Raw genomic sequence first — 144,179 nt, forward strand, 5'->3', positions numbered from 1 at the left:
CGGTCCCTCTGGCAATAACTCCTCAGCCTGCTTCCTGCAGCTCAGTTTTTTTCTGCCTAGTGAAGGAGAAGGACCTAGGCTCTCTGTCAGGACCATCGATCCTGGGGATTTTTTTCCTGGATTTTTGTCTTTTGCGCTAGATTTTAAGATCCTGTGATCTTCTATCAACAGCCGGCTGGGTGACGGGCTGGATAATATAGATCCTTGTAGTCTCCCCAGCCTGGCCATCGAGCGTGTGCAGGCCCTAGCTACGCACTGGGTCGGCCACGACATGCCCCTCAGGCTCCAGGGGCGGCCAGTGAGCACAATGCACACATATGACCGGACTACAGATGTCTTTGTCACAGTGTGCCGTGGCCCGCAGCCACCCCGTACTGCTCGGGTGTGGGTCTGTGATGGGATAGCTCCAGCTCGTCCGGAAGTACAACTCTTCCTGTCTCGGCAGAACAGAGCAACTGGGCATTCCCTGGGAGGTCGATTAGGGGGTCCCTCTTCTCCCTTTCTTCTCTCCCTGTCCCTGTTTTCCCTCCTCCCTTCCCCCGTGGGGGATGCTGCATGACTGGGCTGTAGTGCGGTGTGTGTAATCGTTGCAATTTACACCCTTTCCTTTTGTTAGAGAGTTACATTTTGATTGTCGATGCATATGTTGACCGCAGCAGGTTCTGCTGCGGTTGGTTCAGGTGGTGACTCCTCCGTTGGGGAGCACCTCTGGTTGTGGATGAAGTTATGTTTGCTGTTCCCACCCCTCATTATGACACTGCTTGGGGACGTCCTTACGATCAAGATTAACAGAGCTGTGTCCGTTGAACGAAAGAGAAAATAGGATTTTTGTACTCATCGTAAAATCCTCTTCTCTGAAGTTCATTGACGGACACAGCACCCACCCCTCCTATTAGTTTACGTTATACTGCTTGTTGACATACTGAGCTGCAGGAAGCAAGCTGAGGGGTTATTGCCAGAGGGACCGCCCCCTGGGCGGAGCTGTACAGTTATGATGTTTTTCACATGTAATACATGTTCTGCCTAGTCCTCTCCTGAAGGTGGCATAATAACCCTACGGTCAAGATTAATGGAGCTGTGTCTGTCAATGAACTTCAGAGAAAAGTATTTTACGGTGAGTACAAAAATCCTATTTTCTCCCTCCAAAGAGATTCTCAGTTCTCTATCCCATTGAGGAGAAATTCACAAAAAGATGGAAAGTACCAGCAATTGACGCCGCGATTTCCAACATCAATAAAAATTTAACTTGTCCAGTAGACAATCCACAAATGCTTAAAGATCCAACAGATAAAAAGTTGGAATTTCTGTTAAAAACCTCTCTCCTTGGCAGGTGCCGTTTCTCAGCCTGCAGTCACTACAATAGGCATCTATCAGTCCCTAAAGGACCAGTTCAAAGAGGCCCTTAAGGAGGTCCCCGCACAACAGGCCCGTGAGTTAGCCGAACTACCAAAGGTACTATGTCTTGCCATAGACACCATGAAAGACTCTATTCGCCAAGCAGCCCGCCTTGTGCTAATACACATGCGTAGGACCCTGTGGTTAAAGAGTGGTCAGCCGAAGCACCTTGCAAAAAGCTTCTGCTAGCTTCCCTTTTCATGGGGAGCGACTATTTGGGGAGAATTTGGCAAATACAACCAAATGATTTCTAGTGGGAAAGGTACTCTTTTGCCCAAAAGAAGGTATAAACGTCCTTTTATTTAAACGGACTCCTCCCCCTGCACCAGGGGCATCTGCCTCTAGGCAGTGGTGACGGCCTCCACCATCAGACTCTAGAGGAAAGCCTCAGGGTCAGGTCCAGGCACAGAAAACATTTCAGCCCCTGTATACATGATTGAAAATGCGTTCTTCCTTCGCCCTGCAGGGCCTAGAAGGAAAATTAGTGACTTAATCGCATCCGCTATCCAAAAGGATAGGAAGCATGTTAGATCCCCCTCCCCCACCTTAGACCCCTTATCAAGGGAACAGTGGGTAGAGGATGAGGGGTTACCCTCAGGTGATCAGGAAGAAAGGCAAACCGATTACCCCTCTGCGGAGGAAACAACTGAAGTTGAACTTTTTTCAGCCTCGCAATCTAAGAAATTGCTGGTACAAATCTCTTACAGAGATGGTTTGTGCCTCTTTCAAGCTACCTCTAGTAGAGTCAGCTGATAGTTCTGTTTCTTCCTAGATTCCTTAAAACCTTCACAGCCGTTTGATTAGTTTCCTGTACATATACAGATCCACGCAGAAATTCAACAGTTCCATTCTAGATCTAAAAGAATCTAAATCCGTTCCTGAAGATCCGCTCCTTTCTATGGAGTCGATCAGGTCAGTAGTTTCTATCCTCCAAGGAGAACTTCTGGCGTCTATTGGCATCAGGGATGCATATCTGCATGTCCATATGTTTCCCGCTCACCAAAGGTTTCTGCGGTTCAACAGCATTTCAGTTTTTAGCCTTGCCCTTCGGGCCAGCTATAGCTCCCCGAGTGTTCACAAAAGTGCTAGCCCCACCTCTAGCCAGGTTAAGGGCACAGGGCATAAACAGTCTTGCCATACCTAGACAATCTATTGCTAATAGACCAATCGGTGTTCGGAGTAAAGTGTATGCATTACAACCAGTTACCTGAAAAGTCTGGGTTGCGTTCTCAACCTAGAGAAGTCTCCCTTAAAACCGCTAAAAGCTGGAGTATTTGGGTCTGATCATAGATACAGCCCAGAAAAAGGTGTTCTTGCCCAAGACAACTCCATAAGAGTTGGTGCGGAGGGTCAGGTCAAAGGAGATCCCTCCATTCGCTTTTGCATGAGGTTGCTAGGAAAGATAGTGGCTTCATTCGAAGCAGTTCCCTATGCCCAGTTCTATTCGAGACTGTTGCAAAACAGTATTCTATCTGCTTGGAACAAAACGATCCAAGCTTTGGACTTGCCAATGCGGCTGTCCCCAAGGGTCTCCCAAAGCTTCAATTGGTGGTTACTAAAGAATCTGCTAAAAGGAAAATCCTTCAGACCAGTTATCTTGAAAGTGGTAACGACAGATGCCAGCCTTTCAGGCTGGGGAGCAGTACTAGAAGAGACAACTGTCCAAGGACAGTGTTCAAGAACTGAAAGAGCTTTGCCCATCAACATCCTAGAGATTCGGGCAGTGCGTCTGGCTCTGAAAGCCTGGACTTCCAGGTTAAGCGATTGACCTGTTAGGATCCAATTCGACAATGCCACGGCTGTGGCCTATATCAATCACCAAGGGGACACCAAGAGTCTCTCAGGGCAGAGGGGTGAACCATATTCTAACTTGGGCAGAAAGAAATATTCCGTGCCTATCGGCAGTCTTCATTCCGGGAATAGAGAATTGGCAGACGGACTACTTGTGCCGCAAGTCGATTATTCCCAGGGGAATGGTCCCTTCACCCCAACATATTTTCAGGCTGTTTGTCAAAGATGGGGGACTCCGGACAGATCTTCTAGCATCCAGTTCAACATAAAGTTAGTCAACTTTGTGTCCAAAACAAAGGATTCATTTGCATGCAGAACAGATGCGTTGGTGATACAGTGGTATCAGTTCTCACTGATCTATGCATTTCCCCCTATTCAATTACTGCCTCAACTTCTTTGCAGGATCAAGCTGGAAAGAAAACTGGTAATTCTGGCAGCACCAGCAGGGCCCAGAAGAGGTCATGGTATGCAGAAATTGTAAAGATGGCAGTGGAGGATCCATGGTCCCTTCCACTAAGACCAGACCTGCTCTCACAGGGGCTGATATTCCATCCTACTTTACGAACGTTAAATTTAACGGCCTGTCTATTGAAACCCACATTCTGACGAAACGTGGGCTTTCCGGGTCAGTTATCTCTACTTTGATTAATGCAAGGAAACCAGCTTCCAGAACTATATATTATAGTCTGGAAGGCTTATGTTTCCTGGTGTGAATCCAAGGGTTGGCACCCTCAGAGATATATCATAGGCAGAATTCTTGCCTTTCTACAATTAGGTGTAGAGATGAAGTTGCCCTTGAGTACTATTAAGGGCCAAGTCTCAGCCTTATCGATTTTATTTCAAAGACCGCTTGCTACACACTCTTAGTCTGGGGTTTTATGCAAGGGTTGATGAGGATTAATCCACCAGTTAAATCACCTTTGAACCCTTGGGACTTGAACTTAGTTTTGTCAGTGTTACAAAAACAGCCATTTGAACCGATGCAGCATATTCTCTTAGTCCTTTTGACAAGGAAGCTGGTATTTTTGGTTGCTATATTCTCAGCAAGGAGGGTTTTGGAATTGGCTGCTCTTTCATGTAAAGAGCCATATTTGATTTTTCATGAGGACTGAGTGGTGTTACACCCTCGTCCAGACTTTTTACCAAAAGTGGTTTTAGATTTTCACCTGAACCAAGATATTGTCCTGCCATCATTTTTTCTAAAACCATGTTCCAGGGAAGAGAAGTCACTACATTGTCTTGATGTGGTGAGAGCAGTGAAAATCTATTTAAAGACAACTGCTCAGATTCGTAAGACTGATGTCTTATTTATTCTGCCAGAGGGTCCTAAAAAAGGACAGGCAGCGTCAAAATCCACTGTCGCTAAGTGGATTTGGCAAGTTATAATTCAGACTTATAATTTAAGGGGTAAGTTCCCCCTTTTTAAGTTAAGGCGCATTCTACCAGGGCGGTTAGTGCTTCTTGGGCAGTGCGTCACCAGGCCTCCATGGCTCAGATCTGTAAGGCCGCAACTTGGTCTTCAGTGCATACATTCACAAAAATGTTATCAGGTGTATGTAAGGAGGTATGAGGATTTTGACTTCGGGCGCAGTGTGCTGCAGGCAGCAGTATAAGTCCTCAAGGCTGGGGGTACCCTGCGGGTTGTTTCTCCCTCCTCTCAAGTAGCATTGGTATGGGACATCCCATTAACTAATTACTTAAGGCTCTGTGTCCCATGATGTATGATAAAGAAAATAGGATTTTTATTACAGATTACCTGTTAAATCCTTTTCTTGGAGTACATCATGGGACACAGAGGTCCCTCCCCTCTTTTTGGGATTTAAGTCAATTGCTTTGCTACAAAAACTGTTGTGCTCCTGGAAGAAGGAGGGGGTTATATAGGGAGTAAACTTCCTTTGATTGGGTATACCAGTGTCAACACCCGAAGGTGGCCCATAACCCAATAAGTAATTATTTAAGGCTCTGTATCCCATGATGTACTCCAAGAAAACGATTTTACAAGTAAGCTGTAATAAAAATCCTATTTTTTTCTGCTTTTGAAGCATACAAAATGGCAGAACACTGCTTATTTCTGTGTGTTCAAGCTCAGTCATGGACAAATTGTCCAGCAGCTGAAATTTGATATCATCAAACACCTTCAAGGTAATAAAGGAAAATGACATTATTTATAAAATGTTGTGTTTTCTGTTCAGTTTCTAGAGGAGGTTTTATTTATGCCAAAAAACCTTTGAAAGTTACTTCCTAAAATATATGAAACTGACATCTAGCCTGACAATTGTTTGCGTAATCTTACAAATGTTAATAGACTATAAAGGCATTGTGACTTATTAGTTGGTGTTGCATGGTTTATCGTCATGCAATGTTTTTCTTCATTTCATTATTGTAGAATAAATTATGTTTAAAAAGAACATATAACATGGACCTGTAAAGCCAGATCTCATGGCCAGTCAGCTGCTGGTGCTGAGCAAAGTCAGATGCATAGTCGTAGATACAGTATAAGAGATTCAGTGAGACTGTTTGTCAAAAAATGCAAGCACTTGAATGAAAAAAAAAATTACTGTCAGACCAACTCTATAAAAACTCACAATATATACAGTACCTCGATAAAGTGTTCATACCCCTTGAAAATTTTCCACATTTTGTCACGTTACAACCAAAAACGTAAATGTATATTATTGGGGTTTTGGTGTCCGTTTTATAAAACAGAGATCAGCCTTGATGGGGTGTACCGGTTTATGTAGCTGAGATAAGGAGCAGACAAACAAGAAAAAGGTAAAAATTAAACATGCGCCATGGAACTAAAATGTATATAATGCTGCCCGCTGTAGTGCAAGGTCAGTACCCCAAAAAGTGGCAAAAGAATTTATACTCAGCGCTGCACCTATGAACTACTAACGTACATATACAAACATCAGAATATGTAACATAACATGAAGTTGCTCAGTGTCAATGCAGTGCAAAATAAAGTGCAATCAATAAAGTTCATCAGTTGTGCAAAATAAAGTGCAATCAATAACGTTCATCAAATGTGAGGTACAGGTTTGGTGACACGTTACATAGTAGGTGAGGTTGAAAAAAGACACAAGTCCATCAAGTCCAACCTATGTGTGTGATTATGTGTCAGTATTACATTATATATCCCTGTATGTTGCGGTCATTCAGATGCTTATCTAATAGTTTTTTGAAGCTATCAATGCTCCCCACTGAGAACACTGCCTGTGGAAGGGAATTCCACATCCTTGCCGCTCTTACAGTAAAGAACCCTCTACGTAGTTTAAGGGTAAACCCCTTTTCTTCTAATTTTAATGAGTGGCCACGAGTCTTGTTAAACTCTCTTCTGCGAAAAAGTTTTATGCCCTATTGTGGGGTTACCAGTATGGTATTTGTATATTGAAATCATATCCCCTCTCAAGCGTCTCTTCTCCAGAGAGAATAAGTTCAGTGCTCGCAACCTTTCTTCATAACTAAGATCCTCCAGACCCTTTATTAGCTTTGTTGCCCTTCTTTGTACTCGCTCCATTTCCAGTACATCCTTCCTGAGGACTGGTGCCCAGAATTGGACAGCATACTCCCAGGTGTGGCCGGACCAGAGCCTTGTAGAGTGGGAGAATTATCGTTTTATCTCTGGAGTTGATCCTCTTTTTAATGCATGCCAATATTCTGTTTGCTTTGTTAGCAGCAGTTTGGCATTGCATGCCATTGCTGAGCCTATCATCTACTAGGACCCCCAGGTCCTTTTCCATCCTAGATTCCCCCAGAGGTTCTCCCCCCCCCCCAGTGTATAGATTGCATTCATATTTTTGCCACCCAAATGCATTATTTTACATTTTTCTACATTGAACCTCATTTGCCATGTAGTTGCCCACCCCATTAATTTGTTCAGGTATTTTTGCAACGTTTCCACATCCTGCGGAGAAGTTATTGCCCTGCTTAGCTTAGTATCGTCTGCAAATACAGAGATTGAACTGTTTATGCCATCCTCTAGATCGTTTATGAACAAATTAAATAGGATTGGTCCCAGCACAGAACCCTGGGGAACCCCACTACCCACCCCTGACCATTCTGAGTACTCCCCATTTATCACCACCTTCTGAACTCGCCCTTGTAGCCAGTTTTCAATCCATGTACTCACCCTATGGTCCATGCCAACGGACCTTATTTTGTACAGTAAACGTTTACGGGGAACTATGTCAAATGCTTTTGCAAAATCCAGATACACCACGTCTACGGGCCTTCCTTTGTCTAGATGGCAACTCACCTCCTCATAGAAGGTTAATAGATTGGTTTGGCAAGAACGATTCTTCATGAATCCATGCTGATTACTGCTAATGATACCGTTCTTATTACTAAAATCTTGTATATAGTCCCTTATCATCCCCTCCAAGAGTTTACATACTATTGAGGTTAGGCTAACTGGTCTGTAATTCCCAGTGATGTATTTTGGGCCCTTTTTAAATATTGGTGCTACATTGGCTTTTCTCCAATCAGCTGGTACCATTCCAGTCAGTAGACTATCTGTAAAAATTAGGAACAACGGTCTGGCAATCACTTGACTGAATTCCCCAAGTACCCTCTGGTCCCGGTGATTTATTAATGTTAAGTTTCTCAAGTCTAATTTTAATTCTGTCCTCTGTTAACCATGGAGGTGCTTCCTGTGTTGTGTCATGAGGATAAACACTGCAGTTTTGGTGACTGAAGCCCCCCGATTCACTCGTGAAGACTGAGGAGAAGAATAAATTCAATACCTTCGCCATCTCCCCATCCTTTGTAACCAGATGTCCTTCCTCATTCTTTATGGGGCCAATATGGTCTGTCCTCCCTTTTTTACTGTTTACATACTTAAAGAATTTCTTGGGATTTTTTTTGCTCTCCTCCGCTATGTGTCTTTCATGTTCTATCTTAGCTGTCCTAATATAATCTTGGTGACTTCCTGTGCTCCCCTCCTGGGTCCCCATTCACCAGATGAAGATTAAATATACGCCTGTATTATATATCAAGATGGTGCCTCCCGTCCAACAAGTAGATTGGTTTGTCATGCCTTAGGGAATGGGATCTCCTATCCTCCACCACATGGTCCAAGTCCCACACATTTTACTCCGTCAAATGGTGACCGTGATAGCAAAGTTTGGACAAATGAAGGAAAGTGTAATACTGCAAGATTTTATTAAAAGGTTTAAAATCATTACACTTACATTAAAGTCTTTAAAAATGTGCAAAATTGCCACCTTGGCATCCAAACAGCCTTCACAGATTCTCCTTAGCTTGAGACATTTCGTCCCTCCCACTGGGCATCATCAGAAGCTCAACGTGTCACCAAACCTGTACCTCACATTTGATGAACTATTGATTGCACTTTATTTTTTGCACTGCATTGACACTGAGCACTTTGTTATACATGTTGTTATTATGTTACACATTCTGGTGCTTGTATATGTACGTTAGTAGTTCATAGGTGCAGCGCTAAGTATAAATTGTTTTGCCAAACAAGAAAAAGGCCTAGTGCACAAGGCACAGCATAACCCCTCAGGATTGTGAGGACAGACCAGGAAAGTATTTAAAAATTAATAAATTTTATTGAGAAAGTAATTATCATTAGAAACCTTAAAATCAATGTCACTACAAAATTGTATACATAGTAGTAATTGCCCTCTTAATTACTGAGGAGTTGATACACGCAGCTGTTATGGATGATGCCTGACGTGTTTCAGACTCAAATGTCCTTCTTCATAGGCTTTTTGTCATCAAGAGCAAACATGTTTTATGATGTAAACACATTTAGGCATTAATACAATAATATAATCACATGGAGATCGTTTTTAAACAGGAATAGGGTGATCATTGAACATAATAAACATGGGAAAAAAAAGACTGTATACTCACATGGCTGAGCTGTTCACTACCCAGGACAGAGGGGGACGGCAGTATGGAAAATGCCTGTACAGGTGTTGACTTGCGGTGCAAAACTAAGGATGTGTGGCTGAGATGGTAAGCCAAGGTGAGGAAAGGCAAGGGCTGGACAAACCCACAATGGTTGCAAAAACTCCCACTGATAGGAGTAACTACTCCACTCAGTATATGGTCGGCCAGCAAAAACAAAAAAAAAAAGACTTGTAGCTTCCTGTCTGCATATAGACCGATTAGTAGTATAGACAAGTTTGCAAAGGTAGTTACACTTCAAACTCACCACATCTGAGAGTATATGTAGGTCAGTGGGTCCCAGCAGCAAGCACCACAGCAGTGTGAGTGCTGCTGGTGACTCAATGTTTAAATAACCAATGAGGCTATTGCAAACAGCTGAGTGCAGGTTGCTCTAGGCAACCAAATCAGCTGTGGCCGATGAGGCAGAGCATTGCGCCAGATGGCTGCAACGCTCTGCCTCAGAGTTCTCTGGCAGAGTGGCACAGGCCCGCCCACCATTAGAGGGGCGGAGCTGTGTCCCCCTTCACCAGCGCACGTGTAGCCTGCCCCTCAATGGAACGCAAACATGAAGGAGCGCAGCTCGAAGGCTGGGCTCCTAAGGGCAAAAAGACCCCGAACCACCGCCGATGGGGCAGGGATCAGAAGTCTCCCGCGCGCCGGGCAAACAAGTGGGATGGCCAACCCACGCATCCCACAGCAATGTAATAATAGAAAAATTAAAAATATATATCACAGACATTGGCAACCAGGCAAGTGCCATCAGGAGGAAGAAATGCGCCACCTATTGGTGAGGAGTGATCAGCTCAAACCTGGGAGTCAGTAAAATAGTACATCACCATTTTTTCTGTGGCAATATCAAGAACAGCAAAAACAATTAATAATGTGCAAAACAACAACGCTACACTCTACATCAAGGGTCTTCAAACTATGGCCCTCCAGTTGTTCAAGAACTACAATTCCCATCATGCCTAGCCATGTCTGTGAAGTCAGAGTTTTACAATGCCTCATGGGATGTGTAGTTCCGCAACAGCTGGAGGGCCGTAGTTTGAGGATCCCTGCTCTACATCTTAATCAAAATACAAAGATAGTTGTAAAAGGGGTATATGAAAAATCACATTGGGCATGATATATACACAGGTATAAAGTGGATCGATAAAGCTACCTGATAAGATGGGGCATACAGAGGATATACGATGTCAGTACTCAAAAATTACCTCTGTTGGAGGTCCAACAGCAGTTAATGGTATATAAAATAACTCCACATATCCCAATCCCATATAGAGATAACCCAAAGGGAACATGAAAAATTGCATCAAACACAATACATACATAAATGTAAAATGGACTGGCAGAGCTAACCTATTGTGGTGGGGCATGCAGGGGAGATACAGTGTCAGTACTCGAGAGAGCTGCCTCTAATTAGAGGTCCAATTCGCACACCCCTGATTGAAAGCCCTCCAAGAAGGGCTTAAAGTTGAAGGCCTCGTTGAGACCTGGGGGTGCAGTGGCATTGAGATGGAATATCCACCTCAGTTCGCTCTGTAAAAGTGCTTTATTGAAGTCACCCCCAGGGCTCATAGGAATGTGGTCCTATAGTGTGTGTGTGTGTATATATATATGTATATATGTGTGTGTGTGTGTGTGTGTGTGTGTGTGTGTGTGTGTGTGTGTGTATGTATATATATATATATATATATATATATATAAATAATGTAGGGGGACTCGTTATATTATTAACATTAACCACGCCGTCTGTCAGTGTACTGAGCGGTGATAATTTATCACTGCTTATTAAACTGACATCTCTGTGTTTCTGTGAATTTCTGGTGCTGTAATCTCGTAAAGTCTCATGAGATTCCAGTATCAGGGGCTGTTCTCCACTGTTGGTAGCGTTTGTAGATCGCTTCACTCCTCCAAAGGTAAAGCTAACTACTCTGCTTCATAAACTAGCACACAGAGGAGAAAGATCTCCTCTGTGAATGCCGGAGAATGAAGTAGTGAATAGATTTCACTGCTTCATAAACGGACACCTTTATGTTGGTCTATCACATAAAATTCCAATAAAATACATTTACGTTTTTGGTTGTAACATGACAAAATGTGTAAAATTTGAAGAGGTAAAAATACTTTTTCAAGATACTGTACACCCTGAAAAATACATTGTTTCTATGTAACAGCTTTGTAGCTATGGTCAACACCAGCTTTTATAAAAGCACCCTTCTAAACATTTTAATCACTTGTGTTATAATTTGAGAGTTCAATGAGGCACATTAGTCTAGTTAAAAACAGAAGACAAGAAGTGTCATTTATCCAACACTGCTTTTACAATTCTATTCCATAGGTCAAAAGTGGTCCACTATTGGCAGATGGCCATATAATGCATCTTGTGCACTCCAGTTGCTAGGCTCCCAAACAGATGTAGTTACTTATTACAATTAATGCTTAGGGGAGCAATCTGAGTGGCAGACAATTGGTGCAGAAGTCAGCCATTATACTATGGACAATCCCTTGTGGCTGCCAACCCCTGTACACAATACACTGATTTGCTAACACAGCTGTGTGTATGTTCCACGTGACATGTAGAGAACTGCCCCTGGCTATATGCACAGAGCTTGCCATAGCAACAGCTGCTCATGTAGGGCAGGAATAAAAGAACAGCAGTGTTCTAGTCGTTCAACCTCAACTTTTTCCAGTGCCTTTCTGCAGTGTAACACTTGTTAGAATATTTAATTTTTAGTATTTGAACAGTCTGAAATGCAGTTTTTGTGTGTTTTGTAATTCCTTACAGAGATCACGCGTACGGCTACATGAGATGTTTGTATGATTGCTGCGCAAAAGTTTTTAGACATGAATATGTGGAGGAAACCTAGTTAACTTTCTGATTTTGATTGTCCTTTTTAAGAAGAAAAAAAAATGTTAACCCTGCCATTGCTGATCTTCTCAGAATACTAGTGTCCTGCCTGTTATGCTAATCACAAAAGTTTCAACAATGTCCTTGTCTGTGTGTGTGTATGTATGTGTATATATATATATATATATACACACACACACACACACACACACACACACACACACACACCTCATAAAATTAGAATATCACCATAAACCTAATTTACTTAAGTAATTCAATTCAAAAAGTGAAACTCATGTATTTTATATAGATGCATTACACACAGTGATATATTTCAAGCATTTTGGCTAGTGAAAACCCAAAATTCAGTATCTCAGAAAATTTGAAGATTACATAAGACCAATAAAAAAAAAAACATTTTTAACCACTGCCTGCCGGCCATCAAATGACGGCTGGGCGGCGTGGCTCTCATTCTGGGTGAACAAGATATTTGGGGGGCACACCCTAAAAGATGCATTAAAGCTGGTGCAGCCATGTGTGCGCATGTTTTGCATGTGTGCGCTGTAATATTTTGCTCTCATTCTGGGTGGACGTCATATACAGCCCTCCAGAACTACCGCTCTCGTGCGGCAGTTGGGGCGCGTATCGCAGCGATGTGTGGTGTGTCAGTTTGACACGCCGATACACCGATCTCGGTAAAGCGCCTCTGATGGAGGCTCTTTACCAAGTGATAAGCCGTGTCTAATCACGGCTGATCACGATGTAAATAGGAAGAGCCGTTGATCGGCTTCCTCACTCGCATCTGACAGACGCGAGTAGAGGAGAGCCGATCGGCTGCTCTCCTGACGGGGGGGTCTGTGCTGATTGTTTATCAGCAAAGCCCCCCCCTCGGATGCCTGCCCAGGACCACCAGGGATTGCCACCACACTGGACCACCAGGTATGCCACCCTAGACCACCAGGGAAATGCCAATCAGTGCCCATCCCCAATGCCTGCCAGTGCCATCAGTGATGCCTATCAGTGCCACCATAAGTACCTATCAGTGCAGCCTTTCAGTGCCCATCATTAGTGCCACCTTATCAGTGCCGCCTTATCAGTGCCCATCAGTGAAGGAGAAAACTTATTTATTTACAAAATTTTATAACAGAAACAAAAAAAAAATGTTTTTTTTTCTTCAAAATTTTTTTTAGGTCTTTTTATTTGTTTAGCAAAAAATAAAATACGCAGACGTGATCAAATACCACCAAAAGAAAGCTCTATTTGTGGGCACAAAATGATAAAGGGTTAGGGTACAGTGTAGCATGACCGCACAATTGTCATTTAAACAGCGACAGCGCTGAAAATTGGCTTAGGCAGGAAGCGGGTGTAAGTGCCTGGTATTGAAGTAGTTAATACAGAAATGTCACAGAGGCTACATATGATGGGCACAGTGGCTACAATTGATGTTTTTTTTTTTTCCAGAGTTTTTCAGTTTGTTTTTGCCCCCCCAAAAAATGTTGAGCACCAGCCACCACTGTATTTAAATACACTCTCTGTCTTAAGATGGTAATAAACTCCAAACCAAAAATATGATATATTGCAGCTTACCAATCATTAAATGCAGTGGATGCATGTGTTTTCTTTTTTTAGGCTTTTTTATCCTCTGTTTTCACCTGGTGATCTTGCCAGTAACACACCTCCATTATTACAATGCCCCCCACTCAGGATGAATGAGCATAGGAGGCACCTTTGGACAGCATTGTCAGTCTAGGGGGAGGTGAGTGTTGGATGTATCAGTCACTTGAAGGCCAAGCCTTTTCTGGCACTTTTTGTTTACAAGTTTAAAATTGGTAGTTCTCTTTCGTTCATTGACAGACACACTCCATTATTCAGAACCATAGGGTTATACTACCCCCAACAGGAATAGGACACTAGGCATTAAAAAAGACTTGGCTATGCCTATGGGCAGTCCTAGGTGGTATACACCCCCCTCTCTGCTATAGACCTTCAGTTTTTTTTCTGCCTAGTCAGGAGTAAGGACCTAGTTCCCTGCTGGGCTCTCTAGTCCTGGGAATTTTTTTTTTTTTTTTCCTGGATTTTTCTCCGGTGAGATCTACAATCAATTTCCGGGCTGGGCACTAAGATCCAGTGGTCTCCCCAGTTTGGCCAGCGAGCACGTGCAGACCGCAGCTAAGCCCTAGGTCGGCCGCGACATAGCCCCACTGGACAGGGGCTGGCTCTGTGAGTTAAACATCTTGCGGGTTCACATATGACCGGGTTTTGGCCTGAGTCACAGCGTTCCTCGTGGCCAACAGCCCCCCCACTTCGGTGGCGAGGAGATCTGTCTGGGAGCGTTACCCGCACCATTCACTGGATCGGTACTTGGGCTGCGGCTTTTGCGGCCTGCTAGGCCTCGTGACCACCTCCTACCAGAGGGGCAGCACTGTGGGGGCTCTGAGGGCGATCTCTTTTTGGGGGTCCTTTAGGTGGGCCCGGCGTGGGTGCTCCCTGTGAAGGGCTTGGACCCCCTGTGCAGGGCCTCGTGTCAGTGCCCCCCTGTGCGGAGCCTCGGTCGGTGCCCCCCCTGTGAAGAGCCTCGGTTGGTGCCCCCGTGAGGGGCCTTGGGCGGTGGGGGTCTCAGTTGGTGGCCCTCTCCTGAGTTTTTTATGGTGGCGCTTAGGCATATAGCCTAGTAAATGGCACCCCCCGCCCTCCCCTACCTCCTGTCTCCAGGATCCTATATCTGGCTGTGCCGCCACGGACGTGGCCCATCTTGCGGGGTTGGTGGGTACGCTCCTTGTCCTGTCAGGGAGTGAGGATGATTCCTCCACAACTGCAGTGGTGCATGAAAAGTCACTGGCTGTCGCACTTATTACATCTGTGCGGGAACCTTTCAAGATGGAGAATGTAGCAGTGGCTGCGGCGAGGGCCGGTTCCCCTTTGGCACCCATAAGCCGTCCTGCACAGCAAAAGTGTTCCCTTCTCCCTCTTATTTTGCCAAATTCTCCATGAAGACTGGGAGTGTCCAAAGTGCCCTTTGTGCTTCCGAAAAACCCTTGCTGTGAGGTACCCCTTTGAGGAGTCCCTCCTTCAGAAGTGGACTGTTCCACCAGTAGTGGACCCCCGTGTCTCTAGGCTGCTCAAAGCAACCATGATTCCAATAAAAGGAATCTCTGGCTTCTAAAGATCCAGCTGACATACCTAGAAGGGGAGCAGAATCCCCCTGCCTTTGCTGCATTGGCGGACCTGTTGGTCTAGGCGCTGCAGTTTGTCTATGCCTCTTGGCCGCAGTTCCCCTGGTTGCTGTGCTCTGTTTCCGCAGTGGTGATTAGACATGAATTGTGGGGGGCTACACTGGATGACATCGTTGCACGTCTTGATTTTGTCCAGTTACAAGATAGTTTGCCAGCCTTGTTCCCCAAAAAGTTTTTCTTTTGCTTCCAATGTGTGTCTGTCGTCACACCGTTTGCTGTTCTCCTCGTGGGGCTGTGCAAGCCTTGTTGCTTCAGAGTGTGATTGTCCTGGTTCCTGTGTCGTGAACAGTTTCAGGGATTTTATTCAAACCTGTTCACAGTTAAAAAAGATGGAGGGCATGGTACGTCCAATTCTGGACCTCAAGGCCCTGACCTGCCTTGCGTGGGTACAGAAGTTCAGTATGGAGTCCGTCCGCACGGCGTGGCATCCCTTCATCATGGGGACTTTCTGGCTTCTATCGACATCACGAATGCTTACTTACGCATTCCACTATGTGCCCGACTCCAGCACTTCCTCCGTTTTGCTGTGGGTGCTGAGCACTATCGGAGCGTGGTGTTGCTCTTTGGTCTTGCCACCACTCCACGGTTACATCAGTGAGGGTTTGTGGTCCTGGGCTGCCTGGATGATCTTCTTCTGTGAGTCCTCGACTACCCTGAGGGGCAACGTAGCGCCTATACAGACCTTGACAGATTTCAGTTGACTTCTATACTATTTGAAGTCTGCTTTGGCTCTTCCAGAACATTGGGATTATCTGAGCCTGACTCGGGCTTCAGCTTTGGCCAGAGTTTCTTCCTCTGGCCAAACTCCGGAAGTTACATGCTGCGTTTTTCATTTACTGTTTTCCGGCAGGTGGGCCTCCCTGCAGACCTGCATGTGGGTGTTTGGGTCTGATGGTATCTACCTTTTGAGGCGATTCCATTTGCACAGTTCCATACAAGCTCCCTTCAGGGAGATCCTGGCATAATGGGGCAAGTGCCCAAGGTCTCTGGACAATCTGATTCGGCTGAGCCAGGAAACCAGAGGTTCCCTGGTCTGGTGGCTTCGCTCTCTGGTTCTTCGGCAGGGTAAATCCTCTCTCCCTTTGTATTGAACAGGGTGACCACCAATGCCAGTCTGTCAGGGTAGGGAGATGTCCTGGGACTGAGCTCTGCTCAGGGTTGTTGGACGCTGGTGGAATCTGGACTACCGAGCAATATCCTGGAACTTTGAGCGATCAGAGTATGTCTGGATCATGGACGGATCGACTTCGGGGGGCTCCTGGTACGGATCCAGTCAGACAATGCAACGACGGTGGCTTATGTCAATCACCAGGGCAGGCCAAATAGGGCATTGGCAGCCCTGGCAGTTTCCAGTATCCTCCAGTGGGCAGAACATCTCGTTCCAGCCCTCTCCGATGTATGCATTCCAGGAGTGGAATACTGACAGTCGGATGCCTCAGTCGGCTATGGTTGGACCACGGGGAGGGCCCTTCACCGGGCCGTTTCATCGGATATGTCTCCGATGGGGCTCTCCTGAGGTAGATCTGTTTACATCTTGGCTCAACAGGACAGTACCAAGGTTTCTGGCAAGGTCACGGGATCCTCTGGTGGGCACCTCAGTCGCTCTGGTGGCCCATGGGGCCGGTAACGTTTGCTCTACGCCTTTCCTCCTCTCCAGCTTCTGCTGTGGCTTTTGCGCAGGATCATGGCCGCGGGGATTCTGGTCATTCTATTGGCTCTGGGTGGGTCCCGTTGGTCTGGGTATGCCAGCTGGGTGCGCCTGGTCGCCGACGTTCCTTGGCGACTGCCTCTCAGGGAGGTTTTACTGTCCCAAAGGCCGTTCTTCCATCCTGCTTTAGAGTTGCCGGTTTTAACGGCCTGGCTGTGATGGGCCAGGTGCTACAGTTCTGATGCTGCTGATGGCTAGGCAGTCTACCTCCGGATGTGGAAAGCGCATATATCCTGGTGTGAGTCACCGGACATTCATCCTTGTTCTTTCTTGGGTACTCTGATCCGATACTAAACTGAAGGCCTATAGCAGAGAGGGGGTGTATACCACCTAGGACTGCCCATAAGCGTAGCAAAGTCTTTTTTTCTGCCTAGTGTCCTACTTCTGTAGGGGGCGTTATAACACTATGGTTCTGAATAATGGAGCATTGTGTCTGTCAAATCCAGAGAAATAGATTTTATGGTAAGTCAAAAATCCAATTTTTTTCTTTTTACTAGAATATTACTTACCCCAAACATAAATATATATTTTTATAGCAGAGACCCTAGGGAATAAAATGGTGATCATTGCAATCTATGTCGCATGGTATTTGCGCAGTGGTTTTTCAAATGCAATTTTTTTTGCAAAAAATGCACTTTAATAAAAAAAAAAGAAAATACATACCCAATTTTTTTTGTAAAATGTGAAAAATTATGTTACGCTGAGTTAGATACCTAACATGTCAGGTTTTAAAATTGTGCACGCACGGAATGGCGACGCTTTAAGAATTTTTACAGGTTACCTGTTTTAGAGTTACAGGAGGTCTAGCACTAGAATTATTGCCCTCGCTCTAACGTTTGTGGCAATACCCATGTGGTGCGAACACAGTTTACATATGCGTGTGCGACTTACGTATGCGTTCGCTTCTGCGTGCGAGTGGGATGGGGGGCTTTGAATTAAATTTTTACACTGTCCCTTTCATTTTTTTAATCACTTTTATTCCTATTAAAAGGAATGTAAACATCCCTTGTAATAGAAATAAGGATGCTAGGTCTTCTTTATGAAGAGACCTGGGATCAAAAAGACACCAAAATCTTTTTTTCCCTTTTTAAAAGCAAAAGATCAAAAAAATGTTTTTGATCCTTTGCTTTAACCGCTTGCCTACCATATACTGCATATATACCGCGGCTTTTCTGTGTAGAATTGCATACCTGTACGCGATTCTGCACTTCCGGGTCTGGGGCCTGCATGCGCGCCACTGTATTCGGGTCACTAGTCCCCAAAAAAATCCAATTTGTCCAACGCAATGTCAGAGTCCCGCTATAAGTCGCTGATCGCCGCCATTACTAGTGAAAAAATAACTTTTTTTACCAAAAATATGTAGCAGAATACATATTGGCCTAAATTGATGAAGAAATTAGATTTTTTTTTTTTTTGCATGTGTTTTATAGCAGAAAGTAAAAAATATTGTTTACTTCCACACTGGACGTCATGACGTTGCTCTGGTTCTCCAAGGCTATAGAGGCGCCACCGTCGGATCGTTTCTCGGATTAAACGGCGGAAACAGTAAACCCAAGAGACACCGGCGAGCGGTGGGCCGTCCCATCCCGCTGCTTCTGAAAGCATTCCAGCGTCTCATAAGCTGCTCAGAACACTTTCAAGTGAAAGCCAGCCACCAGCTGTAAAAAAATTTAAAAAACACTATCGGGGGTAATGGCTGATATATCCCAAGCCTATTCTAACATGTCTCACATAAATGTAAAAATCTTTTTTTTTTTTGTAAATTACTTAGAACCCACAAACATTATATATTTTTAAACGGAGGCCCTGGAGAATAAAATGGTGTTGCAATTTTTTTATGTCACATGATATTTGTGCAGCGGTTTTTCAAACGCAAAAATACTTTCATGAATTTTAATGCACAAAAACACAATACCCAATTGTTTGGTAAAATATAAAAGATGATGTTACGCTGAGTAAATAGATACATAAGATGTCACGCTTTAAAATTGCATACGCCTGTGGAATGTCAACAAATTACAGTACTTATAAATCTCCATAGGTGACGCTTTAAAAGCCTTTGCAGGTTGCCATTTTAGAGTTACACAGGGGGTCTAATGCTAGAATTATTATTCTCCATCTGACGTTCGGGATGATGGCACACAACCTACATGCGCGTATTCCTTTGCGTGCATGCTGTAAATTTATTTTTAAAATATTTTACACCGCTTATTTTTTTTTTTTTATCAACTTTATTGCTATCACAAGGGATGAACAACATCCCTTTGATAGCATGGGCCAAACCAGGTCCTCTTTACTGAGATCTGGGGTCTATTAGACTCCAGATCTCTCCTCTGCCCTTAACCACTTACCAACCGGCCCATAGCCGAATGACGGCTGCAGGGCGGTTGGATAACTCTGGGAGGACGTACTATGACGTCCTCCCAGAATTCCCCTCTCGCGCGCCCCCTGGGGCACGCACCCGAACACATCCGTGACCGCCAGGTCCAGAGGACCCGGCGCATCACAGATCCCGGTAAATGGCCGCTGATCACGGCCGTTTACCATGTGATCGCGCCGTCAAATGACGGCGCGATCACATGTAAACAGACCGGCGTCATCTGATGACGCCGGTTCCTCTCCTCCCCTCCTGTGTACCGATCCGTACACTGTGAGCGGAGGGGGGAATGGATGGATGTCTGCAGCGCTGTGGGCTGGATGTGTAGTGCCCACAGCGCTGCACAGAGACATCCATCCATCCATCCATGCTCAGCCATCCCTCACTACTATGCAATGCTGTGCAATACTCTGCAATACCCCCACAATACTCTGCAATGCTGTGCAATACTCTGCAATACCCCCACATTACTCTGCAATGCTGTGCAATACTCTGCAATGCTGTGCAATACTCTGCAATACCCCCACAATACTCTGCAATGCTGTGCAATACTCTGCAATGCCCCCACAATACTCTGCAATGCTGTGCAATACTCTGCAATGCCCCCACAATACTCTGCAATGCTGTGCAATACTCTGCAATGCCCCCACAATACTCTGCAATGCTGTGCAATACTCTGCAATGCCCCCACAATACTCTGCCATGCCCCCGCCATACTCTGCCATGCCCCGCCATACCCCGCCATACTCTGCAATACCCCGCCATACTCCGCAATACCCCGCCATACCCTGCCATGCTGAGCCATGCTCAGCTGTACTCGCCCTCTGTATGTGGCCAGGCTGTGGAAGTCTCACACATGTGGTATCGCCGTACTCAGGAGGAGCAGGAGAATCTATTTTGGGGTGTCATTTTTGGTATGTACATGTTATGTGGTAGAAATATTGTATAAATGGACAACTTTGTGTTAAAAAAAAAAAAAAGCGTTTTAACCACTTCCCGCCCGCCGGCCGTCATACAACGTCCTTGACTTTGTGCGGAGATATCTGAATGATGGTTGCAGCTACAGGTATCATTCAGATATCAGCTTTTTCAGCCAGCGATTCCCTACACCATGAGAATGATCATAGCAGCTGTTCCACTGTTTGATCGTTCTTACGGGAGGCGAGAGGGGATGTCCCCCCCCCCTCCCGCGCTTCTACCGACTCACCGCTACGATCGTTTTTTTTTTTTTTTTTTATTTCAGGCTTCCCAGCCTAGAGGTGAGATGTGGGGTCTTATTGACCCCATATCTCACTGTAAAGAGGACCTGTCATGCCATATTCCTATTACAAGGATGTTTATATTCCTTGTAATAGGAATAAAAGTGGTCAAAATTTTTTTTTTTTTGGAAAAAAGCATCAAACTAAAATAAATAAAGTAAAATGAACAATAAAAAAAAAAAAAAATTTTTTTAAAGCGCCCCTGTCCCTGTGTGCTCGCATGCAGAAGCGAACGCATACATAAGTCTCGCCCACATATGAAAACGGAGTTCAAACCACACATGTGAGGTATCGCTGCGATCGGTAGAGCGAGAGCAATAATTTTGGTCCTAGACCTCCTCTGTAACTCAAAACATGTAACCAGTAAAAAATTTTAAAGCGTCGCCTATGGGGATTTTTGAGTAGCAAAGTTTGGCGCCATTCCACAAGCGCGTGCAATTTTGAAAGGTGACATGTTGGGTATCTATTTACTCGCCGTAACTTCATCTTTCACATTATGCAAAAACATTACGCTAACTTTACTGTTTTGGTTTTTGTAAAGCATAAAAACATTTTTTTTTCCAAAAAAAACGCGTTAAAAAATTGCTGCGCAAATACCGTGCGAGATAAAAAGTTGCAATGACCGCCATTGTATTCTCTAGGGTCTTTGCTAAAAAATCATATATAATGTTTTGGGGTTCTATGTAATTTTCTAGCTAATAAATGATGATTTTTACATGTAGGAGAGAAATGTCAAAATTGGCATGGGTGCTCCAGAATGCCTGAAGGTGCTCCCCTGCATGTTGGGCCTCTGTATGTGGCCACGCTGTGTAAAAGTCTCACACATGTGGTATCGCCGTACTCGGGAGTAATAGCAGAATGTGTTTTGGGGTGTAATTTGTGGTATGCATATGCGTTGTGTGAGAAATAACCTGCTAATATGACAATTTTGTGGGAAAAAAAAAAAGTAAAAAAAAAAACCTTGATTTTGCAAAGAATTGTGGGAAAAAATGACAACTTCAAAAAACTCACCATGCATCTTTCTAAATACCTTGGAATGTCTTCTTTCCAAAAAGGGGTCATTTGGGGGGTATTTGTACTTTTCTGGCATGTTAGGGTCTCAAGAAATTAGATAGGCCGTCAGTACTTCAGGTGTGATCAATTTTCAGATATTCGCACCATAGCTTTTGGACTCTATAACTTTCACAAAGACCAAATAATATCCACCGATTTGGGTTAATTTTACCAAAGATATGTAGCGGTATAAATTTTGGCCAAAATATATGAAGAAAAATTACTAATTTGCAAAATATTATAACAGAAATGAAGAAAAATGTATTTTTTTACAGATTTTTCGGTCTTTTTTCTTTTACGGCGCAAAAAATAAAGAACCCAGTGGTGATTAAATACCACCAAAAGAAAGCTCCATTTGTGTGAAAAAAAGGACAAAAATTTCATATAGATACAGTGTTGCATGACTGAGTAATTGTCATTCAAAATGTGAGAGCACCAAAAGCTGAAAATTGGTCTGGTTAGGAAGGGGGTTTAAGTGCCCAGTTGTCAAGTGGTTAAAAGCATCTGATCAAACCAAGATCGGTGTGATCAGATATTACTAATGTTGTTATTCCTTTTGGCCTGTCCACAGTAGCCCAGGTTTTTTCTTGCCCTGTACTCTGTTTTGCTCTCAGGGTATCCCCATAGGGCAGTGGTTTTCGACTCCTCTTCTCAAGACCTACTAACAGGCCAGGTTTGCAAGATAGCAGCAAATTATATCACCTGTGATGTATTTCAGTTCAGTTATTGTAGTATTCTAGTCTGCATCTCCCCAAGGTAATACTTAAAATCTGTCCAGTTAGTGGGTCCTGAGGACAGAAGTTGAGAACCACTGCCATAGGGGGATATCTGGACAGCCTCTTTCTGAGGGAATGGTTGCCTTAAATACTGTCAGTTGATGTCCAACTTGCTGTACAGACCCTACAGTAATTTGGGTGGCTCCTGAATCTCATGCTATCAGTGCTGGAACAGTGTCATGGTGTATCTGGGCCTGGTCTTGGACATGACCCTGGCTAACTCTGATCTCTCCACTTCCATTTTCATACTCTACCTGCCTTCCGGCTCAGTGAGGAGAAAGAAGTGTAGAGCTGTTGTCAGTGGTCTGTACAGAGTCTCTTAAAGGCGCAGAAGTACCATCAAATATAAGGTGAGATCCAGTCGCCATGTGTACAGGATACCATCAGCTGACAGATGCAAATGCCAATACTTGTTTGAGATACTTTTAAGGCAGCAGTCCCCAAAATTTTGGCACCGAGGACCAGCTGCGTGGAAGAAAATTGTGCCAAGGCCCAAGGGTGGAGGTAAGTGATTTTTCACTGCCAATTTGTCTGGTGTTGGCGCTTCAATCATCACAGCACCATGGTTGATATGGTGTCAGGATGATTGAAGTGCATTATTTATGTTATTACATTGTAATATAAAATTAAATAGTTCAACTTGCCATAATGCAGAACCATTGGGAGTGCTTAGTGTGTCGCTTGCCACGTCGCCTGCCACCAGATGCGGAATGTCACTTGCCACGTCGCCTGCCACCAGATGTGGAATGTCACTTGCCATGTCACCTGCCACCAGATGCGGAATGTCATTTGCCACATAGCCTGCCAATAGATGTAGAATGTCACTTGCCAGGTCGCCTGCCACCAGATGAGGATTGTCATTTGCCACGTCGCCTACCACCCGATGCTGATTGTCACCTGCCACCAGATGAAGAATGTCACTTGCCACGTCGCCTGCCAGTGCCACCAGAGGTGGATTGTAACTGCATTGACAATGCAGTGACAATCTGCTTGTCTTCAGCATCCTGTTAGTGGGCTTTCTTGTGCATCATCTTTAGAAGAGGCTTCCTTCTGGAAGACAGCCATGTAGACCAATGAGAGAGTGAGAGCAATACTACCAAATTTAACACACCTGCTCCCCATTCACACCTGAGACCTTGTAACACTAATGAATTACATGCCGCTGGGAAGGGGAAATGGCTAATTGGGCCCAATTTGGACATTTTCACTTAGAGGTGTACTCACTTTTACTGCCAGTGGTTTAGAAATTGCGTTGAATTATTTTGAGGGGACAGCAAATTTTCACTGTTATACAAGCTGTACACTCACTACTTTACATTGTTACATTGTAACAAAGTGTCATTTCTTCAGTGTTGTCACAAGAAAAGATATAATAAAATAATTTACAAAAATATGAGGGGTGTACTCACTCTTGTGAGATACTGTATATCTTCTACCTTGTGCAACCAAGTCCCAATAGAGGGAGGCATTTGTTTCTTCCAAAGTAGGGTAATGCAGGATTTGGCAGCATTCAATAAATATCATACAATTGATTTTTGGTATTGTTTCGATGGGATTGTGGTAACATGGAGTAAAAAGAAAGCAGGATCTTCAGGAATCCTATGGTCCATGAACGGACACACCTTTTTAAAGCGCTCTGAACACCAAACTACCTGTCACTAAATGGTTGGCTTACAGTCCTGTTTACATGTGTTTGTTTTGCTTCAAAGCCTCCATAGAAGTCTGACAAAGCTCGCTTGAAGCACCTGAAGCTTTAGTGAGGGTTTTTTTTTCAGCTTTAGCTTCGCTTTGTTTTGGAGGTATTGCAGGTATGAGATATCAACACACACAGGGCATCTGCCAAGCTTCAAAAAAGCACCACCGAAGCATCAAAAAAGCATGTTGAAGCGATAGGCACTTTAATATGTGTTGAAGTCGAAGCGAGCCCTAAGCGAGTTTTGACCGTATTTGAAAAAAGAAGTCATACATTTCTGGTAAGCACATGATTCTCCTAGGTGTCACTCTCCTTTACGTTTTGGATGCATTTATTGGCACTGAGCACTTTAACCACTTGCCGCCCGCCATATAGCAGAATGACGGCGGCAAAGTGGTTTCAATAGCCTGACTGGGCGTCAGATAACGTCCACAGGATATTGAGCCACTGCGGGCCCCTGGGGGCACGCATCGCGGCGATCGTTGTTGCGGGGTGTCAGTCTAACACCCCGCAACACCAATCCAGGTAAAGAGTCTCTGACGGAGACTCTTTACCACGTGATCAGCCGTGTCCAATCACGGCTGATCACGATGTAAATAGGGAAGAGTCAGTGATCGGCTTTTCCTCACTCGCGTCTGACAGACGCGAGTAGAGGAGAGCCGATCGGCTGCTCTCCTGACAGGGGGGGTCTGTGCTGATTGATTATCAGCACAGCCCCCCCTCGGATCTCACCCAGGACCACCAGGGAAGCCGCCCAGGACCACTGGGTATGCCCCCTAGACCCCCAGGGAAATACTAATCTGTGCCCATGCAGCTGCCAATCAATGCCCACTCACCATGCCTACCACTGCCATTGCCACCAGGGACGCCGATCAGTGCCGCGTATCAGTGCCCAGCAGTGCTGCCTATCAGTGCCCATCAGTGCCACCCATAAGAACCCATTTTTGCAGCCTTTCAGTGCCCAGTGTTGCCTATCAGTGCCCACCAGTGCCACCCATGAGTGTCCATCAGTGCCGCCTATCAATGCCCATCAGTGCTGCATATCGGTGCCACCCATCAGTGCCGCATATCAGTGCCTGCTCATTGGTGCCACCTCATTGGTGCCACCTCATTGGTGCCGCCTTATCAGTGCCTGTCAATGCCGCCTCATCAGTGCCAATCAGCGGTGCCACTTTGCTGATGTCTATCGGCGTGAGCCAGTCAGCAAGTGGTTAAATTGGATTGTTTATTATGGACATTTTGCACAATTGTTTATTTGATAACCCTTTTATATAGGATTGGTTACCAGAGAGGTTTTGCATAATTGTTTATTTCTTGTTAGATATTTATAATATATATATATATATATATATATATATATATATATATACACACACACACACACACATATTTTATATATATATATATATATATATATATATATATATATATATATATATATATATATATATATATATATATATATATATTACATACACACACATACATATTTTCCCTCTCTTTTCTCCTCCTCCCCCTCCCACTTATTACACAGATGCTATTTACCAAGAAGAGCGATAAGGAGAGGAAAAGGAAAAAAAGGGAGAGAGAGAGAGGAAAAAAAACATTTCTACAGGAATAATTAAATTCTCTCACTCTCTTCCCTCCCCCTAAGACCCCACCTGCTCCCCTCTCTAAGCGCACATCCATATTCCCTGATACATACCAACAGAGACCATGGATTCCATTTTTTATTAAATTTCTCCTCCTTACCCTGTATAAATTGCAATACCTTTTTCCATGGCATATATATCAGCTATTTTTTTAAATCATAGCGAGATCGAGGGGGGTGACTCTTGCCTCCAGGATACAGGCCTTTGCCGCATTCAAGAGATGAGCAACCAGAGAGTTCCGATATCTACGTTTTGAGAGGTCAAAAAGATAAAGAAGATATCTTGCTGGGTCTAACCCCAAGTCGTAGTCTGTTAATTGTCTTACAATATCTCGCACTTTAGACCAGAAATCCACTAACTTCCGACAAGACCAAAAGATATGGAGCATGTTACCCTCTGACTCTCCACACCGCCAGCATGTATTCGTCCTTTCTGGATACATTTTTTGTAATAGTGATGGAACTTTGTACCACCTTGTAAGAATTTTATAACATAGCTCTTGGTATTTACTAGCTGTTGATGAGTAGTGGGCAAAATATACAATATAGCTCCGTTGCTCCTTAGAAAGTGTAATATCAAAATCTCTTTCCCATTTCAATAGGAATCTTGGAACAAAGTCTTCAGGGGGATCTATTAGTATTTTATATACCTCAGATACCCCATGAAAGGAGGGCTTTTCTATCAAACACAAATTTTCCAAAGGAATAAACAGCGACTGTATTTCCACCCTGGTCTTCAACCTTGATGCTTCAAGAAAGTCCCCTAATCGAAATTTACCATGTCGCATAATTTGTTTAAAATGACCATCTGTATAGCCAGGGGGAAATAGTGGGTTTCCCAAAACTGGATGAAGCTGAGTGATTTCCCCATCCAATTTTGGAAAAAGGTGACTGACTCTGTTGGATCACTTTTAGTCTGGGTTCACACCTATGCGAATTAGATGTGCGTTTCCCCACATCTAATTCGCATAGTAGGAGAATGTGACTGGCTCCCTATGGAGCTGGTTCACATATCTCCGGGGCAGCTGCGGAGCGCACTGCACAAAAACACTGTGCGTCTTTGGCTCTGTTTCAGGGCCGAATTCAGGCATAGAATCGGCCCTGATTCGTCCCTGAAACGGGGAACAGGGACGCACAGCGCTCCTGTGCGATCCGCAGCCCAGTATAGTGTGAACCCGGGCTTAAGGTTGCCCCTATCGGAGGGGGGTATCTTAAAGTTCCCAATGTTCTTAGCTGTAGCCATAGCAGGCATCGGAGTGGAATCATCGTACATGATTGTTCAATCGCTACCCAAATTTTATGTCCCTCATCTCTACACCAGGCAAGTACCCTGGCAAGGTGTGCTGCTTTATAGTGTCTTATCGGATCTGGAAAAGCCATACCCCCTGGGTTTTTGACATAACCAATAAATGAAAGGATAGATGGGGATGCTTTTTTGCCCAAATAAATCTAATAAAGGCACTACGTAATGATTTCAAAAAGGACTCTGGGATAGCTATTGGCAGAGTCTGAAAAAGGGACAATAATCTTTGTAGAATATTAATTTTAAGGATAGCATTCCTACCCATCCATGTATAGGGATTTTTATTCCATCTTTCAAAATCAGAAGAGAGTTCCCATAGTAACGGTGGAAAATTTGCTTGAAAGATTTTCTCTATTGAGGAGGTCAATTTAACTCCTAAATATGTCAAAAATGAAGATACCCATGGAAAGGAAAACGATGGTTGAAGGGCCTGTACGCGTGTAGTTGACAACATAATATTTAATATTTCCGATTTTTGAACGTTGATTTTAAAATTTAAGAGTAAACTATAGCGATCAAACTCCTTTAAAAGATTTGGTAGCGTGGTTTCTGGTGAAGTAATAAAGAACAGTATGTCATTTGCAAAAGCCGCAATTTTATGCTCCATTTTATCGATCACACAGCCTTGAATATCAATATTTTGTCGAACATGTCGCATAAATGGTTCAAGGGTTAATATAAAAATCATTGGGGACAGAGGACATCCATGTCTTGTGCCATTACTCATATTCAAATATGAGGAGGTCACCTCATTGATTCTTACCGCTGCGGATGGAGCAGAGTATATAGCCTCTATCCATTTGCCGAATGCTTTCCCTACTCCAATATGGGTCAACGTCTCCTTCAAAAATATCCAATCCACCCTGTCAAAGGCTTTTTCTGCATCAGAAGATAACAGACAGAGTGGTATTTTACGAGAGTGAGCCAAAAGAATAATATCTAAGGCTCTAATAGTATTATCTTTTGCCTCTTTAGTAGGCATAAAGCCTACCTGATCAGGGTGAATGACAATTTGAAGGAGAGGTTGTAACCTTGTAGCTAATATCCGTGTAAAAATTTTTAAATCAACATTTAATAATGAAATAAGTCTGTAGTTCTTACATTGGGCGTGGTCCTTGCCCTGCTTGGGAATAACTGCAATATGTGTGCTGAGAGTATCTCTCAGTATAGGTCGATCTTCTAAAAGGGAATTAAATGCTTTTATAAACCTCAGACCTAAGATAGAGGCAAATGCCTTATAATAAACTACTGTATACCCATCGGGGCCAGGAGCTTTATGGGGCTTAAGCATACTAATTGCACTCATATATTTTTCAATTGATATCAGCGCATTCAGTACTTCGGACTCATCATTGGAGATTGATGGTAGACCTGGAGGCAAAATAATCTCGAATTGATTGTTGCTTTTGTACCATCTGGCGAGATATTCATCTGTAGATTATATAGCGACTGATAATATTCTCACAATTTTACTAGATTCGAAAGTACAATTCCCTCCATCAGAGTCTATATGTGGGACATAATTTCTCCGTGAATTTTCCCTAAGTGAATGGGCCACCAGTTTACCTGATTTGTTCCCTTGTTCATGATATGTATTTCTAGCTCTCAATATCTGTATACTGGTCTCTTGTCTCATCAGGGAAGATAGTTTTTCCCGCTGTAGCCTAGGATCTACTGCTACAGATTGTGAAAGTGATTTTGTATGTTTGATTTCTAAATCTGCTTCCAAATTTAATTGAGCTTGAAACGTAGCTTGGTTATTTTTACGTATTTCCGTTGCCTTTTTAATCAAAATGCCTGGCATAACGCATTTATGTGTTTCCCATATAGTAAAAGGGGAGATTTCATCTGTATCATTTTCATTAAAAATTCTAATCAATTCACTAGTAAGATTGTTTCGAGGTTGACCTTCCTGTATCAACGATTCGTTAAGTTTCCATGTCCACCGGGGCATGGTCTGACACCGTTTGTGTCCCGATTGAAGAGTTCACCACCGCTGGTAATAAAGATTGAGATACTAATACAGTCAGTTTGAGAATAACTATTGTGTGGCACTGAATATAAAGTATAATCACGCTCAGCTGGATGCTGGACTCTCCAAACATCTACAAGTTGCATAGATTGTAGAGCTTTTTTTTTTTTTATTCGTCTAAGATATTGATAGGATAGATGTGTGGCGGATTTAGAAATGTCCAGTAAGGGATCAAGATCCACATTAAGATTTCCACCCAGTATCAGTCCACCCTCCATGAAAACCTGTAAATTATTAAGAATTCCGTTCAGACAGTTCAACTGAGCCTGATTTGGTAAACAGATAGACGCCAAAGTGACTCGATGACCAGCTAAATCGCCCCTAAGTAAAAGATAGCATCCCTCCGGGTCGCTCATCTGATCAACACAGGACCATGGAACCGTCCCAGAAAGCAAGATACTCACCCCCCTCGTCTTGGAGTCTGGGGCTGTACTGTGGAAAACCTGTGGATACCTTTGATCCTTAAATTTTGGTATCTTCCCAAATTGAAAATGGGTTTCTTGTATGAATACCACATACGCCAGAGTTCACGTAGGACCACTGTGCGCTTTTCCGGTATATTCAATCTGTTAACATTTAAGGATAAACAGCACACATTAGTCATAGTGAAACCTGAGATCTATCTCCTCTGTACTACCAGAGCAGGAGCAGGTGAGTGTGGGGAAGGAGAGAGCGAGAGAGAGAAAAAAAAAAATAATTAAAAAACACAACACAAAATATATATGCAGCAATCTACTAATAAGGCTCTAATTGAGCCTGCGCACCCCTGCAATCTCCTCCTAGATTAATCCAGGAAGGGAAAGCACTGGGAGGCAAAATTCCTATGTAAAGGAACTAGAGAGAGACATCAAAAAAGGAGGTCGTTCGGATCATATTAACACAGATGGCACATCCGATTCTTTATCCTAATGCCCACAACTTAGAAAAAAAACTTCATCCTTTTGTACCTATATAGGTTCATAACGGGTCCTAGATATTCAGGCCTTATATTCCATTTACATCGTCTATTATTGCCTATATGGTTACCTATATTTATTTGCCTATATTTATAAGAGCATACCCATTACTTATTTATTTGAATCTATGAGCCTAAGAGATAGAAAAAAAAAAGGGAAAAGAAGAAGAGCTGTACAACTGTACTGTCAAAACTAATGACCCCCAATTGGGCAATCCCTCCCCCTCACACACCCATCCTCCAATATTCTCACCTCTTTGGAGTAGCTTTTCACAATGTTTTCCCTCATTGTACACCACTTAAATAATATCAAAGCGTCCCCCATTGATTCCCCCCCACTCCCCCTAAAAAAAAAAAAAAAAAAAAATAATGTATCCGTACCGTCTAGATTGACCTAACCCCCATTCCCATTAGAATTATCAATACCAATTCCCCCCCCCCCCCCCCCCCACATATCCACTCGAATGTGGGCAAAGTGGGTGGAGGGGGGGAGAGAAAGGAAAACAAAGAAAACCGAGCACATGGGGTTAACAAAAAAGAAAAAAGGGGGAGGAGAGGATGGGTGGAGTTGAGGGGAGGAAGTTCTGGCATCCAATTCTATTCCGATCTAACGCCTCATTTTACATTTTTGGTTTATTTATTAATCACACCAAATTTTTATAGCTTTAAGTTGCATCTATTTTTGCACAGGTGCAGATCTATAGTTTTAAGTAAATAGTTGATGGACCCCTGATATGCATCGGGTGAAACTTGTGGACTTGTGACTGTCACAGACCTAGCCGGGACAGAGGCTGTTGGAGAGGACTGAATGCAAGCCTGTTGCCTTTTGATTATGGGCCCTGTATTTTCAATGGAACGGTGCTCTTTGTGGGGTGAATTGGAGGTCCGGTCTGAACTGTACTAATCGGACTCAGTCGTGTATATATTGTTTGTTGTTTGATTCTGTTGGGGACTCCTTGCTGTGGATCTGTGTCCCTGAAGAGGGAGGGGGGGGGGGGTTCCTCCAGCAGCCCCCTGCTGATAAGACTGATTCATTCTGTTGGGACACATCCTGTGAGGAGATGCTGGTGTCATCAACCTGTGTTTATGTTAATTGAGAGAGCTGATCACATTAGCCACCAGCCCTGGCTAGGAGACGAATGGTCTAGGCTGAGGAGGGGGTAGATTGTTGTTTGTATTGTTAATTGTAATTAGCTCCAGCTATTGTGTTTATATTAACCCTTTCATGACTAAGCCTATTTTTGAAATTTGGTGTTTACAAGTTAAAATCCGTATTTTTTGCTAGAAAATTACTTAGAACCCCCAAACATTATATATATTTTTTTAGCAGAGAATCTAGAGAATAACATGGTGATTGTTGCAATATTTTTTATCACACGGTATTTGTGCAGCGGTGTTTTAAACGCAAATTTTTGGAAAAGTGACACTTTCATGAATTTTAAAAAATCCAAACAGTAAAGTTACCCCAATTTTTTTGTATAATGTGAAAGATGATGTTACGCCGAGTAAATAGATACCAAACATGTCACCCTTTATAATTGCACGCACTCGTGGAATGGCGACGAACTACGGTACCTTTGAATTTCCATAGGCGACGCTTTAAAAAATTTTTACGGTTACCAGGTTTGAGCTACAGAGGAGGTCTTGGGCTAGAATTATTGCTCTCGCTCTGACGATCGCGGTGATACCTCACATGTGTGGTTTGCACACCGTTTACATATGCGGGCGCGACTTCCGTATGCGTTTTCTTCGCTGCGCGAGCTCGCGGGGACAGGGGCGCTTTAAAAAATTTTTTTTTTTTTATTTATTTTATTTATTTTTGTACTTTATAAATTGTGTTTACATTTTTTTTTTTTTTTTTTTTACTTTTATTGCTGTCACAAGCAATGTAAACATCCCTTGTGACAGTAATATGTGGTGACAGGTACTCTTTATGGAGGGATGGGGGGTCTAAAAGACCCCCATCCCTCCTTTACACTTCAAAGTATTCAGATCGCCGAAAACGGCGATTCTGAATACTGTGTACTTTTTTAAATTCGGCGCCATTGGCAGCCGAGTAAACGGGAAGTGACGTCATGACGTCGCTTCCGCGTTTACAAGAAGGCTGGAACGAAGCCGCTCGCAGCTTCGTTCCAGCCCGCCCCCAGCCGCCGAAGGCAGCCGAACGGACACCGGGCCTCCCGATCGCACGGGAGGCCCGGTAACAGCGGCGGGAGGCGGCGGGAGATGTCCCCTCCCTCTCCTCCGGTATAACAGCCGAGCGGCTTTTAGCCGCATCGGTTGTTATACACGGGTAGCAGATCGCCCGCTGTAAACAACGGTACCGGGATGATGCCTGCAGCTGCGGGCATCATTCCGGTATAACCCCGGAAAGCCGAGTACGCATATCTGCGTACGGTCGGCGGGAAGGGGTTAATGTGTGAAGCTCGGTGCCCACAAGTCTGTCATCTGGTCTGGGTACATTTTGTAGTAAATTAGCTCATGTTAATTAGGTTAGCTTTGAGTCATCCCTGCTGTATAAATGTGTGTGAGATCTCAAATAAAAAGTTAGTTCTGATGTACTCCAAGACTGGTGTTGTCTAGTTCTTGGGGTTCCTATAGCCAGATCCATTGGACTCGTGTTCCAGAACTTAGGAAGCGGTATGTGACGGAAGCACTCAAGCGGAGTGTGGGATGTTCCGTGACAGTGACGTTATTGCACTATCACACTACATACATGTAAATGTAAGAGTGGTGCACGTGATATGATTTGTGGTGGTTTGTGTCACTGTTTTATTGTAAATTTTTTAATGATCTACACCGTATTTTGAGCACCACTTGATGTGATCAGCAGGTGGCTTCTATTCTCTAATATGGGGATTTTACCATACTAAGTGCATCCTGACCACCCTATCTGATAAAGTGAATAATAAACACAAAATATGAGTTTAAGAAGAAGCCTCACTTATCTTGCCACACTATATGATTTTGGCACTATCAATTTTATTTGAAATCTGTTCATTTTGTACATATTGTGGAAGTCATAGAATATAAGATTTATGAACTTTATTCACAAGACTGAATTTACCAGATGTGTTTAACCCCTTCCCGCCGACCGAACGCATATATGCGTCCTCGGCTTTCCGGGGTTATACCGGGATGATGCCCGCAGCTGCAGGCATCATCCCGGTACCGTTGTTTTCAGCGGGCGATCGGCTACCCGAATATAACAACCGATGCGGCTAAAAGCCGCTCGGTTGTTATACCGGAGGAGCGGGAGGGGACATCCCCCCCCTCCCGCCGCCTCCCGCCGCTGTTACCGGGCCTCCCGTGCGATCGGGAGGCCCGGTGTCCGGTCCGCTGCCTTCGGCGGCTGGGGGCGGACTGGAACGAAGCTGCGAGCGGCTTCGTTCCAGCCTTCTTCTTGTAAATGCGGAAGCGACGTCATGACGTCACTTCCCGTTTACTCGGCTGCCAATGGCGCCGAATTTAAAAAAGTACACAGTATTCAGAATCGCCGTTTTCGGCGATCTGAATACTTTGAAGTGTAAAGGAGGGATGGGGGGTCTTTTAGACCCCCCATCCCTCCATAAAGAGTACCTGTCACCACATATTACTGTCACAAGGGATGTTTACATTGCTTGTGACAGCAATAAAAGTAAAAAAAAAAAATTTTAAACACAATTTATAAAGTACAAAAATAAATAAATTAAATAAAAAAAAAAAAAAAAATTTTTTTAAAGTGCCCCTGTCCCCGCGAGCCCGCGCAGCGAAGAAAACGCATACGGAAGTCGCGCCCGCATATGTAAACGGTGTTCAAACCACACATGTGAGGTATCGCCGCGATCGTCAGAGCGAGAGCAATAATTCTAGCCCTAGACCTCCTCTGTAGCTCAAACCTGGTAACCGTAAAATTTTTTTAAAGCGTCGCCTATGGAAATTCAAAGGTACCGTAGTTCGTCGCCATTCCACGAGTGCGTGCAATTATAAAGGGTGACATGTTTGGTATCTATTTACTCGGCATAACATCATCTTTCACATTATACAAAAAAATTGGGGTAACTTTACTGTTTGGATTTTTTAAAATTCATGAAAGTGTCACTTTTCCAAAAATTTGCGTTTAAAACACCGCTGCACAAATACCGTGTGATAAAAAATATTGCAACAATCGTCATTTTATTCTCTAGATTCTTTGCTAAAAAAATATATATAATGTTTGGGGGTTCTAAGTAATTTTCTAGCAAAAAATATGGATTTTAACTTGTAAACACCAAATTTCAAAAATAGGCTTAGTCATGAAAGGGTTAATATAACACAATAGTGGTTTCATAATATTAATTTTATAGCACTGCAGTTATTGCACATTTACACAGACTTTATATACAGGTCTTTTCTGTTAGCTGCTAACATTGTTTTTTTTACAGGGTCTGTGTTGCATTAGCACAGATTCATTTTGGTTAAATAGTTGTGTGTTCCTAGGAGTGATGTAGACCAGGAACAGGGGACAGTACCTTGGGAAAGACATGATGTGCAGTAAGTAGCCAGGCTATAGGAAGGAGAAAAAAAAAAAAGTAGCTTTGTGCACCCACTGGAATATACAGGTATCCTTGATGTTGCAGAAGATGGGGATATACAAAGAGGCATCCTTGATGGTCGCAAGATCTCCTGGATGAAGCAAAACAATGAGTGACCTGGCAAAATCCATATTGAATTTTTGTATTTAGAGAAAGGGCTTTTTTTATATATATATTTATATTTATATTATACATACACACACACACACACACACACACACACACACACACACACACACACGACCTTGGTGGTATGGATGTGTCATTGCCATCATCCCATATAAATTTGAAGGAAAAAAAGTACATAAACCTCTAAAAGGGATTTTTAATGCAATGGAAACTATCAAGTTGAATAAAATTGTATATTTATTATCGATCTGAATTTATGAATACAAAAGTACAAAAAATACAAGAAAAATACAAGAGAATAACGCAAATAAACAATAGATAGAATAGATGAGGATATCACATTACAGGCGATTAAAAAAGTGCATTCGCTTGTGGAAGGAAAATTTTGGAAGAAAGTGATACATCACACTACACGATGCAGTCACCACAGAAAGGAAACCGTGGCGTTGAGTAGTAAAATTCCAACGCGTTTCAACATGCTTATTTCAAAGAAAAGTCTTCTTCAGGGAAATGCATCACAGTCTAAGAAAAATCAAAGCAGTAATGTTATAAACTATGTATATATGTGCATTTTCCTTGCATGGTGAGGCTAACACATTACTCACATCCTCCTAAAGCATTTTGTGTGTTAATAATATTTCCAATGTCAGGGTAAGGGGTCCTGATCCTCCATGGGTTAACAGTGTCCTATGTCCTCTACAAGACGGCTGGATAAGAAATTGTAATCCAAATAATGGCGTTTCAGCATCAAGTTTTGATAGCTGTATGAAACAGGGCAAAAAAGAAGGAGTAATGAGTAAAAGGGACCATAATAGGAAAGGGGAGGGTTTAGAAAATCCCCCCTTCATTTTCCTGTTCTGGTGTTGAAGTGTGAGATAAGAAGCACTTACTTTGGCAGAGAGTGTTGGTCCAATTAGCCTGGAGCAGTCAATGTACCCTGATGACCCTCTGTGGTCCCCGAGGGAGGAGTGAGGCCGTTTGCCGTCTCTGGCATCCTTATATGTGGTGTGGGCGGTGATGGGCCGCCGCGTCAGCCAATGGCGCGGCTAGCCACAATTAGCCACCATCAGATCAGCCCAACGTGAGGACGCCAAGCATCCCCATGACAGAGGGCCGCCGTAGGCTCGACGCATGCGTGCCGCAACGGCGTGCGCCACATCGACGTACAGCAGCCTGAATGGGCCGGCCGCCATGATGGAGAGGGGCCGTGCCCATAGTTGGGAAAACTAATGAGGTGGAACCGAATTGAGCGGCCGCCATCGGTGCCGTGGATGCGTTGTCCTCATAAGGGGAAACTCCCCCCTAGATGGAATATTGGGCTCAGAGAGCCGCTTGATAGGATAGTGAGTCCTAGTCAGCAGACCAGCCTACATGGGGTGGAAGATGAAATGTGCCTATGGGGGGAGGTTTGCCTGGGCCTGCGACACCAAGGGCTGTCCCTCTGACTCACTCAAAGCCAATCGAGTGGGAAAGGGGGACAACCAAGGGCTAATAACCACCGACACAGGGACCCCTGCTCGAACAGCATTTCAAGCAAAGGGGTAGGAATTGCCCCAATGTATTATTGAACGAATCATGAACGAGGACAAAGAGACAAAAAGGGGGATAAAGGGTGACTTTAGTCGGTTTTACCTGAACCAAAGCCATCCAAGAAGGGCCTGAAGCTCTCGGTTCCATTTAAACCAGGGGGGTGGTGGCGCTAAGGTGCCTGATCCAGCGCATCTCCCCCAATTGGTATATGGAGTGTATCCAGGACTGTGAAATTAATTTTGGGCATCCTGTAGTTGTGTTTAGCTACATGCCTACCTAATGGTAGGTAAAAGGTTGCCGATGCCCATGCCGTGCATGTGTTTTTCAACTCTCTTGGCAAATTCCTGTTGGGTTTTCCCGACACAGAATGCCCCACATTGACATTGCATCAAGTACACGACACCCTGTGTCCTACAGTTGGCAAAATGGCATAGCTGGAAATTTTCTCCATTGGGTAAAGCTACCATGGTTCTCCTTCCAATGACTCCACACTGAACAAGACCCACACGGATATGTGCCCCAAGTTTTACAAGGATCTCTTCTTGCACTTCCTTTATATTCGCTCTGTGTGAGCATGTTCCCAATGGAGCCTGATTTTTTATACGTGATTTGGGGTCTAGATGTAACTAAACTGCCCACAATCGGATCCTCCGTGAGGATTGACCAGTGCTTGGAGAAGATCTTCCTTATTTTGTTGTGTTCGTTGGAGAATCTCATGATGATTCTGGTCGTTGTGTCTTCTTTCTTCGGATCTTTTTTCTTGAAAATTATATTTCGTATGTCTGTGTTTTTAACACGACTGAACGCCTTTTTAAGGGCTGACTTTGTATACCCTCTATCCATTAATCTGGCGGTAAGTTCATCGGACTCTCGTTGGAAGTCTTCATATGTGCTGCAGTTCTTTTTAAGCCTCAAAAATTGGCTAAATGGAATAGATTTTTTGAGTGGCTCTGGATGAAAGCTGTCTGCATGTAACAGTGTGTTACCAGCTGTCTCCTTTCTATATAGTCTACTCGAGAGTCCTCCGATGTGATCTTTTGAAATAGTAATATCCAGAAAATTAACTTCTTTAGGGTCATATGTCATGGTGAAAAAAAAGATTGAGACTGTTCTGGTTCATGGAGCTCAAGCAATCCCTGAGTTCATCCTCTGGACCATCCCTGATAATGAAAATGTCGTCTATGTATCTGTCACATACAGATGTGGCAAGAGTACATAGACGACTTCTCTCCCAGAAAAAGAAAAAAAAACAAAAAAAACAAACACTCTCTTTCTCCCACTCCCCCAGGTACAGGTTGGCGTATGAGGGTGTGCAGCATGTCCCCATAGCCACCCCCTGCACCTGGAGGTAGTGGGAGCCCTTGAACAAAAAGGTATTGTGCTTCAAGATAAATTCCAACATCCGAAGTACAAAGGCGTTGAACTTCCAATCAGTAGTAGCCCGTTGCCTCAGGACCTGTTCGACGGCAGCAATTCCTGCATCGTGTGGAATACTATTGTAAAGTGATTCCACATCGATGGTAACTAATAGGGCAGAGTCAGGGATAACCAAGTAGGATTTGTAATAAATGGATCATGTCTCTAGTGTAGGAGGAGTGTAGATCCATAACATGGGGTCTAAGATGGTGATCTATGATTTGACTAATGCACTCTGTGATGGAGCTATTGCCAGAGATGATTGGCCTCCCTGGCGGGTCATCCAGTTTTTTGTGCACCTTTGGCAGGGCATAAAAATGTAGGTACACGGGGATGCCGTGTTCGTATGAATTCCCACATGTCCCTATTGATGGCACCCTCATTGAGGGATTCATCAACAAGGCATAGGAATTCCTGGTTAAATCTTTCCACTACTGACCGGGAGATTTTTTTGTAGCATTTAGTATGTTGAGGCACATTTTTTCATAATTTGCGTTGTCCATCAGGACAATGTTTCCCCCTTTGTCAGATGCCTTGATCGGGATGTCCATGTCGTTCTTGAGGGTATTTAATGCATGTCGAAGTTCCGGACTGAGGTTATTTCTGGTCTAATTTCTCAATTTCTCTAGTGGTCTGTTTTACAAATAGTGCTATCGCTGGGTTAAGACTGAGAGGTGGAAATTTGTGTGATTTCTTTTTGAATTTTTTGTCTGCATTTCTAGTGGGTTTATCACCCTCTTCTATCTCCTCATCCTTACTTTCTCCACTTCCTAGTTCTTCCTCCCAAAGATCCTCCATGACATTATTTTCTTGTAGTAATAAGTTCAAGTCTCTTAGAGCTTTAAAGTCAGCTGTTTTTAGGCTAGGTGCTATTTCGGGTTTCGTAGTTGTTTGTTTAGTATAGAGGCTTTTAAGCAACAGCTTCCTGAACAGATGAATATCCTTGGTAGTCTCGAAACTATCCATGCCACGATTGGGGCAGAAGGAGAGACCCAAGGACAGTACTTTTCACTCAGCCGTTGTTAACGAATGTGAGGAGAGATTGATGACATTCAATTCTCCTTTTGAGTTTGAGGTATCATCATTAGTTGTGTAAGGGACAGCGGATTGGATGATGGTACACTGTTCTTGTCTAAAAAAACTGTCGAGTTGTGTTTGCTGATTCTTAGGCTCCCTGATCTTTCCTATTCCCTTTGCCTTGATTGGAGGGGTGGCCTCATAAATTTCCCTGGATTGTACCTTTTGCTGTGCTAGGTCCGCCGCCCCGTAATGATTCCATTGATTGTGGGTCCGTAGTGCGTTTGTTGTTACTTTGTTTAATCTCTCCCCGTTTCCTGTTTTACAAAGGGTCCCTTTCTTTTGCCCCGGAATTGGCCTGTATATGAGGAAGCTGAGGAGGAAGAGTTCGAGGGTGTGTCCGATAGATAGTCATTCGATTTGTTGTCTCATGATATGGAGTTCTTGAATTTCTTTTTTTAGTTTTTTCGTCTGTATTCCACCTATAGGCCCTACCCTCTCTGAAGGCGTTTTTGTCTCTCCAGTATTTCTTCTCTTTTTTAAATGAGAATAGCTTTACCGAAGGTTTCCAAAGGATCTTTTAATTTCTTTTCATAAATAGCATATTCCTCATGCTTTTTCAGTGGGGAGAGTCGATCGTATAGTGTACTGATTTCCACATTCATGCTCTCAAGTTGCTGTCTATATTCGTTCTGTAGTAGCAACATGAGGTTCATAGAACAATCATTCAGTTTGCTCTCCCAGTTGTTTAATTCTTTAGAGATTATCTAGGATGGGAAATATTTGGATTCTCAGGCCAATTGGGTTTATTCCTTCCCTGATATATCTCCCAAGAGATTCAATATGCCAGTGTAGGGCAGATTTCTTTTCCAAAATTTTGGTCAAACTAGAGAAAAGGGAGGATAGATCAGAGGTAACCTGCTCTTTCACTTGATAGCTCTTCTGAATGTTCGCCATGAACTCCTCCCACTTCTCCTCCCTGCAAATCCCCCATGGTTCCCCCGATAGCATCCAAGTGACCAGACAGAGATATAGAAAGTCAAATAAATAAAAAAAGGACAAGAGAACAATAGACTTCTCTTGATTATAAGTACACTCATCTCCCCCCAATGAAAGAAAACAAAATCTATGGAGAGCAGAATGAGTGGACTATTATCATCAAAGCAATCTTATTATAATATACCTTCAAGGGGTCCACATCCAGCCACCCGGGTCAAAATTGAGGTATGGGTGTATTATCCACCCTATTTATGAAATTATATATACACACCTCTAAAGGGATTTTTAAGGCAATGGAAACTATCAATTTGAATAAAATTGTATATTTATTATCGATCTGAATTTATGAATACAAAAAATACAAGAAAAATACAAAAATACAAAAGAATAAACGCAAATAAACAATAGATAGAATAGATGAGGATATCACATTACAGGTGATTAAAAAAGTGCATTCGCTTGTGGAAGGAAAATTTTGGAAGAAAGTGATACATCACACTACACGATGCAGTCACCACAGACAGGAAACCGTGGCTTCGAGTAGTAAAATTCCAACGCGTTTCAACTTGCTTATTTCAAAGAAAAGTCTTCTTCAGGGACATGCATCAGTCTAAGAAAAATCAAAAGCAGTAATGTTATAAACTAATTTTATATATATATATATATATATATATATATATATATATATATATATATATATATATATATATATATATATAGTGTGTGTATATGTATTTTCCTCGCATGTTGAGGCTAGCACATTACTTACATCCTCCACTTCGTGGGTTAATATTTCCAATGTCAGGGTAAGGGATCCTGATCCTCCATGGGTTAACAGTGTCTTATGTCCTCTACAAGACGGCTGGATAAGAAATTGTAATCCAAAATTGTATTCCAAAATTGTAATCCAAATACTGGCGTTTCAGTTTCAAGTTTTGATAGCTGTATGAAACAGGGCAAAAAAGAAGAAGGAGTAATGGGTAAAGGGACCATAATAGGAAAGGGGGGGTTTAGAAAATCCCCCTTGATTTTCCTGTTTTGGTGTTGAAGTGTGAGATAAGAAGCACTTACTTTGGCAGAGAGAGTTGGTCCAATAAGCCTGGAACAGTCAATGTACCCTGATGACCCTCTGTGGTCCCTGAGGGAGGAGTGACGCAGTTTGCCGTCTCTGGCGTCCTTATATGTGGTGTGGGCGGGGATGGGCCGTCGCATCAGCCAATGGCGCGGCTAGCCTCAATTGGCTGCCGATAGATACGTCCAACGTGAGGACGCCGAGCGTCCCCATGACAGAGCGCCGCTGTAGGCACGACGGCGTGCGCCACAGTGACGTACAGCAGCCTGAAGGGGCCGTGCCCAACTAATGAGGTGGAACCGAATCGAGCGGCCGCCATCGGCGCTGTGGATGCGGTGTCCTCATAAGGGGAAACTCCCCCCTGCCCCCTAGATGGAATATTGGGCTCAGAGCTGCTTGACAGGATAGTGAGTCCTAGTCAGCGGACCGGCCTACATGGGGGGGAGGTTTGCCCGGGCCTGTGACACCAAGGGCTGTCCCTCTGACTTACTCAAAGCCCATCAAGTGGGAAAGGGGGACAACCAAGGGTTAATAACCACAGACACAGCGACCCCTGCTCGAACAGCATTTCAAGCAAAGGGGTAGGAATTGCCCCAATGTACTATTGAACATCGGGGCCCCCGTGTCGGGTAGGGAATATAATTTTCAAAAAAAAAAGATCCGAAGAAAGAAGACACAACGACCAGAATCATCATGAGATTCTCCAACGAACACAACAAAATAAGGAAGATCTTCTCCAAGCACTGGTCAATCCTCACGGAGGATCCGATCATGGGCAGTTTAGTTACATCTAGACCCCAAATCACGTATTAAAAAAAAAAAAAAAAAAAAAATCAGGCTCCATTGAGAACATGCTCGCACAGAGCGAATATAAAGGAAGTGCAAGAGATCCTTGTAAAACTTGGGGCACATATCCGTGTGGGTCTTGTTCACAGTGTGGAGTCATTGGAAGGAGAACCATGGTAGCATTACCCAATGGGGAAAATTTACAGCTACGCCATTTTGCCAACTGTAGGACATGGGGTGTCGTATACTTGATGCAATGTCAATGTGGGGCATTCTATGTCGGGAAAACCCGACAGGAATTTGCCAAGAGAGTTGAAAAACACATGCACAGCATGGGCATCGGCAACCTTTACCTACCATTAGGTAGGCATGTAGCTAAACACCACAACTACAGGATGCCCGGGGGGTGATTGGAACAAGGTCCTGCTCCAGCGCGAGATGCGCTGGATCTGGCGCCTTAGGGCCACCACACCCCCTGGTTTAAATGAAACAGAGAGCTTCAGGTCCTTCTTGAATGGCTTTGGTTCAGGTAAAACCGTCTAAAGTCACCCTTTATCCCCCCCTTTTTGTCTCTCTCTTTGTCCTCGTCCATGACTCCAGGCCTGAATACCCCCATTACTGTTCTGACCTTTCTGCCCTATGGGGTATCCTCTGTAAACCCTTCGCTCGCTAATAAGTACGAGACATGAGATTTTTTACCCAAGGGTTTTTTTTTTAGATATTTAGACATTTGTTTGTATACATCCAAGTTTGTGGTTCTTTGTTACCTCACCGCCACCTGGTTCGGCTAATGGCATTCAAGCCATTTCTAGGTGGAGCTTTGAGATTTATTATTGTTTTTTGCTGTTTTTATTTTCCTTATCCTGTATTTAATCATCCCTTTTGCATTTTGGGGTTGCACTATGTGAGGGTGAATTGACCCTCCCCATGGGTGTCCCATTTGGGAAGGGTATTTACCCTCTGTGTCCTATCCCTACCCGACACAGAGGGGCCCCGATGTTCAATAGTACATTGGGGCAATTCCTACCCCTTTGCTTGAAATGCTTTTCGAGCAGGGGTCCCTGTGTCGGTGGTTATTAGCCCTTGGTTGTCCCCCTTTCCCACTCGATGGGCATTGAGTGAGTCAGAGGGACAGCCCTTGGTGTCACAGGCCCAGGCAAACCTCCTCCCCATAGGCACATTTCATCTTCCACCCCATGTGGGCCGGTCCGCTGACTAGGACTCACTATCCTATCAAGCGGCTCTCTGAGCCCAATATTCCATCTAGGGGGCAGGGGGGAGTTTCCCCTTATGAGGACACCGTATCCACGGCACCGATGGCGGCCGCTCGATTCGGTTCCACCTCATTAGTTTTCCCAACTATGGGCACAGCCCCTCTCCATCATGGCGGCTGGCCCATTCAGGCTGCTGTACGTCGCTGTGGCGCACGCCGTTGCGGCACGGATGCGCTGTGCCTATGGCAGTGCTCTGTCATGGGGACGCTTGGATGGATCTGTCGGCAGCCAATTGAGGCTAGCCGCGCCATTGGCTGACGCGGCGGCCCATCCCTGCCCACACCACATATAAGGACGCCAGAGATGGCAAACGGCGTCACTCCTCCCTTGGGGACCACCGAGGGTCATCAGGGTACATTGACTGCTCCAGGCTAATTGGACCAACACTCTCTGCCAAAGTAAGCGCTTCTTATCTCACACTACAGCACCAGAACAGGAAAAATCGAGGGGGGTTTCCCCCCCCCTTTCCTATTATGGTCCCTTTACTCATTACTCTTTTTTTGCCCTGTTTCATACAGCTATCAAAAACTTGATGCTGAAACGCCAGTATTTGGATTACAATTTCTTATCCAGCCGTCTTGTAGAGGACATAGGAGTGCTTTAGGAGGATGTAAGTGTGTTAAAAAATACACACACATATTATATATAATTATATATATATATATATATATATATATATATATATATATATATATATATATATATACACATACATATATACATATATACACACACACACACACACATATATATATATACATATACACACACAGTTTTTACATTACTGCTTTGATTTTTCTTAGACTGTGATGCATTTCCCTGAAGACTTTTCTTTGAAATAAGCATGTTGAAACGCTTGGAATTTTACTACTCGATGCCACGGTTTCCCGTGTGTACTGACTGCATCGTGTAGTGTGATGTATCACTTTCTTCCAAAATTTTCCTTCCACAAGCGAATGCACTTTTTTAATCACCTGTAATGTGATATCCTCATCTATTCCATCTATGGTTTATTTGTGTTATTCTTTTGTATTTTTTGTACTTTTGTATTCATAAATTCAGATCGATAATTAATATACAATTTTATTCAAATTGATAGTTTCCATTGCCTTAAAAATCCCTTTAGAGGTTTATGTACTTTTTCCTTTAGAGAAAGGGCTTGGAAACCGTTTGCGTGAGTAGGGGGCAGATGCCCCCTTTGGCCTAGGTGAATGGTAAACCATTTTAAATAGAAACGTGGAGCATTTCCCTTTTCTGGACAATGGTAATGTACCCTTGAGAGAGGATCTGAGCCAGGCCAGTGGGTTTGCCAATCTTTGTGGGAATACTGGCAAGTTGATTACATGAACCGGGGTGGAGACAGACTGAATCCAGAGGCTACAAGCTGGAAATTCAATGTTCTGGACCCATAGGCCTAAAATTACCAGGGTCCACCAAGGCCAACAGATGTCCTCTCCCACCCTGACATGTGGGCTGTCCTCCATTGTAAGGCTTTCTTTTTTCAGATTTGAGGGTTCACATAGATGCCTGACTGGCAGCTGGCTCAGTCTTTGTGTGTTGCTGAGAGTCCAAGGCAGCTGTTCTGGACCTCTACAGCCTGGTGCTCCAGTGAGCGATGGAGGAGCATAGCAGAGAGCCGGTTACTAACCGTTACTGCTGTGTCCGCAGTGAAAACCAAGAACTGAGCATGTGATCTCAGTCTTTAGAGCCAGTGGGGGGACAGCTACAGCATTGAACTGATGCTGCACCCATGTAGGGGAGTATGCATGTTTCATCTTTTTGCTATCCCACACTTCTTTATGGAGCACGTCTTCTTTATTTTAATACGATTGAGTTATACTGCCTGCTACACGAGAATTTGGACACTGGCCAGCAAAAAAAATGCTGTTGCCCAACCCGATGTAACTCAACTCTCCCAGCATACACCAGTTTTTTTTGGAAAACCAGTCCTTATAATCTACTCCTATGTAGGGCCCTAAACGCCAAGAAACAGTAGTTATGATGAGTATAAAAATCCTGTTTTCATTATCATTCATTAACCTCCCTGGTGGTATGATTAGGTCAGATTTTTGATGCTAAAAGTGGTACATTGTTTTGCATAGAAATTTGGCGTTTTATATTGTAGGCCTGTAATTCTTAGTAATAAACACACTTAAATCTGTCCAAACAAGAGTCCCAGGTATGATAAAGTTTGAAACACGAAATCATAAATTATAATATGATTAACTATAAATAACTATAACAAATAATAAAATGTATTCAATAATGTAATCAAATCAAAAACACTGAACTTTGCTCAGTTGCAGAATTGTCACTGTTACTTTCAGTGTTTCGTGACTAATATCCCCACAAATCACTATCGCTCAATTCTGCAAGTGATTCTACTTTATTATCACTGTTTTCTAGCTAAAACTGCTTTTGACATGAAGGGACACTTTTTGGTTGCTATGGACAGTCTCAAGTTTATAGATAGATAGATAGATTAGATAGATTTTCAGAAGGGTGAGGTGCACTACAGTCTCAGATGGCCATGCTTAGCAATCAAGCCCTCCCACAGGCTTCGACATAGAAAAAAATCCAAAAACAAGGGATTGCTGCACAAGCCGTATTTATTTTGAAATCTTCAAAAGGACATCACCGCGACATCCATAATAAACGTTTTCAGGCTATTGTAGATAACGCCCTTCATCAGAAGATCATGCAATTATGGATGCCTGATTTTATGGATGTCGTGGTGATGTCCTTTTGAAGATTTCAAAATAAATACGGTTTGTGCAGCAATCCCTTGTTTTTGGATAGAGATAGATTATATGTGTGTGTGTGTATATATACATACATACATACATATATACATATATATACACACACACACACACACACACACACACACACACATATATATTTTATTTTATTTCATTTCAGGTACTTATATAGCGCTGTCAATTTACGCAGCGCTTTACATATACATTGTACATTCACATCAGTCCCTACCCTCAAAGAGCTTACAATCTAAGGTCCCTAACTCACATTCATACATACTAGGGACAATTTAGACAGGATCCAATTAACCTACCAGCATGTCTTTGGAGTGTGAGAGGAAACCGGAGTACCCGGAGGAAACCCACGCAGGCACAGGGAGAACATGCAAACTCCAAGCAGGTAGTGTCATGGTTGGGATTCGAACCAGTGACCCTTCTTACTGCTAGGCGAGAGTGCTACCACTACACCACTGATATATATATATATATATATATATATATATATATATATATATATATATATACACACACACACACACACACACACTCTCTATCTCACAAAAGTGAGTACACCCCTCATATTTTTGAAAATATTTTATTCTATCTTTTCATGTGACAAACACTGAAGAAATGACACTTTGCTACAATGTAAAGTAGTGAGTGTACAGCTTGCATAACAGTGTCAATTTGCTGTCCCCTCAAAATAACTCACACAGCCATTAACGTCTAAACCGCTGGCAACAAACATGAGTACACCCCTAAGTGAAAATGTCCAAATTGGGCTCAATTAGCCACTTACCCTCTCCAGTGTCATGTGACTCAGTGTTACAAGGTCTCAGGTGTGAATGGGGAGCAGGTGTGTTAAATTTGGCGTTATCACTCTCACTCTCTCATACTAGGTCATAAAGATGACCTAGGCTATAAGAAGATTGCCAAGACCCTGAAACTGAGCTGCAGCACGGTGGCCAAGACCATACAGTGGTTTAACAGGACAGGTTCCACTCAGAACAGGCCACGCCATGGTCAACCAAAGTAGTTGAGTACACGTGCTCAGCATCATATCCAGAAGTTGTCTTTGGGAAATAGACGTATGAGTGCTGCCAGCATTGCTGCAGGGGTCAGCCTGTCAGTGCTCAGACCATACGCCGCACACTGCATCAAATTGGTCTGCATGAGACTCGGTTCCGACAGAAAGTTAGACTTTGGCAAACCGAATAAGAAATATCCGACTTATGACCTAATCCAAAAAATCTGGACCAAGACTAAATATATTACGGGGAGTAACAGGATACACGGACTAAAGCCCAATCTGGTTCAATGATATGTACCCAGAATTAGCCAAGATACAGCATGGGGCGATGTGGAGGAGATATGGGATGGTATATATTAGACAGATTTTCCAAAATGGGAAAAATGCATACATTTGAAGTATTACAGAGGCTTTTTGGGTCACCACAGTCCATGCAGTTTTGCTACATGCAATTAAAGCATGCTGTAACAGCCCAGAGTAAATCCTCGGGGTGGATCTCTTCACCAACACCTTTGTTTAATCTGATTGCAGGGGCCACCAATACTAAAGGGATTTATATCGCAGTGCTTCGGTATGTTACTACAAAACTTTCTGGGTAGACACCCCTTAGGAATGTTGGCCAAGTGGGAGAGAGAGATGTGGGCCCAATTGATGGAGATCAGTGGGAAGAGGTGTTGCAGGCAGTGCCCACATGCTCTCAATGTTTTGCAAAGATTGACACAATTGTATATTGTATTAAGAGTATATTATACCCCCCACAGACTATCTGCTATGGGTCTTAGACCCACTCCACTCTGTACCAGATGAAAAAGGGAGCATGGAGACCTGATCCATCTACTGTGGAGGTGCCCAAAGCTCCACCCTTACTGGAAGGGGGTGGTGGACACTGTGTTGAGTTATTTTGAGGGGACAGCAAATTTACACTGTATACAAGCTGTACACTCACTACTTTACATTGTAGCAAAGTCTAATTTCTTCAGTGTTGTCAGATGAAAAGACAGAAGAGAAGATTTACAAAAATGTGAGGGGTGTACTCATTTTTGTGAAAAAAAAAAAATAAATATATATATATATATATATATATATATATATACATACATACATATATACACATACATACATATATACATACATACACACATACATACACACACATATACATACATATATATATACACACACACACACACACACACACACACACTGGACAAAGCCTTAGGGACAAAAGGGGGGTGAAATTATTTGATACGGTACATTGTAATCTTACAGATTACATTTACTGTATGTGTTTTTCACTTTTCGAATTCAGCGCCGGACTCCTTCCCCGTGCATCGCTACACTTGCACGGAACAGAGCCCGACACTGTGATAGATCAAGCGGGAGGACACAGCTCACACACACACAGCGGGGAGACATCGCAGGATCCTGCGGGCAAGCGAAGTAACTTTCCCAGGATACTGCAATACAATCCCGAGTGTGGCTCGGGGTTACCGCTTTTGGTAATGAAAATTCACCCCGAGCCACACTTGGGAACCCCGCCAGGGAGGTTAAGGAACACAGGACTTAAAGTATGCTGAGGAATAGGGAATGTCCAAAAGAAGTCCAACTGAGGGATGGGAAACACAAAAGAAATCACGAACAGGCCCACATAACAGAAGAACTGCCTGAAGCTGGCATCAGATTAGGTTTAATAATCCACCAGCTGTGCCAGCTGAGTGCTAAAAGATTCACTGGAATGTTTTCCATTTTGATACTTCCAAACAAAGCCATCAGAGAATCTGTGGACCTGAAGACAAACCTGTCCAGTTTGGTTTTTTTAAGCCAGGTGGTCCACATCTGATATTTTGCACCTGTTACAATTCTAGTAATAACCATTTCCAGAGGTATTCTGCCTGCCAATTTGCCAGAGCTGGAATGTGGCGTTCTGCCCACACTAGAATCCTTCCTACCTCTTTTGTCCCAGTCTTCCACAATTACACATGTACACCAATGCTGTGGCACTGGCTGACTGAATCCTAATTTGGATGGCCAGTAGACAGGGTGTCAGGTGAGGTAGGGTAGCCAAACCACTGGGACCCCCAGCATGTTGTTTAAAAGATGGGATTCCTTCACTGATGATATGCTATTATTTGTGACCTCTCCCCTTACCTCATTCCTGAACATTCTTTAGACTTTGCGTAACTTTGGCAAGATCTCTGGGCTCAGAGTGAACGAGACTGTTTTAGACGCCTGGAACAACTACTTTCTGGCTGGGCCCTGTGTGAGCTCTTGTGGCTTGGTAGAATTCATGCAATCAAAATGACCCTTTTGCCTAAACTTTTATATTTATTCCGGTCTTTACCAGTAAAGATCTCTAGGTTGGACCTTTTCCGCTTTCAGGCTAAAGTGAGAGTTTATATGGGGCACTAAAGGCTATAGATTGGCTTGCTTCACTTTGTTTGCTCCCTGATCACAGGGGGGTCTTGGTGTTCCCGATCTCTATGCCTACTATAAGGCAGCGCAAATAATGCAACTGTCGACTCTCGCCAGGAGACCTGACTGGGTTCCAATTGAATGTCAGGCTATTTTGTCCTTCACGATTGATTTCCTCCTATGGCGCCCCCTCAAAGACCCTTAATACAGTCTCCCATACTATCCCACTCATTTGCCATGTGGGATCAAGTGCGTTCTAGCCCCTTGATCCCACAGGGGGTCTTGGTGTTCCCGATCTCTATGCCTACTATAAGGCAGCGCAAATAATGCAAGTGTCGACTGTCTACTCTCGCCACGAGACCTGACTGGGTTCCAATGGAATGTCAGGCTATTTTGTCCTTCACAATTGATTTCCTCCTATGGCGCCCCTCAAAGACCCTTAATACAGTCTCCCATAATATCCCACTCGTTTGCCATGTGGGATCAAGTGCATTCTAGCCCCTTGCTGACCTCCACATTTACACCTCAGGCTCATATTTTTCATAACCCCGATTTTCCCCCTGGTATGGACATTAGGGCATTCAGGTGGTGGATGGACAAGGGCCCATATAGCATCAGTCACTTTTTCACTCACCGCAGTCCCCTTACCCATTGCTCCTCTGTCCTGGAGATGCCTCCAACAGAACGGTTCCGTTTTAATCAAATAGCTCATTTTTTGCGGTCAATGTGGCCCTCGGGGAAGTCTTCCGCTCTGACAGCATATGAGCAATGGTGCACTAAAGATCAGGGTTCTAGAGGGTATTTCTATGAGTCGCTGCTCACTCCACCTCAGAAACAACCATACATGCTGGCCTGGGAAAGGGACCTTGACGAGGACCTGGAATCTTGGTGTTCTAGATTTCAAATTTCCTACAAAGGTATCCTGAATGTCTCTGATAGAAGCCAGTCTGAAAGTATTGACCAGATGGGATTTAGTCCCTACACGCCTGGACAGGATGTATGGCACTGCCACCACAGAATGCTGTAATTTGCAAGGCTCCATGCTTCACATTTGGTGGGAGTGTCCAAAAATTAGGACACTAATTCTGGAACAGGGTGTTTTCGATGCTCCATAAAATAACAGGACTCTATTGAGCAACAACCCTTATCTTGCCTTACTTAATGACTTACCTTCGGGCTGGCCACATCCACTGAAACGCCTAATTTTCTTTATTTTGCTAGCGACTAAGATTGTTATAGCAGGAGCATGGAAGACACCCTCAGTATTATTTAGGCGATTGAAACAAAATCTCTTGGATCATGGTACATGAAAATATTGCAGGGATTGTTAATGATCGTAGTAAGCTGTTTGATCAGACCTGGGAACCTTGGGCAACATATACATGTACCTTTGTCCATGACTCCCGCGGTGGTACAAAGACGGGACCCACTTTCTATTACACCAACTCCCTCTCCAACCTAGGTCTCCCATTGTGCTTTCTGGATTCTTATTTCTTCCCCTTCTTTTTCAGTGGACCTCTTATGTCCCCTGTCGACACTCATGATACAGTCTTCAATGCTGTGATATTAATGGTAATCAATGGTAATCTGTACCAGTTAGGAATACCTTGCAAATGACTTGTCTGCGATCACATGCATTTTTGGGTTCCAGTTAATGGCTCTTGGTATTAAAATTAGTCCATCTCTTATATGCCTGCATTGTTGTAAATATAATCTTTCGTGCTGGAAATATAGTGTGTGTTACTCTTGACACTGTGATATTGTTGCCATATGGCTTTTTTGGGGGGTTTATGCCGACCATAAATAAAGTTTGAAAGTAAAAAAAAAAAAAAAAAAAAAAAAAAAAAAAGGGATGGGACTCCTTTTGGGTCCAAGTGCCTTGCACCAACGGGTGTCTAGGACACTTCAGGCCTTTGGACTGGAATCTGTTGTGGGGATTATCCAAGAGAGTGTAACAAAATTCCTGAGCCACCAAGCCAGAGATAATCTGTCTCCCCAAATACCGCAGACCAAGTTATCTTGAGATCGGGCAATTTGCTCTATAATGACAATTTTGTATTGAAGGGCTCCAGGGTGGAACTGGTCAATTGTAACTGCCTTTAAGGAGGCTACCATCAAGTCTAGAATTTTTGTGCAGAATCACATGGTTGGATGGCTTCTGGACTGTAGAATTTGAGAGTATAGAACTGATGTGCTGAAAACATTGGGACATGCAAGTATGCATCCTTTATGTCCAAGGCTAGAAAATCTCCCTGGAAGGAGGCCATGACAGATTTGGTGGATTCCAAGTACTTCTGAACTTAAAAATATTTGAGGCTTTCAGATCCAATATGGGGTGAATGCCCCGTTCTGGTTTTGAAATAGTGAAAAGGTTAGCATTTAAACCCTGAAAATCTTCCCACTGATGACACTTAGACAATAGCACAAAGGGTCTGCAAAAACAGCATGGAAGTCTACCAAGTCTCCTATCAATAGGTAAAGAACTCTGCCTTTATCAGGATCTTTGGGCAAGTCTGTCACTAGAAATCCTGTGGGTGGACTATTGTCCTATTCCAAGCTGTATCCTTTTTGGCTATCCCAGAAGTCAACTTTTTGAAAATGATCGGTTCCCACTGTAGAAGAAAACCCTATTCTTCCTCACCCTGGGCATACTGCATCAATGTAATTTTCAAGAGCTGCCCAGGGTGATTGAAAAGAATTCTCAATTTTCCTTTCCTGTTATGGCCTGTCCAGTGCTTCTTTGGCTCTCTTGGCCACCAAAAAACAAACCAAACACACAACCTTCTATTTACTGGTTTCTTCCTTTTATCTGGAAAGCCTTATTTTTGTCTGTGGTATAAGAGCGGTCTGACATTGTCACTGAAAAATCTGATGTATTTGCAATAGAATCCACTGCCTTGAACAGACAAAAGACTGATTAGTTGTTTCTTAAAGCCTGGTACACACTATACATTTTTCTCCAATCGTCTTCCAGGGCAGCATCCGAGAGATAGGCTCCTCCTTCCTGCAACAGGAAACACATTAGTCCACCATTATAAATTTGTTAGTCTCACCTGTGTACCTCAGTTGTTTTGGGTTTCCTCTGAACCCACAGGAGCTGCAAACGTTTGTTATTTTATCCAGACTTTGCTTTCTGCAGGGGACTCCCTGACCAGCATCCCATTCAGTCCAGGGGGCATTGGGAGGGCGAGGAGGGGCAGCAATCTGAGCCTTAAGGCTCTGCCTGAAGTTTCGCCCCTACAGAGGGGTATGCAACTATCCCCCCAGCTGCACTACATGCCACCGGCATTTTATTCCCCCACAGCTACTGCTCCTCGATGGTGGAGGGCCATCCGGCTGAGCCCCGCACTCCAGGTGACCTGGCCGCCAACCCTCCTGGCCGATCGTCATTTCCGATTGTGCGGGCCGGTCGGCGGCCATCTTGGTGGCTGGAGCCTCCAGGGCAAGCACACTAGAGCAAGTCACTTCTGGTGACATCACTTCCACTTGGCTGCAGCACGGATTTTAAAAAAATGACAAAAAGGCCTTTAATGCTCCCCTCCCTATTGGAAACCCAGGAAGGAGGATGCCAGGGAGGACGGCAGGTCCAGGTGTGTCCACCAACCCGCAGGGGGTCAGCTGGGGGCGGGGCTGGAGCAGAAAGGATTCTAAGCAGAGGATCCCGGTGGCTGGCCAGGTCAGACACTTCTCCACCCTGCCCTGCAGATCCTGCATGTCAGGACAGCTCCAAGGTAAGCCAGAGCACTCGAGTCACCTCTGTCTTTACCTCTCTACAAACCGTACAATTGCATTGTACACCACCAACCTCACTCAAGCCCTTTGTGCTTACTTGCAAAGGCCCCAGAGGGAAAAAAAAAAAGGGCGCACAACAGAGCAAGGCATGCACCTCTTGCGGTCACCTTTTTTCCCCGAGTGAAAAAAGCCACTATGCCAAAAATGCATAAAATGGTGGCTAAGGATATTTCCCTCAGAAGACATGGATAATCTTCTAATAAATAATCTAGTGCAACTGGTCATGCGAATTAGGACTGCAAAGTCACATGACAAGTCATACCCCATGACTTCCAATGAGTACCGTTCAGATCTTTGTGACTTCAAGTCGCAGCGACTTCAAAGTGGTCCCTGCATTACTTTGGTCCCACTTTGATGCGACTTGAGGTCCATAGACCTCAAGAATACAGAGACATGGTTTCAAGTTGCTGCAAAATTGCATCAAAAAATCGTTTGACTTTCAGGTCGCAATAGTGGAACCTAGCCTAAAGGCTATAGCAGACACACTGAGTATCAAAGAGCAAAAAGCTGCAGGGCTTTCCCTGCACAACAAAAACAAACAAGGGGTTGCAGCCCAGAAAACCCAGAACATTTCCGGTGCATCAAACTCTCAAAAGCATAGTCAAGAGGAAGTGAGATAAGCCAAAAGGAGAAGCTCTTCATACCAGCTGCGGTCAAGCGCAGGTATCCATTTGCAGAGGAAGACACCAAGACTTGGGCAAAAATGTCCAAAGTGGATTCCTCGTGAGAGTCGCAAACAAATCCGGCTTATCTTTTGATGATGCGGAGCATGGGAAGCGGGCGGCAATTTTGAATCGGCAATAGCTTCCACCTGCACAGCTTGCACCCTGTTAGCTGGCTGTCTCAACTGCAAGCGTTGCTAGGAGACACGCCAAGGTAAGAATTAGCGAGGACCATTCCCACACTAACCAGAGTGGCAGCTTTCCTAGCGGATGCCTTGGCTGAAATTGTAAGATATCTTCTAGGGCCACGGCCTCAGTGAAGAGAGCCCAGTGGCTCATGGGAGGGGACATCGCCTCCAAGAACAGGCCGTGCAGGATCCCATTCACAGGAAATTTTCTGTTCGTGCCAGACCTGTAAAACTGGACAGGACCGCAGCGAAGAACAAAGTGTCCCCCCCCCCCCCAAAAAAAAACAAAAACAAAAAAGGGGGAGGAAGCAATCTCATTCCAGGAGATTTAACAAGGAAGCCGCTTACTAGTAGAGCGGGGGTATGCATAGCCACAATAGACTTGCAAGACGCATACTTACATGTACCTATAAAGAAAAGTCAAAGATACCCAAGGTTCACGATCCAGGGGCCAGTGGCCACCCTGCATCTGCAGTACACATCTTTTACCTTTCGACATCTCTTCTGTGCCCAGAATCTTCTCAAAGATTATGGCAGAAGCGCTAAAGGGCCTGAGACAGCAAGGCATAGGCGTGATACCATACATAGACAATCTGCTGTTCTTTGCAGATACAGCAAAGAACCTAGAAAACAACCTCTGTGCAAGTATTTCCTATCCACAAAACTTGGGATGAATCGTAAATATAGAAAAAAATCGTAGCTGACCCCAAGCCAGAGGTGGTATACTTAGATTATGTGCTAGACGCCAGAGTAACCAAAACCTTCCAGACAGAAGAAAAGAACGAGGCAGTGCTAGGATTGATGATGTCCTCAATCCCAGCAATCACCTGGGCACAGCTCCACATGAGGCCTCTACAGAATCACATTTTGACCCAGTGGGATGGTGATCCATCATCCTTAGCGATGTCCATTTCCTGTCCCCCGGTTGGTCAATCTCTTCAGCGGTGACTCAATCTGCTCCGTTACACTGAGGGGCGCAAGCCAACCCTGTGAGGATCATCACAGATGCCAGTACCCTAGAATGGGGGGCGCACATAGGGGATCTCTATACACAGGGGAGATGTAATTCCAGACAGTCTCGAGCCTCCTAGTATATGAGGGAATTAAAAGCCGTAGAGGAAGCGTGGAGAGCATTGCAACCAGCTATCCAGGGCAGAGATGTCCGGATTCAGTCAGACAACGCCACAATGGTGGCATATCTGAATAGGCAAGGAGAGACAAAATCCCCTTGTTTGAGCCCGACAGAAGCAATTCTGTCATGGGCCAAGACAAACATCTGATCAACCTTGGGCATCCACTTGAAGGGGACAGACAACACGCTGGCAGACTTTCTAAGTCGAAAGACCATAAAACAGACAGAGTGGTCTCTAAACCAAGCAACCTTCTTGTGTCACGCAAACCTGGAGAGTGCCCGGGGTAGATCTGTTTGCCTCAAAAAACAAATGTGAAACTGCCAAGGTTCTTCTCACTGGATCCCACAGATGGCAACATTCGAGTGGACACGTTCAATCAAAGCTGGGCACACCAGCTGTCTTATACATTCCCTCTGACCGCTCTAATACCAAAAGGTGAGACAAAAGAATCAGGGAAGAAAGGGCAACAGTGATACTCATAGCACCTCACTGGCCCCAGGGAACATAGTTCAGTCACTCAAAAGAAACTGTCTCCAGCCACACCTGATACAGCTAGACCTACCGGTCCTCCTATCACGAGGGCCAGTCAACCACCCGAATCACAAACTCATGAAGCTTTCGGCTTGGTTACTGAGAGGGTGAGGCTGCAAAAGAAAACTGTCGGACAGAGTGAATGACCCCATTCTAGCCAGCAGAAAACCCCATAACTAGTGTGAGAAGGAAGTTTGTCTCCTGGTACGGGAACAAACAGGATTCCGACAGAGAATCATCCCAGCGATTCAGGATTTCCTGCAGGAGGGAGCAGACTTTAACCTCTCTCAGAGCACGCTGAAGGTACAAGTGGCAGCACTCTCCCCTGTCTGGTCACCAGATTAGCAGAGGACCCATTTATAAAGAGATTTCTGATCTCGTTAAATAGAGCCAGACCCACTAATGTCGGTAGAACTCCAAGGGACCTCTCCACGGTGCTCAGAGGATTCCACTCTCCGCCATTCGAACCACTGGAGGTGTGGTCAGATAAAAATCTTACATTAAAAACCGCACTCTTAGTGGCCCTAGCAACGGCCAGGGGAGTGGGTGAAAGTCTCAAGGTTTTTTGCACAATGGAACCCTACTGACTGATCCAGACAGATAAAATAGTCCTCTCGCCAAACCAGGTTTTTCTACCAAAAGTCTCTTCAACCTTTCACAGTATGCAGGATGTGGTTATCCCATCTTTTTCTAAGTCAATGGATAGCAGTAGAGAGACACGTACAACAAGCTAGACTTAATACTCATAGCTTATCTTGAGAGAACAAAGGGCTGGCAAAGAAGTACCAAGTAATTTGTCCTCTATGCAGGAGTCAATAAGGCAAAACAGGCATCGAGATGCACAACAGCCAGAGGGATAAACCTTGCCATACAGATGGCCTATTGGGCACAAAACATTGCCCCCCCAAGTAGGGTCAAAGCCCACTCGACCAAAGTCTGGGAAACCTTGGTCGCAGAAAAGGCAGGGGCAACTCTGGAGCAAATCTGCAGGGCAACGACATTGTCGAGCTTCAGTACCTTCGCGAGGCACTACCGCATTGACCAGCTGTCAAGACCAGACACATTGGTCGCAAGGTACTCCAGGCCTTATCCCCACCCTAGTAAGTATTGTTGATACATCCTCTCGGATGCTGCCCTGGCAGACGATTGGAGAAAACAGAGTTAGGTACCTGGCAATTTTTTCTAAGAAGTCTTCCAGGGCAGCACTAGTTCTCACCCTAAGCAATGATACCAGGAATTGTGGGGACGCATTGGCTTGCTGAGAGTTCCTTCAGTGCTTTAATACTACTGAGGCACACAGGTGAGACTAAAACTTATAATGGTGGACTAATGTGTTTCCTGTTGCAGCAAGGAGGAGCCTCTCTCTCTGATGCTGCCCTGGAAGATTTCTTAGAAAAAGGAGTTACCAGGTACCTAACTCTGTTTTTTTCTGTTCAAGCCAGGCGGCTGAAAGAAAAAGAATGTACATATTGCTGTACTAACAAAAACAATGTTGTTGGTACAGTGATCTCCCTTACTGTGCTAGTGTTCTGACAGGGGAACGGCTCCCCACCAGAACACTCCGGTCAGCAGACCTTTTTCAGTCATGACCCTTTGCCAGAAGCTGGCCGCAAAGCACACTGGACAAATGTTGGTCGGTTTCAATTGAACCGGCCGATGTCACCCAAAATTTGGCCCTTGTGTACAAGGCTTTAGACAATGTGGAGGCAGATACACAGGGCAAGTCGTACCCCATGATTCCCAATGATGACCATTCCATATCTGTGTGACTTCAAAGTAGTCCTTGTACTACTATGGTCTGACTTTGATGCAAGTTGAGTCCCATAGACCTCAAGTTTACACAGGCATAGCCTGAAATTGAGTAACTTTCAAGTTGTGGCAGTGTTAAAGGGGCCTTAAGGAGATCTAATGATAACAGTATAACCTTTGTGCTGTACTGTAATATTTTAAGAGATATGAATAAACATTCTTAATTTTAGATACATTTTGTTTGGGTATACTTTTAGAGCTTTTTTAATTATGCTACTTCTTCCTCCTAGAATACTAGCAAAACCTGAGGAATAATGGTTGAATGTTACATTAAAGCTAGCCTAATATTTTTTTTTGTCCGCCAAACCCCCAAAAGCAGCAGAGTAACTCAAATGTATAAGAAGGGCGGACAATTAAGAAACTCTTAGCTTTGGATCAAGTAAGGAAAGCCTGTAAGATTTTGATTATGTATCCCTATAAAATGCTGTGTCTTGGCGAGTACTGTCTCAGTACAGAAAGTGATGGAAAATACATCATTTAAAAGTTTTAAACACAGAAATAGGTGGGGGGGGGGTTAAAATATTTCAATGGGTACGTCTATTCCAGTGAGAACTGTCTAAAAGGGATCCAGTTTTGTTCTGGTACAGTAAGACAAAAAAAAAAAAAAAAAAAAAAAAAAAAAAAAACACCTTTCCAAAGTTGGTGAGATCTGGAAATAAAAAAAAAAAACAGTGACTGTAAAAAGGTCAATACTGATATTTAGCAATATTTTTTAGAATCTGACAGACTAAGCTATTAGATAAATTAATAACTAATTTCTTAGGGTACTTTCACACTGGAGCGGTGCCAGCGTTAGCGGTAAAGCGCTGCTAGTTTTAGCTGCGCTTTTCACCCCACTAACAGCAAAAGAAACGGTTCAAAGCGCCCGTGTTTTCTCGGCGCTGCCCATTCATATCAATGGGCAGGGCGTTTTGGGAGTGGTGTATACACTGCTCCCGCACTGCCCCAAAGATGCTGCTTGCAGGACTTTTCCCATGTAAAAGCACTCGGGCTTTCACACTGGGGAGGCACTATTTTTAGCGCTAAAACGCCTGAAAAGCACCCCAGTGTAAAAGTACGCTTATTTATATATCTTTTAGAGAAAAAAAACAAAAAAAAAAAAAAAAAAAAAAACAACAAACAAAAAAAATAAATAAAAACAGGTGAAAAATTGTAAAGCAGAGAAAAGCCTTTATATTGCAGGCTCCATTCCATCAGCCCAAAATGTAGGTCTTCATGATACTTGCTGTATATGCTCAATGTATTGCATAGGTAATTTTATTCCAGACACGAGACGGTTGCTTTTCTGATATAGGTTTTTTTTTTATTCTTATTCCTGCTCACAATCAATACTGTGCAGCAAACTCGAGTTTATTCACAAAATAAAAAACTTATTTAGGCGAGAGCAGCAGCATTGCTAGAGCAGCAGAGTAATACTGGAGAGTACATGAATAATTATACTCCAGTATTTACGTGCTGCTAAAACACCACTACAAGTTGTCCACATCCTGAACAATTCCACATTTGCTAGTAGGTACAGTGGGTAGAAGAAATTAACAGAATAGTCTGGTTGTACTTGGGTTTACTGGAACATGCATTTGTACATTGTGTTCTAAAATAACATTTATGCAAGGCATACATTAGCTTCAAAGCCAGACATACTGTACAATAACCCCTAGAAACCAAAAGTCTTTCAACTGTCTTGCCTACACTAACAGCAAAGTATGATTTAGTCTTTTTAAAAATGTAAAAGGTTATCTTATCAATACATGCTTAAATAGTTTAAAATGCTATACCTCAGATTGCGAGTAATGCGGTTTACGAGCGTTTCGCAATATGAGCTACGGGGGCGTTGGAGCCGCTCGGAAACACTCCGTTCCCGAGACTCTTCGGGGGCATCCGAGTGGTCTTTAAGTGTCTCCGACACCCCCCCCCCCCACCTTTGGCCACATGCGGTACTGCATACAATAGCAGTCACTATGGAATGAATTATCTGAGTTTCCATTGACTCCTATGGGGAAACTCGCTTTGATATAGGAGTGCTTTGATTACAAGCGTTCTTCTGGAATTAATTATGCTCGTAATACAAGGTTTCTAGCAAAAAAACCTGTTTTAAACATGTAAACACCTAAAATCCAAAACGAGGCTGGTCCTTAAGTGGTTAAAGGCTCTCGGCAAAATATAAAAGATGAAGCTGTGTCAAGTAAATAGATACCAAACATGTCAATACTTAAAATTGCCTGTGCCTCGGAACTGCAAAAAACTGAGGGAACCTAATCCATAGGCAACATTTTAAAAGCCTTTACAGGGTGTTTAGACTTAAAATGAGAACTATGGCTCTAGCATCCTTACTCTCACCCAGACTCTCATGAGAATACCGCACATGTGTGGCACAAGTTATGCTTACATGCATGTGCACTACACTATGCATTTGCATTGAGGTGTGTGCTAAGATTAAGGGGTGCTTTTAAAAAAATATATATATTTTTTTATTACAAATTTTTACACTTTTTATTTATCTTCATTGTGATCACAGGGGAGTTAAACAAGGTCCTCTTTATGGGGACAACAAGAGTCTACTAGACCCCCAATGTCTCCCCTGCAGCCAATCAAATATAGATGCTGTATTAGACCCTCAAAGTCTCCCCTGCAGCCAATAAGCACCCCTGGAGCCCTGTAAAAGTGATCAAATCACCTTTACCTTCAAGTCAAAAGTTAGCAGTAAAAATTCAATACCAAGCTCCTGTAGCAGCAGCCATGAGCTTGTTTAGTCCTCTGTATATGAGGATGTTTATAAATTTACCTTGGTAGAAAACAGGGTTAAGCCGTGCTTAAAGTGATAATAATAATTAAAAAAAAAAAAAAAAAAAATGAACACTAGATTTTGGTTTAAAGAAAAATCCAAAAACATATGAACTCAAAAAGTATCATCTATTGTTCTCAGCCTCCAAATTCCTCCTGTGGCCATTAAGTATTGGATGTGTATGGATTATTTTTGGAGAACATCATTGTTTCGTGTTACCTCAAACTAATTTAAGTACGCGTTTAAAAAAAAAAAAAAAAAATTAGTATACGTAAAATGTATTCGTTACTCTAAAAAGGTTCCTTCTATTGCTCTCAGTCCCCTCCCCCATGCTTTTTTTTTTTTTTTTTTTTGGTGCTGTGATTCCATTTTCTGTTTGTAGTGTGCATAGAGCAGTACAATTAACATGCACGGTTAGGGAGGGGAAAGAGGTTCAGGAGTATGGATTACTTTGAGAATAAGGATATCATTTAGTGGCACTTTAATCACGAAGCATGCAGCTTTTTTTAAATCTTTTAATCACTGCTTATGTTTTAGTTTAAGCTGGTGGCCTGACCACTGCCCTGGTTTCCTGTTTCAGGGGAGCTCCTTTCTCTATGTTATGGAGCCACCCTTGCATGCAGGGACTAGGGTTATGTCTACCTACACTTTGTGAATCAATAGCAACACACAGCCCCATAGTCTAGCAAAGAACTCCCCTGCTTTTACCTCTCCCCTCCAAGCTAACAGACTTGTGATTGCACTGCCCTCTGTTAACACTTTCCTGTAAAGACCGTGTGTTCAGGAAAGCAGGGCAGGAGCCTGCAGAATTGCAAGCTGAAAACTGCAAGTGCAGGGCTAAGAATTTTAACAAATAGTTTACTGGGGAATGTTTATTTGTTTGAATGTGTTAAATAAAAATACCCCCATACATAACAGGTAAAAGGGACCTGTCATATATGAAGTATTAAGAGATCACTACAGCTACCATAAAATCTCCAAAGCAGGAGGCTTGAAATGGAATCCAGGAGTGCAAACAGCAAGTTAGCTCCCAGTAATTCAGTCTGACTGACATTACTCACTAAGAAAGTCTTTACAGGCAAGATCACACTTGTGCTCTTTGGGTCCAGAACGGTGGCACAGCCCATCAAAAGAGCCCAGGGCCTGAAGGCTGCATTCCAGGCTAACCTCACACGTCCAGTGGGGCCTGGTTATGGCTCTGAAAGTGAATACTGAGGAAATGCTGATCTGGATGGATGATATGCAGAGACCAGCTCAAGCAGCAGTGTAGCAAAAAATCTTGAAGTTAGGGAGGTAAAAGTGCCACAATGCAAGAAAAGCTAGCAAAAAATATACTTTTCACCAGAGCTGAAGAAAAGTCATCCAACATTTTAGGACGCTAGCAAAAACCAAAGTGATGCTGGGTAGAAAGGTTATACAGGGGCTCACTTAGGCCCCTTTCACACGCATGGGCCGATTAGGTCCGCCTGTCAGTTTTTCAGGCGGACCCAATCGGATCCTTCGTTGTCCTCTATGAAGCGGCAGCTGTTTACACCCGCTGACCTTCAATCTGATCCACCTAAAGGATAAGTTGACATTTTGACTAAAAATAATAAATGCACATTTTTTTTTTGCAGGTTAAAAAAAAAAAAAAAAAAAAAAAAAAAAAAGTGCATTATTTTTTGTTTTGGGAGCCTGTAAAGCATTATTCCAGTGATCAGCAGATCGCTGATGCCATGCAGGTCTCCTGCAGATCTGTCTGTGTATTGGCTTGGGGGCTGGTTGGGTTGTAACGTTACACCCTGAACATGGGTGTAACATGTAATGAAAGGTGAAATTATCCTTTAAAGATGGATGGGGATCCATTCCTCAGGCGTCCAGCTGAGCGGATCAGATTGCAGTTTCTATCCAAACACCCTTAGAGGAGAGCGGGCTGTGCCTCTGTCCATTCTGCATAAGCGGATCAGACATGGACTAGCCACCCACCTGCTCGCCCTGTGTGAAAGGGGCCTTACAACTTTTGTTTGCCAGTGTTCCAACCTCCTAAAGGTGGCAGTATAACAACTGTTTCAGAATTCCTGTATCCCTCAAAGGATGATAAAGAAACTTTGTTTCAGACAAAAGTAGGGAATAAAATGTGTACATATTCCCACGCTATTATGTAGATATTATTAATTTAACTGCTGCAAACACCGAATATGGGACAATCCATACATAAAAAATTATATAGAAGAGGGCTATTAGCGGACCTCCAGCTGTTGCAAAACTACAAGTCCCATCATGCCTCAGCCTCTGGGTGTCATGCTTGTGGCTGTCAGTCTTGCTATGCCTCATGGGACTTGTAGTTCTGCAACAGCTGGAGGTCCGCTAATTGCATATCCCTGATATAGAAGATGGCTGGTGCTGCACTATTAGACAAAGGTTAAAATTAAAACAACCTGACCTCATAAAATGTTGGAAGCAATATGCAATAATGCTAAAAGGTAATAGTATAAGCGCAAAACAAATAAATATTCATCTCATAGATGTATACAATACATATATTAGTGTGTACACTCTCCAAATGAGTGTAATGATGTAGTGACTTGTCCTTAAAGTGTAAAAGTGGAGGTGCAAAATAATAACATTAAAAAGTGCCAAAGTGGTTGTTCCTTTTATGGAAGAGGACTATGTGCAAAAGAAATGGTAATATCGCTTCTTCTGTGCAACTGCAATGTGCAAAGTGCCAGAGATTAATGCTCTCCTATTCTGTGCAAAAACACACTAAATAGCCTCTTACCTTGTGGTTATAAGGCAACCACTTGTGTATAAAATAGGAATCAGTGTTCACATTGCTAGCTTCTCCAGAGTATACTCCCGGGCCAATGGCGTGGATCTCTATTGTTATCAATAATTTCTATCAATTTTAATTATGCGTCAAAAACGACCCACATTCAAAAACAGATTTCCCAGCAGCAGGTGCAGCTGCTTCTTCTTCCTCCTCTCTCTGGATCGCACACATCTTCCCGTGTTGCCTTATGCCGGTCACCTGACGCTGAAACGTCAAGATCTACGGAGACACGTCCGAGATAATCTTCCTCAACCGTTGAGGAAGATTGTCCCAGACGCGTCTCCGTAGATCTTCTTGAGGTTTCAGCATCACGTGACCGGCGTAAGGCAACGCGGGAAGTTGTGTGCAATCCGGGGAGAGCAGGAAGACTTGAAAAGAGAAAAGGAGGAAGAAGAAGCTGCACCTGCTGCTGGGAAATCTGTTTTTGAATGTGGGTCGTTTTTGACGCATATCAATAATTTCTATCAAATTTTTATTAACAATAGATCCACACTATTGGCCCAGGAGTATACTATAGAGAAGCAAGCAATGTGAACACTGATTCCTATTTTATACACAAGTGGTTGCCATATAACCACAAGGTAAGAGGCCATTTCCACTAGTGTGTTTTTGCACAGAAGGAGAGAATTAATCTCTGGCACTTTGCACATTGCACAGAAGAAGAGATATTACCATTTCTTTTGCACAATTTTTTGGCACTTTGCACATTGTTCCTTTAATGGAAGAGGACCATCACTTTGGCACTTTTTAATGTTGTATTATTTTGCGCCTCTACTTTTGCACTTTAAGGACAAGTCACTACATCATTTGGAGAGTGTACACACTATTATGTGTTTTTATACATCTGAGACTAATATTTGTTTGTTTTGCGCTTATACTATTACCTTTAGCATTATTGCATATTGCTTCCAACATTTTATATGAGGTTCAGGTTGTTTTAATTTAACCTTTGTCTAACAACACAGCACCAGCCATCTTCTAAATCTGAAGTATAGAGATTTTTTTTTTTTTTTTTTTAAAAAGTACCACAGGACATGTGAAAGGTGCTCTTCAAAAGGTGCCAACTACAACCACCCTTTCTATCCCTGTGCTCCATTCATAACATTTGTACCATAGGATCCCACAGTGCAAAGCATTCAACGATTGGAGGCGAACCTTTCATTCAACCGCCAAATTACGCAACTCTTTGCATTGTGGGAACTTATAGTACAGGTGCAGAAATGGAGGCCATAGCCTGCACTTTTGACAAATGCCTGTCACAGGTGCAGACACCGATAGTAACGCCAGCAGCAATGGAAAAGCACTGCTGTGGGGGTATCCGGAAGCAAGGAACTGAGGATTTCTACTGTAATCAGCAGCTGCCGGAACACATTTCATTGCTGGTAAAGTGTCCCTGGTGCTGTTGTGGGGTTAAAAAAGAAAGTCACTAAACAGCTTTAAGGTCTCTGTCCCATTGTGGAGATTTCCCATGCAAGACGACATAGTAAAAAAGTAAGGAAATCTCTCAAATCTTAGGGTAAATTGTCACTAGAACGGGTGTCCCCACTGGAAGATTGCTCCTCACTTCCTGCTCCTATGGTAACTTTAAATTTGGGATATCCCACTTTTCTGTACTGGAGAGGATGCTCACCAAGAACAGAGTATGAATCTCCGCAGCAACCACACTATTCCACCACACACACACACACACACACACACACACACACACACACACACACACACCAAAAACTTACTTTGTTAGGTGTTTATGCTTAAGGCCTCTTGCACACAGGCAAAAAGAAAAAACAGGTCAAATTTGTAGCCACGTAACGGATGGACCTGGCATTGTTCTCTATGGGACAATGTGCACAGATGTATATGTAATGCAGCTATGCGTTCAGAGACACACTTGTGTTTTCTTTACACAGGATCTTTCTGCCAGCAAGATATAAACATCCATAGATGCTTACGTCCATGTGCAAGAGGCCTAAATCAGCAGATTTCACAATGCTCACTGTGCCAACAATGGCTGCGCAACTTCCAACATTGTAGTGGCCTTGAGAGGCTTTCTGGCTTCCAAGGATATTGCTGATCAGTAGTGTTTGCCCAGCAGGGCACCCTTGTAGTTCAGTGTCACTAGCTGGGTTTTTCCCCATTTTATTAAAAAGGATTCAAAACTGCTTTAAAAATAAAAATTCATTACTTGCCTTGTTTCTCCAGGAAGTAAATGAAAGACAAAGTGAAAAAAACTGACCAAAAACTAATGGATATAAAAAGAGTCAACTGAATTTGAACCATATACTGATAGGGCCAGGAGAGTTAGGCAAGGTCTGACATTCCCTTCTCCATGAAGATCAGGATTTCAAGCACATTTGGGTTACACTTCAAGACAAAGAGGCAGCTCAGAATGGTCTGTATCTCCTTGTTTCTACAAACCATGATGTGCTGCTACTTCACCTTAAAGCATTCTCAACCACGACAGTCCAAAGGCATCACGAACTGCAAAGGAAAAAGACATTTAAACTAAAACCCAATCTGATTCAAGGGCCATCACACACAAGCATTTGTATTTTGCACCCAACATTAGTTCGTGAAGCATTTTTGAGAGGCAAGGAATAACACCGTTGCAATTTAAATCAACCCTTCAAAACTGCATACACAATTCTGAAATGTTTGTGTATAGTTACTCTTACAGTCAACATGTAGCTAAAATTGTATTTTTTCAGTTAATGTGCAGAAAAAAAAATGCAACAAATTTCTTAAAGACAATGTTGCCCTCACCCTCTTCCCAACACCATCAGAGGCAACCTTTTCCTAGGATCAATTCCTTTGATGTCCAACCGTGTAGAACAGACATTAAAACATTTACTCTGCCTTGCAGACTAACTTGTCAGATTTGGATGAGGATTGAATTGAGGTATGGGACCGTTGGTATCTGTCAGACAGGCTGGTACAATAAAAAATGCTCAGAGAGCACATTGCATACCCTATAGACTACAGAAATTAATTCCAGCTCTTTTCAGCCTGTTGACGATGTGAACAGCTTAGCGGAAATTGTTTCTTGTATTCTGGACCTGCCATAAATTATCCCTGCAGTGGAGTGAACAAAATTTGCCACAATAGCACACTTAAACCTTAAACAAAAAAACTGCCTATTGGGTCTAGTAGAGCAGTGGTCATCAACCCTGTCCTCAGGGCCCACTAAAACGCCAGGTTTGCAAGATAACTGAAATACATCACAGGTGATATCATTTGCTGCTCAGCGATTGCAGTATTCTAGTCTGCATCTCCCCAAGGTATTACAAAAAACCTGGCCTGTTAGTGGGCCCTGAGGACAGGGTTGGTGACCACTGTAGTAGAGGACATGGCTCCCACAATCACTCTGTTGCACTTCTATGCTAGAAAAGCTATGGCAAAAAAACCTCAATAGTCCAACAGCAAGAGGATATAAATCCACTTCATGTGCACAAAATGCCTTTGCAATACCAGATATTACCTTGTAAAAGTGGTGATGACATCACTGTGCTGTATAATATCCTCTGCGAAAAACAGAGCTGAAGGAGGCCCAACCCACTACAGGCTGCCTGCAGAGAATTACAGGAAGGGTCAGGGACAAGGCTAGTCACCCTTGCCAAACAGGGGGCACAGCAATGACTGGTCTTTACTGTAGGAAGCTCCTGCACAAAGGCAAGGTTTCACACTGGCTTACTGCACAGATATGTAAGAAATGCACAAAGCACACCAACATTCAAACAAGAATGTACACACCTCTTGTGATGAGACACATTTACATATCCCAGCTTTAATGTGTGTGCAGTAGCTTACCATGCCTTTTTAAGTTGGAGTACCATTAAAGAACGAATGGCATTGTAATGCATTAAAGTGGTTGTAAACACTTTTTACTACAGGTAAGCCTATAATAAGGCTTACCTGTAACTACCGTAGACATCTCCTAAACCTACATGGTTTAGGAGATATCCCCTGTATCAGCATGTGCCAACGTCATTGGCACTTGCGTACTGCAGCAATGGCTCGCTCATGCCGTTGCTTCAGCTGACGTGCCGTTACCAGCAGCTCCCTTGCGAATGCGTGGGAGTGACATTGCGGCTCTGGCCAATCACAGTGCTTGAGCCCGCGATACCTGGAAGTAACTCCGGGAGACATGTTGCAGGCCAAAGCAGTGTGCCGGAACCACTGCGGGGGCTTCGATCTAAGATAAATATGCATACTAGCTCATTATGCCTTTGTCTTGCAGGTTTTCTTTTTTTTATCCCCATGGGTTTACAACCACGCATAAATGCGAAGAGCCCTTGCAATTCATTTTATTTAGAAAACACTGAAAGCCTAAGTAGAAAAGCCTGTCCCCTGCCAGCATGTAGAGAAGGGCCCTTGCTGTGTGGAAGTAGTGGTCTTTCTGCAGAGGTCAGAGGCGCCCTGCTGTGTCTCAGCTCAGGGCCTCCAATCAGCAGTAAGCATGAGATTTTCTAACTACAGAACTATAGGTCTAACTGAGCAAGTGCTTTGTCAAAAGACAACTGTTTCCCAGGTAGTAAGTATTCTTTTCTACAGCATTCTGGTAGAGGACATGCGTTTCTACTCAGGATGTGGCTTTGTTTTGATGCACCCAAAATATAATTTTGAGGATTTAAACAAAAAGTGAAACTGGACTTTAAAGATATAATGCAGGGATATGCAGTTAGCAGACTTCCAGCTGTTGCAAAACTACAAGTCCCATCATGCCTCTGCCTTTCAGTCTTGCTATGGCTCATGGGACTTGTAGTTCTGCAACAGATGGAGGTCCGGTAATTGCATATCACTGATATAATGGATACCTTAGGCTCAAGTGCACAGGAATTTTTTTTTGGACCCTTTAATGGAAGAAACGCGAGCTCATATTCAATTCGGTTTAAAAACAAAACCTGCATTGAACTTGCCCATGTGTTTCCCCTACCCACAGAATCCAAAAGCCGCTTTTCCAGCTGCCCGTTTCTTGAAATACTGACATTTCACTGCTCTCTGGCTGCTGGAGTTATTAGATGCTTTAGGGTGGGTGGAATACCTGCTCCTTCTGCCACCTTGTATGCCCTGTAGAGTGTTTTCTGGCCACCTGCCCTTGATAAACTGATCTTTATAATTGTACTTTTAATCTTACTAGGATCATCAGAATTCTGTATTTAGGTTTTACCCCACCTTCAATCTAACAAATACCCTGTTGTGTTAGGTATGAAGGCTACCTGAGGATTTTTTCGGCATCAAACACTGAAGACAAAATCTTGCAGACAACTGGAGTTAGCTTCTATTCAACTCACTGCCAGAATACCAGCTGAAAAGAAATCAACTTGTGGATGCCAGTAGTTGCTGTAAAAATAGCAATGAAACAGCATTTTAAAAAGTGTATTAGTACAGGCATTTATACAGTAAACTTTTTCCATTTATGTAGGATTTTACATATTGTACGTTCACATCAATCCCTGCCCTCAGACGTTTGCAATCTGATTGTACAATAGGAGGAAAAACCTAAACGATTCACTGCATTTGTATTAAAATGTAGGGAGGCCCCTGCACTACATAGTTGATGGTAGCTCTAAAGGGGATTTTACAATCAGGATTGTATAATGTATGGTCACCTTAAATGAGAAGTATAGCCAAAGCCAAATGAATGGGCTTGCTTAATGTTACACGCGCAAAACACAATGGACCCATCTAGTGTGAATGGGGACCCGAGTGTGCCCTTAATACTGAAATGTGGCAAATCACATTTGTCCTAAATCAGGCTCTAAACTTAGGTTGGAGAGAGGAAAACTTTGGCAATAAGTAAACTGTCCAAGTGATAAATTATTAAATCTTCTGACAGTAGCAACTGCCTTCAACATAACTTTAATTTTTTGTGAAAAATTTAAACAAAGAAAAATTCTGATAGCGTTTTGATAACTCTACTAAAGCCATTGTTGATCAAGTGCTCTATGGCCATTCTGAATAGCCCAGTTTTACAGTGGGATTTTGTTTTGCATAAAACATTGCCAGTCACCTGTTCTAGAAGTAGAAAGAACATTTTAACCCCTTCCCGCTGACCGTACGCACAAATGCGGCCTCGGCTTTAAGGGGTTATACGGGGATGATGTATGCAACTGCATGCATCATCCCAGTACCGGTTTTTAGAGGGGGCGGCTCTTCAGGGATAACAACCAATGCGGCTAAAAGCTGCTCGGATGTTATCTGGGGAGGAGCGGGAGGGGGACGTCTCTCCCTCCCGCCACTCTTTCCGGGCCTCCCGTACCACGATCTGTCACTTCCACCGGCTAGAGTGAGATTGTAAGGAAGCCGGATACGGCTTCCTTCCAGTCTCCTTTGTGTAAACCCGGTGTACTCGGCTGCCAATGGCGCCGGTTAAAAAAAAAAAGGAATTAAAAAAGTATTCAGAATCGCCGTTTTTGGCAATCTGAATACTTTGAAGTGCAAAAGAGGGATTTGTAGACCACCGATCCCGCCATAAAGAGTACCTGTCACCACCTATTACTGTCACAAGGGACATCAATTGTGACAGCAATAAAAGTGATCAATTTTTTTTTTTTTTTTTTAAAGTGACAAATGTAAAAAAATAAAAAGGAAAACAAACAAAAAAAAATTTAAAGCACCCCCATCCCCGTGAGCTCACGCAGCAAAGAAAACACACACATAAGTCGCGTCCACATATGTAAACGGTGTTCAAATCACACATGTGAGGTACCACCGTGATCGTCAGAGCGAGAGCACTAATTCTAGCACTAGACCTTCTTTGTAACTCTAACCTGGTAACCATTTTTTTTTTTTTTTTTTTTAAAGCTTCGGCCTATGAAGATTTTTTTTTTGGTACCGTAGTTTGCCGCCATTCCACGAGTGTGCGCAATTTCAAAGCATGACATGTTAGGTATCCAGTTACTCGGCGTAACATCTTTCACATTATACCAAAAAAAAAAAAAATTGGGCTGACTTTATGGTTTAGTATTTTTTTAATTCATGAAAGTCTTTTTTCCAAAAAAAAAAAAAATATGTTTGAAAGTCTGCTGCACAAATACAGTGTGACATAAAATATTGCAACAATCACCATTGTATTCTCTAGATTCTCTGCTATATATGTTTGGGGGTTTTAAGTAACTTTCTAGCAAAAAATACAGATTTTACCTTGTAAGCAACAAATGTCAGAAAAATAGGCTTAGTTATGAAAGGGTTAAATCGAAAATTTCAGAAAAGCTTGCCTTATTGCTCTATTGAACGTTTTTTTTTTTTTTTTTTGCAAGGCAGCAAATTAATTGGAGGAGAAGATAGCTGAATTAGTAGTTAAGTTTCATTTAGATTTTAGAATAAATGTAATACTCAATCCTTCTGGATATCTTTTTCAAAAATTGGCAAGGAAAACATCACAAGATGCCTGCCATCATTTTAGGACTGTAATCATGATTTTGTTGGTAATAAACATAATTTGTATTTCCTTTTCAAAATATTCTCATCTGCAGCTGTATCCAGGGTATAATTCAAGAATGAATCAGACAAACGCATTCTAAAGAAATAGCAAAAAGTTTAGTATCTCCATCTCTTGCTAGGTGCCATTTGGATCCAAAGGTTTCCATACTCTGTCAACGAGCTGGAAAAAGATCAGGATTTTTTTTCCTTACCTTTAGCCCAGGTTCACACTGAGCTGCAGGAATGAAGCCGTGCAACTTCAGCTGAACTTGTGCGATTTCACTCCCGATTTCAGAAACATCTGTGCAGGTTTCTGCACAGATGTCAATGTAAATCGCAGCCCGAAATCACAAAAAGTAGTACAGAAACTTTTGAAATTGGTGTGGCACCGCCAATATAGCATCGCACCAATGAGTGCCATTGCCGCCAATTTCAAATCGTACCAATGTGAACCCAGGCTTACTAAGACTTTCTAATCTATATGTATTTTGAAGGACTGAAAAAGCACTGAAGCAGGGGACAGCCAGTCCACTAGCATTAGACCTCATTCCCACAAGCTTCCTTAAAGTGATTATAAAGGCTTTTTTTTTTTTTTTACACCTTACTTCAACTTCTGCAGTAAGGAAAGCAGGTTCTCACGCCTTCTCCAGCACAGGCACAATGGGAATTCACACTGAAGGTTGACTTGGTGAACAGATACTTGATGACCTGTCTCCTATCTGCTGCCCACTCTATGGCAGCAAATGGGGAGAACAACTATGTTTATGGCTACCATTGGCCAAATGTCTGCAGGCAACGCTGCTTAATGGCAGTGGATCAGTGTTTAGTATAGGAATAGTCATTGGGTGTGTGGTCTGTTGAAAGCATACATGCTTTTTTTTTGGCTATTGCGCTAGGACCTTAAAGTGCAACTAAAAGGCAAAACTTTTTTTTTTTTTAATTTTGGATAGAGCACGTCAATTGTTATTGCTACCTGTGCCCATTAGGAGATTTCGAAAGTGAATGTAAAAGGGAAAAAAAATACTCCAAATTTTGGGTTGACACTGAAATCGCAATAGGAGGGGAAATCTTCTAATGGGGACACTAATCCTGGTGACTCCCCAGGATTCCCTCAATTTGGAGGAATTTTCTCACTTCTTGTTTTGGCTACAGGACAGGAAGGGTAGGGAAATGTCCCCAATGGAACACAAAATATTAAGCAGGACAGGAGTTTTAGAATGCATGAAGGTAAAAAAAAAAAAATAAATAAAAAAAAAAATCTTCACCCTTAGGCCCCTTTCACATGTGCAGACCGTTCAGATCCGCCTGAAAAAACTGACAGGCGGATCTGAACGGTCGCTCCATACATCTCTATGGAGTGACGGATGTCAGCGGTGACATGTCCACTGACATCCGATCCGCAAAATCCAGACGGATGGATGTCCTATTTTCCATCCGTCTGGCGGATTGGATGAAAACGGACAGGCGGTCCGTAATCATCCGATCCCCCCATAGAGGAGAGTGGTCTGACAGGTCAGTCCCCGCACAGTGTGCAGAGACGGACTGGTCATCCGCCGGCTCAGCGGGGATCAACGGAACATCCACGCTGAGCAAGCGGATGGCTAAATACAGATCCACAGGTCTGAATGGGGCCTTAACCACTTTAACTGGCATTTCCCAACCCTGTGATTTTATTATGTAGGTACTAATTGGAAAAGCAGGATTCTCAAAGTCTAAGCAGCACATTACCCTGAAAAAAAAAAAAAAAGAAAAAGTGAACTTATAAAAAAAAATCTGATGCATTAAGATACTATAAAACGATCCTACTACAAACGCTGAATTGGACGGACTGGTATCTTTATTCAACCCTACCAACTATAAGTATTATCACCACCTTCTCATTTCGATCCTTTCTTGAGGTTTGTGTAAAACTACACCTATACCCCTCCAAGAATTGATAAAAATCAAGGTTTTCACTACAACAGGTTGTGTATATTCACATTTAGTTATGATTGCAACAGAGCATTTACAGCCTGGCAGGATTGCTTGCAGGGTTCCCCGAAATCTTGATACCTGTGCAAATAGGCATGCTAAAAGATGCAAACTTTTCACACGTGTTCTCAACATACTGGAGGGCAGGAAGACACTGCATGAATCTCTTTAATCCCAAATTTATACTGCCATTTTGAGTATTTAGCACTGGAGAATTTAACCCTCGACTTTTCTTTAATCAGATATCAATCACTGCAGAGAGAACAGGTAGTCAAAGCATTTCCCCAGCATTAATTACAATAATAAAATAACTAGCATGCTTAAAAATATTTGATCTTAAAGTAAAGTAGAGTGATACGTTCAAGTACTCTTTTGTAGGCAACTGGTTTCTTTTAGGCCCTGTTTACACTGGGTTCAGTTTGTTTTAAGAGCTTTTGGCAAGCTTTGTTGACACCTTTAAAGTACTACTCTGCTCCAGTTTTGGACTGGTAATTGGTCCTGCCCGCACAGTCACTGGTAGGTAAAATATACCCGATAAAGAAGCCTGCAAATACCTACAGGAGTCCTACTCTAGAAAATCTGATGCTTCACTGCTCATTGCCTGCTGCAAGTGTGGGACAGTTGGTCAAATTCCTGTTTCTCCTGCTGCGGTTCCTCCTTCCTGAAGTATGAGGCAGTGGGAGAAAGCACAACAAACAGTGGGGAGAAGGTTCTCACACCCCTGAAGTGTGTGAATAGATGCAAAGGCTGGGAGAGCAGTGGCTTTTCAATAAGTGAGCCACCAGAAAGGTACTAAGCAGGCCTCTTAACACACAAGGGTCACTTGAAAGCCCTACTCTGGGCTGCTGTTAAATCTATACATGCAGCGTGATCTCCAACCATCCCATCTTAAATGCTTGTTTGGCTGGGTGGTATTGGAATATGGTGAAATACTTTCCTTATTTGTTGCTCCCGCAGGCTTCCTCCTCTTTGTGTGACTATTTCCCCTGAAGCAACTTTATCTCTGTGCCTAGCTGGTCCTGCATAGTATAGGTGGACGGCAAGGGTCTGTCTACATTTTGAAGCATCAGACAGCAAAGTAAAGCTATGACCGCTGAGGAAGCAATAAAAGGAAAGAATTTGTACTTATTCTTTTCCTCATATGAGGGTTCTGCAAACACCTCATCCTGGAACGAACAAGATTGATTCTTTAGTACTTACCTCTTTCTTGCTCTGAAAATCTTGTTTCCTGCCCCAGGCACTGGGCTGTTTTGACAGCTCATTCTCCCGGGCCCCTCACTGCCCCTTGTACATTGTTACCTCCAAAAGCCTTTGCAATTGGACCCCTGCACCTCCACCAACAGGTAAAGTCCACATTATGCAGGCAGTGATGTGGACACATGGAAGAAAGACCCACCAGATGTAAATAAGAAGAGAGGAGGCTGTGTACCCAAAATGTCCTGACAGTCGCTTTAGGTAAGCAAGTTGGGCACTTTTTTGTTTCAGCAAGAAGGGGTGGGAGGAAGGATGGTCTTTCTTTGCCCATAGTTAAAGAGGAAGTAAACCCTAATGGGTTTACTTCCTTTGTTTACATGCATAGGTAAAGCATAATGGGCTACTATGCATCGCATAATAGCCAATTATGTGTCACTTACCTGACACAGGAGCCTGCGATGTCACCGCTGTCCCCTCTGCTACGGAGCGGCCATCTTCTTTCCAGGTATCGTGGCTCCGGCGCTGTGATTGGCCGGAGCCGCAATGACGTCACTCCTGCGCATGGGAGCCGCCACTAACGGCACATCGCCGTTAGCAGCAGCATGCACGGTGCGCTTCTGTCTACGGTGCATGCGCCGTAGACAGCGGTGCCTGTCTTTTTGCAAATATCTCCTAAACCTCGTAGGTTTAGGAGATATTTCTTGGACCTACAGGTAAGCCGTCAAAGTGGTCTGTAAGGGTTTACAGCCACTTTAAGCATTAGATATAATCTTTAGTGCATAAAACAGTGACGAACCTTACCTGTGGTAACTCAATGAGTGCAAACATACAGGGCCATGTTTATGAAGCAGTGAATGTGACATTCACATTATCTGTAAGTGTTTTGGGAGTGTCACATTCACTGCTCTATAAATATGCCCTTCAGAGTCATGCTGCCTGCTCCACTTGGTTGCTTTGACAATCCAATAACGGTAGCTCTAAAATGGTTTATTTAAGATTATTATTCAGAGCTGAAGTTTTATTGACAGAAGAAATTTACACTGCAGTCAAACTACATTGTAAACCATGCAGGATTATGAAATAGACTTACTGAAATCATAAGAGCCTGTAATGTCACATTTGCTTCAGCTTCTGTTTAGACTCTGCAAAAAACATTAGTAATGTAAGGTTAGTCTGAGGTCATAAAATCAGCTATTGCAGGGGCAAAAAAAAAAAAAAAAAAAAAAAAAAAAAGGAAAAAAAACTTAATCAGGTTCACGCTTCAAATTACATAGAAATTGAAACAAAAGTTAAAAAGTAGTTTAACTAATAAAACTCAAAAACAGTTGCTGGAGAGGGGGAGATAGGCATTAGAACCTGTGTAGAAAATGTATGTATATATTGGTTGCTAATAGTGACCTAATTCTAAGTGATTTTGCAAGAATATCACACTGCAACAGTTGCTTCAATAATTTGAATCTGTGACCTGGAACAAGCATGCAGATCACAAAAATTCTGGCTTTGCCCACAGCATGCAGATCTCAAGTTCTGTCTTCACTTGCAGCATGCTTGTTTGAAATCAGTCCATAGATGAGCATTTTTTTTTTTTTAATGTAACCAGCAGGTTGAATAGGGAAAAAAAAAAAAAACTGCCTAAATTCATGTGTAAAAACAAAAAAAGGGTCATTGTGTTTTTTTTTTTTTTAAAGTGTTTTCATGGGTTAATATAGGACAGTACAAGGCTAAGGTAACAAGACTAATTGGTTTCATATGTGAAAGCCAGAGAACCGTTAATATTCCCGCTAGTGCAAGACCTGTTTGGACTGGCCCTAAATTTTAAGGCTGCATTCACACTAGGGCTGAAACAACTAATCGATTAATCGACAACTAATCGATTATGAAATTAATCGATTACTATTTTCATAATCGATTAATCGGCCAGTAACATAATGGGGTTAAAAAAAACTAAAACAAGCCCTTTATAGTACAAAAAGAGCAAATAATCCCAACTGTAGATGTTACTTTCACAGTTCTACAGTAAAAATAATGAACCCCTTACAGTAGTGATTATCTGCTTTTTTTTTTTTTTTTTTTTTTTTTTTTTAACTATAAAGGGCTAATTTTAGTTTTTTTTTAACCCCATTATGTTACTAAACATCTTAGACCTGGTTTACATCTATGTGTTTTTTGGTGTTTTTGTGCAGAAGCGCTTTGTGCATGGGCAGTTGCATTAACATGGTTTGTCATTGGACACGTTCACATCTATGCTTTCTTCAGCCGCTGCGTATTTGGAAAGGGTCAGGGACCCTTTTTTAACACAAAAACGGTGCTTTTTTGGTTCAATATACTTCAGTGGAGAATCTGCAGAAAAGCATTTAATGCATTTTTGCAGCAATTTGTGTTTTTTAATTTGCCCAACAAGAAATTGGCTAAAAAAAATGCAAAAACGCAAATCGCCTCAAAATCACGTGCGCAAAAAATCAAAACGCACTGCAGAAACAGATCAAAAGCAAACTGCATAGGTGTGTAGCGAGCCTTATACTGGCCACACAGATCAATTTTCAGACGAGAATATTCAGACGAAAAATCTTTGTATATTCGCTGAATGAAAGAATGCTGTTTGAAATTTTCACTTGTTTTTAACATTCTGTTTTTAAAATGAATGTAATTTCTGAACGAAAACTACATACACTGTCTGAAGATTCCTTTGACCAGGAAGTTTTCTATTTCCAAATTTTCCCGTCACTGTGGTTGAAAATGAATGTCGACTTAACCCCCACTAACGATTAGAAAATTGAACGAACGTTCTTAAAATGAAATTTTTTTTTTGATGGAAGACATTTGATCTCTGAGTCTGATAATATTTATCAGATTCACCCTTTAATAGTATGTACAGTATATCTCTTTTCTAACAGTTTATACAGTATATCTCCTCTAATAGTATATACAGTATATCTCTTCTGTCTGTTATTCTCAGAGTGGATTAGATATTTTGCACCCTAACCATATAGTTGGTTATTTATATTTACCATTGCATAGAGATATTTAAGAATAAATTGCCTTTTTTTAAAACTTTACATATTAACTAAATTATACGCCACACTTTTTTCTCTCTTTTTTTTTTTTTTTAAGGTTATTAACCGATTAATCGAAACAATAATCGGCCAACTAATCGATTATGAAAATAATCGTTAGTTGCAGCCCTAATTCACACCCAAGCGTTTTTCAGCTCACAAAACGCTTGTAAGACGCCTGAAAACGCCTAACAAGCAAAATCCCATTAATTTCAATGGCACCTGTTCACATCTGAGCATTTTGTCACCCGAAGCAAAACGTCTTAAAAACAACCTAAGCTCAAAGAAGAACATGAGCTTCTTTGGGGAAGATCACAGGTGTTTTTCTGCCTTTTACATTGGTGACCTGAACAAAAATCACGGCGAAATCGTGGTAAAAACGTGCAACTTTGAAACGCTCAGGTGTGAATGCAGCCTACAAGTAAACAAACAGAGAAGCTTGTTAATTCCTGAGCAGGTTTGCTTAAGCTTTTTATATTTGATCTTAAAATTAGTTGTGATTACATTTTAATTACAGTTCTTAATCCGACTTGTGTCCTAAGGTGGCCACCCCACAGATGTATTGATATTCAATGCGACTGAAGTGATCCAAGCAAACAGAATTGTAATTCACAGAGCCTTCATCAAAATGTTTTAGTAAGCTTTCAATTGATTTTGACATTGGCAAGTCAATTGACCATGGTGGCATTTTATCAATCATTTCTGACTGAATATGTCAGATCTGCATATGTGGCACGACTGATTGACTAAATGATGGTGTTCACAAGAGTCTGATTGATCATATTGTCAGTCAATATTCTATGTGTTTTATTGTTCAATATTGTAATCAACAAGTTGCTTGTTTATCGAGCAACCACAAATCAATGTGTATGCCCACCTTTAGAGTAGAATTCAGGTTTCATTTCACTTTAAAGTAGTTGTATGACCTTATTTTTAATTTTTACCTACAGGTAAGCCTATAAGGCTTACCTGTAGGTAAAAGGACTATCTCCTAAATCTGTATGGTTTAGGAGACATTCACTTTGCATTCAGCCGCTGACATCAGCAGCTCATGCGCTGTGAATGCCCGGCAGACGCTGCCGGGTCTTGCCGGGAGGAAGACTCCCGCGCACATGTGCATGAGTGAAGTCATCGTAGCTCAGGTCACTCAAAGCGTCAGAGCCACGAACCCGGAAGAAACGCTGAGGGTAAAATGTCAGCTTCCTCGGCGTGGCCCAGGATGCGATACGGGTACCTGGTTCTAAAGGTAGGTATTTCATAACGAGCTAGTATGTGGTGCATACTAGCTCGTTATGCCTTACAGGGGTTTTTTTTTTTTTAAATGTGGGGATATACAACCACTTTAAAATAATTTGTTTCGGCCAAGCTGGTCCAAACAAACTATTTCCATTGCTAAATGATGTGGCCGCTGTGTGTGCGCGCGCTGTAATATATTTTCGTAGCATTAGCTACATACAGTGGTGCTATGTTTTGACAGCATTACAGGCAACTTACCATCTGCTGCCAGAATAAAGGAGTTAGGCTGACTGCTTCTCCTGTATTTAGAAGTCTTGTATCTTATCAAAAAGTACAATGTGTCCTCCAATTTTCTGAAGTGAAGAGTTGGCCGATGATGATGTCAAGACTTCCACTTAAGCCAATCAGAGGAAGCCTTGTACTCACTGATAAAAATACAAGGCTTCTCCTGAATGGCGGAGAAGCAATCAGCCCCAACTCTAATTCCAGCAGCAAACAAGTCACCCATACTGCTGCCGGAACACAGCGCCACTTACGGTTATGTAGCTAATGCTACTACAGTCCACAAAAGCACACACCCAGCAGCCGCATTGTTTAGTAAAGGAAATGGTTAATTTAGGCCAGTGTGAAATGAAACCTGGAATAGTATTTCAGACAGACGCTTTTAGGGCCAGTTCACACCAGATGCAGTTCTGTGCACTTTTTTCTGCACTAAAAATGCATGCAGTGTTTTCCAATGGCTCCATTTAACACCAATGCAGTCAGTTTCTACACCGGAAACTGACTGGAACTGACTGCACTGGTGTGAACTAGAGCCATTGGAATACATGGAAAACACTGCATGCATTTTTAGGGCCAGTTCACACCACAAAAATGCACTCCTACATTCCAGATCAGTTTTTGCTTTTTGATAAAATTTGCTAGGTTCCAGTACAGTTCTCTGCAGAACAAATGCAGCATGCTCTACTTTTTCTGTACTGGTGTGAACTAGAGCCATTGGAATACATGGAAAACACTGCAGGCATTTTTAGTGCAGGAAAAAAAGCGCACGGAACTGCATCTGGTGTGAACTACCACTTAAATAAATTCTAATAAATCAGCAGCCTGAATAAATTCTTACTCACATGCCACACCTCAGACCAGCTGCTTTTAAGAATAAAGAACTTAAGCTTTTCTATGTCACAAAATGGGCAGCTAACATATTTGCCTTCATTATTTACACATTTGTTCAAGAAACATTTTCAAAAATTTGTGCCATTATGTAGCACACTATAAAATAAGCAGAGCAGTATGTATTTTGCAATGGCTGTTTTTTTAATCAGTGAAGGTGCTTTAACTTGTTTTCATGGTGTCAAAACACTGACCAATAAACTTAGTTCTGCGGTCATGGAGCTTGCAACATATCTTATGTTTGTTACTACACATTTAAGACATAAGCTTGCTGAAAACAGGTTTGCCATATTAAAAAAAAAAAAAAAAAATATAATATAAATATATATATTTGGTCTTGGAAGAAAGGCTCTTTACTATGACATGAATGTGATAAGGACACTTTACTCAGGTATAAAGCAGTAAGATGTGAAAATCTGAATGTGTATATAACATTTTTAAAGCATTTGACAGTATAATCCTCCCCACAATTGACCCTGCTTCTTCATAAACACTTAAGTCCCTTCAATAACTTTCCTGCTATATGTAAGACTACAAAAGTACAATTGCTACTCCACTACATAAATACTTACCAGACACTTATTTATTAAATGAGTACTATGAAACAACTCTGTACATCCTGAGCAGAGTGCTTAAATCTTTAAAGAATACCTTGAACATACAATAAAGCGCCGCATCTTAGATCCCCTAAATTGTACAGACCACTCTGAAGACGTGCTCGTCGGACAAAAGCTACAATGCTTTACTGACAAACATACGGAGAAAAAAAAAAAAAAAAAAAAAAACAGCCCCTTTGTTTGACCCTCTGTAGCAGGCAGCGCCCTCCAGACCAAGCCCCTTTCTCTCAAGTGCAGAGCCCTGAAGCTGCTCCCCTTAATGCAAAGCCTGGCATCCCCCCCCTTACTAAAAACACATCTACACGGTATAGTAATACCCCCACCCAATGCTGCCCCCCCCACACACACTCATCCTGCCCCCTCCCCCATCCTGCCCCATCTGCGGTTGACTCTTCTTAACCTCTGTGTAAAACAACAGCCTGAGGACAGCTAAAATACACAAGACTCAGCCCTATGGAGAGAAAAAAAAAAAAAAAAAAAGGGGGGATTGTTTTATTAGCTTTTCACAAGTTTGATGACACTCAGCGATAAATAAAAAAAGTTTTGTTTTTTTTTTCCACACAAGCAATTCAATAGTTCAGGAACCAGCAACTTGTACAGCTGCTGATGCATTACAAATTCCAGCATGTTCTAAAACTACCGACTTTGTAGTCCACCAGAAAAGATAATATATATTGGCAAGTCTTTAATTTTTTGCGTCAGTACATATCTTTGAAGGCAATAGATATAGTAAGGAGCCATTCTAGGTAAAACTAAGCACCAGAAAAGCTCTGTAGGCAACGGTTGGACTGTCAGTTCCTGCAAAATGAGCAACTTTATTTTTAATGCAATTCACCAGTTCAGCATGAAATGGGGATGGAGGTGGGGGGACTGTCAACCAGATACATTTGTATTATTAAAAATCCTTTCTAGAGACACCATAGTTGAGCCCTTCATATTCTTTGGTTATCAGAAAGCACTAAAAAAAAAAAAAAAAATATATAATAATAATAATTTTAAAGACACAAATAAGCATTTAGAGCGCTTTTTGTTTTTGAAATGCTGACTAAAAAAAAACCCAAAACAGATTTGAATGATCTGTAAACTTATCCCCTGTGTAAGTCCCACCATCTACCAGTTGCCCCAATAGTGCAGTGTGGGACTTGTGGTTCACCCAGGGATGCGATGTCCTATAAACGAGGAGAGAAAGTACAGTCGCTGCCCATAGCAACACAAAAAGGAAGCAAGCGGTAGCTGTTTCACTATAACTGCCAGAGAGAGAGGTGGGGGGGGGGGGGTCATCTTCCAAAACGCAGTGTGATTGGGCTGAGTTTATGAACACCGTACGCCAGCAGTAGCAGCGTCTTTTTTCCTGTGTCTGCCATCGATCAGCGCAGATAATCTGCAGTGTAAGTGATATTACTGGCGTACGGACATTGTAGCTTTGTACAAAATTGTGTAACGTCTGAAGGAGCAAAATCACAAAATCTTAAAGTTTGCCAATAAAGGCAATCGACCTGAGAGGGCTAAAAAGCACAGCAGCCAACAGGAGCCTTTGTTGCATTTGAAAATCATCACCTGAATGGTTGCTACTGACAACAGCTCTGTTGCCACAGACGTTTTCTTGATCCGGGTTGCCAGGGGTAACAGACGCACTTCATAAAGCGTCCCCTCCCCCTTTTACTGGGTGCCTAAAGGTTGCTACAGGCAACAGATCCCCCTGGAACACTGCTGCGCTGTATTGCCAGCCCCTCCCTTGAAGCCTGACTGGTTGCTACGGGCAACAGATCCACTTCAGCTCCACTTTACGGCCCCTCATGTCCTGGAAAAGAGGACAAATAAATGTGGAGGTGTCGCCCCTCCCCGGGCCGGCGGGCGGTGTGGTGGCGGCGCCGAGGAGAGGGGCGCAGGACCCGGCAGGGTGGAGAGAGTCGCTCCGGAGAACGAGCTCGGCGCACACACACCAGAATACTGCGGGAAGTGTGTGGCGGGCTCCGGCCTCTCCCCCCGGCGGGTAACGGTCGCTCCGAGCCGGGCGGAGGCCGCCCACACACACCGGGCACCGGCTGGGATTTTTCTGAATTTTTTCCCGATTTTTCCGAGCGGAGAAGACGAGCCGCCGAGCAGGCGAAACTGGAGGAGAAGCGACGAACCGCTCGCCGAGTTATTCCCTGGGAAAAAAAAATCCCTCCTTACCTCAGTCCAATCGAAAATGGCGCCGAAACCTAAAAAACTTCTTAAATTTCATTGTAGGGTTTTCGCGGGGCATTGTGGGTAGGCAGAGCTGAGGAGGAAAAAATAGAGAAAGAAAGAAGAGAGGGGAACAGCGGAGGGCGGGCGCGTGGGCGTGGTCAGAGGCAGGGCCGCGGCCAACAGATGGGCTGAGGGAGGAGAAGGGGAGTGTGGCACCACGGAGACCTCATCGGGCTGGGCGTGGCTGATTGGTGTGGTTGCGGCGGAGTGGGAGGGGAGTTGGGGGGGGCGGGGTTGGAGTAGAGGGAGAAGGGGTGGGGGGTTGGTTTCCTGACGTGCCTGTGTTTGCACACAGCAGTTGTAATGTAAAGTGAAGGAGACGGGCTTTCATAGGCGTTGTTTTGCTTTTGTTATTAGGACTGCGCAGCAATAACAAAGCAGCGTGAGATATGAAGGCAGTTTGACAGACATTTCCAATAAAAACACTTTCGGATGTAAAAGGATATTTACTTGTGTAAAGAAAAGTCAGATTATTTAGTTATATCATTCACATAAATGTGACAATGAGCAGAAGGGCATTGGACGGGGCTGTCTATTGGCTGACAGTTCTCTAATATGAATACGTCTTTATTTGTCAGCCCAAGGGTGACGTGTTGGTGACGACATACGTATTTTATTCGATCGTTCTACTTTGTGCACTTCTGACGCACCAAACTTGTTGAACCCACTATTATATATCCTGTGTAGCCCTCTTTTGGTGGGGGAGGGAGTTATGAGAAATGTCCCGCCCCATACAGGATATTGTGATATATATATATATATATATATATATATATATATATATATATATATATATATATATATATGTAAAATGTAAGTAATTAAGAGAACCACAACCTTCACTAAGTGGGTTTGATCATTAAAGGGATAGATGCCTCTTCTAAAAAAAAAATAGCATTATGCAGTTTAACCACTTAGGGACCAAGCCTCTTTCTGGGAGTTGGTATTTACAAGTTAAAAACATCTTTTTTTTTGCTAGAAAATTACTTTAAAAAAAAATATATAATGTTTGGGGGTTCTAACACCCTAGAGACTAAAATGGCGGTCGTTGCAATACTTTTTGTCACACCGTACATGCGCAGCGGTCTTACAATCGCACTTTTTTAAAAAAAAAATTCACTCCTTTGAATTAAAAAATAAGACAACAGTAAAGTTAGCCCAATTTTTTTATATTGTGAAAGATAACGTTACACCGAGTAAATTGATACCCAACATGTCACGCTTCAAAGTTGCGCCCGCTATTGGAATGGCGACAAACTTTTACCCTTAAAAATCTCCATAGGTGACGTTTAAAAAATTCTACAGGTTGCATGTTCTGAGTTACAGAAGGAGGTCTAGGGCTAGAATTATTGCTCTCGCTCTACCAATCGCATCAATACCTCATATGTGTGGTTTGAACACCATTTTCATATGCGGGCGCTGCTCTCACGTATGCGTTCTCTTCTGCATGCGAGCTCGGCGGGACAGGGCGCTTTTAAAAACTTTTTTTTTTTTTATTTATTTTACCTTTTTAGTTTTGATTTTTACACTGTTCTTTAAAAAAAAATAAAATAAAAACTGGGTCACTTTTATTCCTATTACAAGGAATGTAAACATCCCTTGTAATAGGAAAAAAAAGAATGACAGGACCTCTGAAATACGAGATATGGTGTCAAAAAGACCTCAGATCTCATATTTACACTAAAATGCAATAAAAAAATGTAATGTCATGTAAAAAAAAATGTCCCTTTAAGAGCTATGGGCGGAAGTGACATTTTGACATCGCTTCCGCCTGCGATGATATGGAGATGGGTGGGGCCATCTTCCCCTCACTCGTCTCCATGTCAGGCTAGGGAGAGGATCCGATTGCCTCCGCCGATACCGACAGCTCCGGTAAGCGGCGGAGGGCACCGGAGAGTGGCGGGAGGGGGGCCCTCTCCTACCGTCAATAAAAGTGATTTCGCAGCGAATCCGCCGCAGAGATCACTTTTATCTTGAAGCGGACCGCCCGCTGAAGAAGATGATACCGGGTTATGGCAGCTAGATGCTACCATAACAAGGGTATTCCTCTTCGAAGTAGCGACGTAAAACTAGTGTGGGCGATCCATAAATGGTTAACCACTTCAGCCTGGAAGGTTTTACCCCCTTAATGACCAGGCCATTTTTTGCGATACGGCACTGTGTCGATTTTAGTGACAATTGCGCGGTTGTGCGACGCTGTACCCATATAAAATCGATGTCCTTTTACCCCCACAAATAGAGCTTTCTTTTGGTGGTATTTGATCACCTTTGCGGTTTTTATTTTTTTGTGCTATAAACAGAAAAAGACCGTCAATTTTGAACAAACAATATTTTTTACTTTTTGCTATAAAACACATCCAATAAAAAAAATGTAAAAATCACATTTCTTCATCAATTTAGGTATATATATTCTGTTACATGTTTTTGGTAAAAAAAATCCCAATAAGTGTATATTGATTGCTTTGCGCAAAAGGTATCGCTTCTACAAACTATGGGATACATTTATGGACTTTTAATTTTTTTATTGTTTTTACTAGTAACGGCGGCAATCAGCAATTTTTAGCAGGATTGTGACATTGCCGCGGACAAATCTGACACTAAGTGACACTTTTTGGGGACCAGTGACACCAATATAGTGATCAGTGCTAAAAAAATGCCCTGTCACTGTATAAATTACACTGGCGGGGAAGGGGTTAACATCATGGGCGATTAAAGGGTTAAGTGTGCTCCTAGAGAGTGCTTTCTAACTGTGGGGGGAATGCTGTGACTTGAGGAAAACAGAGATCCGTGTTTCTGCTTAGCAGGAAAACATGATCTCCATTTTCCTCCCTCACAGAATGGTGGTCTGCCTTGTTTACATAGGCAGACCGCCATTCTGCCTCTCCTGTGAACGATTGCGGGTGGCCAGGCGGCAGACCCGCTAATTGGCTCCCACTGTGTCCAATCACAGCGGGAGTGGCGCGTGCCCTAGAGCCATGGAGAGGAATCACGTACAGGTATGTGATTTTGCACTTTTGTTTGGTTTTGTTTTAAATAACAAACATGTTATACTTACCTCCTCTGTGCAGTTGGTTTTGCACAGAGTAGCCTGGATCCTCCTCTTCTCGGGTCCCTCTTTGCTGCTCCTGGCTCCTCTTCCTATCAAGTGCCCTTCAGCCAGCAGATTTCTACGGGGGACACCCAAGCTGAGTCAGAGCTCTGTGTGTCAATTCTGACATGGAGCCCCAACCTGGCACTTCCCCCTGTCCCCTGATTGGCTGACTGATTTTGATTGACAGCCGTGGGAGCCAATGGCACCACTGTTTTGTCTCAGCCAATTAGAAGGAGTGTCTGGGACAGCTAAAACACTCGTGGACATCGCTGCAGAGAAATGAGGCTCAGGTAAGTGATTAGGGGGATGCTGGGGCGGCTGCTACACACAGAAGGTTTTTTATCTTAATGCATAGCATGCATTACAACCTTTACAACCACTTTAGGGCTACCCTGCTGCAGTATATGTACATGGGGCGGTCCTTAGGTGGTTAATAAACAGCAATAAGCCTAATTAGCAATTAGGCCTCATGCACACAGGGCATTTTTACAGCCACTTTTAGCAGCGTCATGTGTTTTTTTTTTTTTTTTTTTTACAGGTTAAAAAGGCCTCTATGTTATTCTACTGTATGTGTCCATGCACACATAGGTTGTTAGGAGCTTGAAGTGACATAGCCATTTTCAAGCTGCAAAAAAGCAGAGCCAGTGTGTTCTAAAGCAGCAGCTGTAAAAACAACTGACGTGGCTAAACGCATTAATGCTTTATACAGCGTTAAGCCTTGTCAGGCATTTTTAAGCTGTAGTAATTGGATTTAGGAGTGGAAAAAAGAAGAGGGCAGAGAAACACTGCTAAATGCTAATGCTACTAAACGTGTATTAACGCTAATGCAAAACGCTTCTAAAAGCGCATTTTTACAGACACTTTTTCCTAAGGTTGGTACTGGCTTTGCAGCTCGTTTTTTTTAAACACCCTGTGTTCATGAGGCCTTAGTGTTATTGTAATACTTACATTTTCCAGATGAAAGACCTTTTTTATACCCCACACTGTTTCTGGAAGCAGCAATGTTTACTTTGGGCAACGGAAGCCTAGCCCCACTATTCCGGCAATACGCTGTCTCTCCTCCTTGCCGGCCCATTGAAATCTCACGCATGCATAGGAATAGGGCTCCTGGCCACGCATGTGCAATAAACACAGCGATCCCCACAAGTCTCCTCCTATGTCTGCCCTCGTCTGGCCCCCTCCAGCCCTCCATCTCTCCTCTGCCTTCCCCACCCCTGCTCCACTACGCCCCTCCCCCCTTCCCCAGGCAGAAAACTCTAACGAAAGTACTCCTGGGATACCTATCGATTCTATCCTGGGAGTCAGTGTGAATGCAGTAGACTACGTCACTCACCTAGGTGACAAGGCAGAAGTGAATAATATAAGGTATTTACCGGCACAAAATTTTTTTTTTTTGCTTTCCAATGATGGCACAGGAACATTAGGGGCAGAAGATTTAATGTACAGAGAGTTAGAAAAATGACTGAAGGTCCGCTTTAAGTTGACAGTGCCTCCACCCAGTACTGGGACCCTGTGAACAGAAGGGATTGGGGGGGGGGGGGGCACTGACAGCATCATTTCCCCCCCCCCCCCGGAAGACTGCGGCGTGACACACACCAGCCACATCCCCCCCCACGGACTTTGGTGTGACACTAACACATTAGCCCCCCCCCCCCCCCCTGGGAGGATGGCATTGCGGCACCTACATGATCTAGAGCTGGCTTGCTGCGGTGTCCTCTCCTCCTCTCCTGGGATGGGATGCGGGCAGCGGCTCCGGTGTCTGCTACTCCCGCAGCCGTGTGTCTTCCTCCTGTTCCTCCAAAGCTAGCCATCCAATAGGATTGCGTGACGCTTTGGCCATTCGGGAGACAGGACACACTGACCTGCCTTCTGATTGGCAGGGAGGAACGTTAGTGTGAGAATAGCGAAAATTAATTTGCTACTGTCACACAGCAGGGTGGGATCGGGACGCAGTGCTCTGCGCCCCAAGCCCACCCTATTTTGAAGTCTATTAGAGCCTTTGGCTCTAATCACGTGCTTCAAAATACACACCCCCCCTCCTATCCCCTCCATAGTAATTCATGTGTCCGGCATCCTGAAAGGGGCCGGGTACATGGATAGGGAGAGCGGCAGAGGTGTTGGGGGGGCAGCACCCGTGCGCGGGTCACCACTGCTCCTCACAATGGTCGCAAAGCAGCGCTCTTTGTGTCAGAGACCTGAAGATAAGATCAGCTGTAATGGGAGATCCTCCAACTGTTGTCCAACCAGCCCGGACTGCAGCTTTTCATCTGCAGAAACCATTGTGTAGCATTGAAACTTAGAGTCAGCCTATCTACTCTGCGTTTTAGTCCCTAGTAGCTTCTAATGTCATGCAACCTGACCTCTAACTACCAGAAGTGAATATCAGATGCCTAACCTGGCTCTAGCCTATGCTGGTTATTGAGCCCTGTACTAAAACTAGCTATAGAATCCCAGACCAGAAAAAACAGTGTTATCTAAAATAACAAGAGTTGCCTATAAACTCTATTGCAATAAACCTGGTTCATCTACTAATACTGGAATCTAGTCACTACACACATACAGTAGCAGAGACCTAGCTATCTGGCTCTGTGCATGTGAGATAATAACAATAAGGCAAAGATATGTCTGCCACAAGGATTTAGATATGTACTATAAAGCTATGGGCAGCTGCAGTTAAACTATTAGAACATTAGAATACTTGTCTTATATTCTCTGCTCCTGGTATGGATGCCTATCAGTGCCCATCAAAGCTGCCTATTAGTGCCACCTATAAATGCTCATCAATGCTGCATATCAGTGCTGCCTATCAGTGCTCATCAATGCCGCCTATCAGTGCCCATCAATTCTGCCTATGAGTGCCACCTACCAGTGCTCATCAATGGCGCCCATCAGTGCCACCTATCAGTGCTCATTAATGCAGCCTATCAATGCTGCTTATCAGTGCTCATCAATGCATAGCTGTGATGCCTTTCAGTGAAGCCTATCCGTGCTCATCAATGCCACCTATCAGCACTGCCTATCAGTGTTACCTATCAGTGCTCAATAATTCCGCCTATAAGTGCCCATTAGTTCTGCCTATCAGTGCCTCCTCAGCAGGACACTGAATTGAGAACCTCTGTCTCATACAGCTCAGAGCCTGCACTGACAGTTCCCTCTCCCTCCTCCTTCGCACAGATGGGAGAGGAGAGAGCCGATTTGCTCCTTCTCCTCCTGTGTGTACACAGCGGTAAGTGTGAAAGACAGGAGCTGAATGATCAAATTCAGCTGCTTAGCTTCACACTTCCCGCAGTGCACACAAGAGAAGAGGGACAGGAGGAGAACAAGCAGATTGGCTGTCTCCTCCCATCCGTGCGAGGGAGGAGGAAGGGGAACTGTTAGTTGCGGTTCTGAGCTGTATGAGATGCTCTCAGCTCAGGGCCTTGCGGCTTGCAACCCCGCTGGGGTCCCCCAACAGTGGCGGAACTATCATGGTCGCAAAGGTCGCACTTGCGATCAGGCCCTTGCGTTCCACCTAGAGTTGCCACCTCATCCCTTTAAACCCAAACACATATTAATTACACAGGTTCTAAGGCTAATTTCATGCAGATAAGGCACCAAGTGAGTTTAATTATCACCCTAATCGGCCACAGAAACTGTGTAATTATTATGTGTTTGGTTTTAAAGGGATGAGGTGGCAACCCTAGTTCCGCCACTGTCGGGGACTAGCTGCTACAATCAATATACTACAAGGCTGATGATCACAAACAAGGGCCTGATATATTAAAGGAAAACTGTCTTGACGAGTGCTGAGTGCTGCTGAATGGGATGGTCTTTCTTCTTTCGACACAGTTCTGGTTGCAGGTTATATTTGAAATGCTTACAAAATTAGCAGACCCTACTGTAACCCCACAAGCAAAACATGCTCTTCTTAATGCGAGACCTCTCATTTCACTCAAACACAATTTTGACTGATGGTCTATACTCATACAGCTGCTAAATAGACAATAGCCAGGACCTGGAAGAACACTTCTCACAGCTTGGCGGAGACCAGATCCAGGATTACCCAAGTTATGCTTCAAAAGAAGATTGAGGCCAGACTCTCTGATACCATAACTAAATATCTGATTACCTTTCAGCCCTGCATTGAGAATTCCCTGGCTTCTGGCTTTGACTTATTTACACCACCCGTGACGGGCCTCTTCCTGCAGTCTCCTCATATTCTTCAACTCTCCCATACCACCCTTCTTGCCCCTTCCCTTCACTCTGTCCCCTTTTGATCCCTGCTCCTTTCTCTCTTCTTCTCAATCCCCCACTGTACTATTTTGATTGAAATTTTTTCTGCTAATGCATCCAAGCATCTTGGATTACATACTTGATTTTAAAACCTCATATATTTTATTTTCACTTTTGCACCCTCAAATGTTTGGGGGATTCCACCATCCATCTGTCGGGGTTGGGCTCTCAGCCCTTCCTTCTCTGTGCTCAGGTTGCTCAGCTGTCGGTTAATTGCCAGAACTCATCGTTCCACAGTGGCTCACCTGTTGATCATCTCCTGCTTTCAGTCAAGCCCAAAGCCAGCCCCTCCTAGCTATAAACTGCCTGGTTTATTTCATCAATTGCCTTCGCCTTGGTCAAACATATCTAGACACTCTCTGCTGTGTTCCTGTTGAAGACTTGCCTGACTGACGTCCCTTCTGGTTCCTGATCCTGTCTGCTGCCCCTGACTACACTGATCTCTGGCTCCCCGATTTCCTGGCTTGTTCTGACTACACGATTTGGCTACCGAACCCTGGCTATGTTTTGACTACGTTTACCAGTTGTACCATTTGTACCATTAAAAGGTGTGATTTTTACTGAATTTTCTGTCTCCGTTTGTTTCATGGTTCCTGACACCATCTCATTTGTGTGGACAATGTTTTTTATTTTTGTCTTGCCTGATTTGAAAGCCCTTTTCATACAACCCCAATTCCAAAAAAGTTGTGATGCTGTGTAAAATCTACATAAAAAACAGACTGCAATGATTTGCAAATCTCATGAACCTATATTTTATTCACAATAGAAAATAAAAAACATATCAAATGTTTAAACTGAGAAAATGTACCATTTTAAGAAAGAAAAAAGGTCATTTTGCAATTGGTGGCAGCAACACATCTCAAAAAAAGTTGGGACGGGGCAACAAAAAGCTGACAAAGTAAGTGGTATTAGAGCTTTAAAAACATTTTGCATGTATATAGGTTATTTGGCAACAGGTTAGTAACATAATTGGATATAAAAAGAGTATCTTAGAGCGTCAGAGTGTCTTAGAAGTAAAGATTGGCAGAGGTTCACCAATCTCTGAAAAGCTGCATGTAAAAACTGTAAAACAATTTAGAATAATGTTCCTCAACGTAAAATTGCAAAGACTTTAAATATATAATCATTTGCAGTACATAATATCATCAAAAGATTCAGAGAATCTGGAGAAATCTCTGTGCACAAGTGACAAGGCCCAAGCGCAATATTGGATGCCTGTGATCTTGGGGCCCTGAAACAGCACTGCATTAAAAACAGGCATGATTCTGTGACGGACATCACTGCATGGGCTCAGGAATACTTCCAAAAATCACTGTTTGCCGTCCCATCCAAAAATGCAAGGTAAAGCTCTATCATTCAAAGAAGAAGCCATAGCCTAACAATATGCAAAAACACCACCATCTTCTCTGGGCCAAAGATCATTCAAAATGGTCTGCTGCAAAGTGGAAAACTGTTCTGAAATTTTAAGTTTGACATTCTTTTTGGCAACCATGGGTGACGCGCCCTCTGGACTAAAGAGAAGAGAGACTTTCCGGCTTGTTATCAGCGCTCAGTTCAAAAACCTGCATCTCTGATTATATGGGGGTGCATTAGTATGTATGGAATGGGCAGCTTGCACAACTGGAAAGGCACCATCAATGTTAAAAGATATATCCAGGTTTTAGAACAGCATATGCTCCCATCCAGATGATGTCTTTTTCAGGGAAGGCCTTGAAAATTTCAGCAGGACAATGCTAAACTCCATACTGCATTTATGACAACAGCATGGCTTCGTAGTAGAAAAATCCAGATGCTTAACTGGCCTACCTGAAGCCTGGATCTTTCACCAACTGAAAATATTTGGTGCATCTTGAAATGAAAAATATGATGAGACCCAGGACTGACCAGTTAGACTCCTAAGAATGGGGCAACATTCCTCTCTTAGAACTCCAAAAACTGGTCTTCTCAGTTCCCATACGTTTATAGTGTTGTTAAAAGAAGAAGGGATGCTACACCATGGTGAACATTTTTTTTTTAAAGGTAACTGTTATTGTACAGAATATAAAACATACACGTATACATAGAAAACAAAGACAAAAACAAAAGGAGAATTGAGCAGTCACAGCTCAAGTATCACCATACAAGGCAAACCAGATGTTCACTTAAAGGGGTTGTAAAGGTGTTTTTTTTTTTTTTTTAAAATAACAAACATGTCATACTTACCTTCACTGTGCAGCTCGTTCTGCACAGAGTGGCCCCGAACCTGGTCTTCTGGGGTCCCTCGGCGGCTGTCTCAGCTCCTCCCCGCAAGCATTTACCACCTTCATGCGAGCTCTCTCGCACGGTGGTGAGTGCTTGCGGGCGCGCTCCCGTGATACAGCCGGCGGCTATAGCCGCTCGCTGTATCACTCGGCCCCGCCCCCCGGCGCGCCGCGTCATCGGATGTGATTGACAGCAGCGCGAGCCAATGGCTGCGCTGCTTTCAATCCATCCACTGCAGCCAATCAGCGGCCAGGGTGAGCGGAGGAACAGATGTCGGGAACGCGAAGCTGACTTTCGAGGCGTCAGGTAAGTAAAACGGGGGTGCTGGGGGCGGCGGTTCTGTCAGAAGTTTTTTCACCTTAATGCATAGAATGCATTAAGGTGAAAAAACTTTTACCTTTACAACCCCTTTAATACACTGATAATATATAATGGAAGGACAATTATACAACACTAGTTCACCAACATATTAATTAATGAATTAATCAATGAATCAATATAAGATTAATTATCAATATGTCTAAATAGGCCACCATGATAAACATAGCCTGTCCCAACTTTTTTGAGACGTGTTGCTGCCATCAATTTCAAAATTACCTTATTGTATTTCTCAAGACGGTACATTTTCTCACTTTAACTATTTGATATGTTTTCTATTTTTTTTGTGAATAAAATATTGGTTTATAAAGTTAGATTGTAAGCTCTAAGGAGCAGGGCCCTCTGATTCCTACTGTATTAAAGCGTATTGTACTTGTACTGTCTACACTGAAGTTGTAAAGCGCTGCATAACTGTTGGTGCTATATAAATCTTGTATAATAATAATAAAAAATTATATTTGCAAATCATTGCATTTTGTTTTTATGTAGATCTTACACAGTGTCCCAACTTTTTTGCAATTTGGGTTGTACTTGTCTAGTGAGCTAGCCCATGCATGTTAACATACTAAGGTAAAGTGGTTGTAAACTCTTACATATTACCAGTGAAGTGACTGGCCTCCGGTGATACACAGGGATGAATGAAATCTTCCTACATAAGCTGTACCCATTTATCTGCAGTCTTCTCTTCTCTACATCCATTCAAAGTTAAGAATTTATAAAGCTTGTCTAAGATTTCAGAAAATAGGGGACAGAGAGATGAAGTTACACACTGCAGAGCTCAGTGAGGAAAGCTCTGAGACTTGATTGGATGGAAGGGACCCCCCCCCCCACACACACACACACACACACACACACACACACAGAGCTGAGACTGTTAATCACAGGCTGTGTGCTAGAGCTCCCTCCAATGTCACCTTTTTTCTCTTGGTGTCAGGAAAACTTGTCAGAAATTATTCATGCTGATAGCAGAGGATGCGATGTATACTAGCTCATTATGGCTTTGTCCAACAGTGTTTGTTTTTTTTAGTTTTTTTTTGTTTGTTTACAACCACTTTAAGCCTGTTTGTAGAAACTATATTATTATTATTATTATTTCTATTCTGCTGTAAAATGGGATTGCTTTATGGCTATCCATTTTTACTAAATTAGACAGCAACCATGTTCCTTAAAATGTCTTAAACTACCAGTCATTAATTTTACTAAAAGAAAAGGTTAAGTTCTAAAAAAATTGTGGTTATAACAAAGGAACACTATACAGTATGTTGTGTATGGTGGGATTTTTTTCCTTTTATTGTATTTTATTTTCAAAGCAGAACTCCAGACAAAATAACAAATTAAAATATTAATAGCCTATTAAAAGATAAAATAACAAAAAACATTAATTATATATAAGCAACTACAGGCTTGCATTCATTTGTGTCTGTTTGCTTCAGCCTAGGGCTCAGCCTTGAATCTGATTTGGGTTAGATAGGCAAAACATTGATTTTAATAAGAATGCTAATTATGTATTGTAGGCCTCAGTTATCAACACACCTCAAATGAGAACTATCTTAGTATTTTCCCAGTAATGTTGACAACTGAAGCTGTGTTATGCCCTGTACACACGGTCAGACATTGATCGGACATTCCGACAACAAAATCCATGGATTTTTTCCGATGGATGTTGGCTCAAACTTGTCTTGCATACACACGGTCACACAAAGTTGTCGGAAAATCCGATCGTTCTGAACGTTGTGACGTAAAACACGTACGTCGGGACTATAAACGGGCAGTAGCCAATAGCTTTCGTCTCTTAATTTATTCTGAGCATGCGTGGCACTTTGTGTGTCGGATTTGTGTATACAAGATCGGAATTTCCGACAACGGATTTTGTCAGAAAATTTTATAGCAAGCTCTCAAACTTTGTGTGTCGGAAATTCCTATGGAAAATGTGTGATGGAGCCTACACACGGTCGGAATTTCCGACAACAAGGTCCTAGCACATATTTTCCATATTTTCCATCGGAATTTCCGACAACGGATTTTGTTGTCGGAAAATTTTATAGCAAGCTCTCAAACTTTGTGTGTCGGAAATTCCTATGGAAAATGTGTGATGGAGCCTACACACGGTCGGAATTTCCGACAACAAGGTCCTAGCACATATTTTCCATATTTTCCATCGGAATTTCCGACAACGGATTTTGTTGTCGGAAAATTTTATAGCAAGCTCTCAAAGTTTGTGTGTCGGAAATTCCTATGGAATTTTATAGCAAGCTCTCAAACTTTGTGTGTCGGAAAAATTTATAGCAAGCTCTCAAACTTTGTGTGTCGGAAATTCCTATGGAATTTTATAGCAAGCTCTCAAACTTTGTGTGTCGGAAATTCCTATGGAAAATGTGTGATGGAGCCTACACACGGTCGGAATTTCCGACAACAAGGTCCTAGCACATATTTTCCATATTTTCCATCGGAATTTCCGACAACGGATTTTGTTGTCGGAAAATTTTATAGCAAGCTCTCAAACTTTGTGTGTCGGAAATTCCTATGGAAAATGTGTGATGGAGCCTACACATGGTCGGAATTTCCGACAACAAGGTCCTAGCACATATTTTCCATATTTTCCATCGGAATTTCCGACAACGGATTTTGTTGTCAGAAAATTTTATAGCAAGCTCTCAAACTTTGTGTGTCGGAAATTCCTATGGAAAATGTGTGATGGAGCCTACACACGGTCGGAATTTCCGACAACAAGGTCCTAGCACATATTTTCCATCGGAAAATCCTATCGTGTTACAGGGCATTGGTCTGCACTCCAAAGTGGTTCCTGACTTCATCCAAACTAGCTTTAGAGCAGTGATCTTGTTTTTTGCTCTGCACATTGTAAATAGTTCATTAGTATTATGGCAGTCTACTCAAAGACACCAACCATTCTGGAGAACATTTTTTTTTGTAAAAATGTTTTAAAAAGTAGGTTTAACCCCTAAACTCTTTCTGTGCTGCATCATAGATACAAAATTCCATTGGGATTCCTACATTTAGCACTCATGAGTGCTTGAATCCTGATTTGAAAATCTGGGAAACCCTGGGAAGTCCCTGTAGTAAATGGTTGAATCAAACCAATAACCTAATTTTTTGAAACATAATTGTCTGCAGAAGGTAATTGGGAAAAAAGAAAGAGACATATCTTAAATATCAATTATTATGTGTTGAAAAGCTGAGTTGAATAGGCCAAGGTACATTTAAGATCTCCTGTGCAGAGCTGTACATTGATTATGGTTATGTGATTAATAGCATCTGTAGCAATAACTCTCGGTGGAGCTGCTGGTTTAAAGCGGGCTGTTACCTTTACTCTCGACACCTCTGTTTTACCGGCACCGGTTCTAGGGTTCCGTTGAGTTTACCTCTGGGCGATGCAAGCACTGAACCCTTGAGTATATTTTTCCAATGCTCTAATGAACAAATAAAGGAAGTAGCAGGAAAAAGGCAGAAGGAAAGCTGCAGGGAAGCTCAAATACCTTTCAGTAGTATTCTTCAGAACATTCTTTGGAATTGAACACTTGTAGTTGAATAGTCTCCCCCTTTTTGTAGGATCTAATCTTTGCCCGCCTGGATAGACATCTCTCACTTGCCTAGCAGCCAGTACACAGCACGAACAAAAGTCTCTGCCACAGACTTGTTTGGAATGAAACCCGTACGATCCTCTGTCACAGGATGTATTGGTTTGCGATGAATGTCAGACACAGCACTTGAACTTTTAAGCCAACCCGGCAGTACTATGCAGTAAGACTACTTCAGGATACGTCCTCCAACCGAGTCACCAGGCCCCTCTCCAGACCAGCACTCTGCATGATCCTTCCATGATGGGTCCTCCCCTGGGATCTCCTCGGTTGTCCAGCTTCTTCACTCAGGATAGACAGCTCAGGACCGTTCCTCTGCTGCTGTGGTAGGCCCCAGACAGGCTTCTGGGCCTACCCACACGCCGCAGCGACATGGGCCTCCGGAACGGAGGACCACGAGGTGGTACTCTTAACACATACCTGTCGGCCAGGAGGGCCAGCAGGTGGCTGAAAACGAACCTCAAAACATGGCGTCTTTCCCATAAATACCCTTTCCCAGAATGCAACTCGGAGGACCACCTCCACCGAGTTGTCCCCGGGACAGAGGAGCATTCATACGCTTCAACACGTTGCTTTTCCAACACTTGCCCATGGTGACAACGACACCCACCGGCACAGTGTGGAACCACATGCAACTCAGCCAAGCTGGAACAGAGGCAAATCTGACTTCCTCTAACAACTGACCCACTAGATTTACCTATCAGCGGTGGATTAAAAATCTACCAGTGCTATATACTCCCCCCACTACAATAGACGTTGTCCTCAACGTCTGTCACAAAAATAATAACTCCCAAGCCTGAGAGCAGGTATTTGAGTTTAAAACTTGGATTCAAGTAAAGAAGAGGGAAAGACAGTAGAAAGACATTATAAGATTAACATTTGTCAAACAATATGTTCACATCCGCAAACAAAACCATCCTATGACTGTACATAACTTCACTATCTATCTTAGCTGAAAAAGCCTAATGCCGCGTACACACGGTCGGACTTTTCGCCTACAAAAGTCTGACAGCCCGTCCGACAGACTTTCGACGGACTTTTGGCAGACTTGCAGCAGACTTTCTAACGAACGGACTTAACTACATACAATCACACAAAAGTCTGACAGATTCGTACATGATGACGTACACCGGACTAAAATAAGGAAGTTGATACCCAGTAGCCAATAGCTGCCCTAGCGTGGGTATTTGTCCATCGGACTAGCATACAGACAAGTGGATTTCTGGGTCCGGCGGAGTTACGACGTAAAGATTTGAAGCATGTTCCAAATCTAAAGTCCGTCAGATTTGCGACTGGAAAAGTCTGCTGAAGGTCCGGTGAAGCCCACACACGATCGGATTGTCCGCCGGACTTGGTCCGTCGGCGTCCGTCGGACTTTTGTAGCCGAAAAATCTGACCGTGTGTACACGGCATAACAGCTTGATAGGAGATCAAATAGTTCCTGAAAAGGAAAACACATTAAACATACATGCGTCCTATAGAGTTTCAGGAGCAAAGTCTCATTTGAAAAAAATGAAACTCTCTTCCCATTATCTACATCAGAATAATCTTTAGGAGTCCATTCCTATATATACACAATTTTTAAATTAAAGAATTCCGGCTAGCAAAAAAAAGTCCTTGGATTTGAAACACTGAGATGAATATTCAGATCTTGACCATGAAGATCTCTATATACTGACACTAACTAACTAACTACCCCAAAGTTCTTTTGCCCATAATTACCAATAAAACCGGGGATCTGGCAATGTCAGTGTTTTTCCCTGTTTATCCACTGTAGTGATGAAATATACAACATCATCTTTTCCGGGTCTGCAAATGACCACTTTGTCAGCATGAATGTGCCGACCATAGTTCCAGTGCATAAAACATCCACTGAAGCATTCATCTATAGCAACAGAACAACCAGTTTTTCAGAAAGGCTTAGGCACAGACAAATAGTCCCAAACAGCTTCACTGTACCAAAGCTCCCGGTTAACTTCAATCACTTGCATTATATCCTGAGGGACATAAGGGAACTCCAAACCATATTCCGTAGCTACACGCTTGTTCAACATTCTCTGCAAACGTGCAAGTTTCGGTAAGGATCTATTTTTTCCCATACCAGGAGGCACACATGAATCCAACGACTTGCTCACCATAGACCCAACCGGTGTCTGAAGTGAACTAGTAACTTTTGACAATGTCTCATTTACAGTGCTGTGTGGCTCCACACAGGGTGACGTCTTCCCAGAACTCAGGGCTGTCCATTCAGGGAAAGTCAATAGCAGAGGCGACATCCTTGCCTTGGGCCCACAACAGTTCTTCTGACATATTATCAAATAGGTCATCATCACCGGAGAGATCCAACATGGATTCTATCTCCGAATCTCCCAGCTCTTCTGCTGGCAGATATTTATTTACAGTCCCAGATACATTCCCCACTGATTGCTCACCCGTTCCTGACGTGGACTTTGTTGGATCCGGTTTGGGTAGTCTCTGGGGTAGGCCTCGGCCACGGCCGCAGGAAGCCTTCACATATCCCACCTTCCTCTGGACAGGTACAACGGGGATAGGTGTAGTGGATGCGGAAATCAAAGCAATGTCCGCGGATGAATCGGTAACAGTAGTGTCTCTCCGGAACATTCTCGGCAACAACAGGCAAAGTCACGGCCTACCGTTCTCTTCCAGCAGAAGTAGCCGCTTCCACTGTGGTGACACCTGTAGCCCAGTCCATACGATAAGCACGGGGCGACCTGGTAGGTTGCTCCACCAAAAACAAATATTCTCCACATTGCGGGCAGCGACCAAATGGACGGAGATGTACAGCCAGTCCTTCACATTGGTGGCAGATCATGCCCAGCCCTTCGATATCTCCGACAGTATAGAGAACAAACCTCCCCTGCGGCTTCAGACGAATACAGGTATCTGTAAGCAGGGTTCCGGTCAGCACAGTACTCAACACAGTACTCACAGGGAACATTCTTGGTCCCATAATTGGCTGCATCGCCGGAAAAGACATGGCCACACTCTGATCTTCTCAGCACGATCACGAGGCCTCTGTTCTCCTCTGGCGCCAAACACATACACGCGTCCCACGCGGTATCAAGTAGGGTAGGCTCCTCCCACTTGTTCTTCTGATCACGTAGCTCCCGGGCTTTTACTGGCGCCCGCCGCCTACGCACTCAGAAATAAAGTCCTGCAACTTTTAACCTCTTCTTCTCCTGAGAAAATGACAAAGTCCAGCTCTCACCGCAAACTCCCAGTGAAACACCTCTCTAGGTTGCGAGAATTGATGGCTAACAAATCCCGGACAAAGCCCCCACATGTAGCAATAACTCTCGGTGGAGCTGCTGGGTTAAAGCGGGCTGTTACCTTCACTCTCGACACCTCTGTTTCACCGGAACCGGGTCTAGGGTTCTGTTGAGTTTACCTCTGGGCGATGCAAGCACTGAACACTCGAGTATATTTTTCCAATGCTTTAATGAACAATTAAAGGAAGTAGCAGGAAAGAGGCAGAAGGAAAGCTGCAGGGAAGCTCAAATACCTTTCAGTAGTATACTTCAGAACATTCTTTGGAATTTAACACTTGTAGTTGAATAGTCTCCCCTTTTTGTAGGATCTAATCTTTTCCCGCCTGGATAGACATCTCTCACTTGCCTAGCAGCCATTACGCAGCACGAACAAAAGTCTCTGCCACAGACTTGTTTGGAATGAAACCCGTACGATCCTCTGCCACAGGATGTATTGGTTTGCGATGAATGTCAGACACAGCACTTGAACCTTTAAGCCAATCCGGCAGTACTATGCAGTAAGACTACTTCAGGATACGTCCTCCAACCGAGTCACCAGGCCCCTCTCCAGACCAGCACTCTGCATGATCCTTCCATGACGGGTCCTCCCCTGGGATCTCCTCGGTTGTCCAGCTTCTTCACTCAGGATAGACAGCTCAGGACCGTTCCTCTGCTGCTGTGGTAGGCCCCAGACAGGCTTCTGGGCCCACCCACACGCCGCAGCGACGTGGGCCTCCGGAACGGAGGACCACGAGGTGGTACTCTTAACACATACCTGTCGGCCAGGAGGGCCAGCAGGTGGCAGAAAACGAACCTCAAAACATGGCGTCTTTCCCATAAATACCCTCTCCCAGAATGCAACTTGGAGGACCACCTCCACCGAGTTGTCCCCGGGACAGAGGAACACTCATACGCTTCAACACGTTGCTTTTCCAACACTGGCCCATGGTGACAATGACACCCACCGGCACAGTGTGGAACCACGTGCAACTCAGCCAAGCTGGAACAGAGGCAAATCTGACTTCCTCTAACAAGTGACCCACTAGATTTACCTATCAGCAGTGGATTAAAAATCTACCAGTGCTGCACATCATTACATTTTTTATTTTTTTATTTTTATGTTTTGCAATTTATGCACTGATTTTTCTTTATATGATTCAGTTCATACTATAATATAAAAATAAGATCTGTATTGCTCTATAAAAGCCAATCAAATTTTGTTTTTAATCCTTCAACTGTCTTTTTTTCTTGTATGTCTGAATCTGATTTGTTGGCTGTGTGATAATAGATTATACCTATATCATATACATTTGTTTCCATTTTTTTTTGTGTTTTTGCATGTTCTCCCTGTGTTTATGATTGTGTTTCCTTCTCTAGTCTCACAACATGCTGGTAGGTTATCTGGCTTTTACTCAATATGGCTTACTGTGGGTGTATACGTAAATACGGTAGATGCCAGGTCAGGCCAGGCATTGATGTATATAATTCAATGTGAAAAAAAAAAGAAAAAAAAATGTTCAATCTGTTTTGCAAATTGCTGAAAAATATTTCAGCACTGTATAAATGAGTAAAATAAGTAATTGCATTTGTTAAGAGAAGTCATAGCTACTATCTTTCATGTAACAGTAACAAATAGTATGACCCTTCCTCTCCCAGCACATGCACACGTGCTGTAAAGAAATCCTGATTTAAAGTAGAGCTGTCCCTGCAGGCGCTGGTCGGTGTACTGGCGTGCGGGCGCGGGTGTGCGTGGGCGCCTGTGACAATCGGCGTGCACATGCCCACGCTGTTTGGCACCAATCGGCCTATTTAGGTTTGCCATGCACTCTGCTCGGTGCTGCCTGATCAACAGCTTCCGGTTCCTTAGTTCCCACTACCTGTTCCAGTGTTCCTGTATTCCTGATCTCCTGACGACCCGGCCTGCCTCTGACTTTCCGCTGATTGCTGCCCGAACCCGACCTTGGCTTGTTTGACCCTTCTGCCTGCTCCCTTGTACCGTGCTGCCTGTCTGTTGCCAAACTTTGCCTGTGTCCTGACCTGCCTGCTTTCTCCTGCTCAGCACCCGTTTTCCTGTGTTCCAGTGCTCTATCTGCTGCTTGAAGATCCTCTTCCACCCAGCACCTGGATCCCTCATCAGGCTCTCTTACCATTCCTTTCTCCCGTGCTTCCTGTCCATTCTACCAGGGGCCGCGAGTGGGGAACGTAGGGGAGACCACCCTCTGCCCAAGCAGACTCACCTGTCTGGTAAGTAAAGTCTGACACACAGGCTGCATTTGGTGGACACAGGCTGTATTTGGTGGACACAGGCTGGCTGCATTTGGTGGACATAAGCTGCATTTGGTGGGACACAGGCTGCATTTGGTGGGACAAAGGCTGCATTTGGTGGACACAGCCTGCATTTGGTGGACACAGGCTACATGTTGTGGGACACAGGCTGCATTTGGTGGGACACAGTCTGCATTTGGTGGGACACAGTCTGCATTTGGTGGACACAGTATGCATTTGGTGGGACACAGGCTGCATTTGGTGGACACAGGCTGTATTTGGTGGACACAGGCTGGCTGCATTTGGTGGACACAGGCTGCATTTGGGGGATACAGGCTGAATTTGGTGGACACAGGCTGTATTTGTTGGACACAGGCTGTATTTGGTGGGACACAGGCTGGCTGCATTTGGTGGACACAGGCTGTATTTGGTGGGACACAGGTTGGCTGCATTTGGTAGACACAGGCTGTATTTGGTGGACACAGGCTGCATTTGGTGGGACACAGGCTGCATTTGGTGGACACAGGCTGCATTTGGTGGACACAGGGTGCATGTGGTGGGACACAGGCTGCATTTGGTGGACACAGGCTGCATTTGGTGGGACGCAGACTGCATTTGGTGGGACACAGGCTGCATTTTGTGTGACACAGGCTGCATTTTATGGAACACAGGCTGCATGTAAGGACGGACTCCACTGGGGACACCTGATGGCATCTGGTGGCAGGCGACATGGCTAGTGACACACTCAGGGCTCCCACTGATTTTGTATTATGGGTAGTTGAATGATTTCATTTCATATTACAATGTAATAATAGAAATAATGCGCTTCAATCATCCTGACATCATAACAACCATGGTGGCGGGATGATTGAAGTGCTAACACCAGGTGTTTGGAATATCTTTATCTGCTGATTGTTAAACTTTCTAGAATACACATATTTCTATTGTTGTGTAGGATCTGGGCCTCCTGTCCCTCCATCCCTCGTTCATCTCAGACGCTAACCACACCACCTTAGAGCCACGCCCACTATTTTGCTGAAACCACGCCCATTTTCACCAAGTGGGAGGGGTCAAAAAGGAAGGGCGGGGTCTGGCGCCCCCCCATCCTAAAACTTCATCAGCCGCCACTGCCTTCTACTATAATTTTTTTTATCACAAATGTGTGTTTTCTTTTTAATGCAGCTAATGAATGCAAATACAACAATTCAGGAGCATCACTTTTACAGTTCATATTAGGAAACATTGCTGGTCAAGTTGCAACCTTCTGCCACCCTGTATTTACTGTATGTTGTCACACAGTCCGGTTTAATCTTTCAGATAAACAAAATTAAGACATTTCCTTGTTCTTGTAAGACATACGTACATTGCTATTTAGCAGTGCAAAGCTTTCTGTGATTATATCCTGTTTTCAGTTCTCTCGTCAAAACACTTTAAAAGTATCCTGAAGCTACAAAAGTCACACGACAGTCATGAGGCATACATTTTTATTATTATTAGTAAAAATAATACTGATAACAATAATGCATGCACATATCTTTTGTCTCATAGAACATTCTGAAGAAGTTCTTAATAATATTAAGTAATAAACAGATAAATATGTTACCGTTTCAAAAAAAATTTAAAACTTAATTTATTTGACCACTTGACCTCTGGAATATTTTACCCCCTTCATGACCAGGGCATTTTTTGCTATTCAGCACTGCGCTACTTTAACTGTCAATTGCTCGGTCATGCAACACTCACAACACAAATTAAATTTATAATTTTTTTTCACACAAATAGAGCTTTATTTTCGTGGTATTTAATTACCACTGGGTTTTTTACTTTTTGCTATATAGATGAAAAAATACCACGAATTTTGGAAAAAACACCCACTTTTTTCTTAGTTTCTGTTTGTTTGGTCCAACATATATTCTGCTACATTTCTTTGGTAAAATAACCCAAATCAATGTATATTATTTAGTCTGTGTAAAAGTTATAGAGTCTACAAACTAAGGTATATATATTTGGATATGGATCAGTGCTGATGTACTGACGACCCTTAAAATGCCAGGACAGTACAAAAACCCCCAAATGTGCCTTTTTTGGAAAGTAGACAGTCCAAAGTATTTAGTAAGAGACATGGCGAGTTTTTTGAAGTTGTAATTTTTTGGCACAATTTTTTGGGGAAAATAAAGAAATAAAATACAATTTTTTTTTTTTTTTTTCACGTATTGTCACTAGTGCAGTACAGCAGCATCATATGACTGGTGATCAGGGATACTGGCTGGTGACAGTATGTAAAAAAATATATAAATATTTATTACAGTTTTTAAACTTTTTTTTTTTAATGATTTCTTTTATATAATCTCATCAGAGTGGTTTATTGTCACCATAGTGACACTCAGGATTGCTTATAACAGTAATGATCACTTTCATTCATGACAACTTGCTTACTATTGTGATATGTGATAGGCTACAGCTAATTACATGGTACAGGGTGCTGTGATTGGCCCAGGTACCATGTGATAGCTGAGGGCCAATCACAGAAATGCAATAGTAAGCAAGCAGTCATGAATGGAAGCCATTCATGACTGTTTTGCTTGCATGTATTCATGTAATTGCTGTGATTGGTCATAGCGATCACATGATACCTCAGCCACTCATAGTACCGAGAACCGTGTTCCACTGTGTACACCAGACACAGTGATCACAGGATCGCACCACTGTGTGTCCCAAGGGACACACCAGGGTGTATGTGCTAAGCAACATACCAGTACACCACTTAGCCTGCAGGTGCCGCCGCTCCCCAGTAAAAGTACTGTGGGCGGGTGGCAAGTGTTTAAAATGAGGGTGGGTCAGTGAAAAACAATATTTTCCTTCATATAGCTGACTTCCTATTTTATGCCAACTATCATTTTAATACCTTGCTTATGGCACCTAACACAGAACAAATGGGCTGCATAACAAATGTATGTAATTTTCCATATTCTACTCAGGTGTTGGTTATAAAACATCTTTTTACCCTTTCAGAGAAAGTCATTTTTTCAGTCTAAGTAAAGCCAAATGGTTTCTTTTTAGTTTTGGTTAGTATAATTAATATTTAAAGGAAAAGTTCACCTTTTAGAACATGTTACATGTTACAGATTTTGAAAACAGTTTGCACTTCCCACACAGTTGCATCATTCATTCACAGGAATTCACAAGTCCTCTCCACAAACCGCGGCAGATGGACTTGTAGTTTGAATAAACTGCAGACACGCTGATCATCACACTCGTAGTTCATTCACACTTGTCTACAGCTCTGAAAATGACAGCCTGTACAGAGTTATGGGAAACAGAGCTGCAGGAAGTGTGTGCAGGAGCCTGACACAAATTCAAATTCAAATAAGCTTTATTGGCAGGACCACATACATGTTAGCATTGCCAAAGCAGTTGAGTTTCTATAAGAAAAACGTAGGGGGGGGGGGGGGGGGGTGGTAATATAGAGGGCAATGGCCATAAGTCCATGTAAAGGATTTTTAAGCCTTCAGTCTTTCATGTCCCTTTCAGTCGTTGACACGCTGTCACATATTGGGCAGCAATTTTTACCGTTGGCTCCTCTTCTCCCAGTAGGTATTGGAGTTTCCTCGTTTCTTCTATAGAATTGAAGTCCGGAATGAGAGTGGAGAGTCTCTGGAAGTGAGTGTCCCTCACTGATGAGTACTTTGGGCAATGTAGCAGGAAGTGGTCCTCATCCTCCAGGACCCCCTGGTCACATTGCTGGCACAATCTACTCTCTCTGGGCTTGTAGGTCTGCCTGTGCCATCCTAATTCGATTTCCAGGCTGTGGGCGCTCAGTCTGTACAGGCTCAGGGTCTGTCTTTGTGGTCTTGTAGCACCTCCAGGTACGGGGCCAGTTTGTAGCACACTACACACAATTGGCTGATCACAGGTGAAGCACTTTGCCGGCTCCTGCTTAAAAAAAAAAAAGAAAGAAATGCACTTTTTTTTAACTGCAAAAATATTTGCATTTATTATTTTTAATGAAAAGGTGAGCCTTTAAAACACCTGTCTGTTTTTGTTGTTGTTGTTGTTGCTGTATGCATATTGTTGGAAAGATTTCCTTTTACTTCTTGTCCTACAGGAAAAAGAAATCTGTCCAATGTGTGGGGAAATCTCCTCTTAGACAATTGTCACCACAATAGGAGTCCCATTAGAAGTTTTCCACCTTTCCTCTTGTCCTAGAAACAACTCTAAAATATGGGAAATATGGGATCTTCCAAGAAACAGTCAGGGTGAATCTCCCCAGCGCAGAGAGACAGCAATAAGTCCCAGTTCCCACTGGTGCGATGTGGGAAACCCTGCAATTCCCGTGCATGTTCCCGCATCGCACCAGAATCACAAGCGGTTAACACTGACATCTGTGAACCGCTGCGGGTGTCAATGTAAAGTTAATGACACCCCCAAATCGTTTTGCAGATCGCAGTGCAAACTGTGAAATGGTACAGGAATCTGATCATAAAGGTGTGAACACCCATACAATCCAGTTCCAGTGCGGACCAAAAAAAAGGGTCCTGCACCATTTTAGTGCGAATGCAATGCGATTTCAGCCATACAGCTTGTATGGCTGAATTTGCATTGCATGTGATGTGCACAGCAATGCAGTGCTAATCACATGCGATGTCTGGCATCACGCTAGAGTGAACCCAGCCTAAACCCCTGAAAGGAATTTTACACTTCACTCTATCAAAACTACAAGACATTTTGTCCTTAAAGGAGTTCTGTAGTCACAACATACAGTTTCATTTTATAACATCAACATTGTAATAACAATACAAACAATAGTTATTTTGACAATTCAATATAAGCTTATTTTAAAAAAAAATCTTCTTTCATTTTGTAAGTTCTGCCTGTCTCCTGACCATCTCCTTCCACAACTTCCTGAATTCTCTGCATGCTTTGCAGCTTTTCCTTTGCTGTTTATGCTCAACTTCCAAGGACTACATATCCCATGGTACCATGCTGCCTGCAAGCAGGGATTCCTGTATTGACTCCTCCTGCCAGCACCTCTGTAGTTCAGAAGGCAGGCTCTGTGAAATGTGTGACACAGTGGTGCCTACTTACAGAGCATAAGGACCACAGAATTCAAAGGAAATGTGCGTGGATCTGCACAAAGTAAGTTTACAAACTTTAAGATTGTTCAGATTAAATAGGAGTATGACAGAAATAACTGAAATATGATGTGGAAATTAATATATGATTTTTAAAATTTGACCACAGATACACTTTAACCACTTTTCGCCCAAAGACGTCATATGACGTCTTTGACTTTCAGTGGGAATATCTGAATGATGCCTGCAGCTACAGGCATCATTCAGATAACCTTGTTTTCAACCGGCGATTCTGTGCACCATAAGAATGATCATAGCGGCAGTTCCGCCGCTTAATCCTTCTTACAGGCGACGGGAGGGGACACCCCCCCCACCGCTATCTGGTGCTTCTCTGGGCTCTCCCTGCCATGGGGGACCCTGAGAAAGAATCGGCTGCCTCCGGGTGACGACCATAGAGATTTCCGGTCATCTCTATGAACGCCTGAGGCCTGGACGCAACATTATGACGTCACATCCAGGCCGGGGATGTAAACAAAGCCACGATCGCGGCTGGTAAGCATGAAATCGTGGATTTTTTTTCCGATCTCATGCTTTCCAGCCTGGAGGAGAGATGAGGGGTCTTATTGACCCCACATCTCCCTATAAAGAGGACCTGTCATGAACAATTCCTATTACAAGGGATGTTTACATTCCTTGTAATAGGAATAAAAGTGATTAAAAAAATGTAAAAGAAAGTGTAAAAATAAAAAAAAATAAAAAAAATTAAAATGCCCCTATCCCGGTAGCTCCCACTCAGAAGCGAACGCACACGTAGGTCCCGCCCACATATGTAAACGCTGTTCAAACCACACATGTGAGGTATCGACCCATGCGTTAGAGTGGGAGCAACAATTCTAGCACTAGAACTCCTCTGTAACTCTAAACATGTAACCTGTAAAAAAAAAAGCCAGCTGCTCCGGCCCCTTCCACATCCAAGCACTCCAGTGAATGGAGGGGTGGGAGGGGGAGCAGAGCTGACAGCGGTGACTGACAGTGGTGCTGACAGCAGTGACTGACATTCACCAGCTCTCTGCTCTTGGAGCTCTGAGATCTAAGTGATCAGCGATCTTTGATCGCTCAGTTCTCAGTCTTTGAGCCGGTGGGGGACAGTTGCAGCATTGGAATGGCGGGTCGGCAAGTGGTTAACACAAGGTTTAAGATCGCCAAGCTTGAGCGACACATTGTATATTAATGCACTTTTAGGCCGGTTTTACACATGTGCGGCCGCGGGTTCGTGTTTGAGTTTGCACCTGAACCGGACACAAAGACCCACCAAACCCTTTTTCAATCCCGACTGCAGCCGACACAGCACACCCCTGAGCCCTGCACTCTGTTCACAGCACACTTCTGAGCTTTGTACTCTGTACAAAGCACACTCCTGAACCCAGCATTCTGTACACAGTGCCCTCCTGAACCCTGTACTATGTATGTAGTGTACTCCTGAATCCTCCACTCTGTACGTAGTGTACTCTTGATCCCTGCACTCTGTACGTAGAGTACTCCTGAAGCCTGCACTCAGTACATAGTGCATTTCTGAACCCTGCACTCTGTACGCAGTGCACTCATGAACCCTGCACTGTGTATATAGTACAATCCTGAACCCTGCACTCTGTATGTAGCGCACTCCTGAACCCTGCACTCTGTACATAGTGCACTCCTGAACCCTGCACTCCGTGCATAGCGCACTCCTCAACTCTGTGCGTAGTTCACTTCTGATCCTTGTACTCTGTATGTAACGCACTCCTAAACCCTGCACTCTGTACATAGCACACTTCTGAACCCTGCACTCTGTACATAGTGCACTCCTGAACCCTGCACTCCTCAACCCTGTGCTTATTTCACTCCTGAACCCTGCACTCTGTATGTAGTGCACTCCTGAACTCTGCACTTTGTGCATAGTGCACTCCTGAACTCTGCACACTGTACATAACACACTCCTGAACCCTGCACTCTGTGCTTTGCGTACTTCTGAACTGTGCACTCTGTGTGTAGTGCACTCCAGAACCCTGCACCCTGTACACAGCACAACTCTGTACTCTCTACGTGGCATACTCGTGAACTCTGCACTTTGTGCATAATGCACTGCTGAACCCTGCACTCTGTATGTAGCGTACTCCTGAATCTTGCATTTTGTATGTAGCACACACTTCAACCCTGCAAACTCCGTGTGATGCACTCATGGTATTTAACAATGCCCTATTAAGACCCTCCTCCACAGTTAATGCATTTTGGCCACATCTACCATTTGATGCGGCAAGCTGTCTCCCTATGGAGGTAGGTGGCGGTGATGTTCATGCTGAGTGGTGCGATGGGGACGTTGGTGAGTTCCTACACCTATTCTCTGAGAAAAAAGACCGGTAAATATATATATATTTACTTATTTTATATTTTTATATAGGCTGTGTGAATGAAAACACTTAGCAAACATATAAGGGGTAGTTTCTCAGATTCTACTGCAAAAGTGTTGAATCACTTTATGGTATCCCACTCTTTTAAAGACTTCTGCTTCTTCTTGTTAAAAAAAAAAAAAAAAAAAGACTGCTTGGATGGGTAAAGCTGGGCCAACAAGTTTTCCATCAACTAATAGGTATTTTACCTGTGGAGGGCACTGCTGTGTTGCTGTTTATCAGTGTTAATAGTATGGATATGTTTTTTTCTACTTGACGCTTCCTTCCCTTTATAATTCCCTTTTATTTCACATAACTGTGGTAATAAACCTAGTAAAGTTATCGCATTGCGATTTTACATACCATTACAATCCAGGCCTCATATATTTAAATCTGTGCAAAAAAAAGTGCAGATGTTAATGCTAATGAAAACCCAAACATTATCCCAAAAGACTGAGACGTTTTAAAAAAAATAAAGGCAAAACTTTTTTTTTGGAAGGAGAAAGGGAGGATTGTAACCCCTGTCAGGTTTTTTGCCATCAGTGTCTAGGGAGATTTCTCTTCACTTTTTCGATCACAGCCAAAACAGGAAGTAAGAGGAAAGCCCTCCAATGTGAAGGAATCCCTGGTTGTCACTTGGGTCACCAGAACTAGTGTCCCCGCTGGAATATTATCTTATTTTCCTGTTCTGTTGACAACCCAAAATGTGGTATTTCATTCACTCCCTCTCTACTTTATCCCATCTAAAATATTGTTTTATTTCTAGTTATGTTTTAATTCCTGATCATGGAGTTACTTCTTTGTTGGAGGCTAAGCTTTGCCTCTTGATATATGAACAGTGTTTCAAATAACAGTGCTATAGTTGGGAATAATATTTTTAAACACACAGTTAACTTTCGTAAAGCAGAACGTAACTGAGCACCACAAACTGAAAACACTGTTTAGTTAATTTTTCATATTCAAAATATACCATGTCTTTATGCTTGAATTTGTTGAGAAATCACTTTGAAAAACACCCCCATAGCATTTCTAGTTGCGACAATCTTGAGTAAGGCAAATTATTCATGTGGAATTTACTTACTGGAATCCAACTGCCCTTAGCTCAGGCATGCAAGTAGGAGGGTGGGCTTAGCTGAGAAAGCCCCTCCTCTTCTCCAGATGAAACAAATAAATGCCTATGAAGACTCTAACTGAAGAAATGTAATTTAAAAAAAAAACTTAAAAAAAAGTAAATATATTATACTGTCCTCTCTATTTACTAATGATAGCAGCATATGGATTGAAAATAGGTAATGTTGATTGAGAGAGTTTGGTTCTGCATGAACAGTTAAAATTTTTTGCCTCATTTTGCCTAAATAGGCAAAGTTACATACAGTGGGGAAAATAATTATTTGAACCCCTGCAACTTTTGTATGTTTGCCCACATATAAAGAAATAAAAGGTCTATAATTGTACTGTACATGTGCCTTCTTGAGGAGGGGGACCTTGTGGGTGCTGCAGGATTTTAATCCATAGTGGCATATCATGTTACCAATGGTGTGTTAGGTGACTGTGGTCCCAACTGCCTTGAGATCATTCACAAGCTCCTCCCGTGGAGTTCTGGGCTGATCCCTCACTTTTCTAATGACCATCCTTACCCCATGAGGCGAAATCTTGCATGGAGCTCCAGACCGAAGGTGATTGATGGTTATTTTGTACTTCTTCCATTTGCAAATAATCGCTCCAACAGTTGACTCCTTCTCACCAAGCTTCTTGCTAATGGTCTTGGTCATGGTCAATGGTCATTCCATCTTTGTGCAGGTCTACAATCTTGTCCCTGGTGTTCTTTGACAGCTTTTTGGTCTTGCTCATGATGACGAGGAAGAGATGTGCCTTTTATACACATAACGAGTTGTCATTAGAAGCATCTTCTTAAATTGACAGGACTAATCTGTGTACCACATGAGTGCATACTGTAGCCAGTATGTGGGAGACAGAATTATTGTTGGTTGGTAGGGGATCAAATACTTATTTTACTCACTGAACTGTAACTGAATTTATAACATTTGTATCATGTGTTTCTTCTGGATTTTTGGTTGATATTCTGTCTCTATCATTTAAAATACACCTATGATAACAATTATAGACCCTTCATTTTTTTGTAAGTGGGCAACCGTACAAAATCTGCAAGGGATCAAATAATTATTTTCCCCACTGTAAATGTCATGTTTCTTTCACATACATATTTATTTTTATTATTTTTACTTACAATACCCTTTTTACTTTAGGTTTTATGTACAAATATACTCTCCATCTCTACAGTATTGTACAGAATGATCATCCATTTATTGGACATGCTACAGAACTTTCAAAACTGGACAAGTACTGTCTGTACTGTTCACTGCAAAGAACACTCTGTATTAAGAATACATCTCAGGTCTGAAAAGATTAAATAGCAGTTACTGGTACAGCGTGAAACAGTAAATAAATTCCAACCTCTTCATTAGCTGGTGAAAGGTCAGCAAGAACCATAAAATATCTACGGTAACTCTAAAATATACTCAAAACTCTGTGAGAAGTTACTGAGCTATGTCATAAATAATTATAGATTGTGTTCAAATTAGAAATACGAACTATCTGTTGTCATGCAGAAAATCTCTACCCCCTTTTTCAAATGCGTTTTGGTTAAAATATAACCCATTTTATATCTTAGTACAAAATAACTCGATTTAAACAAGTGCAGATCAAGTAGATCTTAAAAATTCATTTCAAAGTTATATTTGTAGGTAAAAGCCAAAATTCAAAAGCAAAGGCTCATTCATTCACAGCCGTATGATAGCCAGATCAGCATATTTCGGCAGCGGGTTTGGTCAGGTGTTTCCATGGAGCTGTGGACAGGAAGCTTGTTCAGATCAATGACAGGCTCGTACTGCCTGCGGCTGATTGCATGTAATCATTCAAGGAGTGATTAAATGCACCTAGGGACACATGAGTGGCCTTGTACACACACCTTTTGCATCCAGGGGCTGCTCATGTGCTCCTAAACACAGGTATTTACTCCATATGTGAAAAACTGTGGCAACTGTGGAGCCTGTCATTGATCTGCAGAGCTAATCAGAAACATCTGGCCGTACCTTCCTCAGAAATAGGCTAGATAGACATTGTAGTAACAGTCTATGTTTTCATAGTCTTACGTCCACCTTTCCTTCACAAAACAGATATGTAGGTTAAATGTTCCCAATGGAACCAATACAAAAAAATTTATATAAATAAAATAGGATACACCACCCACTAATGCTAGTGGGTCCGTGTAATGATCATTCAATATTCCCTCCCACTGATGGTGACCTAGTTAATTTCATGTAAAGTGTATACATTAATAGTGAGAACAATCCGTACAAAATAAAAAATGAATGGAAATAAATAAAATAAATAACATAAAGTCCATGCAAGATATTCAGTGTCAAAAAAAGTGGATAAAGCGACTTTTTTCATGCAATAAAACATCTTCCACCACACCCTCCGTGACAGTGATCCACTCTTATGGAGCCTCACTCACCAGGAATATTTGCCTTGCATTCTCATGCTCGGCCAATATGCAGAAATATAGCCTCCCATGGGCTAACCAAAGTGAATGGGATCATATTCACAGCAGGTGAAATTCAGATATGTAGTAAGATGTATACTGTATTGACAAATTCCATTTTCATAGCCTTACATCTACTGTCCTGGTACAGCAGTTGTACAGAGTCTCAGAATATGACAATGCTGTCTTAGATACCAGAATTAGGCTGGCCACACATTGTACAACTTTCCTTTAGATTAAAAAAAACAAAAAAATATACCATATGAGGTCAAACCTAAACACATTTAATTAATATGCAATCGGGCAGGGCCTTGCACTACATAGCTGAAGGTAAATCTAAAGGAAATTGAATAAGAAAATTGTATAATGTATGGCCAGCCTTAAAGGGTAACTCCACTCGTGTGGAAAAAAAGCATATACAATTGCAACACAAGTCATATTGTAATTGAATGTTATTAAAAATAGACCTTTCTTTTTCAATCTGCAGCGCTGTAATCTTCTGTAAATTGCAATGTAATATGGCTATCTGGAGGTATTCTGTACACAAAATGTGTACAGAATGCCTCCCAGATATGTTATTTCCTGCTTGTGTGATTGGCTTATTGATTTTCCCAGAAGTCTGCACTAAGATACAAGTCAGATTTCAGTTATCCCCTGCAAAAAAAATTCATTTTTGATGAGATACTCCCAATAGGAAATCACATCTAAAGGGATGCCGACCCTGCAGTTTTCCTCATTTGAGCCCTGAGGGTGCAGCAGCTGGTTTATAATTATGATACCACTCCCATTAGATTCACTTTCTACATGGACACGGGCACACAGTGATTTCTTCAGAATAACAAAAGGTAGGAGTGTGCAACAAAGTTTGTTAAAATCCTTGTAATGTACATAGATCACCCAGAGAGGATTTTTTTTCTCAACAAAAAAGTTACTCTTTAAACCAAGTGCTCTCAATAATCAGCACTTAATAAATAGAACTGTTCTGACACTCAATACTCTGCAGTCTGTGTGAGGACGCTTGCGCTGAAGTGTGCTACAATTCTATAGTAGCTCATTGACTGCATTTACTAATTGCTAATAATTAAAATGATATTTAATTACATTTCTATTTCCTTGTTCATGCTTCTACATTTCACATTTCAGTCCTTTTTTTTTGCGCCTATCAAATTTTCAAATTCTGTTTTGTTTTTTTTTTGGGTACATTAGTGTGCACATTTTTTTATGTACAGGAAAATGGTTACTAGAATTGTAACAATTTCAAACCCATTTGTTTTTACATTGTTTTTAATGTTTTAACCACTTCAGCCCCGGAGGATTTGGCAGCTCAATGACCGTAGCACTTTTTACAATTTGGCACTGCGCTGCTTTAACTGGTAATTGTGTGATCATGCAATGTTGTACCCAAACGAAATTTGCGTCCTTTTTTCCCCACAAATAGAGCTTTCTTTTGATGGTATTTGATTGCCTCTGTGATTTTTATTTTTTGTGATATAAACGGAAAAACACAGAAAATTTTGAAAAAAAAATTATATTTTCAACTTTGTGTTATAAAAAAAAATTAATAAACTCAATTTTACTCATACATTTAGGCCAAAATGTATTCAGCCACATGTCTTTGGTAAAAAAAATGTCAATAAGCGTATATTTATTGGTTTGCGCAAAAGCTATAAAGTTATAGTGTCTACAAACTAGGGTACATTTTCTGGAATTTAAGAATTTAAGCAGCTTTTTTTTTTTTCCCATAAAGATTTTATTTAGTATTAAAAGAGCAAGTTACAATTCAAATTAAATGACACGAAAATACAATTAACAGGCAGGGTATGGAAGCAAAAGAAATGCAGGGTACATCCAATATAGGTTATGATAATACAGTACCGGCAACACAACCAGATATGCATAATGTAGTAGATGTGGGGTAGAGGATCATTATTCATATTTCCCCCCCCCATCCCCCCTGAGCGGTTAAGCCCAACCAATGCAAGGAGATAGCTTATACGGCTGGTCCCAGTTCATTTCTCTTGAGTAAAGTACCCTTGCTAGCATCTATGTAGGGCCATGTTAAGACAAGGTTATAATGATCTGCTAACAGGTAGGAGGCCGAAGTTGGGGAGAAAGAACATGGGGTATAAGAGAGGAAGGAGGGGAAAGGGCAAAAAGGGTAGGATCAGAAAAATAAAGCAGGAAGGGAGAGAGGGACAACAAGGGAAAAAAGAGAAAAAAAAAATGAATAGGGAGGAAGGGGTTAGAGAAGAAGGGGGGAGTTTGAGTAGGTGCCGTAGAACACACCCCTCGGAGGGCCCACTCTCCCCCACATCCCACCCACCAACGAGAGTCCACAGTTAGGGTTACAGTTCACGTACCACCTTTTACAGTACATGCTGGCGATAGCGTTCCATAGTCACAAAGTGATTCCAGCACGCCCAAGTGAAAGAGAATTTATGTGTTTTTTCCTGTGAAATATGGATCAATTCTTCCATCTCTTTTATTTTAGAAATTCTCCTGTACCACTCTCCAATCGACGGGGTGTGTGTGGAATGCCAATGCACTGGGATGCATAATCTGGCGTCGTTCACCAAATGCATAGCCAGAGACTTATAGTATGTTTTTTTGGATAAAGAGGTGTGATGTAGAAGAAATTGTGCGGGGGTGTAGTCCAGGGTATCTGTAGTGACATGTGAAATGATTTCACTAACTTCCCTCCAGAAGGATTGAATGCGTTCGCAGGCCCACCATATGTGGAGCATCGTCCCTTCCTGCTTGCCACACCTCCAGCATGTGTTGGGGATAGAGGGGGAAAATTTGTGAAGCCGAGAAGGGGCCCTATACCACCTTGTGGCAATTTTGTAGCCATTTTCTTGGATGGCCACATTTAGTGAGCATTTGTGCGTATTCGCAGATGGTGTCCCACATTTCCGTAGAGAGGGGTGTTTGAAAGTCTTTGTCCCAGGCCATCTGTGAAGATGCCGGGGGGGAGGTTAATGCAGATGAAAGGAGGGCATACATGGTGGAAATTAGGTGCCTTTGTTGTGTTTTGTAATGGCAAAGGGATTCAAAAGGAGTGAGTTGTTTGGTCCAACAAGACTGGTGTGGTTGAGACGAGAGAAAGTGGTGGATATTTCGATATGACCAGAAGGGAAAAGAGGCAGTCTTGGACATGTTAACTAGTCTTTCAAATGGGAGAGGGGACCCCTCTGAGAAAAAGTGAAGGGTTAAGACGTCGTCATGTGGCCATTCGCGTAGCAAATAGGAGCAGGAATCACCCGGGGGAAAGTCTGGATTTTCTCTTAGGGAAGTTAGGGGACCTGGCACCGAGGCAGACAATTTAAGCAGCTTTTAGTTTATGACTACCTATCTCATTTCTTGAGGTGCTAAAAGGGCAGGGCAGTACAACACCCCCCCCCCCCCAATGACTCCATTTTGGAAAGTTGACACCCCAAGGAAATTGCTGAGAGGAATGTTGAGCCCATTGAATATTTTATTTTATTTTTTTGTCACAAGGGATTGAAGGGAATTACACAAAGTTGTCACTAAACGATATATTGCTCACACATGCCATGGTTATATGTAGAATTACACCCCAAAATACATTCTGCTGCTTCTCCTGAGTATGGGAATACCTCATGTGTGAGACTTTTTTGGGAGCCTAGCAGCGTACAGGACCCTGAAAAACAAGCACCGCCTTCAGGATTTCTAAGGGTGTAAATTTTTTATTTCATTCCTCACTACCTATCACAGTTTCGAAGGCCATAAAATGCCAAGATAGCACAAACCCCCCCCAAATTACCCCATTTTGGAAAGTAGACACCCCAAGCTATTTGCTGATAGGCATGTTGAGTCCATGGAATATTTTATATTTTGCCACAAGTTGCAGGAAAATGAAACTTTTTTTTTTTTGCACAAAGTTGTCACTAAATTATCTATTGCTCAAACATGTCATGGGCATATGTGAAATTACACCCCAAAATACATTCTGCTGCTTCTCCTGAGTACGGGGATACCACATGTGTGGAACTTTTTGGCAGCCTAACCGCGTACAGGACCCTGAAAACGAATCACCGCCTTCAGGCTTTCTAAGTGTGTACATTTTTTATTTCACTCCTCACTATCACAGTTTCGGAGGCCATGAAATGCCCAGATAGTACAAAACCCCATTTTGGAAAGTAGACACCCCAAGCTATCTGCTGAGAGGCATGCTGAGTATTTTGCAGATCTCGCTTTTTGTCACAAAGTTTTGAAAATTGAAAAAAGAAAAAAAACATTTTTCTTTTCTTTCTCCATTTTCAAAAATAAATGAGATCTGCAAAATACTCACCATGCCTCTTAGCAAATACCTTGGGGTGTCTACTTTCCAAAATGGGGACATTTCGGGGGGGGGGTTGTGCTATCTGGACATTTCAGGGGCTCCGTAACTGTGATAGGTAGTGAGGAGTAAAAATCACAATTTTACGTCTTTAGAAAGCCTGAAGGTGGTGCTTGGTTTTTGGGGTTCTGTACATGGCTAGGCTCCCAAAAAGACTCACACATGTGGTATCCCCGTACACAAGAGAAGCAGCAGAATGTATTTTGGGGTTTAATTCCACATATAACCATGCCATGTTTGAACAATATATCATTTAGTGACAACTTTGTGTAAAAAAAAAAAAAATTGTAACTTGTGGCAAAATATCAAATATTCTATGGACACAACATGCCTCTCGGCAAAAAGCTTGAAGTGTCTTCTTTCCAAAATGGGGTCATTTGTGGGGGTTTTGTGCTATCTTGACATTCCAGGGCCTCCGAAACTGTGATAGGTAGTGAGGAAGTGAAATCACCATTTTATGCCCTTAGAAAGCCTGAAGACAGTGATTTGTTTTCGGGGTCCTGTATATGGCTAGGCTCCAAAAAAGTCTCATACATGTGGTATCCCCGTACTCAGGAGAAGCAGCAGAATGTATTTTGGGGTGTAATTTCACATATGCCCATGGAATGTTTGAACAATATATCATTTAGTGACAACTTTGTGCAAGAAAAAAAAAATCATTTTCCAGCAACTTGTGGCAAAATATAAAATATTCCATGGACTCAACATGCCTTGGGGTGGGTGTCTACTTTCCAAAAGGGGGGGGGGGGGTTGTGCTATCTTGGCATTTTATGCACAACATTTAGAAGCTTATGTCACACATCACCCACTCTTCTAACTACTTGAAGACAAAGCTCTTTCTGACACTTTTTGTTTACATGAAAAAATATTATTTTTTTGCAAAAACATTACTTTGAACCCCCAAACATTATATATTTTTTTAAAGCAAAGGCCCTACAGATTAAAATGGTGGGTGTTGCAATTTTTAAATTTTTTTTCACACAGTATTTGTGCAGCGATTTTTTAAACTGTTCCTTTAATTTTTTTTTAATCATTTTTATTGTTATGTCAGGGAATGTAAATATCCCCAATGATAGCAATAGGTAGTGACAGGTATTCTTTTTTGAAAAAAATGGGGTCTATTAGACCCTAGATCTCTCCTCTGCCCTCAAATCATTTGACCAAACCAAGATCGGTGTGATAAAATGCTTTGCCAATTTCCCAATGGCGCTGTTTATATCCGGCGAAACCTAAGTCATGAAATGTTTGTGGCTTCCGGTTTCTTAGGCCATAGTAGGCCATAGAGATTATTGGAGCCGTTCTGGTCTCTGATCAGGTCTATGGTCAGCTGGCGGAACCACCGGCTGCATTCTTGGGTTCCCTGTTGGGACAGGAGAGCCTGAGAAAACCATGGAAGATGGTGGGGGGGGGGGACGTTCCCTCCCACTGCTTATAAAAGCAGTCTAAAGGCTAATTAGCCACTAGGATTGCTTTTACATGAAAGCCGACCGCTGGCTGAAAAGAATGATACTAAGATGATTCCTAAACCTGCAGGCATCATTCTGGTATAACCACTCAAAGTCCAGCAACATACCAGTACGTTGCTGGTCCTTGTTGGGCATACATTGTAATATTCTTTTTTTCATGCAGCCTGTGGGCTGAACAAAAAAAAGAGATTGATCGGTGGGTATGCCCACCATTAGAATACTGCCCTTCATCCACCCACTTCTAATGATGGGCATACATGCACCTTTTTTTTTTAACTGTGGTGGTGAAATTACCTCCTACAGCGCTGGAGTCGCTGATTCACGTATCGTGGGAGCAAACGCTGTTGCTGTCAAGATAGTGTTAAAACAAAGTAACATTACAGTATAACAGTAAGACTTACCATACCTGCAAAGCAAATACAATAAAACATAGTAAAAATAAAACATTGCAATCTGTGCCTAAAAAATATATGCCGAAGCATGGGGGCAATCCACCCCTAATGTTAGGAGCAAATCTCTCCTCCACCCCTGCCCCCATGCTTCGGCATATATGCTCTTTTTTTCAACTGTGGTAGTGAAATCACCTCCGACAGCGCTGGAGTCCTGGCTTTACATATCGTGGGAGCAAACGCTGTTGCTGTCAAGATAAATAAACCCGTGCTGCAGCTGAATGGCATACCTGCTAACCAAATGATGGTTAACAATAGGGTTGTCCCGAAACTACTTTTTTAAGACCGAGTACAAGTACCGATACTTTTTTCAAGTACTCATTGATACCGATACTTTTTTTTAATGTCATGTGACAGTGGCATGTGTGTCAGTAGTTTTTTGTTTTTACAATTTTATTTTTTACAATTAATTTTTTTTATTATTTTTTACAATTTATTTTGTTATTTTTTTTTCACAATGCTTTCTTTTTTTAAGGGGGGGGGAGTGGACAGTGTCAGTGTGGTTTTTTTTTTAGTTATTTTTTACAATTAATTTCTTTTTATTATTTATTGCAATTCTTTTTTTTTAATTATTATTAGCCCTGTTGGGGGGCTTTGGTAAGATATCAGGGGTCTTAATAGACCCCTGACATCTCCCCTTTGAGACAAGGAAAGGGACTGAGGACACATGTTTCCCAGTCCCCTTCTCAGCAGCCTCAGCTGCACTGAAAATGAATGGAGAGGAGACAGAGGCCCCTCTCCATTCATAAACGGAAGCATCGTAAACACAGGTTACAATGTTTCAGTTATGTGATTGGACACATAAGTCAGTTATCACTCACTGTTCATTCGGAAAAAGAAGGAGCGAGATTTACTGGCTCCTGTCTCCGCTCTCCATCCTGAAAGATCGAAGGGGCAGAGGAGAAGAACGAAGGGGGACAGCAGCACGGAGGGGGCAGAGGAGGAGAACAGAGGGGGACAGGACAGCAGCACAGAGGGGGCAGAGGAGGAGAATGGAGGGGGACAGCAGCAGGGAGGGGGAAGAGGAGAAGAACAGAGGGGGACAGCAGCACGGAGGGGGCAGAGGAGAAAAACGGAGGGGGACAGCAGCACAGAGGGGGCAGAGGAGGAGAACGAAGGGGGACAGCAGCACGGAGGAGAACGGAGGGGGTAGAGGAGAAGAATGGAGGGGGACAGCAGAACGGAGGGGGGAGGGGGACACAGAGGTGAACGGAGGGGGACAGCAGCACGGAGGGGGACAGCAGCAGAACAGAGGGGTGCTGAAGGAGGATACAGGGACAGTCAGCGGTGATCGGTGTGGCTTTGGGGGCAGTTACAAGCACTGATCACCGCTGTGTAGATTTCACTAAAGCAGCTGATGGGGGGGAGAGAAGTGGAGAAACGGCTGTCAGGCTTTATTGAAATTGGTGCTTGTAACTCCCCCTCCGCACCGATCACCCTGACTGTCCAGGTATCGGGTGAAGCATCAGAGCATTTGCCCAAGTACAAGTACTCGGGCAAATGCTCGGTATCAGTACCGATACCGATACTAGTATCGGTATCGGGACAACCCTAGTTAACAATAAAACAAACATTACAGTATAACATACCATACCTGCAAAGCAAATACAATAAAACATAGTAAAAATAAAACAGAGAGAGAACAATAGATATAAAACAATAGTGAGCGAACAGTAGAGCGGACAGTAGAGAGCGAACATAAGCGAGAGAACAATAGAGAGAGAGAAGAAAAATAACATTTTTTTTGGATTTTTTACTTTTTTTGTGTTTTTGTGTTTTTTTTTTCCACTTTTTTCACTTTTATAAAAACTGTAAAAAAAACAGTAAACTGAACAATGCAGATTAGGGTCTCTCAAAATGTGATGGCCATCACATCTTTCGAGACCCTATGTACGTGTGCCTAGGACTGTGTGGTGCTGTATAATACGCTAATACTCAACTAGTGTGTGGTAGCATTTGAAACAGTCACCGATGCAGAGACCAGGTTGGTCAGGACAGGAGGGACAATAAAAGCGGGTGTCACGCCTAAATCCGCATTTTCTGCAGACACAACATCTTCTTTGGGGTGTTCTTTGGGTAGGGGTATCAGGGAGGACATAAGGAAAATGCCTCTCATGCAGTTGGCTCACTGCATTTGCATTGGGAAGGTGGGTCAAAGCACTGTCTGGAAACAGAAGGGCAGTGACGATTTTTTGCTGAAATTTAAGGAAGGATCCAGTGAAGCTTTATATAGCACAAAAGCGTTCAGCAGAGTCAATTGAAATAAATAAACCGACACTTTTTTGTACCAGCGTCTGGCCTTACGGGCAATTAGGTACAGCGCCAACAACTGGTTGTTGAGGTCCACTCCTCCCATATTAAGGTTGTATTCTGCGTGAAGCGAGGACAGAATGAAAACAAGCAGGCTCTCTCCCCCTGTCTTAAATCAGGATTCTACAAGCCGTTGGGGGAAGCCCTGGCGATTAGATTGCACGGTGCCACATGCGCCAATTCCATAATCATAAAGTGGCACGCTCATGTAATAATTGTCAACGTACAAGTGGTACCCCTTTCTGAATAAGGGTGACACCAAGTCCCACACAATCTTACCAGCGCTCCCTATGTAGTCTGGGCAGTTCTCCGGCTCTACCTGACTATCGTTTCCCTGGTAAACCATAAAACTATATGTATAGCCTGTTGTCCTGTCACAGAGATTATACGTCTTGACCCCATATCTGACATGCTTGCTGGGAAGATACTGTTTGATAGACAAGCGGCCAGAAAACTTAATCAGAGACTCATCAACTCAGACAACTTGATCAGGAGTAAACAAGGCTGCAAACTGTTGGTTGAAGTGATTTACGAGGGGCCGAATTTTGTAGAGCCGGTCAAATCCAGGGTCACCCCGAGGACGACAGAGTTCATTGTCGCTGAAGTGCTTGAACCGCAAGATCTGCTTGTATCGTGTCTTGGTCATGGAGGCAGAGAACACGGGCATATGGTGAATTGGGTCAGTGGACCAATATGACCGCAACTCACTCTTTTTAGTTATGCCCATGAGGAGGGATAGGCCCAGGAAGGTCTTAAATTCAGAAACTGTAATTGGTTTCCAATCTCTGGCAAGGGTCAGCTGGGAATTAGCGGCAATGAATTAACCAGCATACAAATTGCTTTGGTCCACAATAGATCTATAGAGATCTTCGGCAAAAAACAGCGAATAAAAATCAAGTGATGTAAAATCAACTGTTTCCACCTGAATTCTGAGTTGGCCAGTGAATGGGGGAAGTACAGGTGCTGCAGAAGTGGTGGGCTCCCAATTAGGATTGGCGAATGCAGCAGGAAGGGCACTATGGGCTAGATGGGCCTGTGTTTGTCTTCTTCTTGGTGGCAGCGGGACACTACTTGTGCTAGCCACCTCACCAGCTTGAACTGCATTTATGGGACTCACCACGTCACCAAGTGTTACTGCAGTGCTGCAGATGAGTGACTTCCTCTTCACTATCTGTCATGCTCAGAAACGTGTAGGCCTCTTCACTACTGTACCTTCGATTTTACATTTTGGTCTCTAAATTTACTGGTACAGTAGTGAGACTCACAGGAAAAAAAGCACCTGACTGTCAGCAACTGCTTCAAACGCTGCAAAAAAACCTGTTAGCGTTCGCAGGGATCAGGCCTGACTCTTCGAACGCTGCAGTTATATGTTTTGTGTTTTTGTAAGTGACAGTGATCGATTGATACAGCACTTGGGTGGGCCGGGCTGGGCTGAGGGGCTAAACGCAGGTGCTAGCAGGTATCTGGGCTGATCCCGCTAACACTGCATTTTTGGGAACTCTAAACTGCTGGGGACGCTAGTATAGATCTGATCAGATATCGATCTGTTCAGACACAATACTACTAAGGGAGGTGTATGGTGCGTGCGTGGGTGTTAACGCTACTGGCACTAATCTGACGCTGCCTGGGACGACGCAGACCCTATCTGACACTAAAACCTAACTTTGATCACCCACCAGGTGATCAGGGGGTTAAACCTTTATTTAGGTAAAATACAGCGTGTGCCCTGACGCTATAAAAAATAAACTAGCTAACCTGCGTCACCCGTGACACTTATACAGGTGACAGGGGGTGATCAGGGGATTAAACCTTTGTTAGGGGGGGTCCTTAGACCTATTTGGGCCTAATACTAATTCCCCTTACGCTGATTTTTGTCATTAATGAGACCAGTACAGCGATCAAAAAAAAATCTGAATGCTGCACTGGGTGACACAGTGACGGGGGTGAAGGGGTTAACTGGGGGTGGGGGTGATCGGGGGGTGGCAAGTGTACCTACATGGACTGGTGTCAGTGTAGTGTTGGTGCACTTACTATTGGATGGCCTCTCTCCTCGGTCTGGAACGGAAAAGACCGATACGAGGAGAGATGACATCACTTCCCCTGTCAGTGCTTACACTTTCACAGACAGGGGAAGGATCTCATTCGCCAGAACCAATCACCAGGTCCAGGCCAGATTTAATTGGCCAGGGCTTGGAGATTGATCGGTTCTGGATCAAATCCCATCGTCGTGGCCAACGGGGGGGGGGGGGAGGGGCACGTGTAGCTACGGCTACGGCGGCTGGTTCGGAACAGGTTAATATGAGTGGATAGCCTGGAATTTTGGATTTTATATCATAAATATACAGAATTACGCTATATAGCTTCTTTTGCCATTTGTATCCATCCCTGGAGGTTCGTTGAGGACAACACCTTTTGCAGCTGGAGTTACAGTCTGTGGGACCACAGAGCCCAGCAGTCCTCATAACGTTTGCACACTTCTCAGTAGGATTCCTGGATTTCTGATGGCTCAGTGAGGACAACGCAAGCCGCAGTGATACAGCCAGTGGGACTACTAAGCCCAGCCTCTCAAAGCGCATTCGACTTCTGTTATGGGAGTCCAGGATCTCTGGTGAGTGAGAGGGCACACAGAGGGGAGCACAAATTTTTCTCTGATGTTAGTCTTGGCACTTGGCACTTTATACTGCACATCCGATTAAGTTGAAGTAGCACTGGAAAAACCTCCTTGGATTCACATGAACTTTATATATTTATTTATTTGTTCACTAGAATTGATGGACTTTATATATTGGTATTTTATATTCGAAAGTTTTTTATGATTTATTTGGTGATGTATTAGTATAGTGTATGGTAGCGCTCTTATCCTGTTCACAATTTCAAACCCAAGCCAATTTATCTGCAATCAGTTTTTTTTTTTTTTTTTTTTTTAAGTTCTTCCTACAAACCACGGGATATGGGGAATTTTAGAGAGAGAAAAGACAGTAAAGAATCAAAATTATTAAATTCTGAGGGCTCATTCAAACCAGCCATGTTGGGTCAGAGTTGGCCAACACAGTCCCTATGCAAGGTCATGGCAAAAAGCTTCCTTTATATGGGGCCTGTTGACACCAATGCACTGTATTTGTGAAAAGAAAAACACAAACTCTGCAATAGGTTTTAACAATGTAGTGTGAGTGCACAACACCACCAGCATGTGCCACACGTGCCATAAAGTGTACCTGCTGGTGTGCATGAGCCCTAAAACAATATAAAAGTAGAACTATATACAAAACTGTTTTCATTTTGGATAGTGCAAGGGAGGGTTGTAAACCATGTCAGATGTTTTTTTCTGCCATTTGTACTGCAGCTGCCCTGCCACCATATCTGCTGGTGTCCCTGGGGTTTCTCCCCCTCCTTCTCTCCCTTACTTTCCTTGGACTTTCTAAAATAGAACTATAGGCAAAACCTTTTTATTACATTTTTGGATAGAGTAATGCCCTGTACACACGACCGGTTTTGCCATCGGAATAAACTCTGAAGGTTTTTACGACGGAGTTCCGATGGAATTCCGCTCAAGCTGTCTTGCATACACACGGTCACACCAAATTCCGACCGTCCAGAATGCAGTGATGTACAACATGTACAATGGGACTAGAAAACTGAAGTTCAATAGCCAGTAGCCAACAGCTTCCGTTTCGTACTTGCTTCAGAGCATGCGTCATTTTTGGTGCGTCAGGACAGCATACAGACGAGCGTTTTTTCCGATAGTAATTTGTTCCGTCGGAAAAATATAGAACATGTTCTTTATCTAAGTCCGTCTGAATTTTGAACAGAAAAAGTCAGATGGGGCATACACACGGCCGGAATATACGATGAAAAGCTCCCATCGGACTCTTTCTGTCAGAAATTCCGCTCGTGTATATGCGGCATAAGGAAGGGTTACAACCCCTGTCAGATTTTTTTCGCCATCTGTGTCCCTTTGGGGAGATTTACCTTAACTTCCTGTCCCATAGCCAAACAAAGTAATAGGAAATCCTTGCAAATTAAGGGAAATCCTTGGGGACCCCCAGGTCACCAGAACTATTGTCCCCATTGGAAGATTTCCCCTCTATTACTTTTCTGGGGACAAGCCAAAAGTTGGGATTTTCTTTTATGCTGCATACACACGAGCAGACTTTTCGACGGACTAGGTCTGGCGGACCGGACTCCGTCAGACAATTTGACGGTGTGTGGGCTCCAGCGGACTTTTTTTTCCCCAAAAGTCAGACGAACCTAGAAATAAAACATGTTTCAAATCTTTCCGATGGACTTGAGTCCGGTTGAAAAGTCCACTCGTCTGTATGCTAGTCCGACGGACAGAAACCGACGCTAGGGCAGCTATTGGCTACTGGCTATGAACGTCCTTATTTTAGTCTGGTCGTACGTCATCATGTACGAATCCGTTGGACTTTGGTTGATCGTGTGTAGGCAAGTCGTTCATTCGAAAGTCCATCGGAAAGTCCATCGAAAAGTCCGCCGGACCTAGTCCGTCGAAAAGTCCGCCCGTGTGTACGCGGCATTAGTTTCACTTTAATTGGTAATGGTAAAAAGGACAGAGAGGGTGAATCTCCCTAACAGGGGCACAGACTGCAATAAAAACTGACAAGGGTTCTAATCCCTCTCGCCTCTATCCAAAAGGAAAGCCTTTAGTTATACTTTAAGACGATCACATCCAGTGAAAATGAAATATACAGTATATACCAAAGTGCATATATAGCAAGATTCAGAGTAGCGCAACAATAACACCTAATTTATACAGTTTTCAATGCAAAAATGTAGTGATCGAACATATATACTATTCCATTTGCAAAGAAAATATAAAAAATATAAAAGGTAATACAATTAAAATGTCATAGAACGAAAAACTAAACAAGAGTCCAATAGCAGTCCTCTTTAACCGCTTCAGCCCCGGAAGATTTGGCTGCTCGACCAGGCCATTTTTTGCGATTTGGCACTGTGTCGCTTTAACTGACAATTGCGCAGTCGTGCGACGCTGTACCCAACAAAATTGACGTCCTTTTTTTCCCACAAACAGAGCTTTCTTTTGGTGGTATTTGCACATCTCTGTAGTTTTTATTTTTTGCGCTATAAACAAAAGAAGAGCGACAATTTTGAAAAAAACACAATATCTTTTACTTTTTGCTATAATAAATATCCCACATTTTTTATCAAAAAAAATGTTTTTCCTCAGTTTAGGCAATAAGAATATATTGTATGGTTTGCGCAAAAGTTATAGCGTCTACAAAATAGGGTATAGATTTATGGCATTTTTATTATTATATTATTATTATTTATTTTTTTACTAGTAATGGCAGCGATCTGCGATTTTTATCAGGACTGTGACATTATGGAGGACACATCGGACACTTTTGACACATTTTTGAAACCATTGACAATTATACAGCAATCAGTGCTATAAAAATGCACTGATTACTGTGTAAATGTCATTGGCAGGGAAGGGGTTAACACTAGGGGGCGATTAAGGGGTTAACTGTGTTTCCTATGTGTGTTTCTAATTATGGGGGGATGGAACAGTCTAGGAGGAGAGAGAGATCAGTGTTAGGACAGAGGATCAGTGTTAGACAGATCACACGATCTGTCTCCTCTCCCCTGAAAGAACCGGGATCTGTATGTTTACACACACAGATCCCGGTTCTCGATCTGTCACGAGCGATCGCGGGAGCCCGGCGGTCATCGTGCGTGCCGGGCACTCGCATTGGCCCTGGGCACACGCTGCGGGCGCGCACGCCCCTAGTAGCCAAAAGGCAAAGCGACGTAAGGTAACATCGTTTCACCCAGCCATGCCATTCTGCCGCAGTAAAACTGCGGCGGCTAGTCGGCAAGTGGTTAAATAACGAAAAAAAATGTGATGATAATTCCCAGTGATGTCCTAATTAAGAAAAACACTGTAAGGTATCCACCACCATATGTGTCGCATCAAACCCGCTCCCATCAGGTGGAAACTCACCAAATTTATTTGCCTATCACTCTCATGGTTAGGCTAGTAAGCCCTAAGAATCAGTTGTTCTAAGATTCCTTAATAAGCCAATCCACTTCTCCACAGTTCCTTGTAGAAAAGGTGCATATCCATGGGTACATGAAAAAGAAAGGCTCCACTAGTGTAATATTGTAAAGCTCAATCTTTAATCTAAAAACAATACCCAGACTACTCACATGTAAAACATCTTGTATCAAACATTGTATAGCTCGTGACATAATCAAGCGATTCCCTTCAGTCTCACCACCTCCACGCTGGCTGAGGACTATCCAGGGAAACAGCAATCGCTCTCACAATATTAATGCAATGATTCCAGTTGCCATCCAGTCACACCCTGACGTACGTTTCGTCCCTTCTGACTTCTTTTATATTTTTTATCTTTTCTTTGCACATAGAATATTACATACATTCGATCATTACATTTTTGTATTGAACACTGAATTAATAAGGTGTTATTGTTGCGCTACTGTGAATTTTGCTATATATGCACTTTCTTATAAATATTTCATCTTCCCTGGTTTTGATATTTATGATTGTAAGTAGCAGCATTGGTTGTAATTTTTCTTTGTTATTTGAAGCGCGGGAGATCACTATTATATACGTTAAGAATAACAATAATTTTTCCAAAAACAAACGCTGCAAACTATGCAACCAGATAAATCTATCCAAAAGTGTTACACACACAAATGGGACCTTCAATATCATGGGATCTTACAGCTGTACCTCAAGTAATGTTGTGTACCTCATCCAATGCAAAAGGTGCAGCAAAGGATCTTATGTTGGTGAAACAGGACAGAAGTTGCAAGCGAGGATGAATTTGCACAGACATACCATCAAAGAACATAAAGAAGACAGTTTATGCACACCTGTGGGACATCATTTCTCACATTCGGACCACACTATAGAAGACCTCAATGTCTTAGTTCTTAAAGGGAATTTCAGAACTATCCAGGAAAGGAAAACGTTTGAACTAAGAATGATACTTCTTTTTGACACGAAGAATAATGGCCTGAATTTAGATATTGGTTTCCTTACACATTATGCTAAAGTTTTACGACCGCTCTGTGACTAGCATCCCCCCTTGCATTCCCCCCTAGCTCTCCCTCTGTCTTATCTCACTAACTCTGCTGCTATCTTTATTACCATTGATTTGTATGTGTTTGGTTTTCTCTTTTTTTTTTTTTTTTTCTTCTTTAACATTCTGCTTAAAAATTTGTGAATCAGTACTGCTTGGACCTTGAAGAAGGGGACATACCCCGAAAGCTTGTCCTGAAAAATTGTATGTTAGTGCAAATAAAAAAAGTATCACGGACAGTACTCAATTTTCTCTGTCACAATTGCACTAATACGGCTACAATCAATCCAAAAACAATGTTACCCAAAACAATATGTTGCATACAAATAAGCCATTGAAAAAATATTCAAATAAAGTCCAAAAGTATAAATAGTCAAGTTAAGGGAAAAAAAACATAAATCCAAGTAGTGCATCATGCTTCGTCAATCAAAGTGTGCTCCACATGAAAACACAATCCTCCACCTTTCCCTAGAGGGTGAATGCTCACCTCTAAAAATTGACTCGTACCACAAAGGTCAACTTAGCATGTTGGCAGGCATCAGGACCCAAAGAACATCTTAAATCTGCTGTAACTTGTATATGAAATCAGTCAGAGGAACCACAAGACCCAGTTTCACAACCACATTACAATTAAATTGACCACAAATGATATCCACCTCTTGAACTCAAATGGAACCGACATTAACCATAGTGCTCACTGCTAAAAAAAACTCCACTTAATTTAAACTATAAAGTGCACTCGCATATAAGACAGACGCTTCTGTATGGTCTCAGCCAGTGTGAGATTCTATGCTGTCCCAGAGGAGCATGAACAAATACCACTGTGCTAACACAGGGATCCCTCCAGCCCTCATGTATGATCTCAATCCAGGGTCACTGTAGCTCTGCCCTACATTTTTCACCATAAATTAGGTCTTCAGTAGGGATGAGCTCCGGCGTGTTCGCATGGCGCACGTGCCGAGCCCGCCAGGAAGTCGGCACGGCGCAGCGCTAATCACAGGCAGGGAGACATTTCCCGATCTCTGCAGCCGCACATCGGGAAATGTCTCACTGCTTGTGATTAGCGCTGCGCCGTGCCGACTTCCTGGCGGGCTCGGCACGTGCGCCATGCGAACACGCCGGAGCTCATCCCTAGTCTTCAGGGACTGCATAGGGGCTGGAGGACAGCATTGAATCTCACACTGGCTGAGGCTGAGTGCACTCACTGCTGTGAGAACATTTTTTTAGTTTTATTAAACTGTTTTTTTTTGTTTTTTTTTTTAGCAGAGCGCACTATGGTTTATACTTCTCTTCCATCTGAGCTTGAAAGATTTATATCCTCTCAGGTCAATCCTCTGATTGATTTCATACACATGCTGAGTTGGCCTTTGCAGTAAGAGTCAGTTTCTGGAGATGAGCATTCACCCTCTAGGGAAAGGTAGAGGATTGTGTCCTTTCACTTGGAGCAAACTTTATTGGAAGAAGCGTGATTTTGCATTACTGGGATTATTTTTTTCCCCATCAATTGGGACTTTCTTATTTATACTTTTGGACTTTTTGAATATTTTTTTCAACAACTGATTTATGTTCAACATATGAATATGAACATATGAACTAGTTTTGAATAAATTATTGTTGTCATTTCTATACACTCACTTTTACACATTTTTGAGGGATATTTTTATTGCAATGCTTTATATGACATTTGTATAGACCTTTATGTAGTTTTCTGTGCAGCGCATTCATACACATTCTTAGATTAGGGTCACACTGTCTGCAGGTTAGAAATCATGCGAGTTCAGCTGAACTCACATGATTTCATACCCGCATGTCAGTCCGACTTCGGGAGCGATTTCAGAGACATCTGTGCTGGTTCAGTCACAGTTGTCTATACAAATCACCCCCCGAAGTCACCAAAAGTAGTACAGGAACTACATTTGGGAATCTATGCGGCGGAGCAAAGTTGGCGATGCACCGATTCGGACATGTCAAGTCGCATGCCAAATCGCCCCGATGTGAATGTGGTCTTACACCTTTAGGTGATTTGGGGTACATGCAGCTATAGTTAGGAATATAATGGAAAATTGTTATCCATACTTACTGTAATTTTCCTTTCCTGGCTCTGCCTCAGGACAGCACAACCTCGGGGTCAACCCCACCCCTTGACCCCGTATAGGACACCCCTGTATAGATAGATAAAAGACAGGCAGTACTTGGTGCAGGTGTTCTTGTAAATAGCTTGCGACGGTCCAGGGAGGGTGTGTGCTGTCATGAGGCAGAGCCAGGAAAGAAAAATTACGGTAAGTATGGATAACAATTTTCCATTTTCCTGGCTCAGCCTCATGCCAGCACAACCTCGGGACCTAACTAACACACACAAACGGAGGGAAAACGAAAAAACTCAGACACCAGGTACTGCCAAAGGCAAATTTATTAACATCCAGACAGAGCAGAAGACAATACAGAAGTTCCCATGAGACCTAATTGGGAAGATGCTACATCTAGCTTGTAATGCTTAATAAAAGTGTTAGGAGAACTCCAGCTTGCCGCCTTACACACCACATCTGCTGATACCTTGCACCAGGCCGCCCAGGAGGACGAGACTGCTCTGGTCGAATGTGCACGAATCTCCTGGGGAGGGGAGAGGCCTTCTAGTGATTATCCTGTCTGAATTTTTTTCACCACCCATGACGAAATGACCCTTGGGGAGGCCAGCATGCCGCTCCCGGGGCCATTTGGATATATAAAAAGAGCTTCAGACTTTCGGAATGCTTCTGCTCTCTCCAAATATGTCTGCAACATGGTCTTCAGGTCTAACTTGTGCAATTCTGACTCCTCCGGGTCCATAGGTGAAGGTGGAAAGGCTGAAAGTACTGGCTGCCAATTAAAGTGGAACTCCGAAGAGACTTTTGGTAGGAAATTTGGAGAAGGACGTAACACAACTCTCGCTCTGGAAAAAAACGTGCAATACAGCTCCTTACAGGAAAATCCGGCAATATCGGAAACTCGCCTAGCCGAAACCACTGCCGTCAGGAATACCATCTTCAAAGTTTGAAAATATATTGAACTGGACGAGTCCGGGAAAAATGGCGACTTTAGCAACCGTTTCAATACCAACGGTAAGTCCCACCTTGGAAACATGGAACGAACCGGGGGCCGAATTTTGATGGCTGCTCTGAGGAACCTGATAACAAGTTGATCTTTAGCCCAAGGGATATCAGTTAATGCTGCCAGCACCTAAACCTGCAATTTAATGGTATTGTAACTGAGGCCTGCATCCAGACCGGACTGAAGAAATTACAGCACATTCGCAACTGAGGGGGTCTGGAACGAAAACCCCTGTTGAGTGGAAAAAGTCTTGAATCTCCTCCAAACTCTGTGATAGGTGGCTTTAGTAGAAAGTTTTCTTGCTGTAAGTAGGGTTAACACCACTGATTCAGACAGGTTCAGACTGTTAAGCCTGTCCCTTTCAAAAGCCATGCAGTCAAGGCTAGGCGGACTGGATTGGGATGAAGCTGGTCATGCTGAAGGAGCAGGTCCTGATTCTGAGGCAATTTGACTGGTGGGCATGTTGCCAGGTGACAGAGGAAGGGGAACCATGGCCTTCTCAGCCAGAATGGGGCAATTACTATTGCCAAGACCTTCTCTTCCATGATCCTCAGTAATGACCGGAGGATTAGAGCCGTTGGAGGGAATATGTATACCCGTTTGAAATTCCATTCCTGGGAGAGAGCATCCTGTGCCAGAGCCTGCTGACAGAAGAACCTGGAGAAGAACCGGGGAACCTGACAATTGTCCGGTGTTGCCATAAGGTCCACCTCGGGTATCCCCCACTGATTGAAGATCTCCCTGAGATATTTCGGGTTCAACCTCCACTCTGTTTTTGGTGAAATTGTGTTGTGAAATTGCGGTGTTCTGCACCCCTGGGAGATATGCTGCTGCGAGATCTAGCAGGTGATTTTCGACAAACTTGAAGATCTCCAATGCTATCTGGAGCAGGCGTAGATGTCTTGTTCCTCCCTGCTTCATGACATAAGAAATAGCCGTCTTGTTATCCATTAGCAGTTTGACCCTCTTGCCTCGAATGATGGAAAGAAAAACCTTTAGAACTTCAATGGCAGCTGCGAGTTCCAGCAGGTTTGATGAACAGGGCACCTGAGGGGGCCATCTGCCCTGAGCATGCAGCCCCTTGCAATGAGCACCCCAACCCTGGAGACTCACATCCGATGTGGTCGTGACCCAGCCTCCAGGGTTAATGGGTTTGCCCTGGGCTAGGTTGTCTCTTCTGCGCCACCGCTGCAGATCGTTGCGAATAAAGACCGGAATGTGTATCTTCTGATGTAGGGAACCACGACTCCTTTGGCTGAGAAGACCAAATTGGAATCTTCTCATGTGCCATTGCGCTCATGGCACCGCTGGTATACAGGCCATCAGGCTCCCTAAAAAACTCATCCCTTTGTGTACCGTAACCATAGGAGAGGCTTCCATCTTCAAGGCTTCTGCTGACACGTGACTTATCTTGTCTTGTGGAGGAAACACTTTGTATTGGAGTGTGTCGAAAGACATGCCCAAATAAACTAAGGTTTGGCACGGAGTGAGCTGGCTTTTCGCCGTATTTATCATCCAACCGAACTGCGTTAAGGTGGCAAGAAACTGATCTCGGTGTCGCAGCAAAAGATCCTCGGACTGAGTAAGAATCAGGACATCGTACAAATAATGGAATATTCTTATTCATCTTTGTCGCATATAGGCAATTACTGTTACCAGAACTTTTGTAAAAGTCCTTGGAGCCGAGCTGAGCTCGAAGGGAAGGCACCTGAATTGAAAGTGGTTGCCCGTGTAGAAAAATCTTAGAAAGCGTTGACGAACATCAGCCACTGGGATATGGAAGTACGCATTTTTGAGGTCCACAAGACCATCCAGTCGCCCCGATGAATTACTGCTGAAATAGTCTTGGGAGACTCCATCCGGAATGGCTGTGGCTTCAGAGAGGTGTTCAGGTTTCTTAAATTTTCCCGATAATTTCTGGATGAGAAAAAGAGGGGGATATACCCCCAACCCTGCTCTTCCTCCGGCATCGGTACAATAGCATAAAGAGATAGTAACTCTGTGATGTACACCTCCAGTAATGCTCAATTCTCTGCTGAAGTGGGAATTTTCGTTGCAACAAAAAATCTTTTTGGAGGAGAACTTTGGAACTGAAGACGAAGGCCATTCCAAACTACTTCCAGGACCCAGGAATCTGTTATTCTCTCCGCCCAGGTACCGCTGTAGATGGTCAGTCGTGCACCCACTGGCGGTCCCTGGGCGGGCTGGCCTTCAAAAGGACTTGGCTGTGGGTTTCAGAGTTTGAGGAGCTTTCGACTTGGAGTTATCAACAAAGGTGACGCGAGATCGCCATGAAAAGTGCGAAAACTCTCTGCCTGGCCTTTAGAACCTGGCCTTCTTGAACTGATCCCAGGGTCTTCTATTCGTCCGAAATGACTGCGGATGACGCTTCTGTTCCTGGGGGAGAAGACCAGACTTCCCTCCAGTCACCCGGCGAATAGCCTCTTTCAGCATTTTACCAAAGAGAGTGTTCCCTGAGAAGGGGATGGGACATAAAGCCTGCTTTGAGGCAGAATCAGCCGACCAATGTTTGAGCCAAAGAGACCGCCTAGCCGTGACCGAGTGGGCCATGATGCTGGAGGTGGATCTGACCAAGTCCACCGCTGTCTCCGCTATGAATTCAGCTTACAATTTCAAGCCTTGAAGATTTGATGAGAACAGTTCTTCCGGCGCCCGGGAACCTAACGTGGACTCCACATTTGAAGCCCAGACCCTGAGGGCCTTGGCAATTGAGGTCAGAACCACCGCCGACCTGCAAGCAGCCCCCGCAGTGGTGAAGGTCTTCTTCAGTTCTGAGTCAGCTCTCCGTTCCATCAAATCTTTAAAAGACACTGTTTCTTCCAGCGGTAGGGTGCTATGCCTTGCAAGACGCTGTAAAGACGCACCCACTTTACGAGGGGTATCCCATGGTCCCACGTCCGAAGGTCGAAATGAGTATAACTTGTTGATCCTATTCCGCAGGGCCGGTCTTTTATCTCCTCCTCCATTAACTCTTTAATTTCCACTATAAAAGGAAATTTTGGGAACTCTCTCTTTAAATTTGGGTAATATTTTCTCTGCTCCTGTGTTGCTGAAGATTCTTCATCCCAATCGATGGTCTGTTTGACTTCAGATGTGATTCAGGTACCAGAGAAAAGTCAAACAAATATGTATCTAAGATATCTTGACTAAACTCCATTTCTGAGTCCATTTCTGAGTCAGAACTATTGGCTCCAGATTCTGGAGAGTCTTCTTCCCTTCTTCTTAGGTGATTAGTTCCCCCTACCACAGAAGGGCCTGGTAACAGGGCCTTTACCCCTTCTTCCACTGCTCTCTTAATGTATAACTTCATGTCCTCCTTGACCATCTGGCCTTGGAAAGCCTTCTTGAAGCATAGCTTACAAAAGCGTTTGACCGGTAACGGGACCGCACTGCAAACCCAACAAGTATTGGCGATATCCGCTAAAACAGCTGGTCCATGATCGGTGGGTGATCAATGATGCCAAGATGATGGACCTGCAGAGTCTGCTGAAGGGCTGCTGTGGATATGGTTGCGCTTTGACTTTGCCTTGGAGTAGGAAGCCCGAGGAGAAGGAGAACGATGATCACTAGAGGATGAAATTGCTCTTTTGCGGCTCCTGAGTGAAGGACCTCTCCCCCTGCAATAAGGAGGAACCATTAGTAAAGCCTGAGATAGATAACCGGTGCTAGAGGAATCTTCAAACCCTCTAGGCGTCCCTTACCTTTTCGAAGTTTTCAGTGCCTCTTGTATAGGAACAGGCGAGCTCATCCTGGGCTACGGGAAAAGAGGAAAAAAAATTTCATTTTTTATTTTTTTATTTATCTAATAATTTTATGTAATTTTTTTTATATCTATTATTTAATTTCAGAGCATCCCCCACTTACTGGCTAGGCAAGGCTTGTACAAAGGTAAAAGAGGAAACTCCTGGGGACTGTCAGCCGGCTGCAGGGGAAGAAATAGCAAGGCACTATTACACAGGCAGAGAAGGTAAAGGACACAATACTAAGCTGCTCCAGGGCTCAGCTTACCAGTCTAGTCATCCAATCTCGTGTGCTGACACCCACAACTAGGACTCCCCACTGCAGGTTTAAATTCGCTGCCCTCCCGTTTCGGCCAATCAGAAACAGCGGATTGGAGAACCAATCACAGCAGCGACTGATTGACCAATCCGGGAGCGAGCGGTGACGTCATCCACCCGCACCAGCCTCACTGGAACGCAGGTGGAACACAGAACACCAGGTAGATGAAGAGAGATTATAAAAAAACCTCGCTGACATCACTACCCGACGCCTGGCCGGCCTGACACGGACGCCGGGACCGCATGGAGGGGAACAGGGAACCCTACCTAACGTCCAAGCCACCCAGCCAAGTGGAAAAGAAGAAATAAAAGCCCAGGATGGCTGCCTCCCACCTGCACTTCACTCCGGCACCAGGAGAGTCCTCATCAGAGAGATTTATCCTCAACAAAGGACCTTCCACCGCAGGGACTCATGGCAGGCAGTACAACAGGAATGTCCGGAGCAAGGACAGAATAAAAACACCTGCACCAGGTACTGCCTGTCTTTTATGTAGCTATACAGGGGTGTCCTATACGGGGTCAAGGTGCGGGGTTGACCCCCGAGGTTGTGCTGTCATGAGGCTGAGCCAGGAAATAGGGGTTGTTGTGCAAATTTTTTCTTTATCACAATGTTCAGAAGAAGGTTTACAGTGTACAAAAATTGGAAAAAAAGATGCACACATATAAAGTTCCTCAGTTGCACTAAGACCCAATAACACTATTCTGTAGAGTTAACACATATGATATATGCATTGGTGAAATACAGTGCCATGTATTTGAATGGCACTGCAACATACCTTGTGACAGATGTGCATTGTGCTGCCATTGCACCATTTTTTTGCCAGCACGCTGCAATGCAATGCACGTTATTCCACTGTGAGGTGCTTTGGCAATGAAGGGCAATACATCATACCACTGTATTTAATGTGTGTTGCTGTAAAATATGCCATATCGCCCACATTACTGCAACAACATAGTGCGACCAAGACCTTAGACTGCTAAACTTTTATTAGCTCCACTATAATAACATTAGCAGCATAAAAAATCACAACTGCCCATACAATTATCTACCTGTGCCCCCAATTGCTTGATTCCACATTAGTGCCAGGTCACAAGCAAACATTCTAACCTCTTACTATATGCTTTATATGCCAGGGCTACTTTCTATTCCCAGTTCAGTATTCATTATGTGTAACAAAAAAACATGTACCATTTATATCATTATTAGGTTGAAGGATAATAAATTAGGTTGTAGGATAACAAGTCAAGAAAAGGGAAGTAAAAGGGAGTCAGTTCGTAGTTGAAATTCCACTTTGTTCTAACTATATTTAGCTTGTGGTTTAGCACTGAGCAGTTTGCATGGGTAAGCAAGGAGAAGGGGCGGTGTAATGGAGAACATGCAGAATCATAAGGAGTGTTTCATTGAAATAAAGACAGTTCAGCTACTCGGCACATTGTGCTGTGAACACACAGTAATATGTTATATACGGTCTACATCTATATGCAAGAGGAAACCCTATGTTCAAGCAGTCATAAAGACCACAGCCTGACTGTAAACTTTTTCTGTATAAGCAGTCCTTGGTTCTGTCAGTGTCTGCCTACTTTACCTTGAAGAATGTGAGACTGAAACTTTCATTTTCTGATTCTGTATTTAGGAGCTTCGGCTATGACTCTTGATATGTCTGAAGTTTGTATGACTTTTTGTGTCATCCAAATACCTGCTAAGACACAGAGGCAGGTGAAATAATACATTTAAACTACAACACAGATGGACAGACTGTAGTTAGGGCTGGTTCACATCTGTGCAGTGCATTGTAGGTGTGTTGTGCTTTATGTGCATTTTACATATACTGTATGACATGCGTGTTCATGAAAGCGGATCAAAAATGCAGCAGGCAGGACTAACACACCGTACAAAAAATGCACAAGTGTAAATAGGACCTTATGGGTTGTCAGTTGCTTCTGCTTTGCCTACTGCAGGCACTCTCAGTTTGAAAATCTGACACATGCGCAGATGTACCAGGCCTTCAGGATCCAGCAGAGACCTGCGGTACATCTGTGTATAAATGGGGTTTTCATGTGCAAATCTGGTGCCTCTATACCTTCCAGATGTTCTGCAGGGCTCTTCCATGCCCCAAAGGCCTGATGGAATCCTTTGTCACACATGTGCCATCAGATGCACTGGGCAGCACAAAGTCTGGAACACTTAAAAAAAAAGAAAATTGTATATAATTGTTGGAAAGGAAGGGGGAGGAGTCAGGTGCAAATACATTGTTTTATTGGGTTTGCTTTAAATATCTATGCTATGAACACAATGTTGACTAGGCAATGCTAATCAGCAGGAAACACTGAACAAATGCCTAACTCACTGATAGTAAAACGTTCTATAACCACAAGTATATTTAAAGGATATCTAAACCCAAAAACAAACATTTCTTATATGGCAGCCTACCAGTCCTAATATGTGCTAGTTGCATTTGTTTTCTTTTTTCAGGCTAAGTACAAAACAGTAATGCCCTGTACACACAGTCGGACATTGATCAGACATTCCAACAACAAAATCCATGGATTTTTTCAGACGAATGTTGGCTCAAACTTGTCTTGCATACACACAGTCGCACAAAGTTGTCGGAATTTCCGAATGCCAAGAACACGGTGACGTACACCACGTACGACGAGACTAAAAAAGGGCAGTTCAGTACCAAGCGCGGAACCCTTTGGGCTCCTTTTGCTAATCTCATGTTAGTAAAAGTTTGGTGAGAGACGATTCGTGCTTTTTCAGACTCGTGGTTTTCAGATCGTATTTCTGCTGTTCAGCTTGTGCTTTTGGGTTTGTATCTGGTCTTCAGTGCGTGCAGCGAGTACCATTGATTTTTCATTGTGTTCTTGTCCGTTCGTTACTGATTTTCAGGTCGCTCTTCACGGGCCTTGCTGTTCTTCAGTGCGTTCTGTTACTTCGTTCTGAGCAGCCGACTGTTTTCTAGCCATGTTGCGTGTACGTACTCATCGTAGAGTTCGTGCTGTGCGGGGGTTTGGTGTTGGGGTTCTTACTTTGACACAAGCCTAGTCCATGAACGGGGTGGGGAGGAGTTCATGGACCAAGAATTGGTTGCTCCAGTGTGACCAATTCTGTCACATGCCTTTGCTCCGTGAGATCCGTGAGAATAATCCTGACGATCTCAGGAACTCCGGATGACGGACCCCGTATTTCACAGTTTTTTGGCTTTGCTGACCCTTTATATCAGCAGGCAGGATACCTGCATGAGGCAAGCCATCACTGCGGAGCAGAGGCTAGTCACCACCCTGCGGTACTTGGCGAGGGGGAGAAGCCTGCAGGACCTTAAGTTCTCAACAGGCATCTCCCCCCAGGCTCTGGGGATCATTATCCCGGAGACCTGTTCTGCCATCATCCAGGTCCTGCAGAAGGAGTATATGAAGGTAAGCTTTTTATCCTTTAACAGCACATGTTATTGTATTTAATGTTTGTTAATATATTGTATTTCTTTCCTCATTCCCTAATTACCATGATTGTAATATGCTGTGAATGTCCCCTTTGTCCACATGCATGCTGTATTTTTTTGGAATTTTTTTTGGTCCTTCATACATATTTGCCTTCACTTACCTCCCCAGCATACTCTCCTGGGCCTATATCCACCTCGTCTACTCAATTAACAATGTATTATGTCAGCTCTATAGTAGTGCTTTACCCTAAACACCCCCTAAAATGTGTAAAAATGTGATTAGTGCTTGATATTCTGGCAGAGTGCCAGAGGTTTTTTTTTTGGGTCCCAAAATCATTTGGAACCCTCCCTCCCCCCAACTGCTAACTCAGCTGGTACCAATCCTCTATCTATCCTCAATCCTCTATCTGCTGACTTTGCCAAACCCATACACACTATACCCACCTCTTTTGTGGTCATATTTATGGATGGGGCAGCACAGTGGTGTAGTGGGTAGCACTCTCGCCTAGCAGTAAGAAGGGTCACTGGTTCGAATCCCAGCCACGACACTACCTGCCTGGAGTTTGCATGTTCTCCCTGTGCCTGCGTGGGTTTCCTCCGGGTACTCCGGTTTCCTCCCACACTCCAAAGACATGCTGGTAGGTTAATTGGATCCTGTCTAAATTGTCCCTAGTATGTATGAATGTGAGTTAGGGACCTTAGATTGTAAGCTCCTTGAGGGTAGGGACTGATGTGAATGTACAATGTATATGTAAAGCGCTGCGTAAATTGACCGCGCTATAAAAGTACCTGAAATAAATAAATATTTTCAGTTATACTGATGTTGGCCAAGAATGTTTGTGTCTAATCTGCTTTCCATGTTTATGTGCAAAATGATTCATTTATTTTTTTCGTTTGACTCCACAGTTTCCTCCCAACCCACAGGAATGGCAGACTGTGGCCTCCCACTTTGCCCAGTGATGGGACTTTCCTAACTGCGGAGGGGCAATTGATGGGAAACACGTCCACATCGTCCCACCACCCAACTCGGGGTCATACTATTACAACTACAAGGGGTTCAATAGTATTGTCATGTTGGCGGTGGTGTCGGCTACTTACGAGTTCCTGTATGTGGATGGGGGGAAGAATGGCCGGATGTCAGATGGTGGAGTCATCGCCCACACGGAATTCTATAGGCATCTCCAGAATGATAGCTTGGACTTGCCACCTCCAGAAGACAATGCGGAAGGACTCCCATTCATCTTCGTTGCGGATGAAGCATTTGCGCTGGGCGACCATCTTATGTGGCCATTCCCTATGAGGACCCTCACCCCGGACCAGAAGAGTGGTGGAGAACACATTTGAAATAATGGCCAGCCGGTTCCGCCTATTTCTTACACCTATACACATGGCGGAATATAAACTCAATCACATCATCCTAGCTTGCTGTGTTCTCCACAATTTTTTAAGGAGAAATTCTGTGAACTATGCTGGCTCAGTTGGGCCTGAAGCCAGAATTAATCTAAAAGAACCAACCCTGACAGCGCTTGAAGCCGGCCTTCCTGGCTTGCCCCCCAGAGTGCCCGCGAGGTCCGTCTAAGATACATGGAATACTTTGCGGGTAGGGGGCCCATCAATATGCCAGACAATGTCTGAGACATTTTTTAAATAAAAAAAATTTAAACTGAACAAATATTTGCTTTGATTTAGTGCTTGTCTTTCTTTTAGCTGACCCTGACTGAAATTTGGGGAGTCCTGAAAATGGCGTGATTGTGTAAACTTAGAAAGCACTGTTGGGTGTTATTTACTAAAGGCAAATACACTTTGCACTACAAGTGCACTTGAGACTGCACTGAAACTACACTTGTAGTGCAAAGTGGATTTGCCTTTAGTAAATAAACCCCATTGTCACTGAAAACACCAACTTTACAACAAAAAAATGCTTTTGAGCATTGAAAGAAGAAGCCACACATTGTTGACTCTCAATCTTTTTAATCAAGGCACAATCACATGTGCATTTATCAAAGGTTTTTAAAACAAACCAACATGTTTGTTGTATAACATTTTTTTAGGTTACATTAAAAGTACAAATTTCCTTTTAGGTAAAACAGGCATGTTTCAAACCAACAAGAAATACACAAATCTGGAACTTACAAAGTTCAACTTTTGTAGAAATTGAAGGCAATATCAGACATGAGTATTTATAAACTGTGTTTGATATTGCGTTCAGCAGATGGGGTGAAGTCACCCCTGGAAAAGCCAAATTTTGAAGATGCACACAAATTGCGAATGTCAACATGTGCTAGCTGCCATCATGGGGGATCAATGGACGTGTTTTGTGGGTGCGACCCCTTCCTCTCAGCTACTTTATTATTGAGGAAGGGGTTGCACCCCCAAAACGTGTACATTGATCTCCCGTGATGGCAGATAGCACATGTTGACACAGTGTGTGCATCTTCAAAATTTGGCTTTTCTAGAATATGTCAAAAAATGTTCAAAAAATTGTCAGAAAAACAAAGCAGAAATAAGTTAGGGATTTCTAGGGGTTTTAAACTCTCCCTAAAACATCAATGATGTTCTTCATTTTGTTTTGAACATCATTGATGTTTGCTTGATGTTTTCCAAGTCCCTATTAAACCCCATGATCTCCCCGATCAGGATCTGGGCACTTTTACTAGTGAAATGACCTTCACCCACAACATCACAATCACCTAAAAATATAGAAAATAAAACACACCATGTATTATAAATATGCCGGCATCCATCTCTTACCTGAGCCTGTGGTCGCAGACACTCACCTGTTGTGGTGACAATTTCTATAACGTCTCCCTCCTCCTCCTCCTGTTGTGTTTGTGGGATTTCCACTTCTTCATGAGGTGGGGGGTACGTTGTCTCCTCTGATGAGTGGTGTCCTCCGAGTCTTTTCGCCCCTATGTAAACAAAAAAAAAGGTATACTTAGCACACAGATATTTGATGGCAGAAATAGGAATATGAAACATTGCTTGGAAGTGGTGTACAGTTGTCTGTTTTGGCAGAGTTGCAAGATGAAGATATATTTTTTTCCTTTGTCAAGTTTGAATACTTACCTGTTTTGTACAAGCTTCACAGATGGAGACACCCCTATAGTATACACTGGAGCACCTGTGTGGGCCCTCTAATAAAAATGGTGTTCTTGTGTCCCACACTAGTGCTCCAGCGTCCAGATGTGTAAACAGCTGCTGAGTGTCCTCTCCTTACACAGAATCTAGTTTGCATTTCATTCTAGTTACAAACCCATCTAGACAACAAAATTATTTTAAGAGAAGTAGGCCAGAAAAAATGTATTGAAATGCATCTGGACAAAACATGGTGTTTTATTGGCCGAACGAACAATGTTTCCTAGGAATGAATAATGTGTCCATGAACATGAAAGTTGCCCTTTTAAACTGTACAATAGTAAAGAAAAGCACATGGAGCAGCACGAATGTAAGAAAAAGAAAGAATAGGAACACAGGACAACTACTTACTTTTTTGCAGCACTCTCCTGATCCTTCTATACTGATCGTGCTCCCTGATTTTGAGGTCCGACCACCGTTTCCTGAGTTGATCCTTGGGTAGTCGTACCCCTAAATTCCTGTGCAGACTCTTCACAACTTTTGCCATGATCTTGCCCTTTCTGACATTGGGGTTGGGGTAAGGTCCATACTTCCCATCATAGTCGGCCCTCTTCAATATATCGACCATCTCAACAAAGGACATATTTGAGGCCTTAAATCGTCTCCTCCAGGATCGTGAAGTTTCTGGCTCCGGGCTTTCCTCCTCCTCCTCCTCGTTGCTGTAATTATCATGCATCTGTTGTGTCTCCGCCATGTGCTCTTCCCCACTGCGTCAAAAGAGAAGGGGCGGGGAATAGACTAGAAAGAAAGGTCAGGGGCGGGCGGAGTTTCACGCATGCGCAGTGTATATAAAGCGTAACACGCTTGCGTAGTACGTATGATCTGTGAGCAGAGGAAGGAGTACAGGAAGCGCCGATCGTGATAACGAAAGTAACATTTAAACTTGGGCCTATACTGCTTAGAAATTGAGGCCTATATTGGGACAAGATTAGGAGACTTTAGTCTAACATTAGGGTTTGTCTTGTGTATTGCAGATAAAATGGATGGCTTCAATGACCACAACTTCCTCCCCCTGTTCATAGACAAGTACAGGGAGCTGCCCTGTCTGTGGCAGGTGAAACATCCGCATTATAATCATAAACAAAAGAGGCAGGCAGCGCTGGAGAAACTACCGGAGTTGATGAAGCCGGTGGTCCCCACGGCAACCATCCCCTATTGGCCCCTATAAAGCCAAATTTGGTGGCCTGAGGAGCACTTATCTTAGGGAGCGCAAGAAGGTCCAGGATTCCCAGAGATCCAGAGCTGCAGCAGATACGGTTATGTCCCCAGGCTCTGGTACTATGAGAGACTTTGTTTTCTGTCAGACCAGACTGAAGTCAGGGAATCCCTCTCAACCCTTCCTTCCACTCTTCCTTCCACCCTATCTTCCACCCCAGCTGAGGCTTCCAATGTCCAACCTGGGACTTCCAGCCAGGAAGAAGTGGAGGAGCCCAGCTTGAGCCAGGGTTAGCATTGTTCTACAGATTTCTTGTCAATAAATAAATGATGTTTACTAGATGTTATTATTGATCACTAATTGCAGATTAAAAAAAAGGCGTTTACATATCAATAGGCAGTAGTGGGCAAAAATAACTGGGACAAGAATGAAAAATGCTGGGCTCAGAATGATAGTCTGTTATATTTGTTAACATTCAATTTGCAACAGTCATGAAATGTAAATTGTGTGTGATTGATGAAGAAAAAACTAAAACTACGTCCCTTTTTCATACACAGGAAGACCTCAGCCAGGAGGAGGCTGTGGAATGTGGCACACAGGAGGAGGCTATGGAATGTGGCAGCCAGGAGGAGTCCGGGGTTAGTGGCAGCCAGGAGGAGGCGGGGGTAAGTGGCAGCCAGGAGAAGGCCGGGCCCAGTAGGAGCCTGACAGAATCACAGGTCCCTCCCCTCCGCATTCCAAACAAAAGACCCAGGAAGGGGAGTAACGTGGAGGATTCAGCACTCAGGCTGATACAGGAGACTTCTGCATTCCTCAGAGCCACCCCCACTCGTGAAGAGGCCTTTGCCTGCATGGCTGCCACAAAACTGCAGGACATGCAGGAGGGCCAATGCCTCATCTGTGAGGACATCCTTTATGAAACATTAACTAAGGGGGTGAGGGGCGAAATCACACCCAATACCCACCTGTGTAAGTTACATCATCCTCCTCCTGCCACAACTCCAACACCACAGACACAGCGTGGAAGGAAGACAAAAGAGTGATGACCTGGGTTCAGTCTGGTCTGACAAAAGATGCAGGCTCTTGTATGACCACAGCCTGGGGACATGTATGTCATCTGCTGCTGATCATGATCTCTTGGACTTCTGGACCAGATTGTACTCCCTTATATATGGACTCCTCAGGCCACCAATTTTGCAGTAAAATAGTTGATGTGTGCCTTGGGGGCCAAAGACTTCGCCAATTTCTGCTGTTTATACAGCGTTGTCTCCCTCTTTCTTTGGTTAGGACCCCTTAATAAATTTTTGGTTTGTTTTATTATACTCGCCTATGTGTGTTTTCCTTCAAAAAGGACAGTTTGCTTGTGAGGAGGCAGGTACATTTCAAACATACAATGTGAAATTAACAAGAGACACCAACACCAAGCAACCTCCTTGAGATTAAATAATACAAGATAATAATGGTGTTGTGGTAACTTGACACACAAAACACAACCAAAACTATTCCGGAGTTAAAAAAAAAAAAAAAAACACAAGATCAGGATTTAAAAAAAAACAAAAAAAAAAGTTTTTTCTAAAAACATCAAAAACTATTTTTTTTTTTCGGTAGATGTGACAAATAAAAATATTATATTTGATGAAATCACGAAAAATAATAAAGAAAGAAGTTTGTGAGAACTCTGTGTGAATATGAGCAGCAAAACAACTTCATTCTTCTAGCATTATAAAGAAGAAGAGAGTGCGCTGCATTAAAGCGGTTGTATAGTCTTTTTTTTAACTTTTACCTACAGGTAAGCCTATAATAAGGCTTACCTGTAGGTAAAAAAAAATCTCCTAAACCTGTACGGTTTAGGAGATATTCCCC

This window comes from Aquarana catesbeiana, linkage group LG09 (genome assembly GCF_042186555.1).
Source record: "Aquarana catesbeiana isolate 2022-GZ linkage group LG09, ASM4218655v1, whole genome shotgun sequence".
Classification (NCBI taxonomy): Eukaryota; Metazoa; Chordata; class Amphibia; order Anura; family Ranidae; genus Aquarana; species Aquarana catesbeiana.